At 44.9% G+C, this 133,036-nt stretch overlaps 5 protein-coding genes and 1 non-coding gene across 10 annotated transcripts; 2 read left to right on the forward strand and 4 right to left on the reverse strand.

Moving 5' to 3' along the window:
* Positions 1–1,094: 1,094 nt before the first annotated feature.
* Positions 1,095–53,983, reverse strand: CORO2A (coronin 2A). 3 transcript variants are annotated; one of them, XM_065745631.1, is made up of 12 exons: positions 53,970–53,983; positions 18,588–18,788; positions 13,372–13,488; positions 8,571–8,717; positions 7,908–8,087; positions 6,973–7,089; positions 6,011–6,115; positions 4,976–5,072; positions 3,203–3,315; positions 2,558–2,648; positions 2,009–2,274; positions 1,095–1,247 (listed from the first exon to the last, which is right to left on the reverse strand). In XM_065745631.1, the coding sequence occupies exons 2-12, from the start codon at positions 18,786–18,788 to the stop codon at positions 1,116–1,118; spliced, it is 1,566 nt and encodes a 521-aa protein (XP_065601703.1). In that variant the 5' UTR covers positions 53,970–53,983; the 3' UTR covers positions 1,095–1,115. The 3 variants fall into 3 exon arrangements, with proteins under 3 accessions (XP_065601703.1, XP_065601704.1, XP_065601702.1); XM_065745632.1 differs by lacking the exon at positions 53,970–53,983 and adding an exon at positions 53,519–53,543; XM_065745630.1 differs by lacking the exon at positions 53,970–53,983 and adding an exon at positions 34,528–34,971.
* Positions 53,984–58,101: 4,118 nt separating this feature from the next.
* Positions 58,102–77,413, reverse strand: TBC1D2 (TBC1 domain family member 2). Of its 2 annotated transcripts, none has more exons than XM_065745623.1 (14): positions 77,135–77,413; positions 75,056–75,564; positions 74,269–74,401; positions 73,238–73,379; positions 71,093–71,214; positions 70,312–70,487; positions 69,090–69,476; positions 68,173–68,283; positions 65,860–66,044; positions 63,816–64,286; positions 62,046–62,166; positions 59,984–60,169; positions 59,360–59,481; positions 58,102–58,654 (listed from the first exon to the last, which is right to left on the reverse strand). In XM_065745623.1, exons 2-14 carry the CDS (start codon positions 75,464–75,466, stop codon positions 58,453–58,455), a joined length of 2,769 nt encoding a protein of 922 aa, XP_065601695.1. In that variant the 5' UTR covers positions 75,467–75,564; positions 77,135–77,413; the 3' UTR covers positions 58,102–58,452. The 2 variants fall into 2 exon arrangements, with proteins under 2 accessions (XP_065601695.1, XP_065601694.1); XM_065745622.1 differs by having other exon boundaries at positions 77,131–77,413.
* A 515-nt stretch (positions 77,414–77,928) lies between these two features.
* Positions 77,929–111,855, forward strand: ELP1 (elongator acetyltransferase complex subunit 1). 2 transcript variants are annotated; one of them, XM_065745611.1, is made up of 36 exons: positions 77,929–78,089; positions 78,467–78,619; positions 82,035–82,116; positions 83,863–83,943; positions 84,230–84,315; positions 84,936–85,035; positions 85,792–85,882; positions 86,353–86,476; positions 87,113–87,203; positions 87,645–87,875; positions 88,587–88,757; positions 89,041–89,140; positions 90,785–90,964; positions 94,712–94,818; positions 95,309–95,412; positions 96,233–96,286; positions 96,386–96,491; positions 97,125–97,240; positions 97,935–98,008; positions 98,615–98,693; positions 98,848–98,927; positions 99,717–99,857; positions 101,177–101,262; positions 101,825–101,973; positions 102,702–102,825; positions 103,275–103,372; positions 104,421–104,622; positions 105,786–105,847; positions 106,257–106,319; positions 106,476–106,536; positions 107,048–107,161; positions 107,678–107,789; positions 109,106–109,233; positions 109,627–109,781; positions 110,675–110,753; positions 111,767–111,855. In XM_065745611.1, the coding sequence occupies exons 1-36, from the start codon at positions 77,940–77,942 to the stop codon at positions 111,832–111,834; spliced, it is 4,002 nt and encodes a 1,333-aa protein (XP_065601683.1). In that variant the 5' UTR covers positions 77,929–77,939; the 3' UTR covers positions 111,835–111,855. The 2 variants fall into 2 exon arrangements, with proteins under 2 accessions (XP_065601683.1, XP_065601684.1); XM_065745612.1 differs by lacking the exon at positions 111,767–111,855 and having other exon boundaries at positions 110,646–110,735.
* A 3,534-nt stretch (positions 111,856–115,389) lies between these two features.
* APTX (aprataxin) lies at positions 115,390–122,507 on the reverse strand. The gene is made up of 7 exons (XM_065745641.1): positions 122,318–122,507; positions 121,902–121,948; positions 119,970–120,299; positions 118,444–118,503; positions 117,107–117,333; positions 115,903–116,006; positions 115,390–115,612 (listed from the first exon to the last, which is right to left on the reverse strand). Exons 1-7 carry the CDS (start codon positions 122,445–122,447, stop codon positions 115,458–115,460), a joined length of 1,053 nt encoding a protein of 350 aa, XP_065601713.1. The 5' UTR covers positions 122,448–122,507; the 3' UTR covers positions 115,390–115,457.
* Positions 116,865–116,959, reverse strand: TRNAI-UAU (transfer RNA isoleucine (anticodon UAU)). Its single transcript has 2 exons — positions 116,922–116,959; positions 116,865–116,900 (listed from the first exon to the last, which is right to left on the reverse strand). It is a non-coding gene; the product is annotated as a tRNA-Ile (tRNA).
* A 449-nt stretch (positions 122,508–122,956) lies between the features above and the next one.
* On the forward strand, positions 122,957–130,498 carry DNAJA1 (DnaJ heat shock protein family (Hsp40) member A1). Its single transcript, XM_065745636.1, has 8 exons — positions 122,957–123,133; positions 123,210–123,387; positions 124,568–124,672; positions 124,783–125,010; positions 126,316–126,430; positions 128,260–128,375; positions 128,882–128,982; positions 129,236–130,498. Exons 1-8 carry the CDS (start codon positions 123,002–123,004, stop codon positions 129,452–129,454), a joined length of 1,194 nt encoding a protein of 397 aa, XP_065601708.1. The 5' UTR covers positions 122,957–123,001; the 3' UTR covers positions 129,455–130,498.
* Positions 130,499–133,036: the final 2,538 nt, after the last annotated feature.

Genomic DNA, 133,036 nt, shown 5'->3' on the forward strand with positions numbered 1-133,036 from the left:
GCAAGTGAAACTTCCCAGACACCAACCAGGCTCGAGAGTCCATATACTCCCATGCTGGCCCAGTTCTGTATGTCAGGGACAGCACTTGCACAGAGATGGTCCCTGCTGCCAGCCTGAAAACAAGGATGGGGCCCAAACCCTGCAGCTGCTCTCACCCTATACAAAGTGACTGCAGCAAGCTGGTGCCACCAAGTACAGATGAGAAAAATGTTGGAAATGCTGGAACATGCAGCAGATGGGGCAGCACAGCCAGGACAGAGGAGCCCAGCAGGAACAGGACAAGGCATTGCCACCTGGGAATTAAGAAGGCAGCAACTGTGAACACAAGAACAGGAAGGGCTATTTTGTGGTCAGCCATGGTCTCATGATTCACCTGTGTCTGAGATTGCTTTTCTAGCACTGTTGCTGAAAAGCCAGCAGCGGGATGGGAGTCTTTGGTAGAAGGAAGGAAAGAAGCCCCTGACTCAGAAGACCCAGAGACCTCTGTTGCACCTGCAGCTTCTCTGGTGGGAACCAGCCAGCATCACTGCCCCTTTTGCATGGCATCTCCAAACAAAGCAGCCCTCCTTCACCGACTGCCAAAGTGCTGAGCATTGGCAGCCCCAGTGCAATATCCTGCATGGAGCAGGACTATCCCCAGCACTAAGGAGAGGGCAGTTACAGTATCATCAAGCACCCTGATGCAGGGCTGAGTCGTGAGGCAGGAGGTGGCACGAGGATCACTTTGGTGTCAGAGGTGGGAAAAGCAGCAAGAAGCTGCCTTTATTCTCTCATCGTGTAATGTAGAGGGGCAGCAAAACAGGTTTTGGTCCTAGAGCTTAACAGGTGGCTTCTCCAGAACAAGAGTAAGATTTTTCAAAGTTTCTCACTACCATTAATGCAGGAGCTTAAGACACAAGTGACTTGGCAAGCAAGAGAAGACTGAAAGTACAGCAAATCCATCAGTATCTGCCTGGTGACGATTAGAGAAATGTGACCACCACAAGCCAGGGAAATCCATGCTGCCTGAAGCATAGTTTTTTTTCCCCAGCAATAAAAAAGAAATAGGAGTCAACTGCAAGAAATAGAGTCTGCTGCTGCTGCCGAGAGTGCAAAGAGGCCACAGGCCAGCACGTTCAATATCCATCTGTGTTCATGAAGAGATTTCTGAGCTCCAGCTCCAGCTGTTTAATTCTGATATCTCTCTGATTTACCAGCTCTCGTAGTCTACGGATTTCTTCCTGTTGTTGGTAAAACATATGCAGAAGCTGTAAGAAAAGTCACATTTTATTTCATTTACAGGGAAGAAATAGACTTATCCTATCAAACACCACCAATCTTCTAAACTTTTGAGAGATACAGCACCTAAAGAGAGGGCTCTCAGCTAACAAACTGACCAGCAGCAGCGATCACCTACACTGCGAAACTAGTTTTTGTCAGTAATGCTGTATCTGCTTACAATAGATAATATAACTTTCCTCCTGATGGCCCAAGCTGAAGAGAGTATTTGGATTCTAGATTCCTGGATCTCCTACTGCCCTACTTAGGGGATTTTCATTTTTCCTTCTTTATTTCTTCTGATCATGCTCTTTCCTCTCTGTTTTGGACTAGAATGACTTCTCACTGTGCTCACAGCAGACGATGCAGTTCTGAAAGGGATGCTTCTATAACCTCATGGGGCAGCCTCAGAAACATGAAGAATATCCTTCTTCACACCACTGGAAAATTGAGCTTGGTAGATTTCTGCCTTGTTAAGCTCAGATGCCAAAGCCTTCCCTAACCAAGAGGGACTAAGCATGACTATGGTGAATGAAAACCTTCCAGGGTTCCTAAATGCAAACAACCTGCATGTACTCAAAAATGTCTCTGAGCTGCCAGCAGCCTTCCCACTTGTCACAAACATCTCACACTGTCCCAAGCTCTGCAAAATAAATCATCTCCAGATTCCATCACCTTGTGAACTGCATCTTTTTGCCAGCTGATTCTGTGTCTCCCCCACAGCCCCACCCTTCACCCTGTACCTTCACACCTCATTTTCTGTTTTTGGCAGTGGACACTCTAATATGTCAAAGCCATTGGAGAGATGCATGTGCTCGTTCTTCAGCAACCTCTTCTCCACTGTCAGATTGTTTCTACTGTCTTTGATCTCACTGTTCTCCATCTCCTGCAGCATTCTTCCTTCTTGACACTTGTACTGGGTCACGTCAGGACTTTTCACAAGTGGTTCTGAGTTAAGAAGCTGTGATAAGGAATTCACAGGACCAGAGCCAGGTCTCAAGGATATTAACAGAGGCTCTAGGGAAGGAGGCAGGTGACTGGTTAGCACTCACATACCATATTCAGAAATCAGCAGTAAGCAATTCATTCAAACAACCTGAAGGGATAGACATGGAGGCACTTGACAAGAGAGGTCTCTGGCGTTCACAGTAGTGAACACTTCAGCCTCTAAATTATTATAGTTGACAGCTACATTTGTTCCATCTTTACCTCCATTCCTATTTCTCAGGCCAGAGAGCCAGCAGCAGCTAACTCAAGCCTTGGGGAGCTGAAGGGCTGGGGGAACTATCCATATGCTGACCTTTGTTTAATCCGTGCAGCCACTCTTGTGCAGTCATTGCTGGTTGTCCTGCAACGGTCAAGGGGTAGATGTCTTCCTGGTAAGACTCTGACTGCAAGCAAACAAAACAGTCACAACATCAGAGAAATTTGAGCTTAGACTGTCCGTACTGGAATGTAGTGGAGAAAGGAGCTCATTCCACCTCAGAGCAGAGTATGTCACTAGCATAACCGTATAATCTTCTCACCTGCCCTGAGGCTTTCTCCTCCTTGCACCAGCTGAGAAGGAAAGCATCTGAAGGTCTATTGTAATTCCTGCCAGGAAAGCCCTTTCTAACTAACTAACCCTATGAAGCCAAACTCCTTAAATATATAAACTTGAAGTTTACCGCCAGCTAGCTGAGATGATAATCAGAGAGTCCCTTTGTTACACACAAACAGAGCAGACTGGTGAGTATGTCTTTTGAAGGAAAGATCTAACTAAGTTACCCAACCCAGGATTTGGTGGCAGGGATGTCCCACTAGCTGACTAACTTTGTTCCTTGGAGAAGAAAAACCTCTTGTTCTTCCTGCTTGCCTGCCATCCAGGAGTTCACAGAGAGGAGGCTCTGCCCTGTTACTCATTGATATTTATCCCAGATACGCATGTGAACTGAGGCTAACTTACCCGTCGAGGGACAATCATGGAGATGGGCTCAATCAGGTTTTTGGTTGGGATCAGTTTGTAAAAACGGAAAATCTCACAAGCTGACACTTCAAGGCCTCTTTTTGGCATCGTTCCTGTTGGGAAAGCATAAAAGTAACAGGACATAAATCTTCCTAGGAGAACTAATGTCATCCATCATGGAAAAAGGGCCAACAAACACGAGTCAGAGTGCCAGCTCAATAGCAGCATGGTCTGAAATCTTGACACAAAACAGGCTCAGTGTTCCAAATAACAAGTAAAAATCTTTTTTTTTTTTCCTATCCAGACCACAAGGTTACAGTTATGAGCTAAACCTCTTGTTTTTTAATTCATTCTCACGAACTGCAAATAGAGTGACCAGCACTACAGACGAGCAGACCTAGCAGTGATGCCACAGGATTTAATTATCATAATCAGTAGGAATGGAGTTCAGAACCTCACAAACACTACCAGAATAGCTGGATGGGTCAGATCAAAAACCATTGGTATCATCCCCCCAACACTATCCTAAACTAGAATGGAGTATAAGTGTATGAAAAAACTAATTTTTCAGCTGGTGTCATGTATGTTTCAGGGATTGGCTGAGCCACATAAGATGTTCAAGTATTTGGTAGCTGTAGTGAGAAAAAAACTGAATAACAGAGGGATCTTCCAGCTCAGTTTAAAATAATTTCTTCTTTTCTGACAACAGTTTCCTGGAGAAGACCTGCAGGTACAAAATCCAGCACTGCTAAGTATTTGTACCAATGTCCAGGAAGAATAGAAGTATCCACAGGTAGTATGTAGGGGTGGCAAATGGTCCTAAAAACTCATTTGCCTCTGCTGGGAAACCTGGCCTAAAGGACAGACTAGAAAATGTTCAAAAAAGGGCTACAACTGAAATCTGAGAGCTGAAACTCAAATTCTATAAATTAAATGAGTCAAACAATGGAGTAATGTGGGTACAGATTAATAAGCAAGGGTCCTGAATAGAGGAGGGGTGACCTAGTTGCAGGAGGTCTACCTCTAATGGGAAATGCCATTACAGAAGAAGGTAGGCAAGTGGAAAGAGCAAAGGCAGTGTGTGGCACTCATTATCAGCAAAGAAATCCCACAGTAGAAACAACATTAAGAGTTCAGAGCTGGAAATCTTGAGGCAAAATCTTGAAGAGCAATGAACACCCCTCCACCTCTCTGAATCCAGACTACAATCCCTTCTGTTTTGACCAGATATGTGGAGGGGATCACAGAGAATCACAGAGTCATAGGGGTTGGAAGGGACCTCAAGAGATCATTGAGTCCAACCCCCTGCCAAAGCAGGTTCCCTACACCAGGTCGCACAGGTAGGCATCCAGGTGGGTCTTGAATATCTCCAGAGAAGGAGACTCCACCACCACTCTGTGCAGCTGTGCTGGTGCTCCATCACCCTCACTGTAAAGAAGTTCTTGCACACATTTGTGCAGAACCTCCTGTGCTGCAGTTTCTGTCCATTCCCCCTTGTTCTGTCTCCACACACTGCTGAAAAGAATGCAGCAGTCACTAGTAAGGTTCCCCAGTCCATATTTTGATGGTTAAAAGAGATCTCTACAAGCTGTGACCACGGTACCACCTGAGATAGATAGGTGAGCAGGGCCAAGCCAACCATTGTTCCAATATGGAGACTGGAATTAACCCTCTCTCTTTTCTACACATGAAATGATATTTTGGACTCCAACAGCCTCTAAGATAGGAAGTCACCTCCCTCTTGTAACATCAGACAAACACACTGTCACTCACCTATTCCCTTCTGTGGTAAATGAGAGCGATATTCTGTCAGGTAGTTCAGGTATGGTTTCTCAGGGCTGATCTCATAGTACCGTATATTTCCATCACCCTAAATACAAAGAAAATGAACATAAGCAAGGTTCTGCTGTCCAGCATGACAGTCTGAGAAGAATGCATGGCCCCAGATGCTGTGCAAGGTCAAGAATTTAAGCACCTCCTACCAATATATTTAAACTGTATGCAGGGAAGCTAGGAATGTACCGCAACCCCACAGAAAAACTGACATTTTTGCAATGGAAAACGTGGCCTGATTCTCCAGCATTCTCAGACCCCATCCCATTGTGTCAACAGTTTATGGTTTGGCCATAGAAAAACAGCTGGTTTGGCCCAGATCCGTGACAATTGGTGTGAGGGACACATGGACCCACGCCCCAGGAAAGGGGAACAGGGAAAGGGAAAAGGGAGATGGGCCTAGAAACAAAACAGCAGCAACGATCTGAGGAGGAAATATAATTTACTAAATAGATATCGGAAAGCAAAATAACACAACATAATACAATATAATTGGAATTGAGGCTAATGAATCAAATAAAATGAGCAAGAGGGAGTGTCTGATAAACCGAAGTCCTTACGCTAATGCTAAAGGTGAGATGGCAGCGAGCACCCACTGCTGAGTCCATCCCAAAGGAAAGAAAATGTCCCGTGACCGCAGACAGTTTTTATCTTTCCCTCTAAGTGGAAAAATGTAAAAATGCAAGGCATCACAAAATCCCCTGGGGAATGTAGTTCTTCTTCTCTTCTGAGACAGATATACCTGGAACTATCAATGATCCACAGAGCTGGAGAATTAACTCTTTTATTCCCAATGCACCACATGATGTTATGACATGGAATACCAATAACAAAAATCATAAAACCATGACACATTGGTTCATATCCCTAGGTTAATGTGACTTAGGAGCACCTATGATTTCAGCCTCAGCAATGTGGATGACACAACACTAAGAGAAGAATCAGACAGCATTTGCTAGCAGAGAAAGCACTTACCTTTCCCACAATATAAACCATGTTTGTGTCTGAATCGTAGAAAGGAAACAGGAGCCCTGAAGAGCCATCTAGATCCTCCTCCAGTAAAGGCTCAGAAAGGTCATTCTGGGTAGGACACAGGAAAAGCAAACAGCTGGAGTCACCTGGCAGCTATGTCTAGTCAGGAACACCTTACACAAACCCCACCTTGGAGTGACAGATAAGAGCAGCTCTGTAATGACACTAGTACATCTCAGCACAACTCAGTTTTGTGGGAAGCCATTTGGATGGCAGCACAGTTCTCTGTCATGCACAGAGAAGCCATGTCCAAACACAGCCACATGGCTCATCAGAGAGCTGGCATACCAGCTTTGTCTGCTATAAAGGATGACAGGTAGAAGACTATCCTGCAAGGTAAGCTGATGCAGAGGGTTACAGAGATGTGGTGAACAGAGGAAAAGTGTCTTGCTGCATATGAGGGCACAGAGGAGACCTTCATAAGGCCAGAAGTCATCATGGGAGCATGTCTTGAAAGTAACAAATACTACCTAATGTAAGGAATCATCATAAATCAATCAAAATAAATAAATAAAAGACATGTTTTTCTCCCTTCAGGCCTTTGCTTGAGTATTTTTATCTAAAATTCATTTAACTTTTAGTACCCATAACAATTTTGCCAGTTAGAGGTGCTTTTAACTAGGAACTATAGTGACCACCCAAAGCTTTCCTCAATTACATTTTCCTGCAGTGGGCACAGCATGTCTTTGTTCTGGTGGATTCTTTGCATACAGAGTTGAGAGCATCTTCAGAAATTCATACTCAGCTAATACTATCCTAAAATGTAAGGCCTATCACACATTAAGACATTGACAGACTGCTTCTGAATTGCTGTTACAAACCAATTCTTGAGCAGGTAGAAAAGTTAAACTGACAATAAAAGAGAGAAAAATGAAGACATGATTAGAATTGCCGGTTCAACTCACTTGATCCCATAATGCAATTTGCCTATTATTCCACCGGGATGTTCCAGTAGAGAGTAGCTTTTTCATGTTTCCAAGAAACAAGACCTTATTGGCTCTGTGAGGCTTGTAGCTGGATTCCTATAGGAAGAGAAACCCCATTGTATGAGTAAGAGACCCTTCCTTGCTGTAAAAAATTTCATGAGAAAACATATCATGGCAAGAAACCACGTTCCACTGCCCATGAAATTTATCTATGTGAGCTAAGGCACACCAGTTCATCTCCAATTCATTTCATCTGAGACTTCTAGTCCAAGAAACCATGCACAGTTAAGAATGAAAGCACCTCTTAGAATATTCACCTCCAAATTCTTACATGGGGAAGTTAGTCACATTGGAAAGATCTGCCCAGCTGGGCTGAAACTACGGTGAGCAGGATTACATAGAGATCTGAGAAAGGTAGCTTAAACTCCTTAGGTGCATTCTCAAAAACCCAGTTGAGCTCTCTGATCTGTGATTCACATATTCACATGAGGGCAGACCCTATAAGTTGTACTGTTGGACTTTCTGTGCACACAGATGTGTGCAAATACCTCCAAAAGGCAGTCAGCATCACCTCACCAAGAGACACAAAGTACAGATAAATGTACAGTTGCATCCAGCTGGCCACATGACCTCTGTCAGCCATAGCAAGGAATCCCAGAGGACTTTAGAAGGAAGCTATTAAAGCTTCACAAAGTGTGTCAGAGAGCAAAGAGCTTTGTAGGAAGATACAGAAACCCTGTTCTCAACAGTGGCAGCAATTATTTCATGAAAAATAGAAGGCAATACTGCCATTAAATGGCTGGAAGAATACTGAGTGCAAATACGTCTTTTTTAATGGCATTAAGTCTACCCAGAAGAGAAAATGCTCCACAGGTGACATCAGCTAGATCTAAAAACCTCTGAAGTCAATCTACCTGTAGGACTGTTCTGGCACGAGGGTCTATCAGACGGATCTTTCTATCTCTGCTGGCTGTGGCAAGGAGGCTGCCATCAGTGTTGAATGACATGGAGAGAACCACATCTTTGTGAACATCAAGGATCTTCACTGGGTTTGACAGGACATCTTCCACGGTATCAAGGTTCCAGATCATTATCTGAGGCAAAAGAACAGAAAGACAGCTGTTTGTTGCCTGGCCAAGCTGGGACTTTGTGTATGTACTCTCTTCACATCTTTCTCTCTTCTTCAAATGTCTTACCATCATGGATTTAAAAGAATTTACAATAATTCCTGGTACATAAGGCAGATCACAGTTTACTTAACAAAAAATGGCCAGCATCAGTCCAGATATTTGCACTGGAACAAGAATAAAGTCAAAGGTACATGGCATTGGATATTGCTACAGGAAAAGAGGACAGAGCAGGCTGATGTTCATCAGAAGAATGGAAAATGAGCCAGACTTTTTGAAGCCCATGACAATGACCTCTTGTCTTTGGGGTCAGTATGGAATTTCCCTCTCAGAATAGTTTCTGAACTCTCTGTCATTCATTAACTTAACAGCTTGAAATCAAAACAGATTTCAAAATGACCTGACAAACACAGCATCGCAAGGGGAGGGCTTTGCAGAGAACAGACCCACCTTGTAATCATGGCTGGAGCTGAAGAGGATGTTATTAGCAGTGGGATGCCATTCAATGAGGCCAACCCTTCGAGCATGGCCAAGAAGTTCCTTCTTCGGAGTGGTGATGTTTTCTGTTATTTGCTTGGGGATGTCCCAGATTTTAATCTGAATGACACAAGATGGGTCTTATTGAGATCAGTGAGTAAGGTGTTGATTAGAAATTTACAAATTTCTCTTCATACTGGGTTATTTTGTTGGTATATCTCCTGCCTTTATTGGCTACCAGTCATTCAAATCTGTAACTTCATTTTTAGCGGGTCTAATTCTCCGACTGTAGGCAGCAATTTCACCTTTTTGTTTTAAACTGACAAACTCTTACATTCAGCAGTGCCATCAGCACATTTACAAAAAACTATGTTCCAGGATAAGAAGTAAGCCATGGATCTTACAGACATCAAACCTCATCACCTGCAGTTTTCCACCTTGACTTCTACCAAATTCTGAGCAGGAATGGGCAAATATGAAACAAACTTCACCACAGGGTCCCAGAAGATAGTACAGCATTGATAGACCAAAGCAATCCTCCAGTCAACACTACCAGGTAGTACTGAAAATGTCTTTGGAAAAATAACAACTTACAGCAACATTTGTCCCATTAGAACTGCACAAATGCAAAATGTTTTGCAAACAGTACAACACCTCGACCACAACACTGGTTAAAGTATACAGAAGTCTACTTAGCATGGCAGACACCTTGATCAGAAAGACTGGGCAGTAGCACACACTGGGAGTCTACAGTCTCATAAAAGCTCTGCTTCATGTGGAAGAATGCTACATGAAAAAAGAAATAAACACTGCCCCACTTGTACGGAAGGAGACAGTAAAAGTGACCTCTAACAATTGTGCAGGTAAAAGGGAAAAGGTTTTCTCATATTAACCCTATAAGCACAAGCATTTAGGACGCTAACAGGAGATTTACCCTTTGGTTCAATGAAAATGACTCTACTTGTGGTAAATTCTCTAAGACTTAACCTGAAGCAAGATCCTGTAAGATGGAAATGTTCTTAGAATCATACAGTCAGTGGAAATTAGCAACAGCTGCCCAAGTCTCCCACTGTTTGGTTGATGAGGATCACAACATTCTACACCAAAGAAACAATGGCACAAATTCAAGGACCTGCTAGGAAGGATCACAACCACCTTGCTCACCAGTGTTCATCTCTTTGCAGAATCAAGTTCATTGGAAACCCTAAGAACTGTGGAGTCCAGTAGGCTCTAGATGAACTTCCGCAACAGTAAGAGAATGCATCATACCCTACAGTTTCAACAGCTAACACTAAGTGAAAGGGGCTGAGAAAGAAGGGGAGGGGAACTGTGAAAAACTGATTAGGATGAATGACACACTCTCTATGCTATGAAACAGTTCATGCTAATAGCAGAGAAATTACCCTAGCTGGAATTTAAGGATTCATGAAGTGGCAGAAATTGTTAGAGCTTAATAGGCAGAAGCAGTTCTTGGAACCAAACCTACCAAGGCCAAGCAGGAGAAACCCAGCTCACCAGAAATTTGCCCCATTGCATTTTGAAGAAAATCTGACAAAGCAAAGTTAAAAACATGAGTTGCTACTCCAACCACCAAGAAAAAGATCTTCAGAAAGCTGAATTTACATATGCCTGATGATTTGCCAGAAGAGAAGGGGTAAGAGGATGATCTCTCTCCCCATGCTTTTCAAGCTCTGAGTCCCAGGCCTCTTGTCTTGTCCTCTGTCCAAAGCCTGCCCAAAGGACCAGTAAAAACTGGGAACAGCAGTGGCTGTTTTTTACAGAGACACTCAACTCCTTCCCATCCCCTAAAGCACTTCTCTGCATGCTGCAGCTACAGGCCACAATAACAAACTGCAGAAAGGGGGGTTAATGGCCAAGAACTTAGGAATATGGGTGGTAAGAAATGTATTCTATCTTCACAAACTTGTAGACCTCAATATTTTCAGGGAAAAACAGTGCAGTAGGAACAATCAGGTACAACCATACACACACCACACCAAGTGACTCATGCTGGTACTGCTAAATAGCAGGGGTCACCAGGCCTTAACAGGGAAGAACGGTTGTGATCAAGGGTCCACTCTAGTGGAAGTGGTGGACATCCTGGGACCCTAAAACTTCCTCATACTTACAGGCTTAGGACAGAGTAAGTTCTGCTGTAGTGGTGTTTCAACAATTGTCCAGCCTGAGCTCTTCAGGACAGGACAGGACAGGACAAGAAAGACAGACACTGAGCCTGTGGAATGAGTTGGCAGTAGTCACTGAGATGAGGAGAGTTCCCCGCCCTATTAGTCATGGAACTGGGCCAAACTGGACCATAAACCATTGACACTGAAGCACAGCAAATGTGGAGAGAAAAGACTTTCTTCATACCAACAATGAGAAGATGAAGAGGAGCTATTCTGATGACTCTTCATCTACATTGCTGGAAGATGGAGCTGGACTCTTTGAGGCGCACAAAGCAATGGACACAAATGGCTGTAATGGCACTCCCTTGAAATCAGAGGAGCACTATTTTACCCAGAATTGTCCCAAGAAGATCAGCCTAGTGAGGGTGTGGTGTCTCCAGCTTTGGAAATCTTCCTGACTCAGCTGGGCAAGGCCAGGAGCAGTCCGATTCAAAAGCCTGTTTTAAGCAGTGCTTAGACTAGGTAATTGCCATGTTTCCAGCTATCAGCTACATGGATGGACAGTAGTCTGGGACTAGGTTACTAGGACTGAGTAGTCCTCACTACTCAGTGGGGAAGGAAAAGCTGTCTCTATACTGTGAAACTGCAACAGGTCCCCTGGGATCCCATTTTGTGGTGCCCTGATGATGATGGGTATTGAAAAGGAGAGTAGAGTCTCAGTGCAGCAAATTTTTAAGAGCAACTTTTGCTAGTAAGACCTGCGATCAGCTGAGTGTTTCAACTCCTCATCCTGGAGAATGATCCAGTGCCAACTGTTTCAGTAGAAAACCAGAAAAGAAAACTAGCAGAGAACAGCTCTTCTGCATAGGCACTGAGATTCTGCTAAACCGAACAAATATGACCAGGCAGCACACCCAGGCAGAGGTGAAAACTAACAACATCCAAGTCTGGAAAAACAGAAAGATAGCTACTAAATCAAATGAACTGACTTTTCATTTTTCTCAGCAACCATTAAACAACCACTGGAATACTGCATACAGTTCTGTACTTCCCAGTGCAAGATAAATGCTGATACACTTACATGAGTCCAGCCGAGACCACAAGGATGTTCTTTCTCTATGAGAAGAAGCTGTGGGAAGTGAACTTGTTTGAAGTGCAGAAGAGATATCTTCAGAGAAATGTGAAAAAAAGACTTATCTTTTAGCCTAAATCCTTTATAAGATTACTGAGAAATTAGTGCAATGCTTGTTACTGAAATGTAGAGTGGGAGGATGGGATACAGTGGTCACTAACTACACTGGGAAGGTTCTAACTGCACATAAGGAAGAAGTTCCCCATAGAGGAGTGAAGAATTGCAACAGGTTGCCTGGAAAGGTGGTAAAATCTGCATCCTTGGAGGTTTTGGAGACTCAGCTCTACAGACTGGAGCAGTAGGTGTGGCCGGAGGCTTCTCAAGCTCCCTTTAAATTTGAATTGCATTTACTTAATATATTCTTCAATTGCAGCATGCATCTTCAAAGCTTGTGCTTACTCCTCATCTGAGGCTCAAAATAGAGATCATGGTGATGCCTTTGTGCCCCAAGTCCTTTCTGAGATAGCATGAGCACCTGGCATACAATCTGTAAGATAAAATACAACACCCACAGGCAGCCCAGAAAGAAGTTGTGAGGAAAGAAAGACATGAAGATCCTAAAGAAAGTAAAGTCAGTAAACACGAAGGAAAATTCAAAGTTCATGGATTCCTAATTCAAAAGAAACTCCTGGAGGATCTGAAATGGCAGAGGACATCCAGCAAGCCAAGGCAGGAGGAAATAACAAGGGAAACCTCCCGCTTTCTGTGTGGCAGAAGGTAAATAAACACAACAGGAAGAAACTCACCTGGGATCTCTGAATAAAAAGCACAGTGGTTAGTCAGGCTTTTCATTGTCAGACACCAAACCACACTGCTGACTGCACAGAAAGCAACCTTCCAGTGGGTAGGGATGAACTAAAATGCCTTACAAACACAAATTGCACCTTTCTGATCCTGATAACTAAACTGCATCTGCTCTGAAGTAAAGTAAATCTGACATGTGGTATTTGCTGTATATTAATTGGTTTGTATTAGCATTAATGTTTGCATTTTTTAAGTTTTTCTGTGCTTTCAGTAGGAAAATGCTTTTTTTGATGCCTGGGGCAGAATAAAGTTATGACACAAAATCCTTAGCTACTCCAGCATGGCTTTATAGAAACTCAGGACCAGAGCAAGCTCATAGTCGCTATGCAGGGAAATAATCTGAAACAACTCTTGCAGATTGTTGTGTGAAGCTTTTGTTTTGTACCAAAGGAGGAGTTTTGTAGTGACTGACCTTGAAACAATTTTAAATTCACAATCTTCCTCACATAAACATAGCCAAAAAGGTGGAAGGCACAAAAAAAAAAAACAACAAATAAACAGATATTTTTCAATAATGATTTGATTAACATCACCTAGAAGGGATAACATAGGCCTGACCCCAAGAGAAACACAGAGACCCTACTCTTATACCGAGCTTTTATATACGTAGTTTCACATATCACCCCTGGGCCTTTCAATTATTTAATAATTTCACTCCCCCAAAACGCACATTGGCCATGTAATAGCACAGAGTATAAGCTAGGAAACTTACGGTGGCATCTTCCGAACACGAAGCTATTACAAAGTCATTGAATGGGTTCCACTTGATGTCCAGAACGTTCCCTTTGTGCCCACATACTCTGGGATAATGTGGGTCAAGCTTCCCTGTCTGGAAAAAAAACAAAATATCAAGGTGAGCCATAGAATTACTGACTGTTTTCAAGTGAGACTTGAGCCAGCTCCAGTAAGAAATCCCCTTCTGTTGTTATGATCCAAATACCCTATGTGGTCCCTGCTGGGGTTTTGCTGTTCCTGCAAGGCAAGCCTCAATGATATATCACTGACAGAAAGGGAAGTGCTGCTGCTCAGGCCTTCCTTAGTACACACTGCTACCAAGAAAACAGTACACATACAGCAGTCAAGAAAGCTGAGATTATAGACATTCTTACTTGGTTCAGACGTCAAATAAATTTACAGGGGAAAAGGGAATGAACTGAATCTCACAATTTTTTTAAAAGATTTGTGAGGACTGGAAAATCTCATATTTCTTGAGGTTACTTTTCTTACAAGCAGGAAAAATGATCTAGCTTGCCTTTTTTAGCTCCCTCAAGTAGAATTTATTTCATGTATTCATTTTTTTTTAAGCAAGTATACTCAAACACAAATTACTAACCCAGTTTTTCTTTCAACATACTATCCATTTTTCTCTGATGGCTTTCAAATCCAATAATTCATCACATTAAATCAGCATTCAGGACCTTCGAGAAATAAACCACATTTGGGCAGTAGGCTCACTACTAAATACCATCCACAGTGAAACTCACTGAGGACCTTGTGCCACATGGGGGCTGTGCTGCATCAGGATAACACGTAATCCAAAAAGCCTCTGCTATAAAGCAATTTCAATGTTCTGTGCTACAAGGATTGCTGAGGACTTGATTAAGGTTGGAGTTGCACTGGCTTCTCACTGTCAGGAGAAGGAGAGCAAGAGGAGCTCCAGGACTCCTCTGCCAAGAGTACAGGTCAGCCTGCATTGCACCTTGAGAGATGGTGCCAAGCTGGTCACACCTTACCTGACCTCTTTTATCCCAGCTGGAGGAATCATAAACAAAAATGAACGTAAACGTTTGCTCTTCTGGAAAGCAGACAGTACAGGAGTTTGCTCCCCACACCTCCCCAGAGGCAGGCCACCAGGGCGTGCAGCAGGGGGGCACTGGTGGTGACCCTAGCCAGGATGTGGTGATCATGTCATTTTGCCAGCCTCAACCATCTGCAGACTGACTGCTTCTTGTGTAGAACCGGATGCAATGTAAAACTATTCTGGCTTCACTGGAAAGTTTGTTGCATAGACTGGGACTAACCTGCTTCTAACAGAACACCCAGAGGGCTTTGAAATGCAAAATACTGTGCTTTTACAGACTACAGTCTAAAACAAAGCATTTTTATAATAGGAACAATAACAAGCAACTCACGAAGGGAAAAGACAAGAGATAAAAGGACTTCAGTGAGCAGCATTTTCCTGCCCAGACCGTCCTTTCACAGGATTCAGGGCTTGGTTTCAAGCAGGCAACCCAGTAGGCTGTGCACCCAGCATCACAGGGATTCCTTGATCCCTATGAGAACTCCCAGAGCTTTATGTCTTGCCGGCTCCAGGCTCCTCCTGGGAAACTCCCAAGCTACCCAGCCAAGTCATCATGTCACACTGAGACCACACTGCCTGCCATAATCTTCCAAGTTTCTGCTACCTGCTTAGCTGATCCCAGAAAAGGAGCCCTCCTCTGCTTGCACGGGTCCCACCTACCCTGAGGCAATTCCTCAGCTCTGGCATTCAGCAGGGCCCACAGCACATGATAAGTTGCCAACAAGCACACAGGATAGGTCTCAAGCAAACATACTGTTGGTGCCAAACTGCTGCATGTGGAAGATTTTCACATGCTGGGAAATTTAATTCCATAGACCAAGCACTGTTTTACTAACTAGATGTGTTGTCATCCATGCAGAGTCACGTGACTTCCTCGTTTGCAGAAATTGAAAACTAGTTTAATTTTTTTCAACCATTTGCTTTACAAGCTTCCAGCATTTCTGAAAAGTGTGAGACACTGTAGCCAGATATGGCTTCTTGACGAGAACACAAATCCAACAGAACAATTGCTGAAGTTCTCCCAGTAGATTTGCACAGGTAGATGACCATGAGATTGGTCATTCCTAGTTCTCAGGTGTTGTTCAAATGGCATAAGCACACCCTCCCATTACACCATGGTGCAGCATCCCTCTGCCTCCAGTTAGTGAAAACCTCTGGGGTCATTGTAGCTTTCATTTCATAGCTTTGTCAACCTAGAGAACAAATTAGAGCTTGTGTTTAAGAGGTCTACAAAGCCAAAGCTGTCCTCTGTTTCACATCTTATACTGGTAGATTCAAGGTCTGTAGACTCCAGATACCTGAATACAAACATTTCCCTATCCCCCTGGATTGTGTTTTCATTTTGGTAACCCTCTGTCTTATGCTGCAGTCCCAACTGAGTCTGGTCATGGGAGAAGAAAAAAGGAAATTTTTTTTACTTGCAGAGGAAGAACACAAAACTGGCATCTGAGTCAAGAGCTTTCTTGACTCACACTTCCACAGTACATCTGCGTCAAATGCCAACCTAACATGTAGGCCATGCTCACAGACAGCAACTCAGCTGCCAGTTTTGTTCACTCTGTCTGTGTGTCCTCAAACTCACAAGATTTACAAAAGCACTCGGTCAGTGCTGGGCACCAGACAGCCTCTGTGCCCACAGCCACTTCCCTGGTGAAATGCATTGCTTTTCCACCCAGTTGGCTTCAGTTGCATATACTCATGAGACCCTTACCAACAAACCATGCAGCAGAAAACTGTTTTCCAAATGGTGGCAAAAATGCAACTTCTTCTGCTTGAAATCATAAGTATGTGCTTCTAGGCCTGGTGAATGGGGTATATACAACTAAGGGCTATTTTTCAGGAGCTGCTTCCCACCTCCACCTTGTTCACAAGCTGTATGAGAGAGGGGAGGAGTGCTATAGAAAGCAAGAAGTGCTTTTTCTTGAAGGAGGAATGAGCGCTCAGTTTCCATGACTCATCAGGAAGGAACATGATGAACACCATTAAATCCATGAAGGCTGTCTGCATTTGAGCACATCCAAAGGCGAGAAGCCCTGCTGCATGCAGACGCAGAATGAACTGCAAGAAAGGGACAGACCAGGATGAGAGCAGCTCCCCACCCAGCCTGTTCATCCTCCCTGAAAAGCATACAAAGCCCTCGCTGTCCGGGTACCATTTCCCTCTTCAGCCAAAGTCAACATCCTGGCACTTACGCTCTTCCTCCACACTGTGGCATGTGAGGGCTGCATCTGTTCCCTGTGAATCCAGTCAAAAATAGCCACGGATCAGCTGTCAGCCTTGAGTGGATGGCACTGCCCCAGACACACTAGGCTACCCTTGGCCTCATGGGAGCAAGTTAGGAGCCTAGGGGGCTGCTGCCACAAAGACCACCTCAAGGAATACAAGTCTAAGGCTGCTGCTTTTCACCAGTCTGGCACCAGTTTGGAAGCTTACAATGACAACTCACAGGCTCAGGGAACCCCTTTCTGATGGCAGCTGAAGTAGCTCTCCCTCACGACATGGGTTAGGAGAAGGTATTCAGAGGACAGCTGAATAAAGTAAGAAGCACAGCAGGTACATATGCTTTCCCTGATCCACTACCAAAGCTTTACCCTCAGGGGACTTCCTGAACTAGGGGAACTGCCTCTGAATAAACAGTTCACAGCACAGCTCTCTCCATACACCAGTCCCATTTTAAACCCATTAATTCTTCCAGGCTTATCAGCATCCTGGACTGTGAGCTCCACATCTCAACTGCAAAAGTGTTTACTTCTGCCTGCCACCTCCCTGCTCCCTGATCACCACGTCCGCTTCACTACTCAAATTAAGAATTACTCACCAGACCTCTTCCCCACCCTATTTACTTTTTCATCTGTCTTGTCTTTTTTTTTTAAACCCAGATTGATCAAGGCCTAAGCTACAAAGTCTTTCCTCATAAGAAAGCCATTTCACATTTTCATTGATGTGCTTTAATTATCCTTTTCTAGTTACCTTTTCTAGTTCTACTTTGCTTTTGACTGCTGCAAACAATATTTCATAGCTGGGTGGAGTATTTAAGCAGGTGTTGAGAAGGGAAGAATTGCTATTGAAGATAGGCTGAACTGAGAAGAGGTGAGAATACAGAAGAGTTAACAGTAAACAATGCAGGCATCTTCAGCTCATTTTATCAAGACTTTGAGAGCTGGGTCCCACACCACATCCCATGGTCACCAGCTGCCTGCTCACAGATGCAGCTTTGTGATGAAGATGAGCTCTTCAGCCTCAACAGACCAAGGCCAGGGGGGCAGAAGTGACTCAGTGAAGAAAAACAGGGCAGTGGTTCATCTTAGGACTGTCTCTGAACAGCATGTCATGAAAGCACTGAATAAACAAAGTCTAGAAGGGCCAGGAACTGTACTAGGTTCTTAAAGCACAGACAGATCACTTTCATCCCTAGCAAATGCATATTGAAAAAGTGGCATTACAATAACACCATCAATTAACTTTTAATTAAAGGCTGAACTTTTGCCTTTCATCTGTTCTGGTCTAATTCCAGAGAGCTCATAATCTTATACTGAAGGTAATCCACATTAGTGCATGCTTTCTTCTTCTGAAGCAATAAATGTCACACGGACAGCTTTTCCCTCTCATCAGATCTCTAAGTCATCAAAACCCACAAAGATGGGATTTGCTTCTGAAAGGGACGTTTTTCAGGCATCAGTGCTTGAAGCTCAAGAGCTTCACTGTCTTGTAACCATGTCTGCATTCCTTTGTGAAGTAGAAAGCAGTTATAATGAAATATATCATGCTCTCCTTTGGTGACAGCTGGAGCCGTGCTACTGAAGCACCATTCAGATTTTGCCCTTCATATCTACTAATTGCTTTTTGATTTGCAGTTTCTCCTGGGAGACAAACGTTTGAGCACCACAGTTCCTGCTGATTACACAAGGCAATAGAGGTACTACATGAAGGAAAGTGTTGGAAACCTGCAAGCAGCTACATAAGATGTGCTAGGTACAGATCACCTGACAGGGAACCTGGGGCCCTATCCATGCTTTCTTCAGCTCAGCAAACAGCACTAATGGAATATGTTCTGAAAGATCCACCTCCCTGCAAGCCCAGCTCACTTCCAGCCCTCAAAAAGGCCAGCCTGTTTTGATGGAGCTCACCTGGCGGATGGGAATGACAAGGAAGGCTCCTCCACCTGCACACTCGGTCACCACCGCGATGAAGTGCGGGTTCACAGCACAGAATTGGTTGTCATGGACACTGTGGGTGATGGGCACACAGTCGTAGCACTTCTCCTTAGTGGCGGCCTTTCCATACACATGGCGAAACTTGGAGCTGCGGTACTGCAGGTGCCACGACATCTGTGGGGAGAAACACAGAGCACCACAATGTGAGGACAGGCCCCACCAGCATAGCTGGTAGGCACACCCAGCCACATCTTCCTCTTTTATCTCCGCTGGCAAGAGGTGAGCACCAGAGAGAAGCAGTTCTCCCTCTCCAGCCCCACCAGCTAATCCCAGCCAGCACCAGCAGTCTCTGCTCTGCTGGCACAGAGTGGGGCACAGGCTCAGGGCACGTGACTCTGGGTAGCACAGCACTCGGGAAGCAGTGATGAAGCCCGGATACATACTTCAGTTAGCTCTCTGGTGGTTTAAGACCAAAAAGAAGTCAACATTTTGCTTGCAAGAAGGGAAAAATTAGATCACGAGAGGCGTGGCAGGCACCTGTTGGTTTCTTTTCCCACTGACAAAGACATTCTGTGTGTCTGGTTTATGGCTGCACCACAGCCCTCCAGCAGACAGCATTTTAAATGACATTAAAATTGAAGCATGCTAAACAGAAGAATTACTACCCCACAAAGCAGTGTGGCTTTATAGAACAGACAAAACTGATTTAAAACAGCAAGCTACCAGTGCAGTATAGTAAGAGCAATCCTGGATACTAACTCCTCTCTCCACAAAAGCCACGCAGTAAGGGGCATGAGGAGGGGACAGAAAGGAGAAGGAAAACAAACACAGACCAGGCAAACAAGTTGTAGCAGAAAGAGTTCCATGCAAGCAACTGGAAGTACGGGCAAAGGCTGGGACAGGATTTTGCCCCCGTGTTTGCTGTGCACTGGCACAGTTAATCAGTGATGCTGAAGCAGTGATACTGCAGACTGAGGGGGGTCCCAGTCAAGCAGCTTCTGAATTACAGCAAGAGCTGTAAGCTCTTACCACTCACTCATGGGTAAGCACTGTCAGGAAAGCATGCACTCAGCGCCGGGAAGCCAGACACATCATCACCACTTCACAGTTTAAAGTGTCTCTGCATCTAGCATGATACTGCGAACTGGCACCCTCACAGAAAAGCTGTTAAATGCTAGCAACCTGTCTTGCTTGACCCTGGACAGCCAAACTGAGGTTTTACAAGTACTCATCAACACAAAGGTCCAGAGAACATGCATCCCATGTTACACACCAATATCTGGTCTGCAAGTTGCAGTAGGACACCAGTTCTGTCCCAGTCTCTGCCCTCCTCTCATCCAACAGTGAAACTCAGAGCCAGCCCCACCCTCAATAAATACACCTGTAAAAAGTCAGTCCTGGCAGGTCAAGAATTGGCTCCTACAGTCCCTTCTGTTCCTCACTTTCCACAAAGAATGTTCTCTCTTTATAGGCTCATAGGTTCATTAGGTTGGAAAGGACCTACAAGATCATCTAGTCCAACCATCCCTACCCAACTACTAAATCAAATCCCTTAGCACCTCATCTAAACGCTTCTTGAACAGCGCTAGGGATGGTGCCTCAACCACCTCCCTAGGCAGGCCATTCCAGTGCCTGACCACTCTTTCAGAGAAAAAATGTTTCCTCAGGTCTAATCTAAATCTTCCCCAGCACAACTTGTGGCCATTCCCTCTCGTCCTGTCATTATTTATCAGGGAGAAGAGGCCCACCCCCTCCTCACCACAACCTCCCTTCAGGAAGTGGTAGAGTGCAATAAGGTCTCCTCTGAGCCTCCTCTTCTCCAGACTAAACAATCCCAGCTCCCTCAGCCGCTCCTCATAAGACTTGTGCTCCAGACCCCTCACCAGTTTTGTTGCCCTTCTCTGAACACGCTCCAGGGCCTCAATGTCCTTCTTGTAGTGAGGGGCCCAAAACTGAACACAGTACTCGAGGTGCGGCCGTACCAGAGCTGAGTACAGGGGGATGATCACCTCCCTGCTCCTGCTGGCTACACTATTTCTAATACAGGCCAGGATGCTGTTGGCCCTCTTGGCCACCTGGGCACACTGCCGGCTCATGTTAAACTGAGTATCAACCAACACTCCCAGGTCCTTTTCCTCTATACATTCTTCAAGCCATTCTGCCCCAAGCCTATAGCATTGCATGGGGTTATTGTGGGCAAAGTGCAGGACCCGGCACTTGGTCTTACTGAACCTCATCCCATTGAGCTCAGCCCAGCTGCTCAGCCTATCCAGATCCCTCTGAAGGGCCTCCCTACCCTCAGGCAGTTTGACACATCCTCCCAACTTGGTGTCATCTGCAAACTTACTGAGGGTACACTCAATTCTCTCACCTAGGTCATCAATAAAGATATTAAACAAGACAGGCCCCAAAACTGACCCTTGGGGGACACCACTCGTAACAGGACGCCAGCTGGACTTAACTCCATTAACCACTACCTTCTGGGCACGGCCCTCCAGCCAGTTCTTCACCCAGAGAAGAGTGAACCTGTCCACACCACGGGCTGACAGTTTCCTCAGGAGAATACTGTGGGAGACCATGTCGAAGGCCTTGCTGAAGTCCAGATAGACTACATCAACAGCCTTTCCCTCATCAGTCATAGAAGGAGATGAGGTTGGACGAGCACGACCTGCCCTTTGTGAGCCTGTGCTGGCTGGGTCTGATCCCCTGGTTGCCATGCACGTGTCGTGTGATCTCCCTCAAGATCATCTGCTCCATAACTTTCCCTGACACCGAGGTCAGGCTGACAGGCCTGTAGTTCCCCGGGTCTTCCTTACGGCCTTTCTTGTAGATGGGAGTCACATCGGCAAGCCTCCAATCTTGTGGAACCTCTCCACATAACCAGGAATGCTGATAGATGGCAGAAAGTGGCTCGGCAATCACCTCTGCTAGCTCCCTCAGCACCCTTGGGTGGATCCCATCTGGCCCCATGGACTTGTGGCAGTTCAGATGGAGAAGATATCTGACTGTCTCTGCTTGGATCACAGGGGGTGCATGCGCCCCGTCCCGGACTTCCAGGTCAGGGCAAGTACCCTGTGGACAACTGCTCTGTCTGTTGAAGACAGATGTGAAGAAGGCATTGAGAACCTCAGCCTTTTCGTTATCATCTGTGGTTACATTCCCTGCCTCATCAAGTAAAGGAGAGAAATTTTCCTTAGTTTTTCTCTTGCTGTTAATATATTTGTAAAAGGGTTTCCTGTTCTCCTTTACAGCAGTAGCCAGTCTAAGTTCAAGCTGGGCTTTAGCATTTCTATCTTTCTGCCTGCAGATCTTGGCCAGTTCTCTGTAGTCTCTCCAAGTAGCCTGACCCATCTTCCATAGGACATAGACTCTCTTTTTCTCTCGGAGTCTGAACAAAAGATCCTGGTTCATCCACACTGGTCTTTTTCTCCTCCAGCTCAACTTACGGAACTCCAGGACAGCCTGCTCCTGTGCCTTTAAGATTTCCATCTTGAGGAGCATCCAGGCAACATGGACCCCTTTACCCCTCAGGAGCAAGTCCCAAGGGACCCTTGCAACAAGCATCCTGAACAGGTCAAAGTCTGCCCTCCGGAAGTCCAAGGTAGCAGTTTTGCTGGTCACTCTATTGACATCACCAAGAATTGCAAACTCCACCATTTCATGGTCACTCTGGCCAAGACAATCTCCAACCTTCACATCTCCTACTAGTCCTTCCCTGTTAGTGAAGAGTAGGTTTAGCAAGGCATCTCCCCTGGTAGGCTCTTGCACCAGCTGTGTCACGAAGCAATCATCCACACATTCTAGAAATCTCAAGGACTGCTTCCTCTGCACAGTATTATATTTCCAGTATATGTCATGGAAGTTGAAGTCCCCCATAAGAACGAGTGCTGGCCATTGTGCAACATCTACAAGTTGTTTATAGAACACCTCGTCTATTTCTTCATCCTGACTAGGTGGTCTATAACAGACCCCCACCATGATGTCACTCCTAAAGACCATCCCCCTGATCCTTATCCATAGAGACTCTACTTTATCATTTCCAACCTCAAGCTCTTCAACATCAAAACATTCTTTGATATAGAGAGCTATGCCACCACCCTTTCTTCCCTGTCTATCCCTTCTGAAGAGCTTGTAGCCATCAATCCCAGTATTCCAGTCATGGGAGAGGTCCCACCATGTTTCTGTAATAGCCACAAGGTCATAGTTAGCCTGCCTCACAATGGCTTCAAGCTCTTCTTGTTTATTGCCCATGCTGCGTGCATTGGTATAGATGCACTTCAGCTGAGATATCTGCCTCACCCCTTTTCTCCAGCACAGCCTCCTTAGGCTCTTTACCGTCACAGCTAGTTTAAAGCTCTCTCAATGAGTCCAGCTAGCTCCTGTGCTAGGATTTGTTTCCCCCTTTGAGACAGGTGCATCCCATCAACAGATAACAGGCCAGGAGCTGAGGAAACTGCCCCATGGTCAAAAAACCCAAAGTGTCTATCTCTACACCAACCTCTCAGCCAATTATTCATCACCTGTGTTTTCCTAGCCCATTCTGTGTCCTTCACCACCCCAGAAGGTATGGAAGCAAACACCACTTGTGTTCCCACCGCTTGAACTAATCGCCCTAAACCCCTGAAATCTCTTTTCATAGTTCACAGACTTCTCTGAGATATTTTATTGCAGTCTGTCTGAACTATGAGTAACGGGTAGTAGTCGGTGGGGCGTATCAAGTCCGGGAGTCTTCTAGCAATGTCCCTGATCCGAGCCCCAGGGAGACAGCACACTTCCCTGCGGTTTGGGTCTGGTCTGCAAATAGGGCCCTCAGTTCCCTTTAGAAGGGAGCCACCCACTACGATCACCTTCCTTTCTTTCTTAGTAGTAGCAGTCTCAATGCACGGAGTTGACTGCCTTGCCATTGGTGACCTCCTGCGGGAATCTTCCTGCACTTCACCCCTTATCACCTCTTCAACATCCAATGCTGCAAATCTATTGCTTAGGGGGATCTGGGGACACAGGGTTAGACAGAGGGGGAGATTGCCCACAGTACCGAGCAGGGTACCGAGCAGGGACTCTCTGCCAGCCCTCACTATCCCTCAGATATCCCCTTTCTGCCCTACGGGGACAGGTCAGGGAGTCCACCACCAACTGCAGGGGATCTCCCCGGTGCCTTTCTCTCTGGCTCTCTAGGGAGCTACTCCACCAGTCAATCTCCCGCTCACAGTCCCTGATGGCCCTCAGTCTCTCAACTTCCTCTTTCAGTTCAGCCACCATGCTAAGCAGATCTTCCACCTGCTCGCACCTTGCACAGGAGAACTGCTTAGCACCCTCATCCAGCAGTAGCAGGCTCTGGCACTCCTTGCAACCAGAGACCTGTGTAGCCACGCTTCTAGGCAGACCTTCTGTCTGGGTCGACACAGCCTTTTTAAGGCAAGCCCTCTGTCTAGTAGAGACCATGGCACAAAAAAGAATAAAAACAAATAAATGAAAATTGAAAGTAAATAAATAAATAAATAATAGTTTATTATAATAATATATATAGATATTTATTTGTTTAGTTGATCACGAGGACTTTATTTTTAGCTGATTAAATTTCTTGTGCAGAAAACATTAGGTGCAATGGATCTCCAATGCTGTGTGGGCCACCTTCCCCAAACAAACCAAAGGAATACAAATTACTTGATAAAAAATCACTGATCCTGAGAAACTAGTCTTGGAAGAACAGATGTTCACAGGCAAAAGGACAACTGAGGGGCAACGTGCTGGCTACCTGAACAGCCCCAGAGGAGCATTGTTATCAAACAACTTTGCATTTTGCAGCCAAGTTGACTTTATCTTTGTTGGGGAAAAAAAAAAACAAACAAAAAAACCCAACATCACCTAGTTGTCTGGACGCAGCAAGTCCTTCTTACAGCAGGAAAGTTAGCTCTCCAAAAGCAAGTTAATTACCAGGCTCCAGGGAACTTTTATCTAAACTACTCCTGAGATGGAAGAGGTTTTATGAACAGGAGACACTGCACTTCTCAACAGCAAGAATCTCAACTCAGAAATAAATCACCAAGAAAGGGGAGAGTTCACTGTTAGGTTGTCATTCCTACAGGAAGAAGGAATACACAGCAAGATACTAATGTTCTTGTAAAGCCTACCTGCTTGATTTTTACAGCAAACAAAGAAGAAAAGAAACAAGAAATTAAATCCCCAAATTCAGCCTGTGCTTAAGAAACACAGAAAACAGCCCTCTGCTATTCCAGTTTATAGATCTAAGACTTGGCTGCCACTGAAATGGACTTCACAGCACCTACAGTTTTCCCAAGGAACAGAAGGGCAAGGTATGGCTGGGAATAACAGAAGACCAGCAGTGACAGTCCTACTGGAACCATGATCCTCATGACACCATTATAACAACAAAGATCAGCATTAGGAGGTAGACATGGAGGAAAAAATAGCCTGAGTAGGTGCAGCAACAGCAGGTTAGAACAGTATGAGAAGCAAATTCCCAGCTAAGAAGATAGGTGAATGACAGGAAAAACTTGTCTGAGAGGACTGTGGGGAAATGCTTTGCAGCAAGTCACTCAAGTGGTGATGAAGGTCTCCATCCTTGGAAATTCTGTCACAACCTGATGAAAAAAGGCCCTATCCTTCTATACCGTGGGTAACAGTCCTGAACAAAGGGCTGGACTGGGGAAAATCAAGGGCCACTAAACCGTATTTAAACCCTACAGCCTGCAATAGAGATCTTTAGAGTGTTCTTTATAACAGCAGTCCTAGGATTCAGAGAAGAGTCAAAATAAGGATAAAATGATGATGCTCAAGTGAAAATCAGGTGAAGAGATTAAAACGAAATACAAAAAAAATGAATGTGCTGCAAGGAGCCTCTCCAAGAACAGAAGACTGCCTGAATAAAAGCATCTCAGCATCTAGGCACACATGCCACTGCCTGGGGATCTGTTGGACAACTTACCTGGAGAGGAAGATCTGTAATCAATGTGACCCTTTGTAAAATCCTGAAACAAATTACTTAATGAATGATATGGCTCCATCACAGGAAATCTGGATGATTTATCAGCAGACCAAGTGAGTGAAATTCCAACACAAAGTTTATACCCTATAGTTCATAAGATAATACAGTGTTCTGAATAACTCTGAAAGTTGTTTTTTGGGAAAATGAAAAGGCTTTGAAACACAGGCCACTGAAAAACCTTAGGAAGAGTCTGCCATGGGTGTTTCTCAGTGGATGATATGAGGGAAGGAGCTGTGGCAAAACAAAAGCTCCAGACCCTCTGACACTATCCTGTCCAGGTCAATAAGATGGCCTGTAAATTCAAGCAGAGTTTCAGAATTACCCATAAGGCCCCCACATTAACATAGGAATGGGCCAAGATCCAAGAGGTACTGCCCAGAAGTAAGTTGATGTGGGAAATAAACAGCCAGAGTTGACGTGAACACAGTGGAAGGTTGAAAAAATGATTCTGCTTTGGTGGCTTGAGATTATTCTAGGGCAAAGAGGCTGTAAAATTAGTCTTTGACTAATGAGTCACAACTCATGCAATAGGTTCTCCTGTATCTGAACAGCCTCTTCACCATCAAACAGTCGCGTGTACAGAAACCGTCCCAAATCCTTGCAAAGTTTTTGACTGCATCCCTGCTCTTGTGCACACAGCCGGACAAGATGTAGTTTCTCAGCAAGAAATGATCTTGCAGTTGACTCTAACAAGAACTGCACAGCTATTAATAGCTGACACATCTCAGCTATTAAGACAGTGCAACCTATCGAGCCTACACAAAGATCCTTGCAGAGAAATCAGGTCAGCATTCCTAGTTCTCTGTTGGAGCTTCCACACAGAATCACAGAACTGTAGGGGCTGGAAGGAACCTCTATAGATCATGGAGTCCAACCCTCTGCCAAAGCAGCTCCCTAGCCCAGGTTGCACAGGTAGGCATCCAGGCGGGTCTGGAACGTCTCCAGAGAAGGAGACTCCACCACCTCTCTGTGCAGCTGTGCCACTGCTCCGTCACTGCACTGGGAAGGAGTTCCCACACACATTTGTGCAGAACTTCCTGTGCTTCAGTTTGTGGCCATTTCCTCCCATTCTGTCACCACACACTGCTGAGAAGTTCAATTCTCTTAAAACAGCTCTGGTCACTGCTCATACTGAACAGACACATTTCTGGGCAGCTCCTCCATCTCAGTCACCACAGACATACTGGGGCAAGCCTGCTGTCTGGTGGAGACCATGGTTAAACCTGCAGTCTCAGAGACTACCAATAAGAGAGCTGCTCTGCTGAACAAAGAGGGACAGCACTTATACACCATGCTGCTCGACCCACCTCCTACACCTGCTGCTGCAGGTACTGTACGGACAGTGTGGGCTGCACTCACACTGTCTTCTCCCCCCTGCTGACAGTAGGCAGCAACACCCTTTTCTAACCTGTTGTGCTATGTGGGATGAAGCTAACTTCCACCCTCCATAGGGCTGCTTTTAGCCTAGCAGCTAGGGGTGCTAGGTTCAAGAGGTGAGCAGTGCCATCTCCACCGCACTAGCAGCCCGCCCACAAACTGCCAGTCCCCGCACAGGCGCAGCACTTTTGCTGGCTTCAAAAAAAGCCCTAAAAAGAGCTTTTTAGTTGGACTTTTTTACTTTAGATCCCTTGCCTTAGAGCTGGTCTCTGCAGCAATGACAACACTCAACAACACTAAATGCTGTATAAATAATGGACTAATACCAAATGCACAAGTGAGCAGTAGCCCAGATACAGAAACTGGGAAGAGCTGGGCTGGGCACACCACTGCTCTGCAGGGTTATCTATACAGAAGCTGACGATCTCAAGTGTCTGATTTGAAAGAACAACACCAAGTTGCCTGCTCCACTCACATAACCATACAGACCACTGGCCTTTCCTCTTTTGCTTTCCACCTCACAGAACGGAAGCATCTTCCTAGCCAGTAAGGCTACCAGCACTACTTCCCAAAACTGGGAAACAGTGGGAAAGCCCACCATGAATTCTCTCCTGTCTTGGGCAAGTCCTGCAGCAGACCAGCCCCCACCTTCTCCATGAGGGTTTTTCAGATCCCAGATGACCCTCATGCACTAATTCAGTAAACCTCACGCCAAACCAATCCACCCAAGCCATGCTGTGCTGACATGGCCAGCAACTAGACACAAGGAAGCAGGTCTCTCACTTCACTAAGGTGAGTCTCCTTGTGTCATCAGAGCTGACTCCATGGAACTGGGAGCTGCAAAAACCTTCCTATAACAATTCTGACTGCAGTTCTGACCTTCTGAATACAACAAGAGCATGGAGCTAATGCAGAGAGCCCACAGACATTACAGAGGGGCTGGAGCACCTCTCCTATGAAAAAAGCCTGAGAGGGCTGTGACAGCCTGGAGAAGAGAAGGTTCAAGGGCAATCTCATCAGTGTCAATAAATATCTGAAAGAAGAGTGCAAAGAAGACAGAGCCAGGCTGCCTTCAGTGCTGCCCAGTACCAGAACAAGAGGCAGTGGTCAAAAACAAAAACACAAGAGGTTCCCTCTGAGTATCAGGAAACACCTTCTTGTGCAGGTGACAGAGTACTGGCACAGGTTCCCTAAAAAAATTTGTGGGGCTTTCTAGAACCCACCTGGCCAAACTTCAACTCCAGAGAAGAATAAGGACACACATTTCCTTAACGAAGGTGGAGGTCTCATAATCATGACTTTACTAAAATTGTACCTTTGGGTCCTGTTTGCTCCTTGACTGCAAAACTTCTCTAGTCCCTTCTGTTTCATAGAACCCACAGGTAGCATATCCGTAATCTGAGAAGTATCTGGAGCTGAGTTCTCCCATCTGAGGTAGAAGATCCCCACACATTGTGGCTCAGTCTAAAGCAACAGTCTCAGCACAGCAGCTGATGCTGAATGCGTGAAAGGATGAAAAAAAGAGTGGTGAAAGGACCACATGTCTTGTGCAGGATAGGACAGGGACCTTCACATCCTGGAGACAGGAGGAAGGCACACAGCCACTGCAGTCCAAGAATCACTTTCTCTCCCCCCCTCCCTCCCTACTCCTTACCAGGCTAACCTAACTGCCAGTGTCACTGGTCACTTCCTGAGAAGAAGAAGAAACGGGAATGGAGGGAGAAACTACAGGCTGTACCAGTGTGCATATGTCTCTAACCACATGGCTGATGGCAAAGAATGTTTAGCGTCATTCTCTTCTTACCCAGCTTTCAAAGACCAAGACTTAGGAGCTTGGATGTCACTCCTCCCTCTTCCAGCAAATTGCATTTAGGGAGGTTTTTATTTGAAGCTCCCGAAAGATATCAGAATGGGACACAGAGCTCTGTGAGCTTTCCTAAGGTCTCAGCTCAGCACTGATTTTAGCAGTTGGTCAAAGCAAGCTCTTCAAGGCTGAAAAATATTTTCTAGATAGCTTTTGCCCACTGAGCTGAGCAGCCCTACCACTGGAAGCATTCTCATTATAGAATATGCTGTACTTTACATGAAACAAAGTAAAATACATTCATTTACCTCATGGTTACTGCTGGCATGAACAGAGAAAGCAATTCCTCTGTCTATGCATGCAGGATAATGAAGGAGACTGAAGGAGATATTGCAAGAATGTATAGCTAGTCATTAAAGGCTCTCTGAAGCCCCTCACAACAGGCATTCCTGGATTCCAGAGGTGAAAGCAGTAGGACACAATATGGATAAAGACTTGATCATGCAAAGAACCTTAACTGCAGAGCAAAGGAGCCCTCCTGCAAGTGTAAGAAGATCCTCACCTCTTAACCAGGCTCCAAAATGCAGCAGGAGGCAGAGAAAGGGAGGTCGTATTTGCAACTCCTCACATCTGCTAAAAGCTGGGGGCATGACTCTGAAAGCTTTCTCTGGTTCAACCCTTTGCAAGCAGTAGGGATTGGGACCAGGGGCCCAGAATAATAGAGATCCAAGGTAGACAGAAAAAGTATCTGCTATGTGTAGCACAGAGTGTAGGCTTTAGTGAAAAAAATGGGTCTGCATGTAGCCTTACTGTTTCAGGGTACACACAGGTTGAGTCATAGATGGAGCAAGCACAGTCAACAATGGCTCAGGCACAACCTACTATTCATCTCTAAGTAAGTCTGTCGTTTCACAAGACCTTCTGTTAAAGATGCAGTCATATTGTCCTTTGCCCCTCTTGGGTCTGATGTTTTAACATAAGCTAAAGAAGCAGAAGCAATTCTGGGAAGTGGCCATCAAGAATGACACTCCTTTTCCAATCAAAAAGTTGCTCAGAAAACCACGGGGGTGCACTGATAGCCTCAAACACATCCTCCTTCACCCTTCTGTGTTTGCTAGACATAAATGTGGAAAGATTTGCATAACTTCTAGAGAAATGGTGGTTAAAGAGAGTGTTCGTATGTCCACCACATGCTCTCAAAAACAGAATTCAGCAACACTGAATGGACTTTCCTCTGCTTTAGCTCTGACTCCTTTATGAGACTCACTTGTGAAATGTGACTGGAAATGCCCAAGATCCTTGCTGGAGGTGAGTTCCTCACAAGGGCTGTGAAGTCTAAAGATGTCTGGAATACACAGTAGCAGTCTCAGAAGACCTATTCTACCCCCTGGGAAATGACAAATAAATCGGTGTATGAAGGTCTGGCGTCCATTCTGTATGACGGAACGGACACATGCTTCACTGTAGCCAACATGTTCCCACTCACCCTGCTGTATCCCACTCAAACCAATTTTGCCTGCACCATGCACAAAATCTGTGAATTCTGGGTGAATTTCTCTTGCCCCTGAACAAAATAAGCACATGATAAAAAACAGACCTGTGTTTGAGGAAACACAGATATTTTAACAGCCTAGCCCAAACCTAAACCTAACTGAGAGCACCTTCTCCCCTGGTGCTTAGTGTTATGTCACAGCAGCAGTGTTGGCTGCTAACTCACAAGATGGTCCACAAACTCACAAGATTGGCAGCAGCTTATTTTGACCTCTCACCATTTTTTATGATCTTGGTGTACATTGCAGGCAGTGCCAGCAGCCAGAGGTACTGCAGACCAGGAAGTTTATTTTCCTCAGACTCTGATGAAACCTGGAAGGAAGACGGTGGGCACCTTATCTCCTGGAAATACCAGGCTCTACACACTGCCACCAGCTGACTTCTAGCTCATACTCCGGTCTTTTTTTGTGTGCTGGCATCTTCAGCCAGTCCCTTCTCTTTCTCAAAAAGAAGAAAATTAATACAGTGAGGAAAAAGATGAGGAGAGGGGTGGGGATGGGAGAATGGACTTGAGCAGAACTGGATCATAAAAAGCATGTGGTGTTGGGAGAAGTGGAGCACAAATGGATGGTGGTCACATCACAGCAGGATGCAGAGGGAATGATGCAGGGATTCCCTCCGCTCACCCGGGCACTGTGCCACCAATCAGCCTGCACTGCAGGGAGCAGGAGGAGCTGCGAACCAGACCTTTGTCCCCTTCACTGTAAGCATACACATCTCCAGTAGGGGCTGTGAGTACCACTGCAGGCTGTGCTCCACCATGCTGCTTCACGGAGTTCAGACTATGTAAAGGCCAGATGTGAGATGGGTCTGTAACCTAAGCAGGATGTTCAGGGGCAGGAAATCCCACTTTGCATGCCCAACTCTGGCATGACACATTCCAGGCGTGCCAGCCTTCTGCTCTTCCCAGACCCAAGGGACTAGCAAGCTCCAAAGCGTATGCCATCTGCTGCCCCACAACTATCACATCACACACACAACATGTAATACCAGATCTCCACACAGGAGAGGAGAGACGACACCAGAAGGCACGTGAGCCAGGACCTTCATTTACTCTTGTGGCTGCCAGACAGGACCTTCATTTTTTGACTGCAGGTGCCTGTCAGCTTCCAGGACCTGCCCACCACAACCAAGGACTAAGCATGCATGTCTGCTTCTGGAGCTGGGACTTTCTTCTTCCATCCACCTTGACCTATCAAAGTGTCAGCAACAATTTTACCATGACTTTATGTGAGGGGAAGGGCTTAGCAACCCCACCACTTACTCATCTGGGTGCTCTCTTGGTATTTTCTTTCATCCAAGGCACAGTTTCCTTCTGTGAATACGCAAGCAGGGGACAAAGCAGCCCAGCTCTGTGCTGGAATACCTGTCTGTTCCCAGAACAGATGCATGATGCCTATGATACACAACAAATGTGCAGGGCAGATCAGGCTGAACTGAGTGCTATATCTATATGGTACAATATTAGATGATTGCTAGAAGTTTGAGCTTGTTTGGATGATGCAGCATCTGAGTTTGAGCCTTTTCCAGTGTCCCCATGAGAACACACTCTATTTCCCTTAGATTGAAAGCTGCATGGAACTGCAAAACAAGATGTGCAGAAGGAAGGCACAACCTGGGTGTAGAGCTGAATGTGGGAGAAATGGGTCTGATGGGATCAGACATTCAGAAGCAGAGGTTACAAAATGCAGTGGAAAAGGAAGTTAGGAGACAGAGGTGCCCTTAAAGCAGCGGATGATGGCATCCAGAGAACTCACAGCAGATAGATGCATAAGTCCAGAGGGCAGAAAAACATCTCATTTTGCTTGGACCACCTGGGTCTCTGCCAGTGTAAATTCTAGGAGGCCTCCAGGCATAGAAAAATTTTCAAGCTAATCAGACTGAGACCACTTGTGAGCTAAGGGCAGCTGGCCTGGACATTTTTTTCAGGGAAGCCTGGCTTCAAGCTGCCCCAAAACAGCCTGAAGCCAGACAGCACAGAAAATGTTTCAGAGCAGCTTGGCGCAAAAATTCTCTGGGGGTGCATTCCGGGGCCTCCAGGCACAGAAAGGCTTTTCCTGAATGGGGTGAGACACAGAGCTGGTGAAGGGTGTTGCTGCTGATAACCTTATGCTATCTCCAGTGTGCCTGCCCAGGCGCAAAGACTGTATCACTGCCAGGAAAAGGCATGCAGACTTTGTTTTACTGCTGTCGTCAAAACAACACTGGCTATTTGAGCCTTCCTCACCACATCCTGCTCTTTACTACCTGCGGAGTGTCACATTAGATCTAAAGTCCCTCACAAGACTATGTGGCAGTCCTGGTGCTGAAGCAGGGCATGTGAAGGCTCCGTGAACTGCAGAAGCAGCACTCAATTCAGCCTGTGCTGACTTTCAAGGCTGGACGCAGCTTGAGAGGTCTAACAGAATGCTGTCCAGTCCCACCTACCTTCAGAAAAGCAAAGGGAGAACAGTGTTCCCTGTTCTGCCACTGATCTCTGGACTGATCCCAGAGCAGCAGCATCATATAAACAAGACTTGCATCCTCTCCCTATCCAAGCACACGTGGAAATCCTTACACCTCTCAGCACACGTCACACCTGGGCTGAGAGCTTTCCAGCCGATCATGTTCAGTATGGACGGTACAACCCCATTGTCAAATAACTGTTTCCTTTTTTCTTGGGCTGAACAATACAAATAGCCACCAATGACATCTCAGATTGATTATCTTTCCTTCACTCTCTGCAGTTTCACCTCAACAAGCCTTCCCTTTTCACGAGACCTGTGCTAAGCACAGCCCACGCTGCACTCCAGCAGCAGAGCCGCCCTGGCACCAGGACAACATGGCTGAAATTAGGGTTAGTCTCCAGAGACCTCACTCCACAGCACTCCTTGGGAAAGCACATGGTGTGACAGTATTCCACAATGCTTTTAAGTGCTGTTTCCTTTTGTTCCTAGGCAGATTTCCAAGCTCTACCTTTCCCTCATTATCCACTCTGAAAAGCACCCGATGCCCAGGTAATTTAGCCAGACAAGTTGGACACTCTTTCCTCCTGTCCCCCTCTCCTGTCAGAAGAATTTACAGTTCTGAATTATTTTTCTGAAGTCCTAATCTGAATGTTAGCAATAATGTGAAAAGCAGGAAACCAACAGAAAAAAATAAATCTATCATTTGTTCCTTCTCTTGCAAGCAGGGTTAAAAAGAGATAAAACAGGGACAAATAAAGGAATGCAAATGATGGTAAGAGGAGATTTTGAAAGCTACTGGGAATATTTCAATGTGCAATGCCATGGAAACTTTTCATTTCCCTTTTCTCTTTCAGAACACTAAACTTGCATGGCATTGGTAATGTCTTACCCCTTTCAACCTCATCATTTTTAGGGAATGTTTCCATAGCCAAAAGATAAATCTTAAGAGCAGCTTTGCAGGCCTCTTGAGAACGCTGTTCACAAGTACCTAAGGAGAGTGCCACAAGAGAATCCGGCTTCCAGCTGCATGCAAATAAACAAACTGAAACTGACAAAAGGACTGATGGCTGAACATCTCCAGCGAAGAGGTTCACACACTTTTCAGCCCTGTTTCAGCCACCCATAAAACAAAACTTTGGCATGCATTCAGCTCCAGGTAATAAAACCAAACAAAGCAAGAAATCACCAGGCTTCCCCAAATCTGCTTAGGTCTATGGTCTTCTCTGGCTGCTTCCCTTCTACTGCCTTCAGCTCATTTTCATTCTGCTTAGCCTTCTCCTGCCAAATCCTCTCTCCTCCTTTCCAGTCATCTTCGCATTTGCCCCTCCCCATCAAAAAAATTAATTATGTAACTTGCTGCCAAAAGACAAGAGATGTCAAGCTGGGAGACACAAAAAAAAGCCCCCTTGCTCTGCCAAGGCTAGTCAGATAATGGCAGTTTGCTAACACACAGGGACAGATGACAAAGCCAGGACATGCATGAAATCAGCTTCACGTGCCCCACACTGCATATCATGCTGAGTATGGGACACAGGAGGGATGCAGCCACTCGTAATATGCCAGGGCTTGGAGAAAGGAAGCAGTTAAATACATGACTTTGAATAAAGTCATTAATATATCATGGAATGCTGCTGGTTTTCTGCCTGAGAGCCAGCTACATGCACTGTAAATTTCATGATGTGACTGTAACAAGCAGGCTGTAGAGAACAGCTCTGCAGAGGTACTCACCCTCCACTCTCTGCACTGTCCCACAGCAGGTTTAGGCTGAAGCCAGAAATCTTCCTGCTCCCATGTGGTCCTTGCTCACACACAAGGTCTGGGTCTCATAGGCCACAAATGAAGGGGTGCTGACCCCTGCTCTGAGCTCCCCTGCAGGTGCCAAGGCACCAGAGAGACCAAGGACTGCCTACTGCTGGGCTCCCTGCTGTCACTGTGCTATCAGGACACAGCCAGGTACAGCCCCACAGATCTGGGGTCAGCAGGGACAGCGTTTCTTGCACCACCCACAGAAAACATCTCTCCCCAGGGTGCTGCACTCCAGCAAAACTCAGAAGCCTTTCAGGAGATACCTAGAATAACCAAACAAGCTAACCAAGTCGCAGGCTCAACCAGCTATGCAGCAATTGTTTTCTCAAAAGCAAGAGAAGGACTGTACAAACATCAGGGCATTATATTTACTCTGAATAACATTACCAACACTTCTCCCACAGAGCAAAGATCTCTCTGCAGCACACGTGTTCCAGTGGACCCTGCCCCTGCTGTTACGCAGCAGCACTCCAAGTGACATACTGGAGAAACAGTGTGTAGAGGAACTTATTTTCTGATGGCTTTACAACTTTCAATCCCACACTATCTATCATGTGTTTCTCACCTCTTCTTCTAGCCCTAAGCCAACAAACCGCTGTTGGCTGCAACCCTGGCAGGAGTGCAGCAATGACTAAGCAAGCAAGCAGCAAGAAAGGTGTCTGCCAGTGCAAGTCTAGAGTGCCAATGTCTAGGAACAGTGCTGGGTTTCAGTTTTCAGTTTTTTGTGTTCTTCTTTGCCACTAGCTTTCATGACAAAAGTGTTCCAGTAGAAAAGGAAGTGGGAAAACATGCCCCTGCTGTTAAATGAAGCACTGTAGGAAGTTTTTGCCAGTAACACACACTCCTCCCTGAAGGGTTTTGGAAGACAGGACAGCATCTCTCATGCAAACACAGATCCAGCTCAGGCACAAGCAGTCAGCCTCCTGGATCATGAGCTGCCCAGCCACCATTCATCCTACCCTGTGCAACCTTTGTTCTCAGGTGATCTCACCAGAGTGGTCAGCTCTGCACAGCTCACCATGCTGTCAGCCTCCACTCCCCCCTTCCACGAGCAGCAGCAACTGGGACAGCATCATCATAAATGTTAGTGAACAGCTCCCCTGCTCCAAGTAAAGCTGTCCCCAGCTACAGCACGGCCATGGCTTTCTCCGTCACTGCCTTGCTGAAGGGAAGGAGCGAGATCACTCCCTCTCCTGGGGCCCCATACCACCTGCTTCTATGTGACTTCCCACACACCCGAGACCTTCAGTCTTCTGCTTACTGCTCTTCTTGCATGGTGGGAGAACAGGCAGAGCAGGGAGTTATTCCAGAACCACTCACCTCCAGCCCTCGCAGACAAGCAACAGAAGCCTGGGGAAAGCCTGCTGGGTTGTGCTCGTAAGTCACTTAATGAAAGGGTCACTAAAGATACAGGTGAAGGGACAGTCCCTGGTTTGTAAGCTGCAAGAGCACTCAAGGAAACACTTCAAAATACCAAGTAAGCTACTGTGCTTTCAGATTGTTGCAAGAGCAGGAGAGGGTTTTGCAAAAGAACTCTGTGACTTTGGATCACTCATCGCATTCCACTAGCAGCTATTTCTTCCCCAGGATAAAGTTCTCTATCATAAATGTGAATGCTCCCCTCTCCTGTCAGTTACACTTCATTTATAATAAGCTCTTTCCAAGAAATTGTACATTTTTAAATCAAAGCAAAGTCCTCATGCACCCACCCAGACATTGTGCTCAAAGGATCACATTTTCCCTTTGCATTTCAAGCACCCCTTATTTTCAGGTACAAAAGGCTCTGCATGAAGCTGTGTGATGTGCGGTTGTCAGTATGGAAGAAGTACTGCTAAGAACCGACTACAAGTTTAACATGTTATCCTTCTCCCCAGCAACAGCAGCCAGAGGCACTGCATGAGTACCTCTGAATCTTCCATACCTCTGGTACCGAGGAGACTGCTCTCTGATGCAACAGAGATGTGCAGGTGCCATGGCAGATCACCTGCATTTCAACTCCCCTCTTAAAGTCAATGTAAATATTTTACTTTGTCCAAAGAAGACAGAGAGTCCAAACATTAACTGCTACTCTGCTTTTGCTCAGAAAATAGATCTAAGTACAAATGACAAAGCTTGCTGCGCAGGAGCAAGAAACAAGGTAGGTACAATGGTTAAGCCGTTGCAGGTGGCATGAAAGTATTAAAGAACACAGTACTGGAAGCAAAGGAAGTTATAGTACAATCAAGAAAATATAAGTGGGCTTGTAAGTTTAGGCAGATTTGATACACAAAAGGCCAACAAGAGAGGTAAGGAACAATTTCTAGGTGGCCCAAGAACTACTGAATTCTTTCTCCAGTACAACCAAAGTGGGATTTTCAAGGGCCACTTTCTCCGAGTTCAGAAAATGCAAGATAACAGCATTAGACTTGCGTTATGAACAAGAACTTCCTCACAAATCTTAGCCATAAAAAGAACAGCATTAGACTTGCATTATGAACAAGAACTTCCTCACAAATCTCAGCCATAAAAAGGGATCCACACAGGAAGTGGAAGCACTAACCTGGGAGAAATACACTGATAACGTCTAAACACATAGGGCTTGGCTTAGGAAAGCCACAAGCCCATCTGAAGCTGAATTTGGTGAGGGATGTGTAGGGCAACAAGGTTACTACAGATACCATCAGTCAGAAGGACAACTGCGGAAAATGTGAGCCTGCTGAGGAATGGCAGTGACAACTTGGTGACAACAAACCCCAAAAAAGGCTGAGGTATCAAATGCATTTGTCCTAAACTACACTGGTAAAACTAGTCTTCAGCAATCCCAAGGCCCCTGAAACTAGTGAGTATGTCAGAAGCAAGGAAGATTTGCCCTCAGTGGAGGAAGATTGGGTTGGGGAACAATTAAGCAGACTGGACATGCTCAAGGGCCTAAAGGGACGAACCCACAGGGGCTGAGGGAGCCAGTCATTTCAAAGTTAGCTCTGGTTGTCTTAGAAAGTCATGGCAACTTGGAGATGTCCCAGAGGACTGAAGAAGGGAAATATTCCTATTTTCAAGGAGATGAAGAAGGATCCAGGGAAGCACAGGCCCTTCAGCCTGACTTTCAGCACAAAGTGAGACATAAGACCTTCTTTCTGTGGGAGCTGCCCAGCAGTTGAACTGGTTGCCCAAAGAGGCCATGGAATTTGCGCCCCAGCCTCAAAACCCAGCAATACCATCGTGCTGCTGGCAGCCCTGGCAGTCTGAGCAGGTATCCCTATCTCTGGTCATACTGCAACTCTGTATCTCAAGGAAGACAGAGTGAATGTAGACCAGAAATTTCTGAGTGCATTCACCATAAAGAAAATGGGAGAAGTTCCTGTTACAGGACACTGTCAGGAAGGGTTTCAGCAGAGCAGCAGCACTCAGGAGAAGGAAAATGAGAGGCAACAACTCAACCAGGTGACTGAAAGCAACAAAAATAGCTGAACTGCAGCATGGCCTCGTTTAAATCCAGCTTCATGAAATAAAAAGGAAAGCAATGTTAGGCTTTCAGGGAAGGCTAGGAAAAGGAAAATGAGATCAAAGAAGTATAAGAGAACAAAGTTGGTGGAAAAAAGTGAAACAGAGTAAGCATAGCTTTTGTAAATTCTAGCCAGGCCTCACATGCCAAACTGTGCCAACAAACGTCAAAATCTCTGTGTCTTCAGGTTTTCAATAATGAGTACAGTTCCACATCAGAGCAACTAAGGAGCATAAGGTTAGATAGAAGGTCCTTAAATTGATAGGATTTGTGAAAAATGGGAAGTTCCTACTTTTTGAGCACTGCAGGCTCAAGTTCAGAATAGACTCCCACCACCCTCAATATACACCTGCATGTCTCCCAGGAAGGATATATTTGTGGAAAACAGGCAGAGCCACACAGGTCTTGGAAGCACATTTTTTCATTATTCTTTTCATTCATTTCTTTACATCCTTCCCTGAAAATCTTTTTTTAAAATCCTCCAGTGACAGACAGAGCAGCAGCTTCCTATAAAACTTACCAGTTCTCAGCTGACTTTAATATTACATAGCTTTCAAAGCTAAATGTCCCTTTGTGCAATCGCGTGATTGCTTCTTATCCTATTCATCCACCTCACAGGAAAAAAATCCTGTCCTTCATGCAGCAAGTTTTTCTGTGCCTCTGACACACATTTTTGGACTTCTCCAGATGTACCTCATTCTCTCTCCATTGCTTCTGCTTTCTCCCAGCTTATCTGTATTTTTCCAGAGCAGTTGCATCTAAAGCTAACGTATTTCTATTTTAGTAACATGGATGAGCATGTGCCTTCTTTATAATTTACCAGATTCTTTCCTGTTCATATTCATGGGTTTCTTGCTGCAGAATGTCATTGCATTCTACTCAGTATGGGATGAACCCCAGCCCCTGGACAGTTCTGCTGGACTGCTCTGCATGCATCATGTCACCCAAAACAAGAACCTGTCACTGCTGAACTGCATCCTATTTTTCCTGTGCTGTACCTGCAGTTCATCAAGGCAATTTCAAACCAGAGACCTGCCTTTTGCAGCTTCCTCCTCCTCTTGGTTTCTGATTATTATTTTTGCTTTGTCCTAACACTAATAAAAATATCAAACAGCTTCAGATGACAGGGAGAACCCTGCAAAGCTTTTCTCAATGAATTCTCCCATTTTTATAATCAGTCGTTTGCTCATGCTGCTACATAAGCTGCTACATAGTTCCTCCACCAGATTTATGTCTCTTACCATAGACAATTGTATATAGTATGTGTTCCCTCTTCTTGTTTATGTGCAGCAGCACTTAATGTTGGTCTAAAGCCAAGATAAATTACATACCTTGACTTTACACTGTCCACTGGGCTGACCACCCTTCATGAGAGGAAATCAGATTGCCATGCTCATTCTGCTTCTTCTGTTCACTGTCCCTCCCAGGTATTCCACTTTTTCATGTTCTGACTTTCCTGCTATGGAGAGGCTTACAATTCCCTTTCTCTAGAGCTAGGGTCTCTCTTCTGCTCTCTCTAATGTCTTCAAAGATATCCTGTTCCTGGCCTGGACCCTGCAGGCCACAGTGAACAGGGTCCCAGCACACTAGCACTGAACACAGCCTAACATTGGAGCCCGAATTCCAACTTTTCCCTTCCTATTCCCTTCCTGTTGCAGAGGAATTTAGCCAGGTTTGGGTGGGTTCTGTGTTTGTGCCTCCAAGAAGCCAATATTGTCAGCAGCTGTGAGCCATGCCAGCAAGAACTAAGCTGATGTGGTAATAGCAGGGAATGCCAGAGCTGATGGGTGGCAATCCACTAGCTGAGCAACCAGCAGATGGACTGGACTGCATGTGAGACAGCAAAGTGCTTGCTGTTCATGGAAGTGTGACAGAGAAAGGTGTAAATTCTCCATTACTTCCATGCTTTTTTTCTTATGGGTCTTTGGAAACTTTTTTGTTTTTCTAACACATGAGGCTGAGCTCCAGATCCAACACACCAAACATCTGTGTTATCAGCAGCTACAAAACAGTGAGCCAGGACTCCTGTCATGTCTTCTCAGTACTACAAAAATCTTGCTGCTCCCACCACAGAAAGTTAAGGCTGCAGGGATGAGCAGGAGAGGCTGCATTATACCTGTGTCTGCTCTGTCTCACAAATAAGCAAATGTCCCTGTGCAGACATAGATGTCTACAAGCAAAAAGTAGCTGAAAAGTTTCTTCTCCTTCTGCACTCTAAAAAGAGCCCCTTCTGGATTAGTTTCTGGATGACAGGGTGGAGTCTAACCTGACCACTAACACCAGTGGGGTTTATTAAAGTACATGCTTCAGGTTTTACTGTAAAAGCGGTAAACAGCTAAAGGTGCCTTGTGGTTCATAGAAAGCTCTAGACATTCAGAAACCCACCACGGATCATACTTTGCATCTCAACAGCTAAGAACATCCCCTATCAGTTCCACTCTTCCCCTCTTTAATTTCAAACTAGAAACTGTCTTTTCCTGCACAAGAAAGGAACGATGGTAACAGCTATCAGAGTAGACTCTCTTCCAACACAATCTGAGCACTCCTGATGAATGTATTGCTTTTCCAAGTAAGCAGCCATCCACCATGAGTCAGTCTCTGCCCTGGCTCAGCAGGTATCTGGAAGAAGTTACTCTGGATCCCAAGTCAAGCATGCAGCAATCTGAGGCCCTAAATGCTATCTGTACATGTCATTTTAAACACCACTAGAAACTTAGGGGCTACATATTTATTGTCATGAGAGCAATAAACAGCACAGATAAAATAGCTCCCACTTCCCGGTTCACAGCTCACTTCCCCCTGACACAGGGCAAGGAGGGGCAGTTTCCTGTCCCGCAGCCCTGCCTGTACGGACATTGCCCTGGAGATGGGGTCTGTCCTCTGGGAGTCCCCAGATGGGAGTCCAGAGCAGCACGCCTCGGCTTGGCAGGAATCAGTGCGGTCTGGGCTGTCAGTTGGCAGCCAGGTGGTAAATGACACAGAGCTACCGGAGAGTGGCGTTCCCAGGATGGCTTTCCATGCGTTCAGCCCACAGACCAGTGCAGCTGCTGTCGAGCACCCACAGCTGGGAACCAAACCCACCTTGCTGACTGCTGCAGGGTCTGCCCCACAGCAGATGTGGTGTGAGCAGTAAAAGCACTACTTTTAAGAGCTCTGACTCCTAGGCTTGCAGTGCAGTGCAGAGCTCCTCCTGAAAGAGGCACATGCTACCTACAGCTCAGAAGGGGCCCCGGGCACACGCATGAATGCTGCAGTTGTGCCTCTTTCCACAAGAAGGGGACCTGGGTCCTGGAGCGTGGCCCTGCTGAGGACCTCCAATGCACAGCAGAAAGGCAGATGCCATCTCCTGTGGCTCTGCTGCTGCAGGAGGTGAGTGCCCCAGCATCCACACTCACTAGTGGGAATTTGCACAGATAAAACTAATGCATATGCGTTTGTGAAGCTCTGGGCAGGGCTCCATTACCGCAAATGCTCAGTTTTCACAGCCTGCCTTGGCATGCATACCTCACCTCAGACACTTGAGCCTCTTCAGGGGAGCAGCTCTGCCACGAGAAAACTAAACTACAGGTGAAGTCTCGTGGACAGGACCAGTCTGGCTAAGAGCTCTTATATAAACAATGCATTCCAAAATAATTAAAATTAAAAAATCGGCAGATCATTGTTTGTCAACAAGATCTGAAGAGGAGAGGCATTAGCTAAGTGATCTCACATTCCTCAATTTCCTTTATCAATCTCTGTATTAATCTGTAAAAAAAGAAAAGAAAAAAAAAATAAAGGCTTAAGGGTAGTCCGGGCTTTACAGTGAATCAACAAAAACACACAAAGGACTGCGCGGCTTCCCACAGCCTCGAGGCTGTGCATTAGCTTTTAGCGAAGGTATCTACCACATGAATAATGCAGAACGTCCTCCAGAGCATCTGTACTCCAATCAATCCACAGTAGCAAATTAAAACCTTTCAGCACGCCTCTCTGCCCGGCAGGAGGACCCTTTCACAGCTGCTCAGAGGCATGATCTAGGAAAAACAACCCTATCTGCCACCCTGGCTTGAAGCCTTTCAGATCAGCCAGCTGGGAACCAGCCATTAAATCAGCCGTCCTGCGACGGGCCCTGATTTTATCAATCGCCTTTCTTTGCCTTTTGTTCCTAAAGATCCACACCCAGTGCTAAGGGGCTCGGATTAAGGGCTGGGTGCACTTCTGGAACACGACACGTGCCGGCCCCTCTCCCCCGTCTCACTGCCTCGAAGCACAGCAGCTCTCCGGCTGCAGCCTGCCTCAGCTTCCCCTCCAGCCCAGAGAGATCAGATGCCCCCTCGACTCAGGACCTCTACCACTACTGTAGACCGTCCCTTTCCAGTCTGCTGGAGAGGGACGGGCCTCCTCCCAGCCACGTTCAAGCCAGGAGCGCTGGGGCTTGCTTCTGTTGCCTCCCATCAGCAGCCCAACCCACAGGCTAGAGGCTGGAGGATTAATGCTGGATGAGGGTATGCAGAGTGGTGGTGGTGGTGGGACAAAGGGACAACTGCTGGTGAGATCCTGGAGGAGGCTGTGTTCCTTCGGGATGCATGTCATTCATCAGAAAATTCAGCTGTAAATTATGCTGCACAATAGCAGCAGTTCTCATTTACTGCAAAAATACTTAAACATAGAGCATGGAAATGTGGCTATGAATAGCACTTCTTTCTGGAGTATCAACGCTGTGCAAGGAGGGCATGAACTGGAAGGTGAAGGAATTACTCAAGAAGGAAACGAGTTATTTCCTCATTCATGAAACAGTGAGGTCTGAGCCCTCTTGACTGTGCTTGGGAGAAGACCCATTGCCCCACGTTTTCAGTGTATGCAGGCCAGGACATCTGGCAGGAGGCACATCCAGTCCTCCTCCATGCCAGCAGCAGCCCAAAGCACACATGGACGTACTAGGTGACATGGAGAGCTGAAACAGGAACTCCGCTGCTGACACAGACACCACTGTCTAGGTCCACAAGTAGAAGGGGGTTCCAACACTTTGCCTGCCCCTTGGAAAAATATCTGCTTGAGCCAAAGAAGGCAGTAATTGTCACAGAGGCTCGTCCCTTACTGAACAGTAGCATGCTGCAGCCCTACACACCACAAAGAGCCACCAGCTGGTGCCACATCCCCTCTCAGCATCCTTCCAGTGAGGGGCCTCCAGGACAGCTGGACAAAGGCCATGGGACATGATGAGGACCCCAAGGCTGCACGCGGGTGGGATCCCCCAGAAGAGAAGCCATATCAAGAAAAGCAGATTGCTAGATCCTTATTGCACTGCTGGAACCACTTCCAAGTCTTACATCAAATGTGTACTTGCCTCCCCTGTTAAGCAGGAGAAGCAAAAATAAAGCAACAGCAATAAAGCATTCAGAAACACAGGAAAAAATCCAGCCAAGTGGCACTTCTGAATGTCATATATGTCCTGCCCCCAGCAAGGTTGACTATGCAGGAAAGTGTCCAGCCTAGTCTGGCAGAGCAACATAGAGATGCTGGTCATGGATGGACATCTCACAGCCTCCTAGGGAAGCCTGTCTCCCTCCTGGGCTGGCAGTGGTACCCAGGTGACTGGCTGAACTTGTTGCCCACTAGAGCCACCTGGCCTTCACTTAAGAGCTGTTCTTTTGCCATTTGGCCCCAGCCTTTATCACTGTTGCTCCAAATCAGAGGCAGAAGACATTTACCTTCACTGTGTTATGAAGGGCTGTATTTCTCTGAAGGCCAAAAAGCATAAAGCTGGCTGCCTAGCCCAGGAAGGGTTGTTTTGAAAGCCCAGAGGATGGGAATTTCCTATAGAGATCCACTGCCAAATCTTGCACTTCCCTGCAAAGGCTGCAGATAAGTACTGCTTTTCCCTTGAGCAGCAGAAACGATTAACCCTGAGGCATCTGTGGCATCATCACTGCCACTCTGCTGCCAGCAGAACCTGGAGCTCCTAAAATCTTGGAAACATCCTAAAGTGAGGCATGGGGAGCAAAACATCACCTTGCTGCACATGAACTCTCCCAGACCACAGAAAAGTTGTCTCATGACTATTTTTAAACCTATGTCAATCCAAAATCAAGCAGGGAGAACAGGGCCAACCCTTGGAACAGTGTGAGGGCAGTTTTGCTCAATTGATGCAGTCAGTTTGTGCCTACCAGAGGGGATGGAGAATCCTCTAGGGATGACTCCACACTCAGCAATGACACCATTTTCTGGTGGGTCACTTCCTCACAGTGCCCATGTCTGTTGCACTCCTGCCCCCAATCTGAAAATCTTGACAGAAAGATTAGGTGTTGAAGGCACAAACTACACAAGACGATGTGTTGTTTGAGAACAAAATGACCATGAAACTCAACTTATTTCCATCGTACTTATCAGAGCTCCCAGGTAGGGCAGGAGCCAGCCCTGGCTCTTTGAGAGCAAGCCCCTGCTTCCATGGGTTCAGCTCCAGCTTTCCAAGATAGCCTGTGTACTCCAGCAGAAAGATAAAGCTGACTTGCTCACATTCCCCAGAGACAATACCCTCTTTCACTTTGCTGGTTACTTGGGCAGCAAAGAAAATATTATTGCTTATCAGCGTCCTTCTGAGTACTAATGTGCTTCTGAATTCAATGAGAGGGCAAAATCCAACTCGCAGAGCTTTTCTATCCTGGCAAGAACCTGCTCTGTTACACAAGAAAAGCAAATAACAGCAATCCTGTTTTGAAGAGCAGTAAAAACTCAAAGCCCCTTCACCCCCACAGAAACTCAGCATAAAAAGGAAGCGGTGAAATGCACAAACTTTAAGAGACATTGCCACATTTATTGTCAGAATACAACCTTGAAAAACTCATCATCTGAACTGCACGCTCAGCAGCCCTTCCCAAGACCAGAACTCTCACACTTCACAAGAAGAAGCTTCCTTCTGACCCAGGTCGAGATAACCTGTGAGTTTCAGGAACCAAAACTTAGTTCCCCATTGAAAATATGCAGTTGCATCCCAGCAGCCTATCATCTTGTATGACAAGGTTAGGACACTTGATCCCACTGCTCAGACCATGAGGTCTAAGCATGCTTGAAGTCTTCTATGGCACATGGGTACCTCAGGTGTGTCAGCTGGGATGGAGTTAAATTTCTTCCCTGTATCTGGTATGGTGCTGTGCTTTGGATTTAGGGTGACAGCAATGTTGCTAACACACCTAAGGTTTAGTTGTTGCTGAGCAGTGCTGCACTAAAGGCATTCTCATCCTGCCCTGCCTTTAAAGGGGGCTGACGCACAAGGAGCTGGGAGGGCACAGAAGCAGGGCAGCTGACCCACACTGGTCAGAGGGATGTCCCACACCATACAGCATTATGCTGAGCTATGAACATGGGGAGAGCTGGCCTGGAGCACAGCTGCTTGGAGACCAGCTAGGCATTGATCAGCAGGTAGTGACCAATTGCTTGTGCATCATTTGTTCTGTATAGTCTTTATGATTATTATTATTTCTTCCTTGTCTGTCCTATTTAACTGTCTTTACCTCAGCACCTCAGCCCATGGGTTTTACTTTTTTCCAATTGCCTCACTGAGGGGGAAAGAGCCAGCAGCTGTGTGGTGCTGAGCTGTCTGCTGGGTTAAACCACGACAGCATGTTAAAGCACGGGGGCTTTCTCTGCAGCAAAGCTATCACTGGTTTGGGGCATTTGGTCACCTTCAGGGAACCACAAGATATGCATTAGTTTCCTAAAGGAATTCACATAGAGCTCACTGTGCTGGCTAAAGACCTTCCCAGTCTCTCAGTCTCTCTCCCTGGGGGCTGGAACTCACACTTCATGTGAATGTCCAAAGGTACAGCCCTTAAATGTCATATGAACTAATGGAACCACAATCTAACCACTGTACAAGCTGGGATGTTTGCAGGACATGATGAGATTCTGGCCTGCAGGACCAAGCCTGGCTTTAAGGATCTCATCTTCAAAACTACCTGAATAAACCAAAAGCATGATTGGCCAGGTGAAATAGAAACTGCTACAGAACTGGGGCACTGACCAGATTCTGTCTGTCTGGGCAGGAAAGCACAAGCACAGGTGCAAGTGGACAATCTACAGGTCTCCAGTCCAGCCTCACAGCAAACCTGCCCATAGCTCTAAACTAGGGTAGATGTGAAACCTTTAAAAGCCCATGGGTGAAGGCTTCCAACTGCCCGACCCTAGTGCTGCACCACCATCCCAGGAAAGAAGCATTCTCCCCTGCCTACCTGCTTCTCTCCATCTGCAGCCAGTATCCTTTCCCCTTGTTATGTTGTCAGTGCCACAGCAGTTTGGCTATGTTAACTGCCCTCCCAGGAGCTGTATGCTGCTATTGGTCCATCAGTGTGGTAACAACAGATACAGGTACCTACTTACTGCCATGGAATTTAGAAGAACCTGCCATGGGTTTTTCCTAGTCGTGCAGCAGCTTGCTGCCAGCTGCAGCCAGCAGCAATGGATAACATCCCATGCCTCCCTGGGATTGGTGACAGCAGGACCTCGTTCTCTGAAAGACAGTCAGCAGCATCAGAGATCTTCTCTGAAGTACAGATGTACAGAGTCCTTCCCTCCTCCTCCACAGCATCATCTACATAGAAAAACATGTAGGGGTCCACAGAAATGGGAGTGGGGGGAGGTCTCCCACACATATGCACTGCCTGTGGAAATGCTTTATAATTCCAGCTGAGGCTTTTCTCTTTGACTTACTGATTCAGTTGACATCTCCCTGCTCTCTGGAAAATTCCTAACTCACTTTTGAGCTCTCTAATAGTAGGTCCCATTTATCTGAGGCATGACAAGCTAGCAAGAGTGTGTGGCAAAGGCAGCTGTAGCAGAGGCAAAGGTACTGCTCCCTACTACCACATCACAAGCCTGAAAATTAACTTGCAAACTAGAGAAAGGATAGCCAGTCCACTATTTGCTCCTTTCAGTTCTCTAGCTTTGATTTATACTGGCTAAGTGGAAGGACTACTGCTGCACTCCCTGCCAGAGAAGATGATGTGCCCATTCATTCACCCACTGGGCTTGGCAAATGCACAGTGCCTGGGAAAACAGTAGTACTTTTCTGAACTTAATCCATCAGAGCAGGTGCAGGACTGGTGTTTGGTTCAGGCTGTGAGCACATGTTTGAAGCAAATCTCATTTACTGTACTCCAGCTTGCATTGCAAAACAGTTTTGGAGCATGCAGACAATATTCACTTCAAATGAAATTAGAGGTGCTCCACAAATCCACCTGCTAATGGGATTGGCTGGGTCAAATTAAAACTTCCAAAATGCCCCTGGATATGAAGTCTAGGAAACACTTGTTTAAACCACAGGTCTACCTCTCTGGTATTGTAGATGTGGGTGTACTTAACACAGAAGTGACCTAGGTGAGGTCACTCATTGCGTGCCTTTCCAGACATCCTTCTCTGTTCTTCACCCTTGCCCATCTTTACATTTACTTCCTTTCCGCCAAGTATTGCTCTTTTTGACACTGCTTATGGATGCACCTCCATCTTGGATCATTTTCTTTAGTATCATCCCACAGCCACTGCTCTCCTCTGTGACTAGTCCCCCTCTTCACATGCCCATCTTTCAGCAATGAAAATCAGCCTCTCTTCCCATACAGCAGTTAATTTCTTTCATGCTTCATTCCTGCCTGTTCCTGTCGCTTTGCACATCTCCTCCAGTACCAGACCTATCAGAATTCCATCTCTGTCCCTCCACAGTCCCTCTTACTCCATCCCTTCCAGCTGAGGAGCACCCCAGCTTGATTTCCATGTCCCAGCTGAGTCCCACTCTCCAAGCTCCCTGTCCCTCCCTCTGTGGCTGCCAGTTTCCAAACCAGACTATTTCTCCACCTTGGCTGATATCCAGAGCAACAATCTTTTCTCTGTCTTTGAGTCAGCTCTGGGCATCTGTCTGTTTAACTAGCCCTAATGGATTTTCTGCCTGCAGATCCATCTAATGGCCTTTCTTGAACCACAGCCTCAACATCCCGTGTCAATGAATTTATCTGTATCCTGTAATTCTTGGACAATGACAAACAGAGGAACAATTACTCCCTATTTGAACCCTCCATCCCATCATCCTACCGTATTTCAAAGGCCATATGCCATATCCTCCCTCAGGCAGAGTTTTTCCAAGCTGAACAGTTGTCCCTCTCTGCCTTTTCTGCTGCACAATGGTTGTGGTTTAACCTGGCAAGCAGCTAAATACCACGCAGCCTCTCCCAGTGGATGGGAAAGACAACTGGGGAAAAAAAAGTAGTACTCATAGAACTTCAGATAATAGTAAGTCAGAAAAGAGAGAGAAATAAGAGTAATAACATACATATATTTACAAAACAAGTGATGCACAAGTAATTGCTCACTACCTGCTGATCGCTGCCCACTCAGTCCCCGAGCAGTGGCTGCCCACCTGAGCAACTGATAAATGTTTTCAAACTTTTTCCTGCATGACATTATATGGTATGGAATATCCCTCTGGCCAGTTTATGTCAGCTGTCTTGTTCTGTGCCCTCCCGACTCCAAGTGCAGGAATGAGAGCAAGCAATGGCACAGGCAGACATAGGAGTAAAGGAAGTTAAAGGATTTTAGAAAGAGCTGAAAACAAAGATGCAAAGATTCTTCTTGCAGGAGTTTAAGACAACATACCGAAAGACAGCATGCAAACATCTGCCTGTATTGCCAGTTGCAGCAGCAACAACAGAGCCACATGGCAGTGCCACATAAGATCTTTGTGCCATTCATCTTTTTTTGTTGTTTGTTTGTTTTTAATACAGAAGTTACAAGCTGTCTGGTAACCACAAAGGCAGTTTGTGTTGATGCTGTCAGAGAAGGAAGGATAGGCAGGACACCTGAAAACTTCTGAAATACACAACATTGTGCATGAGATAATTATATTGGTGTCTGTTTTTTCAAAATGGGAAGAAAAAGAAGGTATAAAGAATTGTCACTTTGTTTTCCACTTTACACATAAAAAGACTGCATTACCAGGTTTCCTCTTTTACTGCCATTACAAACTTCAGGCTTCTAGGGACTTTGTAAGGCCCCTAACCCCAACTTCTGTTTGAATTCCCTGTGTCAGGTCAAGTTGGGCATGAGATGAGTTCTGAAAATCTCCAGTGGTGGCAGGTGCTACAGGGAAGCAAACCGTCCTGATGAGGCCCCAACCAGATGCTCCTGTGACCTCAGTGTGCAGTCAGCACACAGTGGCCACAGTGCTGGGTCCTGGCCCTACACGCAGCGCACAGCCGGCGTGCAGACAAGGCCCCTGGTCCAGCTCCAGGCCTCCAGCTCACAGCCAGTGCTGCCCACCTCCATTTACACTAGATGTCCTGCCTCCAAAACATCATCCCTCCCAGTGACCATAAAACAGGAATCAGGAAAGGTGGCTGTCCTGCTGGGGAGATGCTTTGGGAGTGATGGTCTTCTCCCACTGGAGAGATAAGCCTCTGCAGGATGCCAGGCAGCTGCTGGTGGGCTGAGAGAAGCTTCGGGAGAGTGCTACTCTGCAGTGGATGACTGTTCAAGCTGCTTGTTATGCATCATCCTGTGGAGCTCCTGCCATTGTTCTTCCTCTTTGCTGCTAAAAAACACATCTGCCTGATTACTTTCCAAATAATTAAGAACTTTTTCTTCCATTTACTGGATCATGTTCTGATTCGTCAGCCAGACTGAAGGAACCGCCATCTAAAAGGATAGATGAGATTCCTGATGTTTTAAACACGACAGGAGCCAAGAGCTCCCCAGAAGACAACCCAAACACCAATAAAGATGGAAGTGTCACACTTCCACTTGAGCATTTACATACAAGAGCTCAGTGAAGTGTTGTGTTTGCTTGCTTCAAGAACTTGTTTGCTTGACAGAGTGCATCACACCCATAGCTATTGCACAGGACCTAGTGTACAGTGGAGGGCATGGGTCTCAAGCAGACACCAAGGGCCATGAAGTGAAGACCATCAAGACCACTGAGCATTTCAAATCTCTAGCTAAACCTTTTGACATGTGCCACGACTTTTAAGACTGCAAGGCTCTAAACTGCTATTGATTTCTATGGAAGATGTCAGAAGCCAAGCTATCATTAGCAAAATCAATCTTTCCAATTAAGACTTCAGGCATCAGTTACCAACATGAAGACCTTTGTAAAATTGAAGAGAAACATGAGCCACCTCTTTGGCCGTGAATGGGAAGTGTCAGACAAGGGGCTCTGATCCTCCCTGACTCTAAGGAAAAAAGCCTCTGTACACAGGAGGAGCTGTGGAACTAATGAGAACATGAACTTGAAGCAATGCTATTCTCATTTTTTGTTCCACTGTGTGCGTATTTTTGTATTCAAATTAAATTAGAGAAAATGGCAGAGAAAAATAATGTAAACTAATTACATTTAAGTAGATGGTAGCAAGACAATCTTTGACTTCTTGTATTTGTCTCCTGCAATTAAAGAGCTGTCTGGCTTTTCTGTGCCTATTATCCTACTGTTTATTTGCCAGCACAGGCTCTTTTTGCAGACCAGATTGAATGGAAGAGACCAGAGGATCACAAAGAAAGATTGGTCCTTCCTGGCATCTTTCATGTAATCAGACAGCGTTCTCAACAAAGTCAGTGTGAGGTTCCTCTGAGAGAAACACTGCAGCTTTACCAGCAACTGAGGCACAACGGCAGTTACGCTTTTCTAAGACCTTGTGTTATCATGACCCAGCAGCCCTGACGAGCCTCCCTGTCCTCCCTACTGCTCTTCCCATTCAATCACAGCTCCTGGGGCTGTGGGAGGAAGAACAAGATGGAGCTCCTTAGCCCACACCCCCCCACGCCCCCTCGCTTTCCTGTAAGTTATCTAATCAGGTTCTATGGACTTTGCCTTGAATTCAGTCATAAAAATACCATAGGCACTGTGAGTTTCTGCTGCTTTGTCTTCCTTATTGTCCTCCCTGGTAACTTTGCCCTGCAGTGACAGAGAAGCAGTGCAGACAGGTGCAGAATACCAACCGCCCCCTCCCCCCCCCTCCCAAAGGAGTGAGCATCCTTTCCCTGCTTACCAGGAGGAAGCCCAAAAACAACCACCTGTGCATCCCAGAGGGGTGTGCCAAAGAGAGAGGGACTGAGAAGTCAGACTGGCTGTGCACCACAGTGTGCAGTGCTGTGTGAAATAAAGTAGGGACATTGTCAAGAAGGAAAGAGGGAATGGGCTCAGAGCCGTGTGCTGTCAGTGGTCCTGCCATGGGCGGTGGCATGCCCCTGAGTTTCAGAAACAGCTTTGCTTGGCTGAGGGTTGAGAAGGCCTATTTACAGAGTGCCTAAGGAAGAGCAAATGTCAGCATTACCCTAGTACAGCCCTGCAGGGCGTATTTTCAAAATGGAGAATTGCTGGCAAGCCTGTAATACCGCAAAGGGGAAATCCCTGGAAATACCAGGCCAAGTTGGCTTCTCTTGACAGCCAGCATCACCCTGTGTGTGTCAGACCCCCTTGGCCCACAGAGCCTCCTGGATGATCCCAAGGTCTTTCCTGTTCCTGCTGCGAGGAGGCAGGAGGCATGCCAGTGTAATCGCCAGCAGATTGCCTCAGCCAGCTGTGTGCTGCAGGAGCAGCTCTGCCTGTACCTGTGGGAAGCTAGTGGCACCTGTCCATGCCGTGCAGCAGGAGATAAGGATGCGGGCAGCCCTGCCTGCATCTGGAAGAGGCCAGCCTCATCCAACCAACTCGGCTCCTGCACAGCAAGGCATCATCCACATGGCCTCGGCAATGCTGGCTGCAGCATCTTTGCCAAAAAACACTAATCCTGTTTAGAAGTGGAAGACAGGAGCACTGAGCTAATGGGGGGGGGGGGGGGGTAGGGAGGAGAGGGAGGGAGGAGAGTTAAAAGGGGGGGAGGGCAGAGAAGGAGAGCAAACACACCAAACATTATTGGAGAAAAGTGGAGGACAGAGTATGGACTGTGCAGACCAACCTTGCACCAACCCAGAGCAGCTACAAAGAACTGTTCTGGGGTGCTCTCCCTCCACCCTGCTCCTTCACAGAAGGTCTCTTATGCTTTGTCACTCTCAGATAGATCCTCTATGAGATCCCCACTCTAGAAACCAGGGCTCACTGGGCAAGGATGAAGGCTTCCACAGAAGCCACTGTTGGCCAAGCAATACAAGTATATTAGAGGACCATAACTTGAGCCCACATGGTCATGCGGAGCACAAAACCTCCCTTAGCTTGCCTTTGAGGCATCCAAGTCCTTCTCCAGGACATCGTTTTCCTTTCTGGGCATTTACAAATGCCTCCAGTGCCCTCCCTACATCTGCAACACCAAAACACCTCAGCAGCTGCAGCTGTCAGGACAGGAACCTGCTTGCCCTCAGCAGAGAGCCAAGGCATTGGCAGCCCAGATATCCCATAGGCAAGTGAAAGATGGTTCTCATGCGGGCACCAGAAGACAGGTCCAGGGACCAGCAGCATGCATGGTGCCAAGAGAACTGCCACAAATCCAGCACAGAGCCAGACATCCCCAAATCCACTCATTATCCAGCTTCTAATAACATTACCAGATGCAGAAAAGTTCAAGATGTTATCCATTCACTGAAATGTTTCCCAGGGGACAAACCAGTGTGTTCAAGGAAGAAAATACGGGCACATAGTCAGAGAGCCATCATAAGTCTGGATAACAGATAGCAGAGAGTCCACTGCCTGGAAGCAGGAGGGTACCACCTCCTGCAGGGCTCAGCGAGGCACACATATTGCTGGCCTCCTCAGTGCAGCGGACCCATAAGAAACACTTAATCTGCAGTGTGTCTCCCACACGTGCAAGATAAGAGCAGCGCTGTGGCAGCAGACAGCTCGAAGAGGGAGGGAGGGAGGGAGCCCTGGGGGAACAGGATGGCCTTGCTTTGGCCAAAACATCCCGTCCAAGAGAGGACACAGCAACTGTCAGACAGTGTGGGCGTGACTGCAGATGTGCAGACCCTACAGATGTAGGATGCCTGTGAGAAGCTGGGCTGGGACCTGGGGACTTCTAGAGGAAAGCTCTCACAGAATGAGGACCCCGTGGGCTAGACCAGTACTAGAACCCTGACAGGTGGTCACCTTCTCAGTTCCTCTCTCTGACTCTTTCTTTATTTTTTCCTTCTTAAAGTTGTTAAGTAACACAAGGTTTATTGCAATTTCTTATGAACTCACATAGTTTAGCCATACAGCTTAGATGTAACAGTGACAATACTTCTAAAATCATTCTAGTACAGAGATTCTCATTAAAACTCATTACGTTTGGACCTTGAGGGCCTTTTGCCTTAATCTAACCAAGGCGATTGGTGAACCCGGTCACTCTCTCTCCCAGCACGGGTGGGACACGGCACCCAGCCACGGGGACCTGTCTGCGTGGTGCTGCCGCCAGCACGGACCCCCCCCACCTGCGCTGACATCCCTCATCCCCCACTTCCAAGACTCCAGAACAAAGGCTCCGCGTCCAACCCGCCGCATGCATATACCTGGGGCTGCCGTCGGGATCGCGGGCGAAGTTGACGGATGCCCAACCGCTGCAGAGCCAGGCAGGTCGGCCAGCACGAGCAGGTGCCGTGTGACTGGGGCAACGCCGCCCCGACCCGACGGAGCCCCGTCGCAGCGGCGAGCACCGCGCAGGACCGCCGCGGCCACGCAGCGATGTCAGTCAGCGATGTCACCCGCGCCCCGCCACCTCCCCACCGCGTCTCCGCGCTGTCCCCGCGCTGTCCCCGCGTCTGCGGATGGCGGCGGCCACTCCGCACAAAGCGAGGTGGGGCCGCCGGAGCCCCGCAGCGCCGCACCGGCATCGCCCTCGGCTACCCCGCATTGCAGCGGCTGCGGGAGCCTTCCATCCGCCATCGACTGTCCCTCTCCCAGCGGCGGCAGGTGCCCCGGCCTTATTTCCCCGCGCGCCCCGCTCGCCGTCCCACTGCTCACCTCGCTGCTGGCCGCGGGGGTCCGGTGTCCCGCAGGGAGTGCACATGGGGAGCCGCGCAGCGCCAGCCCAGCCCACTCCCCGCCCCGGCCCGCCCCCATGCCGCGCCCTCAGGCGGGGGGTGTCCGCGGCCGCCTGGTGCGGGCGCGGTGCGTGGTGAGCGCTCGTTGCTCCGGCACCTCGCCCTTCCCCGGCAGCCGCGCGCTCTCGCCCGACGTCGTCGATGAGCTGCGGTGCGGTTTGGGGTGCGTTTCTCAGAGAAACGCCTCGTTGTCATCCGCCCACCATCGCGGAGCTGCTGCCGCTGCACGGTGGGTGTGCGCGACCGCTGCGACCACGTCCGCCCTCGGTTCGTCGCCGTGCTGGCTCGCTGGCCCCCTGCAGCGCACGTCTGCTGGCACGCGTGGGCCCGGAGCAGCGCACCTTCACAGCCCGGCCCTGGGGCCGCTCGGCGAGTAGGTGGCGAAGCCCACGGTCAGCCACAGAGCAGAGGAGTTGTCCCCCGCCAGCTGCCCAGCTGACATCGCTCCGCTGCTGCCTGAGCGCAGCCTGCGGCGCGGCTGGCCCGTCCCCGTGCCCACGTCCCCACCCGTCAGTCGGTCGTGGCGGCTTTGGGCTGAGCCAGCGCCGGCAGAGCTGCAGGATCGTGCTCTCCAGGGCCGGGATGCGGCGGTTCGGGTGTCCCCACGCTACTCTGTGGTGCTGTGCAAATCTGCCAGTGCCTCCGAGTAGCTGAAGTCCTTCTGGTCTTCAGAAGCAACCCAGCACAGGAAGGATGCAGAGCTGTTTGAGAAGGTCCTAGGGAAGGCCACAAAGAGGATCAGAGGGCTGAGCACCTCTCCTATGGAGAAAGGCTGAAGAAGCTGGGCTTTGGAGAACAGAAGGCTCCAGGGAGACCTCACTGTGACCTTCCAGTACTTGAAAGGAGAAACAAAAGGGAGAACAACTTTTTGCACACTCAGATAGTGACAGGACAAGGGGGAATGGCCTTAAAGAGGGGATATTTAAGGTTAGATTATAAGAAAAAAAAATAGGTGAGCTGCTGGCACTGCTGCCCTGAGAAGCTGTAGGTGCCCATCCCTGGAGGTCTTCCAGGCCAGGCTGGATGGGGCCCCGGGCAGCCTGAGCTGGAGTAAGCTCAGCTCCATCCCACTCTGCAGAGGACAAGGGGCGCAACAGGCCTGCAGTAGGTTTCCATGGGGGAACCCTTTCATTAGCTACACCCAATTAGCATGGTACTTTACAAGGGCCTGCCTAGTTTCCACCTGTCCCACTGTAATTATTTTCAGCCCTGCAAAGCTGAACATCACTGGCTGTGGCACACACATGGTGGCAGATGGTGTGGAGGCATAGCCTGGACTGCAGGCATTGATTTACACATCAGCCTCGTCAAAACTGGCAGGCTTTTCAGAGCTTCAATGTTCAAGAGATTTTATTGTCTTGAAAACGTTATCAGAGATTAAGCAAAATACGTCTGCTGATTTAAATTTGCTTTTGGAGCTTCTCCCACAGAAAAGCACAATAAACAACACTTTAGTACTGGAAGAATAAAAAGAAAAGAAAAAAAAAACAACAATATATACATTTTTTTCAGCAAGAGCTCTGAAATTGTGCTGTCATTTTTTCCCAAGGGACCATGAACTCTCCTCAAGGAGCAAAGAGATTCTCTGGCAGTCTGTGAAGCTGGCAGAAGCAGCCTGGCCTGCAAGATAGAGCAGCACAAGCCCTGCAGACAGTACCTGTGACGGGCCCTTGTCACTCCCCTCTCATGGCAAGCCCCTGCTCTGTCATTCTCTCTGGAAGAGAAGCACAAGCTCAGGATAAAAATTAACCCAAGTCAGAAAACAAAAAATAATAATCCTGTTCCTGGCTCTGTCCAGGGCAGCACGCCAGGGTACAGGAGTGGATCGAGTTCCTCGGCTGCACATTGGCACTTTTGCAAGCAAGGGTTTAGCTAAAGTGTATGAAGGTAATGTGGGTCAGACCAAAGACCCTTCTAGCCCACCACTACCCAGGGCCAGAGCGGGCTGAAGCTTCCTGTACCTGTCAACCCAGGGGACTGCTGAGCCAGCAGAGGAGTTCTGCATAGTTTACAAGTGCCAGTGCAGGCAGGTGGAACTACTGGACTCCAGGTGCTCCATCTTAAAGTCTTGTTTTCCAACCACAACAGCTGGCTGTGGCAGCACAGAGTATCCTCATGAATTTCACGCAGAGATAACCTCTGTTCAGAACAGACAGTTAGCACAGGTCTTGCAGAGGCCAGGAGGACCAGCACACAGCTGAGTTAAACCTCCGGGCCCAGCTCACATCCTGTGACACCAGTTCAGTTTGTCAGCCCAGCATTGCTCAGGAGCTTCAGAATTTGCAGAGCAGAAGGGAATCAGAGCAGGGCCTGTGAGAGCCATTTCCACCACAGTTTAGGAAGGAAGTACTGGTTGTACACCAAGAAATGGTGATTAGTGGGCAAAGGAATGCCAGTGAACGTACACATGGAGCAAAACCAAGAACTAAAACTAGAACTGTAGGTATACTTCTAATTTCCATGTCAGGATTCAAAGGAGAATGCCTTCCAAAAGCCAGAAGTAGCAACAGTCTGTATGTGTGTGCATGCATGCATAACTGTATGAGTCAACTAGGTTAGCAACAGTAAAGAATCCTTTGTCTTTGGAGCTTCTCTAGTTGTATGGCATCCTATTAAAACTGATGGTTGTTTTTTTTTTCTTCAAGATCCCGTGACACTAGTAACACTTCTTTCTCACGCCACGCTGTCAATGTGCACAGCTTTTACTGACATGCAGTGGATCTATTTTGCTCTTGCCCATCTATCTGCTGCAGGGCTTCCACTCTTCCCAAAACCTCAGCTCCACTTTGAATGTAAACTCATCCTGTGCGTCAGCCACTCTAGTGGGCTCTGCCAGCTCAGATTTCTGTCCTTTTTCCAATCAGACAGTTTGGCATCTCTGTATCTCTGGTAGAGCTGGCACATGCAACATACCACAGGTGAACAGAGGCCCATGCTGCACTCACCATGGTCTGTGGCTTTGGCTGTCACCCAGTTGGCTGAGAGCAACATGGGCTGCGAATGCTCCTTTCCCGTTTCTCTGCAGGCACAGATGACTTAATACACATTAGGTTTAGAGGAGGTATAATTTGCTGAGTGGGCTCGGTCTAAAAATGTAGAGCAGATGTCTTCCCTTACAGCAGGGCCTGCCGCACGCTGTGAGTGCCTGCACTGCAGGCACACCTGGAATGAAGCACCACTCAGCAGGAAAGCAGGGCAGCAGGATCACGGTAGCAAAAAAAGGCTGCATTTATCTGAAGCACTTGATTCACTCTGTGTCTAATGGAGGACTGACCTGCAGGCCCAAGGCAGAAAAGAATGTTTTCAGATCCCATTCACTAGAGGCAGGAAAGGCACTTCTGTGCACTAGATTCATGGAAGCCAGCAGCTAATATAGGAAATAGTAAATTTTTTTTGTGTGATCTAGTCCAAATGGTTCCAACCCTACAGTGCCATATCCCATGGGTCAAAGCACCATCCACACTGGAAACTTGGGCTCAGCAAAGAGAAAAGATGGATTCCCTTCAAAACCTCACAGAAATCAAGAAAGGACATAGTCATGGATTTTCAGGAGGTGGCAGATAGATGGATGCCTGTGAATCAAAAGACTCAGCTGTCCCCAGCAGATCAAGCTGCCACACCACGCCCATAGCCAGCTGGCTTCATACCAAGATCACACCTCCTCTCTGGTGCAAACTCTGTGCCATCAAGGGTCTGGCCAAACAGCCAGCTCTGCTCAAAGCTAAACAAAGAGTAGTTCACAGCATTTTCAGGCAAGAGACACACCTTGTACCCCTATGGACTCCTACAGAAAGCTACTTAAATTGGAGAGACAGCTCCACCTTCCCACATCTCATTTCACTTGTCCCAGCCCGAGCCCCATAGCAAGATATCCTCCAGCTTCCAGGTCTTCTTCAGACCCAACCTGGAGGGAGCAGTGTGACTCAGCAGCTGCAGACTTAAGTGTATGCTCTTCTGGCAAGTAAGACACTGAAGGCACCATGGGGAACTGATTAGGTTCCCCACCTAACCAGTTAAGAAGTTTATTAGGTACCAGTGAGGAAATGCTCTTGGTTTATATTTTTATTTTTGTGAGTTTACACGCACCAAAAAATCTCTTTCAAGTCTCTTCAAGAAAAGCCCTGCCTGGTTGGACCATTTGCATCACATCATAGTACCACAAACATTTTGTCCAGTAGAACTTTAGCTGCATCCCTCAGTTGCACAGCACAGGGTGGATGGGATGGCTAAAATTCCAATCGATCACAAAGCCTGGCTAAATCCCCATATGGTCCTACATCTACAGCCTTGCTTCCAGAGGAAGATGAACTCCTCACAAAAATCTGTTCTCTATCTCTGTCACATGCAGAAAATTGTTACTGGAGATCTTCCACAAGGTGAAAGAGTAATGAGCTCCATCTTTGCTATGTCTCTTCCTCCTCTTCACTAATGATTTCCTCCAAGTCCCGAGACCCCCGCTCTGCTCTCCCTTTTACATAGGCTGCTTTGATCTGTTCCAGCTCACAGAGCTCTGTCTTCAGCTCTTCCCTGTGAATTCTCCTCCGGTTCTTCAGCAGTTTCATGGGGAAGGGGTTTAAATCATTGAAGGCAATGTTCATCAGCTTCCTACAATGGGAAAGAGGCCTGGTGAACCCATTTACTGGTTGAAATGGTAGCAGATACCCAAGTGTTTTAGGAGAGTGGGATTTCTCAGACCAACCCTCCCTGGTGCAGCTTGTCATATACTACCCTAGGATGCTGCAGAGAGTATTTCAGCTCTCTGCACTCAACAGTCACCAAGCAGCAGAGTCATAAAGGAATCACATGCAATTGCTTCTTACACAAGCAATCCAAGGGAACCTTTTAAAGTACACTTTTAAGGTATGCAGCACACAGTGAGGAGATGGGCTACCCAAAACCAACTCTGATGACTCATCTTCCTTGGAGGAGCAACAGTCTCTATGCTTGGCTCTTCTGATTATACAACTGTTCTTCTCAAGAACTTGTCTGTGTTCCCAAATACCCTCATCACTTCAGCTGTAAGAAGCCCAGCAAGTAGGACTTCCAAGTTCCAGCTGCTGAAAGAAGAGGGCTGGCCCAGATTTTCTGACCAGGCCTGTTGTAGCATGACTTTGTACAAGCCAAACAGGCCTTAAAGTAATACCACGCAGGTAAAGTCAGAAAAGAGGCACTTAGGTCTATGTCCCATTGACCTACTAATGTATACATCTCTGTTAATAGGCTAGTCACATCTCTTTTTAGGTTGGTGTAACAGCTGAACAAGTATAGACCTAAGATAGGAGATTGACAACACCCTGCAGTCCATCCTACCTTCCATCCATGATCATCCTTGTGAAAAAACGTAGGTACTGGTAGATCTCCACACTGTCATGAATCCTTAGGATTTCCTCCTCGTTGTATTTAAAAATTGCAAGAGCATAGCGGAAAATCACCTGAAAGGTTGAAAGGCAATTCAGTTGGCAAAGTCTTAGGTAGTTGAGGGATCAGGCTCTCTTGGCTTAAAATGTGGGATAAGGGATATACACTACAGTACATGTGGTTGCTGGGCTCCTCCTGTACTCTGTAGGCTGCATTAGGATGGGCCTAAAGAAGCACACAGCTAAACCCAAAAGAACAAACCCAAGAGAACAACCCTCCATAAGCTAACTTACAACTCTAGAGCATACCAGAGCCTCCAAAAGTACCCTAAAACTAATCTCACAAGGGTTTTCCAGTTGTCCCTATGCAGAGGGACAGTGCAAGACTCATAATTATTTGCAGGAATATTAAATCTCTGCCCATCTTCTGATCCCTGTATCTGTCCACATTCAGCTGTGTCTGGGTTGTAGAGCAGAGAACACCATGACTTTTCATAGAACTGTTTGACAGAAGGGCTGTGTGTTGTCATGTCAAATGTGGTGCAAATGGAAGGAAGGCCAAGATTAAGGGTTTCACCTTAGTTCCTTCATACAAGAAGGCATCCCACACTCGCAGGAGGATGTCACTGACCAAGCTGTCCACAAAGGCCACCAGAAACCAGTTGAAGGTGATAAGTGAGACATCAATCTGATACTGGTCAAAATGAGCCATGAGGCGAGGCAGCTTCTCTGCTAGGAAGTCTTTGAAGACTCTCTGATCTACCTAAACTTGACCAAAAAGAAAAAAAAAATTAATCAGCAACCCTAGAGATGAAGGAGAGGAACAGTGCAGCAGAACAGTGGGCTATGAATGCCACTGGTGCTGCCTTCTAGCCTAAATACATCCCAGGTAGAGCACAGCATCTCACTGACTCTCAGCCTCTTCTGAATTACTGAGCAGTAAACTTCTGTGTGGTACCAAGTGAAAAGCATGGAGCTGAAGCAGGGCTGAGATGTGCAGAAATGTGCTCTTCTCACACAGAAGAGTGAGAAGAGTTCTCAACCATAAAGTCACAAGAGAAAACACTGAAACGTCTTTCCACATTACTTTTATATTTTCTGTGATGTCATCAGCAACCAGCAGAATGACAGGGACTAAAAGCATGCCCAGGACTGAATGACTGCATATGACCTAACAGACTAAATACGTAAGACCCCTCTCTGTCTTCACAAGAAAGAGCTAATCTTCTTACTTCACTTCAGTGCTGTCTGTGCTTTGCTTGTAGCTGCATGAACCTAGACACAAAATGCAGCTGGTGAGATCCTTTAATCAAGTTTACAAAGGCTTCATCTCAAGGAAACTGTGGTTTTGTGAGAGGAAGTGTACAGAGCAAGACCAGGGTTAGGTCTTTCCCTACACCATATCATATTACCATACCAGTTCTGTCAGCCTACTCACCTTTGGCCCTCCAGTACAAACCAGTCAAAGTGATACACTTTGGTCTTTCAAGTCCGCAAGAACTAAACCTTAACATTCTCAGCCAACTTTCACTTTATCAAGCCAGCTCAAAAAGACCCTAGACCTAACTCTTTATTTACATCTTGAACTAGATTTTCAGAGGCCAGGAAGTCTTTCCAAAAAAGGCTCACCGATGGTCATTTCTCAGCAAACATAGGAGAGCCACCTGTCTTTTTTTTTCCCCCAGTTCCCCCCCATTACTTGACAAGTAATGACTGCAGTCTGTCAAATTTCACTGTCAACACTACCAGCTCCAGACCACTACACCATAGACATTTTGCTGTCTGCACAATAATTTGGCTGCTTCCCAAGTCTCCGTGGACTGCCCTTTTCCCACAGACTGGGAAACATCATGGCCCTGTCCCAGTAAACACCAGACAAACAACAGCATCACAATCAGTCACCCTCTGCTACTGATGCTTATAGCCTATACTGTGCGCCCACAACAGTAACCCTTTTCTCTGTGAGATGATCATGCACAACAAAGACACCAAGGTCATGGGCAGGCACAGCAGACTGGGTGCTGCTGGGTGTGAGTGCTACTGTCACACCATTCAACTACACTGAATGTATCTTGGTTCTGTGTCCATCTGGAGGGACAACTTACACCTGATACTAAATAACATGTCTTAAACTTTGAAACCTGTGGACTTCAAACAGGAGGGTAAAACATTTTATATAAAATGGCCACAGAGTGTTCTGATCTGCAGGGAGCTCCAAAGCCAAAATTAAACTGCATTTATTTATAAACTGAAGCACAATGAGTATAAAAATTCCTCCATCTGCACAGGGCACTTCAAAGATGGAGAGCAGTTTCCAAAGTAACATCAGCTCTAGAAAGGCACTTTATTCATATTTGGTTCTATGTCAGAGTTAGCCACTTCATTTTTACTGGGTCCTCCTTACAATAAATAACTGCACGTTCAGTGGGCACCTCTCCCATGACTAACCTGACATCTAAGTGATTATTCAAGAGTGGTGCCCCATTTCTTAAACAACTTTGTAACAGTAATGGAAAAGAACTATGAACTGATGTCAACTGTCAGAAGTCACACGCACTGCAAGCTGACCACTTGTTTTGAAATCTTTACTGTAAATCATCACATCAGAGTACAAGCAGAAGTGAGAGTGCCCAGCCCACCTGTGATGTTATCAGGGTGTCACTATAGTAGTCTGCTGGCATCAAGTTTTCCACAATATGGACTAGACACCAGAAAGCACTTTCTTCATCTTTCAGGACCAGCAGGGCAACAGCTGCCAATCTGTGACAAAAAGACAAAGTAAGGCAATACCACACTGTAGGATGAGAGACAGTTCAACACAGGAACAGGAGAATCCAACATTCTTACTGGCCTGTCTCTAGCTCTGTGAGGGAGCACAGCTGGTCAGAGAATAACCTGTTCTGCAGGTTTCCTAAGGAACCCAGGGTCTATGCTTTCCTTTCCTGTGTGCCTCTGTCAGCAAACAGGAAGCATGAAAAACAGAGCTTCTGCATCAAAACCAGGCTCCCAACCTAACAGAATGTTCTGCAGAGATACTTGCTTTTAGCAAAGTGAGCTGATAATGGCTATTTCACTGTGGGAAACAACTCACTCAGAGACATTTCATATTATGTGATGTGGCTCACTTCATTCTCCCATCCATCCACCCTTACTCCCTTTAGCTCTGACTTATCTATCTTTATCAGGATGGGAAGAGTTCAAGGCTGGAAAAGCATACAGAGGCTGGATCAGGCTTTCAGCAGTGTGATCTAGTGGAAGGTGTACCAGGGAGGCAGGGCAGGCTGGAACTAGATAATCTTTAAAGGTCCCTCTCAATCTGATCAATTTTATGATTCTGTAACATCTAATATCAAGGGATTTCTAGAATGGAAAACATCTTTCTGAAAGCCATCCAAAGAGCAATAGGAATAGCTTACACAGATTTTCCTCACGTGAAAATCCATGACCAGAAACTCCCTTCTTGCAGCTAGTGATGGTGCCTCTTTTCATAGGTTACCCACTTCTAAGTCTGTTTTTAGCTTTTCTGTAGCCAAAATTCAGGAATTGAAAGAAGCTTTTAGATTCCCTGAGCCTCACAGACTGATACAGCTGCTGCTGTTCAGCCTGGAGGGGAGAAATTTCCAAGAGATCTGGTGGTGGCCTTCCAGCATCCAAAGGCTAAATGAAAGAAAGGGGACAGACTCTTTATCAGGAGCTGCTGTGACATGACAAGAGGAGATGGTTTCTCACTAAAAGAGAAGACACTTAGATTGGATATAAGTAAGGAGAGTTTTTTTACAATAAGGGTAGTGAGGCACTGGCACAGGTTGCCCAGAGAACTGGTGGATGCCCTGTCCCTGGAGACATTCAGGATCAGGCTGGACAGGACTATGGGCACCCTGATCTAGCTGTAGGTGTCCATGTTCATTGCAGGGGAGATGGACTGGATGACCTTTAAGGGTCCTTTTCAACTCAAAGTTTGATTCTGTAATTCTTCATCAGATACAAGATCAATTTCCTCACCTTCTCTTCATGCATCATCTGCCCCAACTCCTAACACTTCCTATCATTTCCTCCAACCAGATGAAAGCAATCAGTAGGGTGTTCTCCTGAGCACATTATGACTCACAGACTCAGTCTATCTCTCATGACATTAATCTGAGACTGTATCACTCCACCTCCTATAGCTTTTCCTTCCTATTTTGTATCTTACAGAAAAGACAAAAGTGCATTCTGTTGCTTGCTACAACACTGCAATAACACTGGGTGGAAAAAAGACACCACATGCAGAATGCTGCAGAAAAATTCCTAGAGCTAGTACAGATCTAGAGAGAGACAGGAGCCTGAGACTGTTCGAATCACAGCCTGGAGAAAGCGTCTACACTGTCTCAGTGCTATCCCATGAAGAAGCAGCACACCTGGTTCCTCACCTGTTCAGTCCCTGGCAGTAACCAATGGCAGGATTGTGCCAGGAGAATGCCAGAAGCACCCTTCGGAGCTTGGGGATAAGCTGGGAAGTGGGAGATGAAAAATGTTTGTTGTTGGTCAGTGTCCGGGGCAGGTCAAGCTCAATCTGCCGACAGGCAGGGTGCTCAGTGTTCTTGCTGTGCCCTAACAGCCGCTGGTAGTGGTCAGGCAGGTAGCTGCAGTGCCGGCTGATAATCCACTTCCACACCCACTGCCGATGCTCCACAGGAATGCCACTTCGAATAAGGCTTTTCAGCTCTGCAGAGGGACTCAGTTCTCCAATGCTATTCCACCTGTCACGAAGGGGCTTCTCCACTACTTCCTGACTCCGCAGATTGTTGGATTTCATCTCCAGGGCTTGAATTTTGGCCAGAAGTTTCCAGTCCTCAATTTCATAGTCAGGTACAGTCATAAAGCCATACTCATCATACTCACTGGAAAGCACAAGGTAGAGGTTAATTCAAAGGCCAGTTCTGGTCCCCGTGTCAAGGGACACTGCCATACTCCTGTCACCCATGCCAGAGCACAGGTACTTCTCTGCTTCTCTGGCAGCCATGTGCATAAGCCTGTCACGTCTGTTGTCAAAGAATCATCAAGACAAATGGTAGCCTGCATCAATGGCATAGACAGACACACGAACTCAAGTGCAGCTCTGCTCTGACCTGCAGTCTGACCACAGCAGACCTTTTCTCTTACCCCATCTGTTCTCCTACTCACAAGATAGCATTTTGCTCAACTTGTATATTCCCTCCCTGCCATGTCCTAGCACAGGGATAGTTCTGCAGGAAGGGACTACAAAAGCTTTGAAGCATCAGAACAAAGAACAGAGGGTAACAGTCCCTTCAGGTGTCTCCCATGCACAATGCAAATCTCTTTCTAGTCAGAAAACTCCAGGAGCAATGATAGTAGTGCTTGTTGAGGGTTTGCGTATCCTCAGTCCACAGACCAGGCTATTTATCAAATGTCTCACAGAATCATACGGGCTGGAAGGGATCACTGGGAATCATCAAGTCTATGTATTTTCATAGGTTGCACAAGAAACAAGTCAGTCCACGTTCATGCTTGTTTTATCTTTAATAAATATAATAGGTATATGTTAGAAATTTCCAATTAATACAGTATTAATCTCTGCTAACATGAGGAGGTAAAGGGATTACAGCTCACCTCTACTGTAATACTTGCTCGTCGCAAGGCAGGGCAAGAGCCATACACCCACATTCATAGCACTGCTCAAGTGAATCACCAGAGAGATCAAACCTGGGCTACCTGGAGAATCTGAGTCTGATCAACCAGTTGTAATAGAATCTGCTATGAATCTAGGGCAGTAACTGTGTAGAAGAGCATAAACACAAATGCAAGGTCCTCAGCAGCACTGGTAGCAGAGCACTCTGGAGGTCCGCAGTCTAATCCCACTTGTTACCGCAAGACCGACAGAGTTAGAAACAGGGCAGTCATGGTTTTGTATGACTACATCTAGAAAATTCAATGGAATAAATATTCTCTGCTTTCCAGGGGACCTCTCCTGCATCTCTGTACTCGGCTCTGGTGAGGCTGCACCTCAGGTACTGTGTTTAGGCCCCTTGCTACAAGAAAAGCCACTGAGGCACCAGAGTGTCTCCAAAGAAGCAAAACAAAGCTGGTGATAGGACTGGAACTTAAGGGGAACAGTTGAGAGTGCAGGGATTGTTTAGTCTGGAGTAGAGGAGGCTCACAGGAGGTCTTATCACTCTCTACAGCCACCTGGAAAGAAGCTGTAGCGCGGTGGGAATCAGCCTCTTCTCCCATGGGACTAGTGATAGGGCTTATTTCATTTTTAACAACCCTTCCTGCAGTGATATGCTACTATCAGCAGTGCGTGGTTTTCACATTACCATGTTTCCTCTACCTCTCCTTGTAAGGTCATGTCTCCAATTCTCTGCTATAGACCTGTCTCAGATCTTTCTTGCCTGCTGATTCCCCTCCACTGACAGACTCCTGCAAAGGTATGAATATCCCCAAGTATGTTACCTCACAGGATTAAGGTTCAGATCTTCTGCTTCTTCCTTCACATCCCACTGGAGTGCTTCCTGGATGAGGTTCCTCACCAACTCAGCATGGGAGCTGGGGAGGCCACAGACAGTCTCCTGCAGCTTCCGCAAGACTGTCAGGTATTTGCTCTCCATCTGGCAGTTTTGGGCTTGCAGGTAGGCACACTGATGGGAAAACAAGAAGGAATGAGTTAGCTCATTGACAGTTCTTGCTGTATTGCCACTGCACTCTACTATCCCGGCCCACAATAAAGGCTCCTGAATGGCAAGACCCCAGAAAACACATCCAACAGTTTTCTACAGCCATGTGAAGTTCAGATGTGAATGAACCACGACTGTCAATAAGCAAACATAAATTTCAGAAGTGAGCGCACAACAGAAGTTGTTTTTTGAATGAGAAACTTAATACAGCAACACCTGCTTATCTACTGCACTGCATTAGTGGGTGGACATATCCCAGGCAGCTCACCTCAGAGCCACCACTGCATCTGAGTTCTCCTCAGGGTTTTTCCCTGCTGCTTAGACAAGTTCTCTAATGCAGACTGAGCTGTATCCTGAAAATATACACCACTCAAGGGACTGAGTTGGAACCCCAACAACTTCAGGATACACAGCAATATCACAAAGTGAACATGCTCCTGTATGTATCTCAGTACTATTGTACTATTACACAACATTTCTCAAGCACGGGAAGCTCAATTGAGTTCAAACAGAGCAAAACTAACACACTCCAGGGCATGCACAAAGAAAAGGGGGAGGGGGGGAGAGAGAGATGAAAAAAGGGGGAGGGGGGGAGAGAGAGAGAGAGAGAAAGAAAAAGAACCACTCCACAATTCACAACTGAGGCCATACAGGTGACAAGATTCACCCAGTCAGTGTTTCACAGGAAGCACAATGAAGATACCATTGCTGTGTCCCACTGAGCAGAACAACACAACCAGAAATCACAGAAAGAATAGGACACAGGACACTGTCACATTACCACTTTAATCAGCATTTTGCCTTAAGTAGAGCATGTCAGTCTGATTATTTCCATTCTGAAGGTGACAGCAGTTGCATGATCAGAGAAGGGCAGTAAGTTGAGGTGGACAGGGTTTCAAGAGACTGAGAAGCAAAAAAGAATGACAGTAACAGCTTAGAAACAGCTGTTTGCCCTGTTCCAGAATACAGGGCTATGGAAACATTCCTCAAAACCTAGTAAGGAAAACCCAGGAAAAAACTAGAGAACAAATGCCAGCCTAGACCAGTGGTTTAGGACCAGAAAGACAAGTCTGAGAATAACTATATTATATATATATATAAAATATATATATATATAAAATATATATTTTATATATATATATATATATATATATATATATATATATATAAAATATGCACATTTACAACACAAGAAATAAAACCAGAGCCTGAAAAGAAGAAATTAACTCAGAACTAGCTTCAGGATCTGAGAGAATTTCTATCTGACAGCAACAGGCCTTGTGCAGAAATCAAAACTAGATGAAGCCATGACTTAGCCTGCCAAGTCTCAAGAAACTTTTCTCATTCTCTAAGCATAGAAATTTCTTTATTTGTATCCAAACATATAGCTGAATCTATAGAAGGACATTGAGGCCCTGGAGCGTGTCCAGAGAAAGACAAGGCTGTGAGAGACCTGGAGCACAAGTCTTACGAGGAGCGGCTGAGGGAGCTGGGATTGTTTAGTCTGAGAAGAAAAGGCGAAAAGGCTCGGGGAAACCTTATCACTCTCTATAACTCCCTGAAGGAGGTTGTTGGGGGGGGGGGGGGGCGGGGGTCAGCCCCTTATGCCGGGTAACGGTAATAGGACAAGAGGGAATGGTCTCATGCTGCACCAGAGGAGGTTCAGGCTGGATATTAGGGAAAACTTTTCAAAAGAGTGGTGAGGCGCTGGAACAGGCTGCCCAGGGAGGTGGTTTAGTCACCATCCCTGGAGGTGTTCAAAAAACATTTAGAAGGGACAAGGTTTAGTGGGCAATACTGGTGGTAGGTGGATGGTTGGACTAGATGACCCTAGAAGTCTTTTCCAATGTTAATGATTCTGTGATTCATAAGACTGAACTTCATAAGCATTTTGCTTTAACTGGAGGAAACAAAACAATCATATATAATCTGAGAACAATGCAAAGCAAGTAAATGTTAAACTAAAAATAATAATTAAAAAAAATAGGAAGAAAACTTCTTCCTGGTGTGTTTCGTATAAAAATCTGAGTACCCTCTTTGGAAAGAACTTAGCAAAAGCTGTCTCCAGGGAAAAGGAATTATTTTGCCTCACCTTCATCAGAAGGGCTTTTTCATTCTCAGTAACTCTTGTCCAGAGTCGAGTAACCTGGTGGATCTCCGAGTTGAGAAATTGGTTCTGGGTTTTGTATGCATCAATATCATCCTGCCACAAAACAAAACAGACACTAAGAAAGTTTTTGAGGGTCCCCAGACAGACTTCCAGCATGGAACGAGTTAAGGACAAGAAAATATCTCAAAAAGCATCATGTTCTCGAGACAAGACAGGACTTTCCAGGACAAATACTGTCTACAAAGAAAATAAAGGCATAGTATTAAATAGAAGTGTCATGAAAAGAGAAGATACTTGGAAAAAGCTAGCTGGATTTAGAAAACGTATGCACTTATAAAATGTAGAGACAGTTGGATGAAAGAAAGCTAAGAAAACAGCTAAAAAAGATGTTTTTTGGTTTTTTTTCCTATTTTTTAAGAAACAGATGCAGTTTCAGCCCCATAGCTGGCAGGAAAAAAAAACACTCCCTACAACAAAGTGGCTCCTTTGGCAATTCTCCACTCCATGCTAACAGTTTATTACAGCAGTGCATATGATAACAGTAAATTGGCTGGATTTGAAAGAACTGTGATGTGTTGGGAAACTGTTTGTAAGAGGGAAACACACACCAACAAGGCCAGTAAAACAGCAGTTTAGACTGCAGTTAAGCGAAACAGGAGATTGAACAAAGAGGCAGGCACTCAGTGTTGTCGGGAAGTAGAGCAAAACAGTGTTTTCTCTTCCAGGCTGAAGCTGAGCTTTTGAGAACCCTATCAGTACCAGGTGGGGCCCTCCCTCCCTATCTCTAATACACACAGAAATAGAAACACATTCTGTACTTTCCACTAGAAACAACCTCCCACTGAACCAGAGGATAGAGGAATGGGAGCTCCCAAATAAACTGTGCCACCTCCACACACCTTCAGGTGTGCAATCTCCTCCTGTTGTTTATACAAGGTCTCTGCAGCAATACTGTTTGCTTCTTGCAGGGAATCAGAGAGTTCTCGGGCCCGCTGTTCTGTCAAGGCCACGATGACTTGCTGTTTGGCATGGTTCTTCTCCATCAGAAGCTGCACATGATCTTTGAGTTCCTGGATATGGCTGTCTCTCAGAGCAAGTATCTGCTCAAGTTCCTTCTTTTCCTGCTCAAGAGCTTCCAGTCGACTGGTGAGATCTGCAATTTGTCTCACTTTGTGGCGCACTAACTCCAGCCTGTCCTTATCTTCTGCTGCAGTAAGATACATGCTAGATACTCGCTTCTCCTGCTGGGCTGCCTCCAGGGCTTTGTGGAGAAGCTTAACCAGTTCCTGGAAAGAGAAAGCAAACTCATGACATCACAGTGCAGCTCAGGGCACTGGCATTAACAGATGCTACAGACCTGCCTTGTAACAAGCGAACAGCTAAAGAACCTCAGCATCTCAATACTGACTCCTCTCCAAAGGAAAACTGAATAGAAATTGCTGTATTCATTTCAGCTTTCCCACTGCAAAAGTCCTCCCTTACTCCAAGCCAAATGAAGGTATGAAAGTTTGCCCAAGCACTGTGCTGCTGATTCATGCTTTGCTGTCTCAGACATTTAAGGAAGCAAATCAAGGGTGGAACTTAATTACCCAACATGGGACCTGGCTCTCTTGGGTCTTTTGCTGGAAGATATACCAGCACTACTCGGGGGGCCTGGCACTGCTCCAGGCTTTTGGAGAACGGCATCACTCAGGAGAGAAAGCCCGTCCAGTGACTCATGCACTGGGCTTCTGCAGTCCCATCACATCTTAATGGTGGACCGCTGTTCAAAAAAAGCATGACACAACTCAGCCTTGCAGCTCCTTCCAGTATTACAATACCTATCTATCCAGGACTGTACTTCATATACCTGTTAAGCAACATACAGCAGCATGACAACTGCAGAACACACCTGAATTTTTTTAACCTCTTTTCCAACATGTCTGCTAGATGTGTTTCCTAGCAATGGCTGACAGACATCCATGTTTCCCTTGTGACAGGGACCGTCAGGTTATGTACACAAGGCTGAAACCAGGAACTTCAGCAGAGTGCCTGCTCAGCCTAACACCAAGATCAAGGGAGTCCCTGTGACCACTTTAGGGGTCCTGCCCTTAGAAGCAGCAGATTCTCCACCACACTCACCTTCTGTGACTTGACCTCTTCTGTAAGCGTCAGCATCTGTTGCTGTAGGACGCTCAATTTATCCACTGAGTTCCTCTCTCGGGGCAGCTCTTCTGCCAAGCTACTGTTCATCCACTTGGCTTTCCTAAACAAGTTCAATCTAGGCTCTGTCCCCCCATCCTCTGGGGTCTCCTTCACTAAAAGGAAATACAGTTAATTTACACGGAACTGAGTTTCTTGCAGTGGACTGCTACATCTTGCTATGAGGGAATTCACAACAGCTCCAACTAGAAGACTGACACACAGGAAAAAAACATTAACCTGCTGGGATTCACAAATAGCAGGGATCAGAACCACAAGTGCCTCCAGAATACATAAATTGTGATGTTACATGGTGCCTGTAAACCCTCCTTTCACCCTACCTGTCTTGCTTGCAGCAAATGGAAGTTAGCATTTGTGGAAAGTGCAAGCTGAACTCAGCAGCTCCACCCTACATTTGGGAAGAAAGGGTTAAGGAGAATGAGACTGTGCAGCAGTTTAACTTACAGCTCAAAGAAATAGGATGGGCTAGCAATATGGATTATATTTTTGCCTCTGGAAAAGATTCTACAGGTAAAATACAGACACAGCCTAAAGAAGAGTAAAATGGGTCTTTCTTGTGCCAGCAATGTTCAGGAAGAAGTGAGACAACCTGGTCAACCTTCCATGTCTCAGAACTGTTTGCCACTCTATCCTTCACTTTCCTACTAAGTCTGACTCTGGTAAATAATATCATACCCCTACACGTCTCGGTAACAGGCACCTGTACTCTGTGCTTCCACTTCTACCTCTTGTTCAGGGTGCTCCTGGAATTTACTGAAGTTGAACACATTCCCATCATTCCCCCAGAGTTGCTTGGAGCCGCAGATATTGTAGACAGTGTTTCTGGAACAAGAAGAGATCAAAACAGACTAGTGAATAGAAGTAGTCATGAACACTGCAGCCAGTGTATATTCAAATTACCCAGTGACACACTTTTCCTTGTTTATCTTGCTTCCTCACATTTCATCCCTCCTCTTAGAACCTGCCTTCACCATTTGATTAAAGATAAATAAATAAATAATGAACCATTCACGGCACTGGTGGATATAAGGGGAGTAAATTTGAAACTTTGTATTAGGAAGATGCCACAAAATTGCTACCAGTATAGCCAATTGAATTTGAGAAAAAGTGATTTTCCAAGGAATCTACAGCTCTTTACATAAGGCCCGGACAGAAGGCAACAACAGATCAAACAGCCATTCCTTCCTTCCTTCTCTCTCTCTCCTCTTCCTCCCTTTGCTCAGTTCATTGCAGAAGCCCTTGGATAGAAACAAAAGCTTAGCTCTCTACAGCACTGCCAAAACTGCAACAACAATCACAGCTTCTGAACCACATTTAATAACCTTTCCACAATTAATTTGATAAGCTTTGATACAGTAAAGAGATTCTAGAATAAAACTGCAATCAGATCTAGAAGGAGTCCATCACAGACTTGACACTGCTGCTTTCAGACACTGCCAGGAGAACTGAAAGATGAGGAAACTGAAAGGATTATGAAGACTCAGTAAAAAGGCACTATTTTTTGTAAAACCTACACAAGAAAGTGAAAAAACTGCCCATTTCTATGCAAGCCTTCTCCCTTCCCATCAGCTGAAAGAAAATAAGCCCCTTGTTCTAACACTTACAAAAGACTTCATATTAGCTACTTCTTTACTGTTAAAGAAGATGGGACTTAGATAACTATTCTTTTTGCCTTTCTACTGTGAGGCTCTAGAGCAAGAGAGCAGAAATTTCTGACCTCAGGAAATGTATTGGCAGAAGAGATCAGCAGACCTCCATTCCCTGTAGGCTGCAGTGGGCATTCATCTGATGCAGTTTTCCTGCCTTTCTTTATCTCATGCTACGCTGTTTTCCCCATGAAACCAGAACAACTCATGTATCTGATGAACTTAGCTGAAATCAGACACTACACAACAGAGCCTGCAGAAATGTTCATAGAACCAAGGTAAAAAATCCATCTGATGATGAAAAGAAGCAATTATTACTCAAGCTAGCAAAAACAAGGCTGGGTAGGAGTTGTGATTACAGTATTTTTACTCAAAGTACAGAGGAAAGAATGTCTACCTTGCAAACTTGAGATTGCTACTGTTTGGTACCATAGGTGGTCTCTCTTCCTACCAGTATCAGACTATACCCAGAGCAGTAGTGGTACAAAACTACAGCCAACCTCCCCATCAAAAATGTTTGGCAAGTGCCAGGCTACCTACTGCACCTGTGACCACTGCATGCTGATGGCTATATGTGTAAATAAGTGATGAGGATATGCTTAAGGACACTCTAGTGCAGACTGTCTTTGAGCAACAGTAACTGCTCAAGGTTTGTAAAGTGTAAACCCACAACCTGCCATCACAAACATGAAATCAGTACAGGCTGGGGGACTATTCACATGCCTGAAACCTAGCCAAGGGACAGCAAGCTGTGTGATGTCAGGGCCTTATTACGGGTTCTAATGCCTTGTGCTTGAAGTACCTGCTCTGCAAAGTATTTCAGGTCCTTTCAAGCCACTGGAAAGGGCTTTTGTTACTAACCTACAGAGTACAGTTCAACCTGCCCAAGAGTCATTCCAAAAGCAATGTTCAGATGCACCACAGAAGGTAAGCAAATCACCAGCTGCACCTAGGAAAGCTTAATCATGCTCTAAGTCTGTCTTTAGGATCTCTTGCAAGACAGCTAGGTTTTGCGAAATGCTTTACAACAAGGGAATACCAAAGGAGTTCCAATAGAAAGTTTGTTTCTTCATAAAACTGCTTCATGGTTTATATACCTAAAAAAAGTGTCTCAATTCATATAACATAGAATAAGCGAGTAACGCAGAAATGGGCAGGCAAGCATGTGAACTGCACTGCAACTCTCCTCATACACTTACTGTATCTCTGTCCAAGGGTGCTTGAGGGAGATGTTCTGCAAAGTGGTAGCTGTTTGGGGTGCAGGCAAAGAGGCTGCCTGTAAACCCACCACTTCTGTTGGTGTTTTGACAGGAGGCAGAAAGCCCTCATTGTCGACAACATCTGCGTAGAAACAAAACAGAACACGAAAGGCAAGTATCCAAGACAGTCTTTCATTAGACTTTGACTCCTCTAACGTAACTTAAGAACCACAACATTTTCTTACATGTAGGCATTCTGTGTACAACACGTTAGGAACAAAAGCAGCAGAGCAGGTTTCCCTTATATAAGATCAAATTACAGAAGGTTCCATGTAGAAATAAATTACCTGCTCAGGGACTACCAAATGACTTCAAGCACTTGTACGTGAGAAAGACTAACATTAAGAAATCAAAATTTGACCCCCTAAACAAATAAAGAACAGAGTTACTGCTGTTCCCTACCCCAGTCACAGTGCTTTTTAATGTGTAGGTAACAGTTCACAAGTAGTTTTGTTGTAATACTGCTGCTTATCATAGTGAAATGACAAGGTATTGAAAGGCAGACATTTAGCAGGGAGCAGGTTGGTTGTTTTAAATAAAACATCTAGAGTATCCAGTCATAGCTAAATGTATGAATGCTCTGCCTCTACTCTCCACTGCTCCACTGGCCACCATACTCAAAACTTCTAGGAACATGCATCTTTATTCCACCACCACTACAAGACTCATTTACTACAGATTTCACAGGGGAAAGGGATATCACCAAATATGCAGGCTTCATGTGCGTGAGGAAAACCAAGAGAGGATTCACAACCATAAGACACCTGAATACTGACTAACGCATGCTGTGCTGGATCAGGAGATGGTGTATTCATGTTCATTTCCTGTGAAGCCATGACCTCCAAATATCAATCTAGGCCTTGGTAGTTGGTACATGCTTTTCAATAGCTAGGCAATGCATCCACCCACTTAGAGATGAGGAGCACCGGGAGGCTGAAAGCAAATGAAGAGCCAACATACATGACACTTACTTGTTCTGCCAACTAGAGGTTCATTTACAAGCTGGGAGTTGCCCACGGGAAATCTGCTCTGAGCACTGTAAAATTCCCAACGTCTCATTTGTAGCTGCTGCAGCCAGTACATCATTGCCTGTTTGCTGATTGCCTAAAATAACAGAAAACAAGAAGAAGCAGGCAATCTTATCAACATAAAACATAATCTGTAGGGCCGACAACCACTGCTCTGCCCATATTAGCAAAAATAAAATCCACATGAGTCATACTTATGCTACATTCTCCAGCCTCAAGTCTTAATTTGCAAAGACAATGTAAATCTTCTGCACGGCCTTAGCAAGAGAACCTCAGTAGACAGCTGACCAAATTTTAACTGTTCCTGGTTTACTGTGCTCAAAGATTTAAGCAGAAATGTCAAGATTACTTCAAGTGAAAATCATGAACAGAGTTCTCTTAATAGAGACATTCAGAGAGATAAGAATCTAACTCAGCTTCCTACTTCAGGAACCATTTCATACACAGAAATTCATTTCTATTCAGTAAGTTATGCATGGGCACAGGGCTCTTAAATTACTTCAGGTTCAGCACTGGGTTCGTCTTTTACTCGTATTCTGTTCAAGAAAAGCCATCTCAGTAATGGAAGCCCAGTTTTGCAAAAACTGTGCAAGAAACTTAGATCTACAAGTTAACAGTCCAGGCTGAGAGGATTAATACAAAACTCAAGCTGAGGTGCATTAGCAGAGACGTATCTGTCCTAAAGAGAAATGTTTTGTAACAGCCCTTAAGTGAAGGTGCTCCCTCTTACCTTTAAAGTAAAAACTCTGTTTGGTGTTCTGATCTCAAAAACCCCTTCATCATTTTCCACTTTGCAGTCAAAGCTGGCACTGGAGAGATCAATAGACCCCAAAGGGTTAATGTCTTGTGCAGTCCTGTAGTACAGTAAGTGACATTTATTTTCATCATAAAAGAACCATCGAGACTTCCAAGTCTTGATTGGACCCCTGATGCCTAGCTTATTCAGATAGCCACAGAGTTTTTTTCTGTGTGTTTCTCTGTTGGTTTTCAGCTGTGTATTTTCCACTTCTCCAGGAGAGGGAAGCACATCTTTCTCTTTTGTTGAGGCTCCATTGCTACTACTGTCATCTGAGTTCGGCTCTGTTTTCTTGTCTGGAACTCCAGAAACAGAAGAAGAACCACTTCCTGGTCCTTTCTTCATCTCTTTCAGGAAATACACTCAGAATCAAATTGAAACAGGAAAATCTCCAGGTGAATGAGGTACAGCAGATACCAACTATATCAACATTATTGTGCAACCTACAGAAGACAAAAAATGAGGAATATGCTTAGGTCTCATACATGACAAAAACAACCAAAAAAATTTCCCAGCGTTCAAATTACCCAGCAGAGGTCCCCAGTGTCTATTTTATACTTTTATCACTGGTTATCACTCCTTCCCTTCTTGGGCTCTAAAGACCTCAACATCTCAGTTTTCTGTCTACAATTACTAAACAGTCTCTACTAGCAGCAAAGAAACAGTGCTACAATCTTTCAGGTGTAAAGAATAAGTATATCCTGTGAGCCTTTCAAGTCAGTAACAACAAACAGGGCATTTGAAGTCACAGACAAGAGTATTAAGTATTAGCTGCAAAAAACCAAGGTAACAAGCTCTGAAGGGATGCATATTCAGGTCAACCACTTTCAGGTAAGCTTACGACTGTATGCTCAGTTAATATTTTAAACCAATGTACCTGAAGAAAAACTCATCCTTATACTTCACTTATGTCAGGTGAAGACTGCTGTTACAAAGCCTGCATACCTGGTCTTATCCAGCAGGCCTCATATGATGGATTATGCAACAGAGAAAAGGATTCTGTGATTCCTACTAAATAGACCTAGTTATTCCATTGCCTAATGCACCCATCTGGGTTTCTGAGAGGAATGCAATGTGTTGAAGAAAAACAGAAAAGTAAGGCTGGAAGGGATTCTGGTAGATTATTATTCCTGTCCTCCCCTCAGAAAAGGGGCCAATTTCAAAGCTGTACCTGACTACTAGGGCTCACATCCACATTAATTCTGAATTCATGCTAGGATGGCAAACCTACCACATTTCTGGGCCAATTAGGAAGAAAGACTTTTTGCTCACAGCTGCAAACAATGGCCAACTGTCCTAGCAAAAATAAAAATAACAACATCCCTGAATAACACCTATTAATAATTTGGTAGGGTTTATTATTTTTTCTTAAGTAAAAGCCTATTCTAAAACTCAAATAATGAAAAGTCTGCCAGAGGCTCCAGTTCAGACACTGCAGTTTCAGAAACAAATACATAAGTAAATAAATTCTTGTAGGGTTGAGTTAGTGGAAATCCAACTGCAGCCTCAAAACCGCTGACAACAGGTCAATGGGGATAACACAAGGGAGTACAGAGAGACACTGGCCAAGCTCATGCTTTTAGGAACAATATCCTTCCTACTGATATATGCTTACAGGCATCAGTGCTGTTCAAGCTCCATCATTTTAATGCTGCTTGCTTACTCCTATTCACTCATTTACTTTTCAGAAAGATACAGATAATGTTTGTTTGTTTTTTGTTTTCTTGAACTTCTTTTATCCACACTCCTACTGCTGAAAACAAAAATTCCAGAAATAAGCAGATGCCACCTCAGAAGCTTAACTGCCATGCTGATTTTGCCTGGTGCAAGGCAACCAGTATGAGGAAGAAGCTTCCACACCAGCATAAGGACTTCCTGTACAAAGTCCAAGGACGCCAACACACTTCTACCTCTGTCCACACTAATGCTCCATGGGTCCACCACGCTGGTTCAAGACCCTCGTTAGAAGTCAGATCTGCGTTTCCAAGCACTCTAGAGAAAAGTCTCACCTACTTGCAGGAACTGGAGATGCCCCTGGGAGCCACAGTCTGCTGTTGTAGAACTGCAGGCACCCCAAGCCAGGGAACTACAGCCTCCAGAACAGATCCGACAATCACAGGAGCCTGTGCTTCAAGCCTCCCCCTGCCCAGCCACTGCCTAAAAGAGTCGCTCAGCTGAACGCGGCTCTGGCACTGACTCACCGACGAAAGGGGAAGATCAGGATGAGCCCAGCACAGCCGTTTCTGGAGCTGCAGGCACATCACGCAGCTCCCCCCGCCCCCCCAGAGCCGCCCAGCCCAGCTGCATCCCTGCCGGGGCACAGCAGTGCCAGGCACCAGGCTGCACAGCCTGGCGCGGGAGGGTGGGGGGAAGGGGGGCGGGAAGGGGACCCAAAGTGCCGCCCGGGAGCGGGGGCAGGCACGGGACAGCGCGGGGAGGGGGGGGGCGGAAAGCGCCGAAGGGCGCGTCCCGAGGCCGCGAGCTGCCACCGCCCCGCGCTTCCTGCCCGGCAGGGCGCGGAGCGGCTGAGCGAGCAGAAACAAGTAAATCAGCACAGAAGGTGGAGCTCGGAGGCATGGAAAGGCGGGGCGTGAGGTCGGAATCCACAGCGCTGCCTCAAAACGCCTCAGGCGGCGACGGGAACGAAGAGCACAACCACACGCCGCTGAGGGCGCCGCGCCTGCGCACTACGCGTACCGCCTACCGCGCCTGTGCCTCAGGCGGGCGCTGCGCGCTCTGCGCCTGCGCGAGCTGCGGGAAAGATGGCGGCGCTGTGTGAGAGGCGTGTGTTTCGCTGCTGCCGCTGATCACCGCCGCCATGAGGAATCTGCGGCTGCTGCGGACCGGCGGCTGCTGCCCCGCTGCCGCCCCCGGCAGCCCGCAGTGCTTTTGCCTCGGCGTCGATTCCGGCACGGTGTTCGTGGGCTCCCAGAGCAGCCTCGTGGAGCTGGACTGCGCCGCGCAGTCGGTGAGGCGGCGGTCGGGTCCTGCTCTTACCCGCTGTTTGGAAACGGGTGTGGGGAGGCACTTCGGCCCTGCTAGGGCTGATGGCGAGTTTTTTGGGCTCTTTTGAGTCTATAGTATTTACCTGATTGTTTTTTCTGTTTGTTTGTTTGCGTTGTTTTTTTTTTTTCCCTTGATGTTTCAATGTGCGAAACGTGCAGTAGATAAATAGTGAGGTACTTGTACATCAGCTGTTTCTCAGTGCCACCCATGTGCTTACTTCTCAGGTGCAGTGCTTTGTGTCATTGCAGTACTTGGAATAGGCGCACAGTTTTTATTCTGACATTTTTACTTTAAGTGAGACGGTGTGCAGTGATAAGCTATTGATCTTCTCTTGTCAAGGTGGTGAGAGAACTTTCTTTGTCTGTGGAGGGTTTTATGCCAGAAGATGGAAGTGGCTGCATCGTTGGTCTTGAATATCTTCCAGAGCATGAGTGTGTGTGTCTTGCTACAGCAGCTGGAGATATCCTTCTGTGCAATCTCAGCACAAAGCAGGTAATGTGGCAGAAAAGACAACAGTACTGAGGGATTGAGAAGGCAAGCTGAAAGTTTATGGGCCAGTTGTGTATTTATTACACACCATGCTTCAGGTAGTCTCAGTTTTCTAGGCATGTGAGCTGAATCTTTAAGCATAATCAAGTCAGGAGTATACAGTACAGAAATGAAACAGAATCCAACCTGAAACTTGCATATTCATAGCCCTAGTCCTGCATACTTGCTCAGGGGGCTGTTGACATACAGTCAGTACTGAATGTCACATCCTGCCCATAAGGGGAGGGGTGACCAGATTCACAAAAACCTTAGATTAAGGTAAAACAATAAGCAGAGATTTACACACAATCATCAGTTTTAGTTAGATTCTGTATACTACAGTTATCCCAAAATATTTGCATTCTAATATTTAGATTCTTTCTTAAACTATGCAGCTAAACTATGTAGCTTAAGGAGCCAAAATAAGTCTTGTAGTTACTTAACAGCTGTTTGAGGGATATGGTTTTTAACAAGACAGAATAGATCTTGCATTTTTTGATGATTTTATGAGAGAAAAAGAATGAAAAGATAAAAACGAGGAAAATGGAGAAAATCGAGAGTCAGAAAAATGGACAGGGAAAAAGTTTGATCACTAGCCTATGTTGGAGGTCTGTTTCATGGAGTTCCAGTATTGACCTGCAGCACTGCAGAAGGGAGGTGGGAGTGAGTGTGGTTATCTGGAGGTCATAGTCTTGAACCAGAGAACAGCTACAGTGACCACAAAGAAGGCAAACCCACAGAGTCCTTCCTAGACATCTTTTTATTCCTGCTCACTTTGCAGGTGCAGTGTCCCAAGGCTGTAAATAAGCAAGTTAGCAATAGGAAGTTTGTCAAAAATAAGTTCGTAGCCAAAACTTGTAGGAAATGTAGTCCTTATCCCACTGAGATAACAGAATATTACGCTCTCTGAGAGCAGCCTTCTACTGGCTGCCATGATGATAGCCTTGCATTGCAAGTGTTTGAGACGTACAGTGCACACCCCATAAAGTCAGAAGAACGTTTGGTAGGTCCTTTACACTGGACTCATTTGACAAATAATCTCTCAGCAATAAAATATTTCTGAAACTAGATACAGACCTCTGCTGTGAAGAAAGCCTGAGGGAGCTGTTCAGCCTGAGGAAGAGAAGGCTTCAGGAAGACCTCATTGTGGCCTTTCAGTACTTAAAGAGGAGGAAGACAGACTTTACAAAGTTTGATAATGGCAAGGGGGAACAGTTTTAAACTAAAAGAATGTAGATTTAGGTTAGACGTTAGGAGAAAATTCCTCAGGTACAGGGCAGTGAGGTGTTTGAACAAACTGCCCATAGAAGCTGTGGTTGCTGCATCCCTGGAGGCCTTCAAGGCTAGCTTGGATGGGGCCCTGAACTACCTTATCTGGTGGCTAGCAACCCTGCCCATGGGTAGTGGTTTGGAAATGAATGATCGTTTATGTCCTTTTTGACCTCAGTCATTCTTAGATAACTCACATTTAACTCTTTTTTTATGTATTTATCAGTCAGTAAAGAACATTATGCTGACACAACTTAACTGAAGAGATAAGAAACTATTGTTGACTTGAAGATTACCTGACATCAAATAGAACTGGAAAACACTGAAGGAAAACTAATACATCCCAGCTGAGTAAATAGGGCAGAAACTGAGATGCTTGCTTTCTATTCTCAATGTCAAGTTTCTACTATCTTCACTAAAACACTACTAGAGCATCCTCTGAAATTAGCATCAGTTCCTGTAGTATCAGCCTAAAAGTGTGAGCAGGTGCAATTAGCTTTGAGATGACAGTGTCATGTTTGGACTGGCTGTTGGGTACTTGCTGCTCACTTATTTTGCTTTCTGTTGGAGTTCAATTTGCAAATACTACTGAAATGTAAAACCAGCTGTATCTGAAAAATGTGTCCTGTGTTGCAACTCAATAAACAACATTAAAGAATAAAAATGAATGTCAGATGTGACATGTAACTTTTCTTACATTGTGTGTTAGAGAACATATTTAACTTCTGATGCCTTCTTTCAAGCCTTTTTTTAAAATACACTTCTTGTTCTGAAATCTTTTGCACGTGGATGGTAGTTACTCTGTATAGCAGTATGTGTCCATACTCTGAAAGAAGATGTGCTACCCAGTCTTAATGTCTTGAATAGAATTACCTTGCTATATATAACTGTTCTGTTCCATGGCCTTTTGCAAGTCAGGATGATAGTGAAGTGGACAGAGATCTTCTGTCACACTGTTGTTTATACACCCATAATAGCTCCCAGAATCACTGATGGAGTTGTAAGGGACCTCCAGAGGTCATCTAATCCAAACCCCCTGCTAAAGCAGTTTCCCTGCAGTAGGATGGAGGTACAATAAGGTGTCCAGGCAAGGTCTGAATATCTCTGGAGAAGGAGACTCCACAGTCTCTCTGGGCAGCTCATTCCAGTGCTCTGTAACCCTCAAAATAAAAGTTTTTCCTCGTCTTCAGATGGAACTGCCTGTGTTCCAGTTTGTTCTTTTTGTCCCCTTGTCCCATTGCTGTGCACTTCTAGGAAGTTCCTGGCCTCAAGTGCTTCACTCTGTACAGGCACATCCAAGGATACTGGATTTCTTAATTATATCTATCTACAGAGAGGAGTAGAAACTCTAGCCAAAGGTAGTTCACTAAGTTACAGATCACCAACTGATCAGATGTATCCGATCACATTATTCAGTCAAATTTGTAGCATGCGGTTTTCCATGAAAGAATTTAAAAAGACTAACTCCTTCCCTAGCTCTTAGGGTTATTTGAAAATTTATACTCATCACACTTTGGCAATTCAGAAAAAAATTAGTTAGGCAGTATTTCCAGGATATAGATTCCCTTTTTACCACTCCTGGGGTGAATTTCTTCTGAATTGTAGGATTATTTTGTCCTAGATTTTTGTAAACTTCTTTAAAGCTTGTACGGCTATCTATACTTGTCACATACAATATCCACAATCAGCTTTTGAGATCAGATATTTAATGGATATAGGGCCTCTTTAACTGCACAGTGGGATTTTGTTGTCAAGAGCAGTTATATCTGTGTTATGTATACCAGTGGAACCACAGACTCAATCAGGCAGTATTGCTGTTAGGTCTGTAACATGCTAGTATAATACTAAGAGCTGCAAAATAAATCTGTTGGGAAAATGTTGAGGGAGAAAATGCTGATCCATAGGTTTTCTGGGCTGTTACATATAAGCATTATGGAATCATCTTTGATTAGAAATGTTTCTTGTTTCTTTCACCACAGAAAGTGAAATATGTCTTCTGACTTTTCTAAGCATGAGAGGATTTCCCTCAGTTAGTGACTGATGGCTTTTGTGCTGTGATGGTGCTACACTGGTCTTCTTGCTCATCTGTGATCTTAATTCTTTCTTACAGGTGGACTGTGTTGGATGTGTGGACAGTGGCCTGAGTGCCATGAGTTGGAGTCCTGACCAAGAGCTTGTTTTGCTTGTGACAGGTAGTAACAGCTAGTAAGCTTTCTGGCCTTCAAAGTGAAAATCTGTGATCAGAATGTAAAATATAGATGATTTTAAGATATGAAAAACAAGGTATAAAATTACAAAATAGGGACTAAGATGTAGAGAAGAAACATCACCTGATTCTGTGTCTTAGGTTTTGTTTACTTATCAGAGGTGCTTTGGTGATCCAAGCAGAAGCCGTTTAAGTCCAAAAAGCTGAGCTTTATAGAGAACAGTATGGCATTTATCTTTCAGGTCCTCCAGGGAGGTCTATTTTCCATTACCTTAAATTGTAAAGACTGTGTTCCAAAGTCCTCTTGATTGCTTAATAACAAAATAACTTTCTTGTCCTTTGGGAAGAAATATCTGAATTAAAAGCTTAACTTTATTGACAAGGAGACAAAGCTCTGTAGTAAGTTTCAAGCAAAAAGAATCACAGTACTTGAGGTTGGAGAGGAACCCTGGAGATCTTTTATTCAAGACTAACCCAGTCTTCGATGACCCTTACAGCAAACAAACAAACAAAAAACCCACCACATTTTCTCACATTTTCTTACATTTGAATAGATTTTTTTTTAATTCCATTGCCTCTGGGTACCACTAGTATTTTGTCGTTTCTTTTCTGTGCTCCACCTCCCATCCCTTTCCTTCCCCATAAGATGTTGATGCACACCACTGATTCCCTCAGAGCCTTCTCTTCAGAGCCTCCTGGTTTTTATCACCCTCTCCCCAACTGTCTGATTCTCCAAGACTTTAATAATCTGTGTGACTATTTTCTGGACCTATTCCTCTTTAACATTACTTGCCTTGTACTGGTGAGCCCAGAACTGGAGCCAGTGCTCCAGAACTGTGTCACCAGTGCTGAGTAAAAACAAAGGATCACCTCCCTAAACCTACTGCCTGTTCAGTAGGTACATGTTGATGATTCTTGCTCATGCCCCACAGCATCCACGCAATTTTCTGCCACTTGGTCCCCACATCTGTCATAGTTCCTGACATACAGTACTTGGCTTTTCTCCCTCTTGAATCCCTTGAATCCCTTCAAGTGATTCCCTGTCACACTCTCTTCCACATGCATCTGTATGTGCAGACTCTTGCTGTATCTGTCACTCCTCCTAGTTTTGTGCCATCTTCAAACTTGTCCAAGAATCTAGTCATTCAGGACATTAATTAAGGTATTAAACTGCCCAAGGTCCAGCTGTGGTGATGTGCCATGGGTGATGGGCCTCAAGCTGGATTTTTTGCCAGTCATAACAAGCTTCTGGACCTGGCAGTTCAGCCCATGTTCTCTAATAATCAATCTGTGCCATCTTCCTTGAGTTTTTATGTAATGTTGTGGGAGACAGTGTCAGAGGGCTCAGAAGAGTCAAGATAAATAACTTCACCTAATCTCCCCATATCCATAAGCCAGTCACATGAGTTCACCTTCCTAAATCCATACTGATTGCTCATCGCCTTCTTCCTATATTAAGTAAAAATGTTTAAGAACTGCTGGGTACTTATTTTGAAAGTGGAAAGAACTTTTTAAGAGTAGTCTAGGAAGTATGTTTCTGAATACAGAGACTAAGGTGCCCTTTTCCAGTTTGAGATTTTTGTTTTTGAAGGATGTGTTCTGTTCTGTATCAAACTACCATTAGAAATGTTATTGTGTTCAAGTCTATCACATAATAACAGGATAATTGAGATTTTTTTTTAATCTGCTGAAGATTTTATTACCAGTATTGTATTTAATGTCTCTCCTGCAGGTCAGCAAACACTCATCATGATGACAAGAGATTTTGAACCAATTACTGAGAAGCAAAGTCACCAGGATGAGTTTGGGGAAGGTAAGAGTTGCATGAAGTAAAGTTGCTGGGACTGTTTGCGTTGGTCTGTTGTAAGCATATATAAGGAGTGGGAGTGGAGTGCTAACTAGAGCCAGCAAGGCATTTCACACTGTAGAGGGGCTGGGGAGCTGAAAGGGATTGTGTGTATGAACTTGTCAGTGGAAATTCAAGCAATTTTTTTAGAATTAAACTTGGATGGTTGGAGTAGGTGACACAGTGTTGTTGTCATTTATCAGCCTCTGCAAATTAACTAAATCTTCTGCCACAATGATTGTTTCTTCTTCAGGAAAGTTTATTACTGTTGGCTGGGGCAAAAAGGAGACACAGTTCCATGGATCAGAAGGAAAACAGGCAGCCCAGCGTAAGCAAATGGTAGTATGCTATTTTTCTTGTGTTATGCTCGTGCTCTTTAAAGAGATGTATCTAAGAAGAGTTTCTGATATCTCTGTTACCCTCCCAGGTAGTTGTCCCTGTGGACTCCTTCTGTTTGTTTCTATTATCTGGAGTTCAGCATTGCTATCCTCCTCATAAATGTGAACACCAACTGGGAGTACATAAGACTGGTTCATATAGAGGTCAAAGCAAGATTTGCAAGAGTTAGTGCTTTCAGAAGTAAAACCTCATGATAGATGTTTCTGACTTTTGCTATATTTGTATCAAAATGTTCATATGACCAAAATCTGTAACAGTAGTTCAGCAGAGGAGAACTGATAATGTTTTTTTTTTTCCTCATGAAGTCAAGAATTTAAGGATTTGGGCTACTGAACCTTACCAGTCACGTGAAATGATCCCTCATGCCTGCAGATTTTAGGTCTTTGCTCCCTTGTTTGAGGCTTCCTAAAATTGTTGAGTAATGAATTCTTAACTTTGCAGTTTTATGATTGTTTAATGGGTTGACTTCATGTCAGGGCTCTTGAAAGAACAGGCTTGGCAATGATGTCTTAAGTAGGAAAAGCCGGCAGATGTCTTCCTAAGCTTTTGTGTAACTTCAGGAAGTATCACCTGCTCCATCCTGGGATGATGGCAAACCTCGAGTGACATGGAGAGGAGATGGTCAGTTTGTTGCAGTGAGTGCTGTCTGCCCAAAGACAGGTATGGTACCAAGTTTCATCGTAATACCAACCTGTTAGAAGGCTTTATAAGTGGAAATGTGACAAGGCAAAGACCGGCTAATGTTCATGATCTCTAGGACACTAAAAATCAGAAGCTTGAGCTAATGAATTGTTCCTTCCTCTATTTTGATCTCAAAGGTACGGAACAGACATTTTATATACATGATCTTCTGAAACCTTTTTAGCAGTTTGATTTCCAGTCCAGTGAGAGGCCAGGAGAAGTTACTACTGAGCAGTTACTACCTGAACTGCTTTGTTTTCACCATTTTAAGTCCTTGCTCAAGTTCTAATATGTAACAGGCTCCAAATGCCATATGGGTCTTTTTGGTTGTTGTGGTACTCAGAGTTCGTTATAGTAAGATTTCAGCCTTGTACACTTTTGTTTAATTACTGGTAATTTTTTTCCATTGGTTTTGCCATGAAGTCAAAGAGATCACAAGGACATACTTTCTTTGTTAGACCATAATTGTTATCTACCATTATTACTGAGAAGTTTAAAGGCATTTGTTTGGCATATTGAACTGTACAAAAAGACCTGCTTTCCCTAGTTTGGGTTTTCACCCTCAGTACTTCAGATTAGGCAGATTTATCATACATGGGACAAATTTAATATTTTTCTGAGAGAGCTGGAGAGTGAAATGGCTACCACTAAGCTACATCAGACCATAATTCCTACTTACTTGACTAGATTATTGATTTCTTACACCCTTCCCTCCCTGTCTTCTCAAACCTGTAGGTGCTCGAAAGGTTCGAGTGTGGAACAGAGAGCTCATGCTGCAGTCAACAAGCGAGCCTGTCTCAGGATTAGAACAAGCACTGGCATGGAAGTGAGTATCAGGGTGTCTGTGTGCAGGCAGTGGTGTGCTTGTTTTTATTTTCTGCTAACAGTCTTTGCTTAGCATTTATTTAATTTTTCTAAGTTAATTTTCCTAAACTTGAAGAAATCTTGATACAACATGTGGATCAGAACATCTCAAGCCCTGAAAAAGCTAATACTTGCATTATAGTTTCTCTGAAATGTCTCAGTGTCAGATGTTTTGGAATTGAACTGTATAAATAGGAATATTATAGATGCCTTTACCTATGCTGACATTTACCTGCTCCCTTGAAGGTGTCAGGAACCCTAGTGAAAGGCCTCAGCTGCACCTATGGCTTTGTTTGAACAGAACTGTGGAAAAAAAAATGCTCTGATGTCTTGTGTGAAAATTTTGTCTCTGGAGAAAGTGATGTTTAAAGTGACAGCTATTGATTGTATGAGCGACTGATTTTTATTTTACTCTCTATTTAATTTGTTAAGGCCCTCTGGAAACTTGATAGCATCCACACAAGAAAAACCCAACAGATACGATGTGGTTTTCTTGGAGAAGAATGGACTTCTACATGGAGAGTTCACCCTCCCATTCCAGAAAGGGCAGGTCAAAGTAAGTGCTCTGTCTGAGCTTCTTTAATTAGACTGTAGTGAAAGGGAGAACTATATCTTTTTCAGTATTCTTGGAGGAAGTTTTTAACCTTGCTCTTAGTGCTGATCCTAATTGAAAAGGGTGATCTTTGCTTTTAGGCCTGAAAATAGAACAGTAAAGATACAAAGTCCTCTGCAATCTCTAGTACAGAGGTAAACTGGGGTGTCATACCATTGACATTTTTCTGATTTTTATACACTTTCTATAAGGCAAATGCTTCAGGAGTGCTCTTCAGGATTATTTCATGTAGGAGTGAGGTGAAATACACATCCCAAATAATGGAAGTGTAAATTTACTTCTAGATTTTGCCTTTGGACACTGAGGGCTCTTTTGGCAGATTATTTCTCAATGTCAAGAACAGTGAAGACAACTCTGTGTTCATGTTTGGGATTGTATCATCTCTTTAGCTGTGTAGAACTGCTGTGATGGGTTCTGCTTCAGGGCGCTTTTCTCCTCTACTGCCAGAAACTTCATGAGTACTATGTTAGTACATTAACACTTGCACATTGTTGAAAAGGAGAAGTAACTGGTGGTCTTGCAAATCAGTCTGGAGTGTACACTCCAAATACCCAGTAAATACAATGCTTGTTTCTGCAGGTTAATGAACTGATTTGGAATGCAGATTCCACAATCCTGGCTATATGGCTGGAAGAGCTGGAGACTGTGAATTCCAGCCCAAACAGTTATGGTGAGAGGACTCCGTCAAGCTCTAGATTGACTGTGAACTTTGTCAGCAGTGGGTATTGCTCTACAGGACTGGAGACTTTGCAGAGGCTAACTGAAAGCTTTGAGATCCCTCTACAGCTCAGGAGGAAATGCTAGTTCAGCTTGAGCTTGAAACATCTTCCAGATTGCTGTATCTGGAAGTGATATTAAATGAAATGTTTCTAATGCTTTCCTAAAGCCATAGGTGCCTTCTCACAATATGGAAATGGAAGAATTTTAAGATTGATTCTTCTTAGCAAAATCTGGTTAAGATTTTCATTTTCTGGGTGTTGTATGACAAAGCACATAGACTGAAGGATAAAACTGTTATTTTTGCTGCAGTTTTTTCCAGCTGCACAAAAGCATACTAGGATTTGGGGTGGGTTTAAGTAATAGTCTCTGGTAACTATTTCTGTATCTATAGTCCAGCTGTGGACTACGGGGAATTATCACTGGTACCTGAAGCAAAGTCTGCATTTTGGCAACTTGGAGAAAAATAAGTTGGTGTCGCTGCTGTGGGACTCAGTTCTTCCATATAGGCTGCACATACTCTGCCAGGGTTGGCATTACCTCTTCTATGACTGGCACTGGACTACAGATTGTGGAATGGGAGAGAACAACCTGCATGCGGCAAATGTGGCTGTCATAGATGGAGGTAAGCAGTGGGACTGCTTCACAGCTCAAGTAAATGCCATAGCCCTTTGAATACAAACTTCTGGGGCTTATGGTAGTACTGCTGCCTTCTATGCAGCACATTTTACTGAGGGGAACATGTGACACTGGGGGGAGTTTCAGAGGTGGTTTACTGGGATTACCTGCAAAAGGTAAAGGAACTGTATTTTCATAGAATCATAGAATGGTTTGGGTTGGAAAGGACCTTAAGATCACCTAGTTCCAACCCCCCTGCTATAGGCGGGGACATCTACTAGACCAGGTTGCTCACAGCCCCATCCTACCTGGCCTTGAGTGCCTCAGGGCATCCTCAACCTTCTTGGGCAACCTGTTGTAGTGTCTCCCCACCCTCACAGTGAAGAATTTCTTCTTAATATCTAGTCTGAATCTCTACTCTTCCTGTTTTAAATCATTTCCCCTCATCCTGTCGCTATGTGCCCTTGGAAAAAGCTCCTTCCTAGTTTTTCTGTAGGCCCCCATCAGGTACTGGAAGGCCACTGTAGGCCCCTGGAGCCTTCTCTTCTCCAGGCTGAAGAGCCTCAACTATCTCAGTCTGTCATTGTAGCATTATTAGTAAATTAGTGCATTTAATACATCTCAGCCTGTCCTCTAGCATTGTTTCTGTATTCAGAAGAGAACCTCAATAACATTTGAACTGTATTACAGCTTGATTTCTTTCTCTTCTTTTCCACAGCTAAAGTACTTGTCACAGCATTCCAGCATGCTGTAGTGCCTCCACCCATGTGCACCTATGAGCTGCAGCTCAAACAGGCAGTTAATCAGATTGCATTTCACACAGATCCCAGATGTAGTGGAGACATGGCTATCCTGGATGCTGATAACAAGATCTTCGTGTACAGATATGGTGAGAACATGTTGCACTATCTTTTTGAAGGAAACCATCTCTCCTTGACAGTGGTGTAATATTCGATGTCCTCTGGGACAAGGGACAGTTGCAAGGTAATTGTGATCTTCAGGGTTATTGTTAATAAATGGTTAATGAGGAGTAGGTGGTGGTTGTGCATGTAGGTGTGATGTATTTTGACTTTCATAACTTCCCACAACATCTGTTTTTCTTCATCAGAGTGAAGGTGGAAGCAACTCAGTTGGCAAAATGCATAAACTCTGCTTTGTTCTGTGCTTACTAGGTCAGAGCACGGTGAAGGACCCCACTGTGAGGTTAGGAGCTACGGGTGGAAATGGATTTAAAGCAAATGTGGAAATACCACACCTGGATAAAACATACAGGTAATATGTAAGTAGTGCAACAGCAGTAGAGAGAAAAATGTAGTGTCTGGCTGGCTGGTTTAGAGATCACAGCTGTGACCACTGTCTGAAGCATTTGAAGTGCTTGTCTGGTGACAGTGCTTCATAGTACTGAGGCTTTGGCTTCAGTTAGTGCTAAGGATTACATGATGCAGTTGTTATTTTATCCTGAGTCCTTTGACTGAGGTCTTGGTCTAGTGGAAGCTGTGGCTACTAGTGACAGCACTGAGATGGCTTTTCCTGTGCCTGGTGCTCTTGACATTGTGGTGCTTCACTTTGTTCTCCTGTTTCCAGAGCCAAATGAGTGGCTGTGCAGTGTACAGGCCTGTGAAGGAATACAGAACGATCAAACTGCTTGCATGACAGGGCTAGAACAAAGTCAAAAGGAAAGCAAAAGCAAACAGAGAAACAAATAATATATATATTCTGCATTTCATCCTATACTTGGCTGGCATGGAAACATCACTACCTAGGGAAAAGAAATGGGACTCCCTAATTCTCATTCTTCCTCTCTGTTCTCTGCCTGTTGCAGGATTCATGCTTTCATAGACTGTTGTTTTGTGCACTGGAGTCCTCTTAGCCGTGCTTGGTGTCTGTATAGCAGATCTATGCCTAGGAGGACTTGGTGTGGAGGGCCCTGTTCCAAAGGGGTGGCCTGCATCCATGCTGAAGGAAAACAAGGATGAGCACCACTGGGGCTCACGTAGAAAGAATAGGATGGGGAGTGGGAAAAGAAGATGAAACACAAAAACTAGTAATGAAGAATGCTGGTAGATGATATGGGTAAAACCGAGGGTGGGGTTTGAACCTTCAGAAATAGAGAGGAAAACAGAAACAGAGGACAGGAGAAAAGTTTTGTGAGATTACAAATTGCAGGAGAGAGCAGTGTTCAGCTGTAGTACTGAGATAAAACCAGAAGGACAGGAAGGAGGACAGATGGACAAAGAAAGGCCCAAGAAAAGCAACACTGTGGTAGAAGGGGTAATGGCAAGGAAGAGCATGGAAGAATTGAGACAGAGAAAGATCAAGTTTAGGGCAGAGATGGAGAAAGAAATTATGTTCAGTGATGGGCAGGAGGATTGAGAAATGAAGCAAGGAAAAGTGTGGCTGGAAAGCAGGTCAGGTGGATATAGAGTGGCAGAAGAAGGGCAGCCAGTTGCATAGAGGGATATAGCCAGAAACACTAGGGTGAGAAAGACACAGAGAGACAGGACGCAGAAAGTGGCACAGGGATCAGACTGAACATCATGAAAAATTCTGTTAGCTTTAGAGTGGTCAGAACACTTGGAAAAGCTTCCTACATACGTGGTCAATGCCCTGTGCCAGTCACTACTCAAAAGGCATTTAGGTAATGCTCAATGGCAGGAGGTTTGTAACTAGATGATCTTTAAGATCACTTGCAACCCAGGCTGTCAATAATGCGCTCACGCTTCAGATTTTGGATAGTTCAGAGATCTTCAGGCAATCGGACAAAATGATATTTGGCAGTCTCTTCCAACTGAACTATTTTATTCTAGTGTAAATTTTATTCTGTTGTAAGACCTTGGCCTTATGCAGTGTAATTTTTGATGTGGCCTACTCAAATCAGATTCTTCTTGTCTTCCCATCTCTTCTGTTTCATGACAGAGTTGATTTAGGCAGCAGCACTGATGAGATGAATCCTCTGAGGCTCCGTTTTCTTACCTGGCTGCCAGATGACAGCTTCTTGGTGGTTGGTCAGGATCAGCATGCTGCTCGGTCTGTCCTTCACCATCTCACTGCAGCACCTCACGTAACTGGAGCCGAAGAAGAGCAACTCAGTTTACGGTACTAGAGATCTGTTGGTTATGGGTGAGGTCTGAGAGTGACTCTTAACAGAGTTTAGAGAAAATTAAGTCTTTTATGTGTCCAGGAGGCTGTGGGGTGGATTTGTCTATCTTCCTGCAGGAGGAAAAAAACAGCTTATGAAGCTGCCTATTATGCATGTAGTCCCAGTGCCCACAGCCAGCTTGACAAGATGTGGTGTGCTAACATGCCTGTGTCAGTAACAGAATACCTCTGCTCCTTTGTCTGAAGTCCAGGCCTCTGAACTCTGAGACTGAATTTCTCCATACTACCCTTTATCTGCTATTACCAATGTCCAGAGAGTGCTGGTAGCCCTTACTGTTCCTGTCCTCTGCTGCTGGGCTTTGTGCAGTCAGAGCAGAAAATCAAATGGACGGAGGTCTTGAGAGTCCCTTTTTTAGCACTCACACAGCAAAAGCAGGGTAATTTGCATATAAAAACGCTGTAAGTATGCAGGCAGTAGTTAGCACTGTTAGGCAAATGCCTGTTGACTCAAGTTGTTGTTGCTGTTTTTTGTCCATCTCTGTGTCTGACACTGGAGTGAAAAGAGTAAAGAAGGAGGGTGAAAGGATTTATATGAATAAGATGCAGATCCATGCTAGAAATGTGGAAGTAAAACACTACAAGCTTTTTAGCAGATACAGGCAGGGAGGGAGGGGCAGAGCAGTTGTCCTGTGTGTTGAGAAATGAATTGACTGCAAAGAGCTCCCTCTGTAAAGCAGCCATGAGCGGGTTATGAACTTGTGAGTAAAAATCTGGGACCAGACTGATAAAGGACAGTGGTGGTCACGGTCTGCTACAGGCTGTCTGATCAAGGGGAGCCTGATGATGAGGCCTTCTTGCTTCATCTACAATAAGCATTGCATTCACAGAATCTCATCCTGTTGGTGAATCTCAACCTCCTGGATTTTCTCCTGGGAAAACAAGGTGGCACACTGTAAGCAATCCAGCAAGACTCCTGGGGTGAAATGGGATGAAATGTTACTGGACCTGGTGTTCACCAGTGCAGATGAGCTTTTTAAAGAGGTTAAGATTGAAGACAGTGTGGGCAGTAGTGTCTGTGCCCTGGTTGAGCTTTGATCTCCAGGAAAATGGGCCTAGCAAATGGCAAAGTCAGGACTGAACTTTGAGATGCCATTCATTAGGAAGCTGTCTTTCAGGACAGGAAAGGAACTGAGCTAGCAATTCTTCCTAGTCACCTTAGTGAGAGCGCAAGAGCTCTCCATCCCCCAGTGTATATAAAGCAGAAGGAGAAGGAACTAGCATGGCAGAGCAAGGACCTATTGGTCAAACTGAAGGATAAGAAGGAAATGCACAGGCAGTGGAAGTGCATGTGTGTGGTCAGGAATGAATGCAAGAATGCCATCCAGATTTGTAGAGATGGTATCGGGAAAGCTGAGGCACAGATGGTACAAAACATGGCAAGGGGTGTGAAAATGAGAAGGGATCCCTCAGTGAAGTTGGTCAGAAGAGAAAGGCCAGGAAGAGCATACTCTATCTGATAAATGAGAAGGGAGAACTGGCAGCAATAGCAGTGGAGGCAAATTCTTTGCCTCAGTCTTCACTGGAAGTCAAGCTTCCCACATCTCTCATATCCCTGAACCTCTAGGTGGGGGATGGGGGTACAAAATCACTCTGTCAGTGGTTCTCAGGCTGGTTCAGCCCGATTCTGAGATGACTGGGGCAGGGGGACCTGGATCCACACCCTGGGAAAGGGGAAAAGGGGAAAAGACAAAGGGAGGTAGGCCTAAAAACAAAACAGTGAAAGGAAAGCTAATCTACTAAATAAGATATCAGAATGCAAAATAACACAATATAATACAATAGAATTGGAATTTAAGCTAATAAATCAAATAAAATGAGAGTGTCTGAAAAAACAAAGGCCTCACACTAAACGCCGAAGGCGAGATGGCTGGGGAGCACCTGCTGCTGGGTCTATCCAAAAGGGAAAGAACCTGAATTCTCATGACACATGAACCATTTTATCTTTCCCTCTGAGCAGAAAATGGAAAAATGCAAAGCAGTGTAAAGTCCTCTGGGGTATATAGTTCTTCTTCTCTTCTGAGACAGACGTACCCGGAGCTGTTGATGATCCACAGAGCTGGAGCATTAACTCTTTAACTCCCAGTGTACCACATGATGTTATGATGTGGAATACCAGTAACAAAAATCATAAGACCATGACACACTCTCAGTGTAAGAGCAGAGCATGTCTGCTCTTACATTGAGAGTCTGTCATGGTCTGAACACATGATGAGTCTGAACATGTACAGGTCTGTGGAACTAGGCAACACGCATTCCAAGTTCTTGAAGAAACCTGGGGATGTAGTTGCCAAGCCACTCTCCATCATGTTCAAAAAGTCCTGGCTGAAGTCCCCAGTGACAGGAAGAAGGGAAACACCATTATGAGTTTTAAGAAAAGTAGGAAGGACCGCCCAAGATACTGCAGACTGGTGAGCCTTGCATCTGTGACTTGGAGGATAATGGGACAGATCCTCCTGGAAGCTATGTTAAGGCACACACAAGACATGGAGGAGACAGCACATGCAAGACAGCACAATCTGCCTGATTGATTCTGGCCAGTCTGGTGGCTTGTGGTGGAGTGGTATCAGTGGACAAAGGAAGATAAACTGGTGGTATCATCTGTCTGGACTTCTGCAAGGCCTTTGACATGGTCCCGTACCACATCCTTATCTACACATTGGAGAGATGAACCTGAAGAGTTGACTCTTCAGTGGATAAGGATTTGCTCTTCAACATCTTATCACTGACCTGGAGAGTGAAACTGAGTAAGCCTTCAGCAAGTTTGCTGGCAACTCTAAGCTGAGTGGTGCAAGTGATACAATACAAGGAAGGGATGCCACCCAGAGGGACCTGTATAACATTGAACTGTGAGGCCGCATGAACCTGAGGTTCAGCAAGGCTAAGTGCAAGGTGCTGCACCTGGGTCAGGGCAGTGTGAGATGTGAGTACTGACTGGGAGAAGTAATTGAGAGCAGCCCTTCAGGGAAGGACCTGGGGGGTCCTGGTGGACAAAAAGCTTGACAGTGCATGCTTGCAGTACTGGAAGACCAATTGTATTCTAGGCTTTATCAGAAGAGATGTGGCCAGTAGGGCCAAAGAGGTGATTGACCCACCGTTAGTGTGACCTTATGAAAGCTCTACCTGCATTACTGCATCCAGGCCTGAGGTCCCCAGCACAAGAAAGGTGTGTAACTGTTTGAGCAAGTCCAGAGAAGGGCCATGAAGATGATCAGAGGGCTGGAGCACCTCTCCTACAAAGAGAGGCTAAGAGATCTGAGCTTATTCAGCCTGGAGAATGGAAGGCTCCGGGGAGACCTCATTATGGTCTTCCAGTACTTCCAGCTTATGAATAGGAAGGATGCTGACATCTTACATGGGCAGATAGTGATAGGACAAGGGGAAACAGTTTTAAACTAAAAGAGTAAAGATTTAATTAGATATTAGGAGAAAGTTTTTTTCTCAGAAGGTAGTGAGGCCATGGAACAGGTTGTCTAGAGAAGCTGTGGATGCCCCATCTCTGGAGGCATTGAAGGCCATGTTGGATGGAGCCTTGGGCAACCTGAGCTGGTGGCTGGCAACTCAGCCTGTAGACCAGGGTTTGGAAATGGATGATCTTTAATGCCCCTTTTAATTTAAATTGTTCGGTGATTCCATGTGCACCCTCCAATTACTCTGATATTTTGTGTCTTCTGTATCCTCTTCCAGGTTGTCTCTGCCTGTAGATGGAGAAGTGATCAGTCTGTGCTGCAGCACAGTGACAAAAACTGTAGCTCTACAGCTGGCTGATGGATGGATCCTGAAGTACCTCTGGGGTAAGCTGAACTCTGTTAAGGGTCATGGACTGAGGTATAGTTGTTACAAATTTATTAAAAGGTTTAATGGCAATTGGACTTGCACTGATGAATGTCTCATGCTGACAGTTGATGCAGCATTTCATGTTCCCTCTCTCATAGAAACTGTTTAAAATTAGTGATTTTTTTTGAAAGTACTTAACTGTTGTTGACAGTGATAGCTGACTTTGTGTTTTGAAAAGCACATGGCTGTTTTTGAGCCTCCACAATTGATGACTGACAGCCATACGGTTGCCTCTTTCATGATATTTAGTGGAATAAAGGTGCTGCAGAGCCGTAGAAATTATCACTTTTGTTTCTGCCATTATCATGGATTTATATCAGCATTCCTCTTCTTGCTGTTAGATACTGTAGCTTATTCCCAGATGTAGTTTTCTTGAGACTTATGTTACGTGATTTTAATGCCTGGATCTTTGACTGAATGGAAAACTGACTGATATTTGATCTCTAGAGGCTTCTACTCCATTTCTTGAGCCATGGCAGACTAGCAGTGGCTGTGCTGTCCAATTCCCTCACCTCTGCGTGCAGACTTCTATCACAAGAATTGGTGGTGAAGTAAGTAAGACTGAGTGGTCTGAATTCCTAAGTCATTTGCTGTCTGCATCAGATGTGCACCACTCTGCCAATGACCCAATGATACTTCTCAACTGTGTTCTTTACGGGATGATGTGCACAGCTGAGAGCATGTATTTCCTATATTTTTAGAGCATTTCTGATGGTTTGCTGTTAAAAGTGAAACTTCTCTTTCTGTTAATATAAAGAACAATGTAATTTAAGGACAAGAAATTTAATTTTTAAGATTTCCAGCATTCACTGCCATGCTTTCAGTGAAGATGGCATTTTGCTGTCTCTTATCTGACACAATTGTATTAGCAAATGTGTTTGCACTGTTTTACTGCAGATGTCATACTACTGTTGTTTCCTACTAGTGGTAATTTCTTGAAGACATTCTTTAAACTGTTGTAGCTGCTTATTTTGCTGGTATCTCCAGGTTTTCTTTCCTACAGTGAGTATCCAGGTGAAGGCTGTATAGAGTTGCTTTATCCTCCTCTTCTATCCTCTAATTTTAGACCAAAAGCAGCAGAAAAAAACCCCACAAACTGAATACTCTAGTGTGGCTTCTACATTTCTTTTGTTACTGTGCTGTTTATGTGACAAGGATAAACCAAGCTGGGTTTCTATCTAAGCATGTATAAAAACACTTAACTAAGTTCCAGGTGCAGAGGTTGCATGATTCCCTGTCAGTTCCTCTAAATAATTCATGTGAGGTTCTTGATAGTAAACCAAAAGGCACTTGAATCCATTGGCAGTCATTGTGGGGAAACTGGAAATTGTGACACTGATACCTTATGCTTATCATTCTTTTTGTTTACAGGAGATGATCTTGGGCCTCACAGATCGATGTCGTTTTTTTTTTAATGATACTGAGGTACCAATATGTTCACCCCTCATTCCATCCCCTTTTCCTCTGCCAAAGATTTGTCCTGTTCTGCTTCGTACAGCAATAAAAGTAGTCATTTTTCTGCAGGTTGCTTCCAACATCACCTCATTTGCAACATACAGTGAGTTTTTGTTGGTGACGACCAACTCCCACACCTGTCAGTGCTTCTGTTTGAAGAACATGTCAGTGAAAGGTAAATGCCAGTTCTGCCTGCCTGCTCCTGCCAGCTCATGGCCATTGTCTTGGAACTGTTAAATATCCCCATTTTTCACATCCAAACCTGCTGTATTTGGGTACTCAGAGCAGCTAGGTAGAGGTGGCAAAGGTAGAGGGCTATTTTTAAAAGTCTGTCAGGTAGCAAGGAGCACAGGAGATGTTAAAAATCATGCACTCCTCCCAGGGAGCAAGTTTTGTCCTACAGTTGTTGTCCCTTTGTTCCCTCCCTCCTCTTCAGATCCAAAAAAAGAAAATGTTCCCTGTTCTTCAAAGGTGTTTGGTAGAGAACGGGTCCCAGTAGATAGTTTCTGGTAGTATCTGATTATAAAAGAGGTGAAGACCTCAGGAAAGGTACGATGGCAGCTTCTTGGTGTTATACACTTCTTCCTGCTTCTCTCCTCTGATGCAGTAAGCATTAATCCTGGTATACAGAGGACATTTCTCTACTTTGTACAGAAGTGCTTAGCACTGAAAGGCACTCAACCTGTCAGCAGCCATTCAAGATATTGTTGATTGAGCTGGTACAACATTGCAGAGCTGCATGTGAAAACCTGACTGGGTGGCACTGTGCTGTGGTCTGCATGGATGCTGATAACTGTGCTATCTTTAGATCTTCAGGTTGCCCTGAGCAGTGTTGCAGCCCCCAACAGCGAAACCTTGCGCAAGGTGGAGCGAGGATCGCGTATCATCACTGTTGTACCTCAGGACACAAAGGTTGTGCTACAGGTCAGTGCTCGACTCATGTCTGTTGAGGACTGCTCTCTGGGTGTAAAGCATTGTCTCAGTAGGTAGCTGGTCAGTCTGCAAATAGTACATAGCTGCTCTCCTGTCCTTCTCCAGCTCAGTGACTTTTATCTCCAGCTGCCTGGCTAGATAAGGAATGGATTCTGAGTATGGCTCTGGGAGCTAGATTCAGCATAGGCAGCTGAGTGTGTAGTGAAGTGAGGAGGGCTGTTCAGATTCCTATGGCTGAGGCAGTGTAATTATACATGTTATGGCCTCTCCTGTGAATCTCAGACCCAGTTCTTAAACACTTACTGTGTGTGGTAGCAGCTCTGTCTTAGACTTGGAAATGAGTTTGTCCAAAATTTGGAGAGCTGCGCTCACTCGTGAGTATCTGCACAAGCTCACAGAGAAGGATTTTGTTTGAACTGAATCTCTAGAGGTCTGTAGTTTGACATCTTTAATGCACCACTAACGTGAAAGTTAGATCAGATTACTCTGGGTTTCATCGTCTGAGGAGGCAATGGTTTTGAGCTGAAACAATTCTCAGGTATTTTTCCAGGTCCATTTTAACTGTTCTTTGAAGTGAAAAAATAGTCCCATGTCACCTGCAAGTAGCAGCAGGCCTGTCTTCACTTCGCCTTAGATGTAGGCAGGGTAGCTACAAATAAATAATTGTGTGGATCTTTTGTTGTAGATGCCAAGAGGAAATCTGGAGACTGTTCACCACCGAGCTCTGGTTCTTGCCCAGATTCGAAAGTGGCTAGACAGGTAAATGACACCAGTGTTGTTTGGTCTTCCCCAACCCATTCGGAGATGTTGAGCAGCTAGCTGGATGGTCCTGTGCTGTAGGTGGGTGGGAGACTAGTCTGAAATTAACTGTCTTCATCACAAGGAGTGAAACAGTTTCACCAGCTACCGCTGGTTTTCAGCGGTACTGCCTTACACTGAGGCGCTTGTTTGCTGAGCCTGTGTGGGTGGGAAAGATCTTGGTTTGTATCTTTCTCCAGATATCTTGATTGTTTCATGATTTAGCTTGCTATTTTTCATATAGTATTTGTTTAATCATTTTACATTCAAGTTTTCTGGAACAGAATTTGGTCCATGAGATTCAAATCTACTTTTCTAAGAGAGGAATAAGAAACCAATGCCTGTCTCACTTTCCCAGTGTGACCAGCTTGTCTCTTTCACTGCAGAAGCTGTCAATGAGTGGAACTGACCTTGCGTGTTTTTTCTGAAGAGCGATTTACATGTCTTACTGCCTAGGCTATTGTTCCCCTCCAGTTGTCTCTGTGGTTGCCTCTAGTCAGTTATTTCTATCTGTGGGTATTGTACCTATCCAGAACGTACACTCTCCTGCTTTACTCTTCCCCTTAGGCTTATGTTCAGGGAAGCATTTCAGTGTATGAGGAAGCTGAGAATCAACCTCAATCTTCTCTATGACCACAATCCTAAGGCAAGTATACCTAGTTCTGTGGTATCCTTTTTCATATCCATCCAGACTGGTGGGATTCTTTAATACTGTACATTCAGATAAGGTCTTTGAACATGTTCCTATAAGTAATGTACTTTTTCAGAGTAACAGTAGTGATATTCTTGTTCATTTTCAGGTATTTCTGGAAAATGTAGAAACCTTTATCAAGCAAGTAGATTCTGTGAACTATATCAACTTGTTTTTCACAGAACTGAAGTGAGTATAGTTGTGCAAATGGAAGCAAACAAGTAATGGGTGGTGGATTATTTCACCAAAATATTGGCAGCTTTTCAGTCTGAGTGGAATGACTCAGCCTGAAGTCTGGCATGTTGGGTCATAAAAACACAAGTAAGCTGAATAGTTTCAGTGTATCTTTTTGAGAATTCATATTTGCAGGCTGTCATTAGATTTTTCCAGTAGTGCATCAGGACACTGTCTGATGGCTTTGGCTTGTCTTCTGGTTTGCTCTACCAGCGTAAATGTGAACAGTGAATGTTTTGTGCCTTCATAAAGAAGGGCAAGACAGCCTTACTGTCAAGACAAGAGGCTTTAAAGCGGTAGTAGCTTCAGGGCTTTTCAAGCTTGTTGAAGTACATAATTGTTTGGGAGCTGGCGCTATCACTCAGCTGCTCTGTTTTATTTTCAGTTTTGACCTGACCTTAAATCGTTGCTTAGAAGTAAAACCAGATGGCTTAATTTTCAAAAGTGCTCTGTGCTCAGCATCTCTACAGTGTATTTAGTAGAATACTCAAAAGGCCTTTTGAGTTTTATAAACTACAGTCGTTCTGAACAGTTGTTTTTCAGTACATCTCGTGATTGATACTCAGTTGAGATGCATGAAAAGTGTTGGAGAGCTTTGTAATAGTGTGGCATATTGTGTCTGTACTGAATGACTTGCAAGCTATTTTGTTGAGTGGTTACTTTCTGCATGCTTGAATATTATTGTCTTTGTGCTGAGCTATATGATAAACCATACAGGTATTTACAGTGTATGTTTTTATTTAGGGATGAAGATTTCACAAAGACTATGTACCCGTCTCTGTACAGTGTCAGTAATGATCAACCACGTCATCAACCTGAACAGAAAAAAGTAAACCTTATATGTGATGTGATGAGAGCTGCCATGGAATGCATCGATCCTGAAAAGTGAGTGTTTTCTTATTGTGGGTGAGGGAACAATTAGAGAGACTTCTTTTATGTCATTTACAGAAAAGGGAAGTTGTCCTTAATATCAGTTATTTCACTTTGGACCCCCTGAGGAGAGTTTGTGCTCTGCAAAACTTATGTAGCCATACCTTTTATCTTCCAAGGATGGTCTCCTGAAAAGGACTATGTACAGTAAATTCATCAGATAGTAAAACATTCTTTCTCATAAGTATTCAAGTAGTAGAAGCAGGAAACCTATAAGGGTTTTAAAAGCAAACCCAATGCAGGAACACACTGTGTAGCACAAAGGATAAGAGGTATGAGCAGGATTGTCATCCCAGGGACATCATAGAATTGTAGAATCATTAAGGTTGGAAAAGACCTCTAAGTTCATCTAGTTCAGCCATCTACCTACCACCACTATTGCCCATAAAGTAATTTCCCTAAATACCTAACCTACTCTTTCCATGATCACCTTTGCTTTAAGGAGCAGATAACCTTTCTGAAAAATCTCAGTTGTTTGGACTGAACTATTTTTGTTCATCTCCAGCTGTATTTCTGAATTGTTACCGTTCTGTCACCACCCTTCTTGGATGAATCAAGTCTAGACTGAGGGTGGGAAAATAGGATCATAGTGGTTGTTAGTGAAGGAAGGTGTTAAGCTACAGGTAGTTTGTATGCAGTAAAGACAGTGAGTTGCTGCTGAACCCTGAACATTGTGACAGTTATGTCAGTTTTGGTATCAAAATATCCTCTTATCTAGGAAACCTATTTTGAAATACTACATGGGAAATGTATGAAAGTGTAAATAATCTCCCAAAAAGTTTTCCCTTCCGTTACAAGAAAAGACCATTTCATGCCTGGATTTGATCTGGAAAATTGTACCCAGCTATCTGAGCTTTCAGAGGGACGTTTTCTCTCCTTTTATGTTATCTGGCATGGTGAAAAAGGGCTAATTCTACTCAAAACACACCTCCAGCATTGTGTTACGTTAAGGGAAACATGCTGAATTTAATTTTAAAAACCCAAAACCTCTGTATATCTGTTATTTTACCTTTTCCTGCTTTCTTTGAGAAAGCTTGGAATACTGATCAGTTTATTTTCAGAGAATGGTTTGGGTTGACAGGGGCCTGTAAAGATTATCTGACCCAACCCTTCTGCCATTGGGCAGGGGCATCTTTCACTGGATCCAGATGCTTGAAACTCAGTCTAACCTTCTACTTCAGTGTGAACTAGACCATACATAGTATATGCTAAAGTAGGAATAAGCAATTTTTCTGCTTTCCCTCTTTTTCATTTACTACTTCTGTTTTCTTCAGGTACTGCCTATCAATACTGACAGCACACGTAAAGAAAAATCCTCCAGAATTGGAAACTGCTCTCCAGAAGGTTCATGATCTTCGAGGTGTTGTATCAAGAACCCAAGTGTTGAAAACATGTGGAGTTTGCAGGAGCTTTCATTGTTAGCGTAATTTACCCTGAAAATATTTTAGCATGTCTTTTTGTGAAGGCTGTCAGAAAACAAATGTTTCTGAAATTGCTGTTAGTGAAACAGAATTTTGTTGGCTAAAACTGTTTATTTGCCCTTGGCTAATCCTTTCATCTAGGAATGCCAGCAAATAGCTCAGCTGGAGCTGTTCTCCAGTTCAGAACTCCATTTCTCCTAGCATGAAGTTGGTGTTTCCTGTTCTAGGTCCTGCTATCTCAAACCGGCAAACTTTACTTTTCAGCCTTTGCTGTTAATTCTGACTTGTCACTATTGCACATTTCAAAAGTTACCATGTTTGGGTGAGTCCTTGAAATTGTCTGGGGAAACCTCTGCAAACAGCCAAGTATCCCTCTCCTGCAGGACAGAATGAGCCATTAATTTGATGGTCTTTATGTCGTGTTAGGTACATGCTATACATTGCATCCCTTCCTCAGACCAGGATAATAATGTAATCTTACACTTCTTTCTCTTATTACAGAGAACATTTCTCCAAATGTTGCAGCTGTGAGTGCAGAGGAAGCACTAAAGTACCTGCTTTTCCTTGTGGATGTCAATGAATTGTATGATTATTCCCTGGGCACATATGACTTTGATTTAGTCGTCATGGTGGCAGAAAAGTCTCAAAAGGTCTTGGTTTATGGTTCCAGTGAATCATTTTTCTACATTCCCAAAGGTCCCTTGCAGCCTAAGATTTGGCCCACATGTTTGTTGTAGGTTGTAGGTCTCAGCCAGACAGGATTTCAGTCATTCAAAAGTCCCGTGTGTGTTTGGGGTGATGCTAGAAATGTGGTGTAACTTTGCTTCCATTATCACTTTGAGCACTTTTTAGGCAGTTCGCTCATGCTCAAGGTGAAATAGGGCTCTTTCAGAGCAGCACAGGTGAGCTGGGGAAGGCTGTGATCTGAAGTGTTGTGGCTGCATCATTATGTTCCCAGTTCTGTGTCCATTCAGTTTTTATTTAATTGGCAGTGGCTACAATAATCAAATGTATCTTGCAGTGTGCATAGACTGAAATCTTTTTCAAGAATGGAATGGAAGATACAAAGCTATTTTACAACTGTAAATTTAATACATGTAATACGTAATAGTAAACAATATTTGATGTGATACATACCATATAGACAGACTTGAGTTTTAAATGGCAACAGTATTTGACACTTAAGACCACGTGAACTTGGAAGTTTACTAATTCCTGGCAAGAATACATATACAGAATTAATTATTTAACATAGCTTACCTTTGAAGAAAAAGCCTTCTCTAGTGTATTATCACTTAATTTCAAGTATGGGACTGAGAACTGGAGTGAGTGAAGATCTTAGCACACTTAACTAAATCACAGTTTTTATTCTTTGCAGGACCCAAAAGAATACTTACCCTTCTTAAATACTCTCCGGAAAATGGAAACCAATTATCAGCGATACACAATTGACAAACACTTGAAGAGATACACCAAAGCTCTTGGACATCTCAGCAAATGTGGTAGGTGTTCTGCACATGCAGCGTATTTAAGGAGAAATTCTGCAGTGTAGCATTTTGATTTTGGAGAACCTGTTGGGGGAAGAAAGGGAAGGATTGCAGCAGGTCATGTCCTTTCCTGGTAATTCATGGTTAACTCAGTTATACTCTGTGGTTTCTGTAGTGTAACTTAAGGCAGAGAGAAAAGTGTTTATTGCCCTTTAATTATGAAGCACAGGTCTTGTTTTCTTCTGGCTGTAGGTGACGTTTCCCCAGTTGACACTGCTGGCAAGAGTGAAGCAGACATTAAAGAAGTGAATCCCTTGGGTTTTCAGTGGTAGAAGAAGTGTATTTGTGCTCTCCTACCCAAGCACCTCTAGTTGCTTGTTATTGCAGTAAACCCAAACTGCCTGGGAGCTATGAGAGGCATTGCTTTCTGTTTTGTTGCTATAAGAATTAAAATATTTCTACAGGTCCTGAACACTTCTCTGAATTTCTGAACTTAGTGAAGGATCAGAATCTATATTGTGAAGCCTTGAAGCTGTATCCCTCAAACACCCAGGAGTACAAGGTGTGTGTGCATGTGATCCTGTAGTGTGCAAGTTTTTAATTCAGTTGTGTTTACATGTATCTCCAGCACCTTGGGTGAGAGCAGAATTGAGACAACAGCTGCTTGCCTTCAAGTTCTGCAGGGTGTTTGAGACCTTTCTCCAGCATAATGTAGGAATAACCCTCAGCACTGAGCCTGCAAGGTCTGGGCATCAAGAGGGTGACTGTTATTTCTTTGATCCCATGACTAGGAGAGCATCTGGGAGTCTGATGTTTGCTGCACTGTTTTATGGTGTGCTAGTCTTGGTGCTTCTGATACAAGATATTTTTGTGGCACTTCAGGTTGTATAGAGACATTTTGTTGTATGTAGACATTTCTGGAGTGCTTAGGAGCTTGCAGTTCTTCTAAATAGACTGTAGGGTCCATTGTTGATTTCAGTGAAGTTGAAGAACTGTAGCTCACTCAAAGCTAAGGTATAATAAAAAAAAGTTGATGAAGAGAGGGGAGATGCAGAAACTGTCTATTTGGAGCAAGACGAGTGTGGAAAGGATTCTCCTGTTGAGGATGGCTTCAGTAGCTCTGGACTAATAGGGGCTTTCTTTATTCCTTCTGAATTCTTCCCGTCAAATCCATAACCCCCTTCTTGGTAGAGATTGTGAGCCTGGAGAAGACCACAGAAGCTCCATCTATTGATTCCCAGCAGCCTGTGCCTACAGAATTTCAAGGTCTGCATTATCCCTTGTTTTCCACTCCTGGAGTGACATAGTTCAGACAGACCTTCTCACAAATGTTACTCATCTGAGTAGGAAAGAAGGGTCTGATTTTCTGCAGTCTGCAGTTTAACCAGCTTGGACAGTTAGATACTCCCTTGGGTCTCTTGCTTTAATTCTGTGTGAAATTTCTGCATATGCTGATAAAAAGTTTGAAGTGTAGGAACATTGTGTCTGGAGATTCCTCAGGGAAGAGTGGAAAAGCACTTTGGTGAGATGGCCTCGTAATTCATAGTAGTAGAGGACTGCTGCTGACTCTACAGCGAATTTCTTACTTTGCATTTGTCCCTGTCTTTCAGGATATCAGCAGTGCATATGGGGAATATTTGATTCAGAAGCAGCTGTATGAACAGGCTGCATTGATACTTGCTCGGGCTGGCATCTTTGCAAAAGCACTGGATGCCTTTCTGAACAGTGGCAGCTGGCAGCAAGCCCTGTGCATAGCCTCTCGGCTAGGTTACACAAAGGATAAGCTTTCCAACCTGGCACGGTCCATGGCAGGTAGGCCTTGAGAAGATGGAAGCGTACAGACCAAGACTAACTGCTCTTATTTCTGTTTCATTGTGATTCTTGCTAAAATCAGTGAAAACCTCAGTCTTCGGCAGCGTTTTCCTTAAATTCTTCATGATTCCCAAAGGTTTGCATGATTGCACATTGCCTTTGTTTCTCACTGGAACCAAAAAATGCTGAAGTTGAGTTGCTGGGCACCTAGGATTTGTAAGCGAGGTGTGGCTTTGGTTGCCCCAGACTGACTGGTTCTTGCACTCTCCTTGCAACCAGTTCTTGAAACAAAACCTTCTCCTTTTTTGACCTCAGTAAATGGAGATTTCCTTGAAGTGTCTGATATGGCTGAGGCCTCTAGATATCATTGACACAAATACCGTGTGATCACATTGTTTAAAGGCTGTTGGATAATTCAGTTCTGCATTTTCATGTTTGCTCCTTGATTCCTGCTGGTAGCCAGGATCAGCTGTTAACTTGTAAAGCAATCAGTGTTTGTACTGCAGGAAAAAAAAAAAAGTTGTCTTAGTGTTTATGCCCACTAGGAAACATCACACTGTGTGATTGGATGTGTTGTGGGCCTGGCATATATTTCAACAAGATCAGTGGAGCATCATCCTGATTTTAGCTTACTCAGAGGCAGAGCTTATGAAACATCCCTTAAACAGTGGAAATATGGGTCCTGGAAGTGGTCTTCCAGATAATTAATTTTTCTGTCTCTGTGTATCACTCTCTCCCTTACACCGTAGCATGTAAGTCAGTAACAAAGCTGGTGCTGACTTTTAGGGGCCTGGAAGTCCTGAACCTCACAGATTTGATGCTTCCTGTCTGTGCCTCAGATTGCAGGAGTCTGTCTTCTCCCAGCACATAGCTAGTCTTTCATGATACACTGAAGCTTTCAAGAGAGATTTCCCGTTTACATCCTGCCTCCCTCCTCTTAGGAGGTTTCTAACACACACTGTAGGGGAGAAGTTGTACAAGAGGCAGTGAGGAACAAGCAACAGAAGATGATGTGGCATCACACAGGCCTTATTTTATCAGGCAAATTAAGTGACCATGTAAGCAAGTGAAAAGTGCTACAGTTAGTGTAATATTCCTCTACCTCATTGTTTTGTAGTAGAAAATTCAGCTGCTCCTGAACTGAACTCCACCTTTTCTTGTAGGAAAACTGGTTGAACAGAGGAAGCATGCAGAGGCAGCCATGCTTCTGGAGCAGTACACTGAGGTAATGTAATTACCTTCTTGTCTGTACCCCACTTCCTTCCTCTGTTGTCTGTGTGCTGATAATAGAACAGTCTATGCCACTGGGAGCAGAGCAGGTTCAGGTGATACAGTGAACAGACAGTTGAATGCTCTGTTGCCAGGTTTTCTACTCATGAAGTTGCCTCTGCTTTGGTATGAAAAGCTTCTGGTTCAGAGATCTGAAGTACGAGTGCTGGAACAAAGATGACGTAGACGCAGAGGGATTTCCTGTTTTAATCTTGGCCTGATGTTATAGTTTTAGTGCTTCAGAGTTCCTGTCACAGCAGTGCTGTCCTGACCAGTACTGCTGAGTGGAGGTGCATGTTGGTAGGTGCTACCTGAACGTGTGTTACTAGCATCAGTAGCAGCACATGGTTGTTCTCTCTTTATAGGACTATGAAGAAGCTGTTATTCTACTCTTAGAAGGGGCTTTCTGGGAAGAGGCTTTACGACTGGTAAGGCATTTTATATCTCAAGAACCAGAAATACGGTTCGGATTGTAAGAATTGGATTGTAAGAAGTGGAAATACTTTTTTTAGAGTGCAAGAACAGGGATGGAACCTGGGGTATGTCTTTAAATAATACCATTTTTTTTCCTTTTCCTGATCCAGATTCACAAGTATGATAGACTGGATATTTTGGAGACCAACTTCAAACCTGCCATAGTAGAAGGTGAATATGTGCTATAATCTGAGACTTACTTGTGTTTTGGTGGTGAAAGAAGGTCTTTACTGGGTCTGTGGAATGCCAAAGCTCACTAATACTGTGCTCTGTGGAGGAATGCTTTGATTCCACCTGACTAATACTGGCCAGATAGCTGAAACAATGATTTTATATTCTCTCTTCAGTCCCAAAAGGATTAATTGATTTCTTATGCTATCTGCAGTGAGTTCTAGGAATTGAGGAATATTTTTCTTTAGCTTGAGCCTAATTAATGAGAAGATGTGGCCAGAAACAGTCTTGTTCCAAAGATGCTTGTCTGGCAAGTATGTTAATTCCGTACACAGATGTGTCTAAGTTTGATGACCTCCAGTGCTACAACCTTCAAATTTTTTCCACTCTATTATGCTGATTCCCAAGAAGGATTGTGCTTCTTCAGGCTCCTTGTGTAAAAATGCTCTTCTGATTCCCTTGTTCAAATCTGTTCTTATTTCGGACCTGTTTTTTTATTTTTATTGAGCAGCTCAGAAAAGTCAGCTGATGTTCCTGGATTCTCAGAAAACAGCATTTCTTCATCACAAGAGTCGCTTGCAAGTGGTCCGAGAACTGAAGGAGAAGGCCTGTGAGAGCCTGCAAGGTTGGTATTGAAATGCACATGGCTTTCTCCTGCATAAGTAAATGTGATCATCTATCCTTTGGTTGCTTTTCGTGGTTCCTATATACCCTTGTGCAGGTGTACTCTTCAGAACGAGACAGCATTGTCTCTGTAGTGCCAGCTTACCTGGGTCAGGTAGTGCTCAGCACATCGTGTGTGCTGACAGTCTGCTATGCATATTCACCTGCCAGCTCACACAGGCTTGGGGAAATTTTCTAAAAGCAGAATGTTCTGTTCTGGTTTAGATTCATTTCTGTGAGATTGTCATTCCTCTGACAGTGCTGTTCAGTAATCACAATCCCTGCCAGGGCAGAGGAGCAATGTTCTCACAATTTCTGTTTCTTCCTGTGGGCTGAGTTGGCTCGATGTCTGCAAGGCTCCAGGTAGAATGAATCTGCAAGGCTGCTTTTCCAGAAAGTACATAGATTACACAGAGAGAAAGCTTGAAATAACTGTGACCTTTTCCCATACTGTGACAGTTGTTAATATGTTTTGCAGATTATGAAGTGCCAAATTGCCCAGAATTTGACCTTCTATCTGAAACCAGCAGTGTTGTGACAGCCAGCAACATGAGCAGCAAATATTCACACAGCAATTCAAGAATATCAGCGTAGGTATCTGCCTTTAAATTAGATGGTGGCTGGTATAGCATCAGCCTTTGTTTGAGAGGGCGGCTTACTCATGTTTGGTGTGCTCCTCCTAGCAGCTATATGTGTCTTGAAGCTTCTTTAATTACAGGCAGTTCTTGGTTGTGTTAACTATTTACTGGGAGAGAGAGAGCAGAAAATGCCAGAAGCTAGTAGTACAGTAAGAACAGAACGACCAGCAGAGGAGCTGTGAGCAGATTCTGCAGGAGCTGTCTCTGTAGGCAGCAGGCATGTTGCCAGAATAGCTGACTGTAGGAGGCTTGGCACAGGAAATGGGTGTTTTCTCAAACATTAACAGCTTGTGCAAAGGGCTTATCTTTGTCTAAAGTTTTGCATTTTTATTAGCCAATAGAATTGTAGAATGGTTTGAGTTGGAAGGAACCTTAAAGCCCACCCGGTTCCAACCCCTTGCCATGCACAGAGTTGCTTCTCTCCAGCTCAGGCTGCCCAGGCTGTCTGGCCTTGAGCATCTCCAGTTCTTCACCACAGCTTCTCTGGACAGCCTGTGCTACTACTTCACCCTAAATGGGGGTTGTTATTAAATTTAGTAACTGTTCTCTTTCCGTGGTGGGCTTCTTTGTTGCTTTTGAGTGTTTTTAATACCAGCTGCAGTATCAGGTAGGTGCGTTAAAGACTGATGAAGTTTGTGGTTCCACTTCTGAATTACCTATCTGAGAAGCGGAAAAGATGTGGTTGTAGAAAAAGTGTAGGCTTTCTGTGGCACTGTCTGTGGCTCAGATTAAATGGAGAAGAAAATGCAACCTTAATAACGAACATATTTGTATCAGAGTGAGATGATTGCATTGGGACATTAAGTTACCGACTTGTGATTAGATCCATTACTGTGATAATGGATCAGGAGCTGAACTGTACTAGCGCACAAATTGAGGAGATAGCAAAACTGAAAATGTGCAAAGGCAAGTGCAGACTCTGACACCAGCTTGTTGTAAGTGAAGTTCAACTGCTGTTGACTTTTGACAAGCATTTTATCCTACTTTGTACTCGGAGTGATGCTTTGACCTTGCTGGAATGCAGAGGAGATGAGATTGTAGAGCTTCCCAGCCCAGCTGCTGACTTGTGTTTCAGACCACAAAGTATATTGGTGGTGTATTATTGAAAATATATCACAGATATATCACCCTACAAGCAGCCTCTTCTTACTGAAGAGTGTAAGGAACTGAGTAAGAAGTTGCATGAGTGTTGCTGACTTCCCTCCACACTTACCCTGTTACAGCTAATCCTGCTGTGCACGGTGAAATTAAGCATCCTCCTTTTCTAGGCGATCCTCAAAGAACCGCCGCAAGGCTGAGCGCAAAAGATACAGCTTGAAAGAGGGGAGTCCTTTTGAAGATTTGGCCCTTCTGGAAGTTCTGGGAGAAAATGTCCGTGCTGTTGATTCTGTGAGGGGTATGATATGGTGATTTTCATCTGCTCGCTAACTTCAGAGCACAGCTGGCTTGGGGCAGTGTGCTCCCTCGTGTTCTTAATGGGTATGCTGGGGAGAAGAGCTTCATTGTACATGAGCTGTCTGTGGTGGACTTTGATTTTGTTTATCTGCCCCTGCTGGGAGGAGTGTGAGCTCTTCTTGTTTGGAAGTTTGGGAGCAGAGAAATTAGGACTTCTCAGTGTCAAGATAGGATTGGCTCACATTTGTACTCAGGCACTGTAGTGTCTGGGTAGGAGCAGAGAATGGGTTCTGATTTGCAGCTCTGTCCTATACCTTGATACCAGAACAGCACTGCTATTTATTTAACACACCTCTGAGAAGTGCCATTGCTTATATTTCTGTTCCTTCTGCAGGAGATGTACACGTCCTTCTGAAGCAGCTTGTGCTGTTTGGTTTTGATGAGCAGGCTGAGGGACTGCAGCAAGTCCTGGAAGAAGTTCTGCGGCTGATGGAGACCTCAATCCCAGAAATCTGGACTCCAGCCTTGCAGCAGAGTTCTCTCAACCCGGTCTGTGCTTGTCCTCATTACCTGTAATGTCTGCTGTATAGTGTCAAGCAATTGGCAGTGTTCTGTGTTCACTTCCCTGGCTTTCTAAATCTGCCATTCTGTACAGAGTTTAAGCAAATACTCTGTGCAGCGTGTTGCAGGGGCACTGCACCTTCCAAATCAATATGCAGTAAAAAAATGTATGACAGATAGAGCTTCCTATGGAACAGAGTAGTACTGTCATATTTTCTAGCCCAAAGTGGTTGAATTTTAGCATAGCTTTTATGTAATGGAATAATAGTTGTCCCCCCTTATTGTCATGAGATGAACAGCTAACAGATTGGTCAGTGTAGTCTGAACCAGAGTATCATGAGGAGTATATTGCAAGTAAATGGTTATGTCATGCTTCTGGGCTTCAGCTTTATACATAATTGGAAAATGGTGAGGACAGTACTAGTTCCATTGCAAAGTATATCCCACATAGTTTTTAAGCATTTGAGGTGAACACAAAATATTCCCCAGTATCTTCTCTCTAGCTGTAGTTTAATCTCACCATTTAAAGGCAGATTAAATCTGCTGAATGTGATAGGATGCTGAGGCTCCCCAGTGAACTTTAAATGTTGCTGGTACTGTAATGAAAGCAGTTCTGCCAATTCGTGACACATAAGCATAGTAAGGAAATGCTGAGATGGAGATTCTGTGTCTTGAGAGGCTGTCTGAAAGCAGTTAGGTTTTTCTGCTTCTTTGTTTTTTCTGAGATGTTACTGAGCTTTGATCCCATATTTCTGATTGTTTTAAACTGTGAGATGTCCTGCAGCTAGTTGCTTCCACTCTCGTCAACAGTTTTCTGTGTAGGCATCTTACTCTGAGCCTTGCTTTGTGCAGGTTTGAACATGGGTATTGCTTCTCCACAGGTCCTGGGACCCAATTCAACTGCAAACAGCATTATGGCTGCCTATCAGCAGAAGAGAATGGTGGCTCCTGCTGTACAAGGTCAGTTCAGGCTCATGGTTAGGTGTGGGTGTGAAACATCAGTGTGGCCAGAGAGCTTTGGGGCCCTCCAGGCATTGCAGTGTTCTTCATCTGTAAGAGTTTATTGCTTTCTGTTATGGTGTCATCTTCCTTTTGGCAAGTGAGCAGCCTTAATAAGGTTTTGCTTGCTGTGAAGTACCTCATTAAAGTTACTGCCTGAGTTGTGCTGCTCCTGGTTTCCTGTGTGCTTATCCTCTGTATGTTGTGAGGGAACTGGAAGTCTTTTTTCACAGAAGTGTGTCAGATAATTCTGCTGGTACTTTCTGAATTTATCATCTTATAGGTTCATAGGTTCATTAGGTTGGAAAGTACCTACAAGATCATCTAGTCCAACCATCCTCCTATCACTATCCCTACCCAAGTACTAAATCAAATCCCTTAGCAATCCCTTATCTTGTCTAATGTTGGCACCTAGGCCAGATTCTGGAGCAGGTGAGTCCGTAGGATTTCATGGAACTTTGTCACCTTGAAGCCCTCGCAGCTGATACGATTTTAAATGCTGAGAAAGCTGCCCTCTTTCCTAGTACTGGAACTGCCAGAAAAAAATCTTCTACAAACCTCATTAGATGTGATTCACCCACTGCTGCTTGGCTGGGCTGGCTCCAGAGGAAACTCTGTGCCTTTTAGACACAGCCCACAGGTCTGGCTGGCTGTTGTGTGTGGCAGCACAGCAGGGGTGTCCCAGCTGCTGACAAATGAACCGAGTCCTGCTTTCTGCCACAAGTTGTTGCTCTTCATTCCAAATGATATCACTTATCAGGGATGGGACTTTATTTGTCAAAGGGATCCATTTCTGCATGCAGTTCTGCTGGGCAGTCAGCGTGGACTGGTGCTCAGGCACTGAAAGGTGATGCTGTCTGAGACTTCTTGGTGTTCATTGGTGGAAAAGAAAGCAAGCTGATTAGATGACAGGTCCTGAGGAAATCACTCTGCCGTTACCTTCCGTTCTGACATGTATCATCTTTGCCTTTCAGATCCAGAATTACTCATTGCACCAAAGCTCAACAAAAATCTACAGTGGAAACTGCATCTTTTCCAGTAATAAAAAGTCAAGGAATCCTAATGGACTCTGAACTGTTTCATTACACCTTCATTAAAACATTATTGCTCATGTGGCTGTGCAAGTGAATGATCCTTCCAGCTGATGCAGCTGTTACTTTGACCCATAGTTTGTGAGGTTGGGGAATAAAGTTATGTGGCTCTGAGCTGGCTAAGTCTAACTTCTGCCGCTACTGTTTCCTGACTTCTGGATGAAGCAAATCCCCCAGTGCTTTGTGGGTTTTGTTCTCTGCCATCGCTTCCTCCTGTGGATGATGAAGGCAGGTCATTTTTTGGGCTGTTCATCCTGATTTAGTTACATCACCAGTAAGTCTTTGCTAATAGCAAATAGCTGTTGCTAAACAAATGAGTTCTCTGTGCTGAAACTGGTTGCTGGTAATACCAGACCTTCACTAGAATCATTTTTCTGCATCAGAGTGTACGCTGTAGCAGTAGCAGCCATCACGTTTCCAGTGATCTTGCAGCAGGGAGATCTGGGTACACGTGCATAACAGTGGGGGTGGTTGTCAGCACTGCACATAGCAGGGTAATGCTGTCCTAAGTATCTGAATTTGTTGCTGCTTGATGGCACTAGCAGATCAGCAGCTGTGCCATGCTTATTCTGCATGTTACTGCAGAACCCTATCAGATGAACACTGGTGTAAATCTTATACCTGGGAATTTGTCTTTACTGAATAGTTCTGCAGTCTGTGCAGTCTGAGAAGTAGCAGCAGTCCTAAGAGCAGAGGAAGGACATAAGCTCAGCAGGCAAGACTGGACACTGCTTCAGGAGGAAGCTCCCCGGCCCTTCCTTCCCCTTGGTTGATTTTGGCCTGACAGCTGTTCTGTCTGATGAAAGCCTCTTGGTTAGGTGCTGCTGAAACAGTGCCAGCACCAGCATGGTACTTTCTAGCTATCTCCGAGCAGTGGGCTGTATTCTTGCTGCATGATGTTAGCACACCTAGTGCTGCAGGTTGGTTTTTTTTGGTGCAAGAGCCCCATTGTGCTGGGGTGGCCTTGAAAGCTCGCACTGTACACTGGCCTGGGTTTGCTGGGGAGCAGTAGTGGAGCAATCCTCCGTCAGCGCTGCGTAAAGCACTAGAGTGATCTTAATTCTTAGCTGTCTGGAGGTCCATGGCTTAAGCGTGTTTTAAGTGTTGTGATGAGGCTGGAGAGAAGTTCTCCAAGCACGAAGTCTTAAGATAGCAAATCACATGAAAGGCTGCAGCAAATAGCAGGTTTTCTGATGGATTTGGGTTTCAAATTTGGTAGACAAATCTAGTCCAAAATAATACATGGAAACAATCTCAGTGTAGCCTTCCAGTACTTGAAGGGCACTTAGAAACAGGAGGAACACCAACTTAGTACATGGTCTGACAGCAGCAGGACAACGGGCGACAGTTTTAAACTAAAAGAAAGGAAATAAACATTGGATATTACAAGGAAATATTCATTCTTGTTTCTCTCTCCCTCATCTGTCCTGAGTGAGGACAAAGGGGGAACAGCTGGAGCCAGTGCCTGCTGCCAGCAAGCCTGCATCCTGCTTTTACCATGGCTGAGCTTCATCAGCCACCAGGAGTTTCCCTCCCCTGCACTTCTCCATTGATGCATCTTTTGCTTTCTTTGCAGTGCACCTCAATTTGAAGTACACTACCATCTTTACAGATGCATTGAATTTTCTCTGCAGGGGTTCTTATAAACAGATGCAGTTGAAATAATTACAGGGAAAATACAGTTAATTTAAGAAATACCCTAATTTCTGAGTAAATATGCTTCTGTGGAAGCCTATTTGTCTCATTAGAGACAATTCTGACACTTAACCTACAAAAAAGGCAATGTCACAAAAATAATACAGTTGCAGTGGACATCCTTTAATATAACTGTAGTGAAGAGTATAAGGTATATGCTCTTGAACTGATTCAGGATCCTTTTGTCTAAGATACCCAGTGTCCTAGAAGAAGAGCTTCCTAAAAGTTCAGGAAGCACCATGCTGTTCATACGCCTGTAAACCCACAGCACCTGAGAAGAACAGCCACACCAATCCAGACAGAAAACTGTCTGCAGAGACTCAGCTATGCTGATGCTGCCACTCAGGCACATCCTGTTCAGTTCACTCCTGAAGCCATGAGGAAAACCTTCCTCCATAGCAGTGCCCCCCAGTTAGCTGGATATTCCCCAGTGATGTTTCTGAGGGTGTGTCCTTACCAGTATTTGAGACAGCTGAGTGCCAGCTGCAAAAGCTCTGACTGCTGTAGGCCAAATAGGGATGGTCTGAAAAGTGCTTCAACACACAGGAATCTCTCCTTTCCAACTGTGATGAAATGTCCATCTAGCAGCTGATGATTAATTGTTCCTTAAGAAGCAAATCTAACTCCTGTGTAAGATCCAGAGGAGACTTCCTTCTGCTAGGCATTAGCATTGTTTCATTTCTGGAACCAAGTGTATCCCTCATCTGTGTCAATAAAGAACCACCATATTGATTCTTTTTCCTAATGGTTTCTCTCGAGTGGGTTTTAAGAAGTCATGCTTTCTAAATAGAGACGTACTTCTAATGTCAGCAAGAACTACAGAAAATGTGAGCAGTGTTTGTAATTCAGACACAGTCACCCCCTCACCCTTACTGTCCCCCATGTCACTACAGGAAAATCTCTGTTTCCTTCCAGCAGCGAAGGGGTCACACACGGGCCCACCAATGTATGCAGTAAGTGCTGAACACAGACGCAACAGCAAGGAACACCCTCTCCCAGAGAAATACATTATCAAGATTTGCCAAAAAGCATTCTCCTTGTGTAAAGAGCTCTGTATGCTTTTACTGAAAGGCATTTCACCCAGAGGGCATCATTAACAAATCAAAGCTGGGCTAAGAATGATCTTCAATCCCACTGATTGGTTCTGGGTCCAGGAATAGATTTCTGTTTCTAATGATCTGCTGCTGGTCTGGGAATTCATACCAAGGATAAAGATTCACTAAAACCCGTGGCAGCACTGCAACATGCTACCACATCTGTACCGTGCTCAAGCAATTGAGAACCTTGACAGATCACTACTCTACGGGGAGGTGGGGAGGGAAGGGGGAAGCAAGGCTGGTCACAGTGTATGGTGTGTTTGAGATGCTGTGGACGATATTTCTGTTCCCATATTTTCTAAGCACATCCTGATGGCAGTTTTATTGTCAGTGGCACTAACCTCTCCATCCTTTCTCCAGAATCCTCAGTGGTAAGCAGGATACGCTGAAAGGAAGCACTCTAAAATTACACTGCCTCTTCCCCTGCTCTGCTAAACCTCCATCTGGGAGCAGAACCTCTGAATTAAAAAGAATTAAAATTCATCCAAACAAAGCATTCCTTCCAGACTTCCATTCTCACACAGAACAGTGAGGCAGTGTCACAACAAAGCTGCAAAAAAAAAAACAAACAAACAAAAAAAAAACCCCTTGGATTTCAGAAGTAATTTTATTTCATTATTTTTGTCTAAGCTCTGACAATGTAAATATGCTACTGTTAATACGTTTTCCCATATACAGTTTTTGTGTATTGGAATGAGAAACATAATATGTCCCCTCACACCTTGAGGTCTTTGTGTTAACTGAAATCTGAGCACGCGGGTTGCCAGATCATTTTTTTGCAGTCATTTTGTCCAGTGTTTCTTGAGATGTTCTTTTAGCTGTGGGATAGTGGATAGCTGTTGTTTGCAGAGATGGCATCTGAGAGGCAATTTGAGAAGCTCAGAGGCATTATCTTTAACCGTTACTTTTCCCTTGCTTCTTACCATCTCTATCACATCTGAAATGAAATCAGACAAGATGTACACTGGGACCATGAAACACAGTAGAATGTATGGTACTACCGAATCTGCACACTGCTCAACACACATCACATGTCATTAACTGCATTCTTATTTAAACCATCCTCACAATTTGGCTGACTTCTACTTAGTGCTGTTCCTCAGTACCTGAAATCACATAAAACCTTTCACTTATTGTAACAGGCTTACACTTTTTCTAGGGAAAAAAGCTCAAAAGTCAAAATCCACAAACACCATTATATTATGAAATGCCTTTTCTAATAATTACCTTCAGAGTTTAAGAAGTATTCTGTGGTAAAAGAGTTCCAGTGCTTTTTGGTTTTCAGAGCGGGAGAATCAAAATCTTGGCTGATTACATGCAAATGCAGCTGACTAAAACAGATCATATAGATAAGACAGAAAAAAAAGGTGTTAACGAGTGAAGTTCTTTTGCAGTAGTATCAGTTGCAGACATGACTGGAAAGAGTCAGACTGCCAGTCTTATGAATCAGTCTTAAGGGTCGGTCCTGTGACCCACAGTCCTGACACAGAAAAAACACGGTCTGTTTTCAAGGTACTTTAGCATGTTAAGTGTTTTCACTTCAATAGCTAACATCACTACCCCCCACATTCTGTTTGCTCCTAATTACAGTCTGCATACCTGCTAGTTTCCAGAAAAGCAGAGACAGTGGTTTTAATAAACAGAAGGATTAAACTTTGTAGAGCATCTGAACAGGATACTTCATCAGCAACTCAAAGCATGCTCTGTGACAACTCAGGAACACTGACAGCCAAATCCCCTGCAGTCATTTGGGCATTGTAATGTCTAGAATATCTCTCTCTCTCTCTCTCTCTCTATATATATATGTATATATATACAGAATATATATATATATATATTCTAGACATTATAATTATATATATATATATAATTTTTTTTTTACACACATTAAAATCCTTGCTCAGTGTCAGGCTGGACTGTGCAGGCTTAACTGTCCTTCTGATCCCAGATGAACACCATGGTGGGGCAGAGTGTGCCAACACCTAGGAGCTGGCACTCCCACCTCACCCACCCTGCAGCCACAGCCCCAGCTAGCAACTCTCAGGAGATCCCTACAGAGATTTCCCAGCTGATCCAAAAAGCGTACAGAGCCCACTACTATCACAGAACAACTTGGGGTGGAAGGAGGCCCACTGACCTTTGGGTCACCTAGCCACAAACCCCCTGCTGCAGCCAGGGCAAAAGCACCGTGCTCCAGGTGAGGCTCGAACTCACAACCTCGGCATTGCTCGGCTTCAGTACTGCTGTATAAGTACCGCGCGCTAACCAATTGCGCCACTGGGGCCGGCACACGCACGGACAGCGGCGGCTCAGCCGCGCCCACGGGACCTGGAACCAAAGCTGGCAGTGTGCAGGGAGGGGGCGAGGCTGTGCCACCCCGCAGGCCCTGTTCCCACATCCACAAAGCACTGATGGGTCCTCTAGGGCTCACCTCATACTGGGAATGGCGTGGTAACCCAGCTGGAACTCCAGGCTTTCTTTATCGGGGCACTGCTGAATCATTTTCTGCCCAACTGCGTGCATATGTTCCAGGAGTCCCAGATGCTCTCTGGTGACTGATTTGAGGCTTGAAATGGAGTCCCATGGCAAAATAAGCCAATGGTAACGTGCTTTGGGATATTTATCCTTGATGACTACAGTCTTCTCATCCTTATAAACCTAGCAAAACAAGAAACTTGATTATTTACTGCAGTTAAACGTCCTGTCCCTATAAGCACTGTACCTAATGGGCTTTGAGGTGCCAGACACCTGCACATCCCATCATGGCTGCAGGAGTCTTCAAACACAGGTATGTGTTGCTAGCGGAACTATGACTGCCAGGAAAAAAAGCCAGGAAAAATCACTACACAGGAGAAATGCAGCTTCATCACAGATACTGCATTCTAACACTCCAATAACATCTTTAAGAACAACTTATCTTTTGGGCCAAGAAAACACTGCCCTCTTAAGTGCTATGGAACCTCTACTTAAAGAGTAAAGATTGAGCTTCAGGTTTAAAAGGTAAGCAAGATAGCTTTAGAATTCCTGATGAACTCATTTGAAACTCATTTGACTGACACCTGCATTATTAAAAAAAAAAAAATGAGACATTCGGATGGTTAATCAATGACATTATTTTCAGCCTAAAGGTGACTGTCTTCTGGAGGGGCCTGTTGTGGCTGTGGAGTTTTTGCCTTTGGAGACCATCTCAACTCAAACAGACAAAGGCTCAGGTGATCAGGCTGGCCCCAAAGCTCAAGGGAAAAGCATGATGCAGTCACAGGGAAGCAGAGGAAAAGAGAAGCATCTGAAGCATCTATAGAAGGTTAACAGAAGGCACCTAGGAAACTCTTGTGGTCACAAGGAAACAGGGTAGAGAAGAAGCCTTAGGTTACATCCTGTCAGCTGCTGCCCAGGTGCTGCACAGTTAAAGTTTACTGGAAATGATGAAGCTGTACCATGCTTGGAAATACAACAGTGCTGACTACCAGAAAATAAGAATCTCAGCCTTGTTTTAATTGGTTTCCATTCTTAAGTGACCTCATTGCTCACCTGGTCTCCCTGCAACCTATTTAAAATGTTGGACAAATTTGACAGTGTAGAGAGCTCCAAGACAAGGAAGTTCCAACACTGCAGAAAATTAGAATCTGGGAGTCTCTGTTATCAGGTGCAGCTCTTGTGCAGTACTCCCCCAGTTAATCACATTATTAATGTAAACTGCTGAAGGAAAGAAGAACGTTCACTTTCTTAGACAAGAAGTACTGTAAAGTACAAGTGCACAGTTCTCACCTGCACTTTTGGATCTTGCATAGAGCTCTTTAGACCTTGACTCCAGTGTCCTAAATGTTCCTAAAACATAGAAGGAAGACAAAAAAAAAACCAACACAATTTTATAAGAGAATTAAGAATCTAATTATGTATTTTAAAACATTTTGTTACATACTTTCATTGAAACTATAGTGGTAACACCTGAATGACAGCTGAATCATTTCCTTTCTGTGAACATCAACACAACCCTCCATCTAACTGACCCAAAAAGCTACTTCTGAACATTTTAACCAGCTGCTATTTAGAGTCAAAGCTGGAAATTTAACAACAGAGAGCTCTAGATCTGCTTGGATTTATTAACTTGCATGCACACATTACAGCACAGACCTTGATTACCAATGATGACAGACAGATTTTACTACAAGACCTGCTGCTTCATGCATCACAAGGGCCAGAGGAGGTACGAGGATCATCATTTACTGTCTCATCACATGCTGCTCTGCACAGAACAAAGAAGCACTGTTGTGGTGCCTGGCCCTACTCTTGGAATATTTCACTTTCAGTACTGTACAAGACAGAGTGTCTTGTAAAGCAAACAACAACAGTACCAGAGAATCAAGCCAGAATTAGCAGATTATCTCTTAATTTTGTTATACAACTCCCAGTAAAAGATGCTTAGAGTGCACATTGTAGAAATACATAATATTTTATCTATTCAGATCACTTCACATGTATTGCCACTGATGATCCTCATCACATTCTTACAGAGCAAGACACTCAAATGTTATTCCAGTACTGACAGGGAAACAGTGAATAGCAATCTCCCTGATCACAGCACCCCAAATCCGATCTTAATATAATAAGGTGAGGTCATCACTGACATAAGTGGTCAGCCCACCAGAATTTGAGACTGAAATTTGGTCCTGCACTCTTGCTGTTCCAGTGGCACCAAATGTTCTTACGCACTTTGCCCATGTCAGCAGGGCTAAAAATTTCCTTTCAAAAGATTCTGGCTGGCAACATGAACATAGATACGGTTCTACCTTAAGGAATGACCTGAACAGCAGGGAAAAAAAATAAATAAAAAGGAAAAGAGAAAAAGAAAAAAGGTCAACGCGTTCCACTCTTTGTGTGTGAGCTTTTTAGATAACCACTGTTCTACTTTTAAGAGAGCAGATGGCATCTCAAGAGCCTGAATACCATGCAACTCCAGCTAAGAAGAGCTCAGTGGAGCTCTGCTCTTGTAGCTGAAACTGCAGCAGGAACCAGAGATTAAGACCTCACTTGCTGAAGCAAGCTCATTACTTTAGCACTCTCCAGCTGAGGTTAACATGACATCTGGGTCATGTTCTCAGGATCTGTGTGCCGTGAGGAGCAACCTTTGCCTTTGCATGTGCTAACTCACATTCTGAATGCGAAGTGCTAGGACCCAGATTTATCTGAGAAGTTCCCCATAGGTAGCACCTACAGAAGTAAAAATGAAAGCCCACCAATGGAGGAGACAACTCAAGGAGAAAAAGCAGAAGTACTGATACCAACACACTTGCCTTTTTGCTCAGTGTCGCTTCACATGGAGATACACCGCTCTCACTTGGCCTGAGGTCTGCAGAACTGCCTTGTGTATCCACCACCTCCATCTTCTTTGCCTTTCTGGGCATGTTTTCTATATCCTCATTGGCACAGGAGTCATCAAGTGGTCTCTTTTCAGTTTGTATTTTCTCTTCTGCTTCCATAACTGTTTCCCCTGACTCTTCACCAAATTGTACCACAAAGGGGTAAAGTTTATTCACAATATGCAGAACTTGGCCTGGCCTCATTTTCACCTCTTCATCCTTGCCAATATCCACTAAGTCAACACTAGTTGGATTGACTCCTACCTTTGGTAGAGAGAAAGGTAATAAAAAAAGCTGATGTTGTAACTGAAATCACCAGCAACTACTGGTCAGCTGCCCTGGAGTATCACCATGCTGTAAAGCTAATGTGTTTGGTTTTCACTCCACCCCTGTCCCATTCTGGGAAGTTAAAGATTGGCAGCACCTGGCAACAACCAGTCTTGTGACTGCAGCCATTAGGGCACAAGCCACAGCTTTAACAACAATTATTTCTGAAAAACAAACAAATAAAAACAGCAGTTTTAACAAATTATTTCAATCCAAAAATCCCCAGGAACCTTCCTGAATTCAAACTATTTTCTGTTTCTTCTCTTATCTTTTTTACTACGTTTTGTCTTCTATCCAGCACCTAGGGAATGCTGTCCCATCAGTACATCTACCTTTAAATACATATGTCAGGTCTTGTAAGCTCATTTCAACAAATGGGTGTTAGGGTTCACAGCAGCTGGCTCTCTAACCACAGCACACTTGCAATGAAAGGGAAAGATAAACTAGGAAATAAGTTTACTGGAGCTCCCAGAGGACACCACTGCATGGGGAACAGCTCCCAGCCCGTCCTTGTTTCCCAGGCCAGATGTGATAACCACTGCCCAGTACACATGTTCAAAAACAGCCAGTGAGAACAGCTACCTGTTCCTCAGAGTGACACTAAATCTCTCTGCCCTATAGTGCCACAGTTTCACTCAAACAAAGCACATTCCACACCTCAGCCCAGTGTCCTATTTAGCCACTGATTGCTGGAACCCCATAATGGGAAAGCACACTAACACTCACTGCCAGAAGGTACTCATGGCTCTGAAATATCAGTAACACTGCATTCAAATTGTGATAAAGACTGTTTTTGGTGAAATGGTGAGATTTCAGCAGGACTCACCAGAGATCAGTGGGGGCTCAGCACTCACTGAGTGTTGGCAGACATTTTGATGGAAGACTAGAAGACAAAACAGAACATGCTGCTGTGTTACAGCCAGTGCTGTGGGGTCTTCCATGAGCCCCCAGACCAGAGGCCAGAACATTTTCCTTTCACATTATCTTGGCAATACTGGTCATCATCAGTAAGAGAGAGCAGACCTACATCTATCCTGTTAATAATATGTGAATGCTTTCCATGCTGCCTCACATCCCATCCCTCCCTAGAAGCGAAAATATCTTTGGCTCTATCAGTCATCAAAGCAAAAACCCTCAACACCAGCCCAGCCCCTTCAGTACAGAACCACTGTGACTTTAAATGAAGGGCTGCATTAACTTTAGAAATACAAGCTCAAAAGGAAGGTCAAGCAGTTAAGGGGAAGAACATAACCATCTCCAGAGCACAGAGCCTGGAAAAAGCACATGGTAAGGATTCACAGAGCTGCTCACTATTGCTGTAAGTTGGTAGTATGGCTGTAGCCTGTACACTCCTGCACTGAGACACACAATGGAGAACAAATGCCTTCTGAGGACCAGTTGGTGAGCTGCTGATGGCTACAAAATAGCTCCAGAACCTCCAGAACCTGGGGTGAGAGCTGACATTTGCAGTACTTGTGGACTTCAAGTGTAATATGCCAATAAGTACCAGAAACACTGAAAAACTGCTGAAAAACATACCTGCTTAACTGTGACATATCCCTTGTTACAGTCTGCTTTCAAGACAACTGAAAAGAAAGAAGGAAGAGTTACAAAACAATCTAAAGAGAAAGGCCAGAAATCCAGCCTCCTTGTGGGAAATACATGCGCAGTTTCAGCTTCTGCTGCCTTGTGGAAAGAGGCTGCGAACGTACAGAAATTTACACCAACGCTAACGAGGAATTAACCCACGCAGCCGAATCGCGTCTGCTTATTCCAAGCAACAAAACATAGGAAGAAAGCTGAAATCCGGGAAATCCTCTCCGCGCTCTCACTATGGCACGGGTCCCCTACAACAGCAAAATACGGAGCAGGACCGCGCCCAGAAGGGAAGAAAGATAAAGGCGCCCGACAAGCACTTCGCGCACAGCACACCGGGGCGGAAGGCGCGGAATTACCTTGCTGCCGGGAACACCTCCTGTCGGTGATGCGGGTGCGCGGCCCGCGGCCCAGCACCACGGCGGCCTGGTGCGGCAGCGGCACGCGCAGGCCGCGCTCCTCCGTCCCCAGCAGCCAGCACACACGCATCGCCGCGCTGCGGGGACAAACAGACAGCGCATTACCGGGACGCGCCGCTCCCCGTCCCCGGGACCGGCCGTCCCCGCATCCCCTGGGCTTCCCCGCGCAGGGCGAGCTCCGTCCCTATGGCAACGCGGCCTTACCGCGCACGAGCTCGGGGCTCGCCACCAGCCGCGCGCCGTGGCGCAACGCGCCAATGAGCTCTGCTGAGCTGTATCACGTGACACGGGGGCACGCGCACTCCCGCTCCGAGCGCCTCGGCCTGGCGCAAGCGCCGTGACGCCCCGTGGGCGCAGATCTGAGGGGAAGGCCGGGAGGTGGGCGGGACCGAGCCGAGGTCCAGACCGGCGGCGCTGATTGGCTCATCGCGCTCCGCCTCCCACTCCTATTGGATCTTCCCCCTGCTAACCCGACTTCCGGGGTGGGGCGGCGCCGTCTCAAAAGCGCCGGATACGGGACCGGCTGCGAACTTTCCAGAAAAGTCAGGAGGGGAGAGTGGCGGTGGTGAGATCTGCGGGTAGCGGGAGGAGAGCCGGATCTGTGTAGGGCTGCCCGCCGCAACCATGGTGAAGGAGACCACCTACTACGATGTGCTGGGCGTGGAGCCTGAGGCTTCGGCCGAGGAGCTGAAGAAGGCGTATCGCAAGCTGGCACTGAAATACCACCCAGACAAGAACCCCAATGAGGGCGAGAAGGTGGGCGGCGGGTGGTGGGTCGGGCGGTGGGCGGTGGGGCCGCGGGGTCTCTGAGTTGCGTGCGTTCCTCCCGCAGTTCAAGCAGATCTCCCAGGCGTATGAGGTGCTGTCCGACCCCAAGAAGAGGGAGCTCTACGACAAGGGCGGCGAGCAAGCCATCAAGGAGGGCGGCTCAGGAGGCGGCTTCGGGTCCCCGATGGACATCTTCGACATGTTCTTCGGTGGCGGGGGGAGAATGCAGAGGGAGAGGCGAGGTACGGGGCGGCTTTCTGACACCTCTCCGGGGAGGTGGGGGAGGCACCGTCCCCGGAGCCGCTCTGGGAACGAGTGGATGTAATGCTGAGGGACATGGTTAGTGGGCATGATGAGGGGAAGCTGACGGTGTGGCTTTCCCAGCCTTAATAATTCTAGATGCTAGTCTACTAAAATTTGCCTGAAGTGCTGTCCCCTATCCTTATCTCCCAGAGCGAACGAGGAGGACACTTGGGTTGTGCAGTGGTAGTACAGCCTGTGTAGCCGTGCCTTATGTTAACCTCTAACCAGGCTTTGTGCTTGGGAAGCTTTGAGTGAGTGTGAGCCTAGCTTTCAATAGTCTGACTGGGAAACATAACAATAACAAGCCTTAAAATAAGTGCGAGTAAGGTGCCATAACATCAAAATGGAATTTGATCTTTAATTGCAAGTAGCTATATCTAAATAAGATAACCAAGTTGCTTTGACTCTGTGAAACCTTCTGGCTCTCTTGTGATGTTCAGTTGAATTGGATTGATAGAAGCTGCAGTAGAGTGTTGCTCAAAAGTTAAAATCTAGAGATAGCACAAGGAAAGGCTGATGCTAATTAAACTGCTTAAAAGCAGCGCTGGCAACAGCACTTCTCTTCCTAGAAGACAAGGGGAATTAAGAAGTCTGTATCACGCTATTCATAGTAAGCTGGACCTTGTTATACTAGTCTAAGAGGGTTCCTTTGTTCCTAAAACTCTTAATTAATTTGTGGTTGTAGAAACCTCATTACTCACACTTAGCTCAGTTTAGTTTCCACAAGTCCTCTCATGATAGGGGAAAAATCCTATCTGGCTTTAGATAGTTCCTCCCACTTCCTTGTAGCTGACTTGTATTGGAATTACAGTTAAAAGCCAAATTTTGTGTCTAGAACTTTAATGTCTTTGTTACATATATTGCTTGTGCTCTCAGGGGTGAGTCAGATGTCTTCTAACAGAAAAGTGATTATGCCGTTAGAGCCTTTACTTAACTACAACACAACTGGAAAACTCTTATTATATATACATGAGTAATATTAAATATATACAAGTAATCAGGGAGAGCATGTTGAAATAAGATGTTAAAGCCTATAGGAGCTTGTTTCATTGTGGTATGTAAAATGTACTGTACTTTGAGTCTGGACATGCAAAATTAAGTAAATGTTTTCTTTCACAGGCAAAAATGTGGTCCACCAATTATCAGTAAGTTTAGAGGATATGTATAATGGTGCAACTAGAAAACTTGCGCTGCAGAAGAATGTTATCTGTGACAAATGTGAAGGTAACTGTGAAACTGTAATTCTTTCTCTCCAGAGATGCAGAATTAATTTATGCATTGCCAGAAGCAACAAGAAAGTGCAGTTATTTATTCATCTCCATTTCTCTCTTCAGGTCGTGGTGGTAAGAAGGGTGCTGTAGAATGCTGCCCAAACTGCAGAGGGACAGGCATGCAAATCAGAATTCACCAGATTGGGCCAGGCATGGTGCAGCAAATCCAGTCTGTGTGCATGGAGTGCCAGGGGCATGGAGAGCGCATTAGCCCCAAGGACCGCTGCAAGAGCTGCAATGGCAGAAAAATTGTCAGAGAGAAGAAAATACTAGAAGTGCACATTGACAAAGGTGAGGAATCTTGGTAAAGATACAGGGTTAACCCTGGTTATGCGGACACTGCCTTTGCAGCTCTGAAGCATTAACAAATATGTAGTTTTAACAGTGCCACAAACCAGATTGACAACATAAACAATGAAGTAGCCTCTTGCTGTCTTCAAATGTGGACCTGTTTTTAGGGAAGGCTTATTCTGTGTTAATTTTGGTGCAGAAATCCAAGAGCAGATGGATAAATGTGCAGTATTGTCAGCAGTGGATTGTTTTTATCTAGTGCAGTTCTGTATTGTAAGTTATGATTGGGTAAACATATCACTTGTTGGTTCAGCTTTCCCAATGAGTTTTCTGTATATAGGGAAGCTGTGCAGACTCCGATCACTTCTACTGTGTTTCAGTGTGAAGGGGAACCAGGTCTGCTACAGTAATTGGGTGCAAAGATGGTGCTAAGCCTGTAATGCTTAGAACTGTTTGCAATGCAATCCCTACAGTGCTGCTTGACATAGTTGATCTCTGCCTGGCACAATGTAATTTGATATGTGAACCCTCACGCTGGTGGGAGAATGCAGTGTGTTGAGTGTGACAAATATTTTTCCCTTGGGGGTCTCCAAAAGTTGAATGGAGAAATCTTGGGCATAGTGCAGCTTTTAAGACAAACCACAGTAGCAAGGAAATAACTTGTACTGATTTGCTACTGAGTATTTTCTGGAGCTATTTTACTTTCATATATAATCACACATTACTTAGTGCCTAGGTCTGTTTTTAGTGGGGAAAATATTGTCTTTTTAAAAGGAGATAATTTAGAAAAGCTATTCTTTTTTTACTTCTTCCATAGTTGAAAAAACTGAGCTAGCATGAGGCAGTTTTACATACATTTACTTCTACGTAGGTGAAATGTATTTCCCATATGAAAGGTACAGTCCTAGGGAAAGTAATTCTTATACTGTGTGCAGTCACTGAAATCAAGTTTCATATGACTCCACATATAGCTCTAAAAGTTATGTTGATTTGTTACTTACCAAAATGAATTGTAGGTAGTGTTTTTCTTGTCATACTCATACTTAACACTGACGCCCTTAAAGATTTTTATCTTGACAAGTAGCAGTTTCAAGCTCTAATTAATCTTAATGGTTTTGAGCTATATCTGTTTGGCAACATTAAGATCTGTTGGAATTGAGTTGATGTGAGGGGGGAGTGAGCAAGGCTTCAAGGGAAGAAGTTCCTGATATCATGAATCTGAAGATTCAGTTGTCTCCTGGTGCTGTCTTATGCATTTAAAATTATTTCTTGCTGCTGAAAAAAGTTTTTTCTATTCTTCAATAGGAATGAAGGATGGTCAGAAAATAACATTCCACGGTGAAGGGGACCAAGAGCCAGGACTAGAACCAGGGGATATTATTATTGTTTTGGATCAAAAAGACCACTCTGTATTTACAAGGTAAAAATTTCATGAGACCTTTGTATTAACTCTTGAGATACTTGTTCACATGCTTCCATGGTTACAAAGGACTTTTCCCTGGGAAGATGAGTAGATAAGATCATGTGGCTAGAAGTCACCCATGAGTACTGATGTATGCAGAGATCCTGTTTTCTTTTTAAAACCATCTGCAGTCTTAACAGCACTGGATACTTGTGTGAGCTTTGGCAATGGAATATTTGAATATTTCCTTGCTCTTTCTAGGAGAGTCCAATCCCTTATGCTAGAAGATCATGGTTTAGTGTAAGCAGCTATTTATTGCTTGGCTCTAAGGCACAAGGAAGAAGTTGCAGTATCTTCATTTTTCTTCAGGAATACTGTCTGTAACAAACTTACTGAGTGTAGCATATACCTTTCTGACCAAAAGCAGTACACTTAGGCAGAAGTCAGGGAAACTGGCAGTGTAATCATTCCTTTATTTCTACAGGAACACAAAGTACTTAAGAAACACTGAGTATGTTTAAACTATTTTATAAACTATTTTATTATCTGATAGTACTGCTTGGTGTTGCAGGTGTCTTTGTTTCAAGTTACTGTTTATGGAATGAGCCTGTCAGGTACCTTTTAGACTTAAGCAGCTCTGGTCAACTTCAAAGAAACATCTTGTGTTGCACTTGGTGTTTCACTGCTTCTGTTGGAAGCATTAAGGAAGAAGCCAGTGGATGTAGGTGGAAATTTATCTCCTAATACCTACCATTGGCACTGTACGTGTGAATAGTAATGATGAGTAAAGGTTTGTAGGAAACCAACAGCTGGTCTGCATGACTCTTGTGTGGTGCTGAAGTCTATGCCAAAAGGTCTCTGTGCTTGCAGGTTAAGAATCAGTTCTGTTCATGTTGTGTAACATTGGTCAGCTAGTTCTTCTGACTTCCAGTGAAACCAGATGCTCAGTCAGTTATCTTCAAGGAACAGCTTCGACAAGCTGTTTGCACAGCTACCTGGGTCTTGAATTTGTAACTGCTTATTTTTGTCCATCTTCCATCCCACTGCCTTCGATGCTGGTGTCCTTAGGTAACCCTTGATATTAATGGTAATCTAGTGTTGTGCTGAGGTCATGCTGCTTTTGGGACAGCTGGAATGTTCCTCTTCTCCCTTCACAGTCTAAAATTAACTTTTCAGGCAAGTCTCATTCCAGGGACCTTTAAAATAGGATGAGTGAAATTAACTAAGTTCTTTTAATAGGCTTGAAGATTTCTTAGCTCTTGGACATGCAGTGCATGCAGAGACATTGCCTGTGCTGCCTTACTGAGGTTAAAATAGGCAACTAAAAAACTACAACATCTGGATACTTTGTGGTTTGTTCTTGGTCTTTCATGAGAACCTGGAGTGGGCATAAACCTGCTTACACTTCCCCAGTATCAGATCTTCAGAAGTTGTGTATAAGAGAATGGTGTAGAGCTGGCTGATGCACCCAGGAGTCTTAATCCACAGAAAAAGGACTTAACTGTCCCAAGTGCAGTTCTTAGGCTGACAGAGAAACTCTTTTCTAGAATGGAAAAATAGTGCTCAAGTAAAAACTGAAGACAGTTGAGCCTTAGTGCATCTATTTCTTTCTAGTAAATGTTTGTGTTATAAGTTACTGGTAGCAGTTTCGAGCATGGACAGTGTTCCCATAATGCATTAGCTTTTGCTTCAGTAGTCAGTACTACTTTAATTGTCCAAGTTCTCTCTAATTCAGTATTTTCCTTAGTAAGTCAGCTAATGAAGGTGGGCTTTGATCCTTTTGTTGCTTCTCCTTTTCTCTCACTGTTCTTGATTCTACCTGTTTGCTGTTCTTGATACTACCATAGACGAGATGAAGACCTTCTTCTGTCTATGGATATACGACTGGTTGAAGCACTATGTGGCTTTCAAAAGCCTATCACAACACTGGATAATAGGACTATCATTATTACCTCCCATCCTGGTAAGTGTTGGCTTGCTTTCTGCTGAAAGTGCATGCCTTTGTAAGCTGTAAGCATAAAGGAGGAGCAATCCCTGTTGTTGTGCAAGGGGTATACCTGAGTACTGGACTTTTTCTGCCTAGGCTTTGCAGTAGAACCTTGAAACAAGAAGGAATTTTTGAATAGCAGTCAGTAGTAATTATTTCTTTGCGTGATGTAGTAACAGACTTTCCCTCATGGACACTTGAAGGCTGTGGGTCTTTGCAAACCACTTTTTCAACCTTGGAACTGGTGGAGCATTTAGCATACTTGTAAGTGTGCTTCCTTGGGAAGCACAAGGTTACAAGAGTGTAACGTAGATGTCAGCTGACTTTCCTGCTTGGAAGTCTGCAGGCATGGAGTCCCTGTCAGACAGCTGTGTATCAGTGTGGTTGTCTCTACACAGTGTAGAAAGCTACATAAATATTGAAGGGAGACTAGATATGCTTCTGCTTCCTCCTTGTGTTCTTTCTCTGCTTTTTGTTTTTAGGCCAGGTTGTCAAGCATGGGGCTATTAAGTGTGTTTTAAATGAAGGCATGCCAATTTATCGCAGACCGTATGAGAAAGGACGTCTCATCATAGAGTTCAGGGTAAGTCAGTCAGCTTAATTCCAGAGCACAGTTCAGCTCCTCATATCCACCCAGAAACTTGCTTTTTCTCTGGAGAAAAGCTGATGCTGGAGCTGTGGCAGCAGGCTCTTTGAGATGGAGGAGATTCAACATCCCGGATGTCAGATATTTCTTAAGTACTGGGCTTAAGTCACCTGCAAAAATAAAGCTGACCTGTAATTGGATGGAAGAAGGTAAGTTAAGTGCATTCAATTCTTTCTCTTGATGTTTTCAGGTAAACTTCCCGGCGAGTGGCTTCCTTTCCTCAGATAAACTGTTGTTACTTGAAAAACTGCTACCTGCGAGACAGGAAATAGAAGAAACTGAGGAAATGGAGCAAGTGAATTTAGTGGACTTTGATCCATCTCAGAAAAGAAAACATATCTATAATGGGGAAGTCTATGAAGATGATGAACACCACCCTAGAGGTGGTGTTCAATGTCAGACATCATAGAAGGGCCATCAGTAACTTGTGATGCTTGTTTTGTATGCATTAGTGGATGATTGAAGGACTACGAGCAGTTTACTGTCACTTACTGCTATTTGTTGTTATAACCAGCCATAGTTGTTTCTATAAGCCTAAAGAAAAAATAAACTAATGAAACTGACTCTGCAACTTGTTTAAAGCTCCAGGATGCAAGCTCAAATCAAATTGTGCTTCACCCCTGCCTGATGCTATGAGACAACTCCCTCACCTGCTATTCTTTCAAGCCTTATAATTCCTGTTTGTGTGCAATTGCTGAGGCTTAGACTAAGCTTCTGTGGTGGTCTTTTTGTGTATTAAGTCTTACACTTCAAAGTATGCACAATTACAAATAAGTCACAGTAAGATGTAGTTACTACGTTTTGTACCAGTTAGGATAACATTAACATTTGAGGTTTGTGCTGGTGTTTGTCAAGTAGGGACTGGCTCTTGGCACAGCCACATAATACATGAAGCTAACAAGGATGTGGTCAGTCTTCATAAACCTATTAAAATCACATGACCCATGAGTTCTCAAGTATCTACACTTACGGTCAAACACTGTTTTTTTTGCTAGCTCTGTTAATGACTTTGGAGCTGGATGTGAAGCTTTGTTCAGGTTGTTGCTGACTGCTTCTTTATGTTCTGCACAGTGCTGTGTTTAGAGCCAGTAGTTGCTTGGCTACTGCAGGGGCTTCCTTTGCTACCACGCATAAGTGAAAAACTCTCATTGGCACACATGCTGTGTGGAGGTTACCTGCCTACCAGCATGTGAAGCTTGATTTTCATCTTAATTGCAGAAATTAGATACCCTACAGTGCTATGTCATGGGGAGTGCTACTCACTGGACTGGTGGGCATTTGCAAGCCTGCAGTAGAGAGAAATTTATTGTCAGCAAGTATCCCAAGTGACACATCTAGGATGTTCTGAATTTAATGTATTGTGTGCATTATTTTAAGCTGACTCTTGAGAATTCTGTATGAATGTTCTAATTATGTAGATGAAGCATTTCCAATATAATTGCAAAATTGTTCATTGCCTCTTTTCTTAGAGCAGCTGTTGGTTTAAAGATATCACACCCCTCATTTTAGGCAGCTATTCACAGAAAAATCCTAGCAAAAATCTTGTTTCATGAAATATGCTGAGAAGACAGGTCTGGATGTAACCTCTGGTATGGTCTCTTTCTGCCATCTGGTTTAGGACACAGCTTGGCTTTCTATACCATGCTGAAGTAGTGTAGTGAAGAGTTCTTCCTTCACACAATGGCTGTTATACCAGCCCCATCTTGGTTGTATTGCTGGAAGCAGCTTGTGAAACTTCTCTTTTGGTACAGGGTACAGACTTCATTTTATATGTCTATTTTGCCTGTATCTTTTTCATCCTCTGTTTCAGCAGGAATCACTTTCTTTGAATTCCTCTCAAGTGAGCTTGGTAGTCAGTTATACATGTTATCAGTAGGTGTGTTTGCTACATCAGGGGAGAAACAGAACATATTCCTACTGCTGCAGAGCTGTCTCAGGCCTGAACTGCTGCCATGTACAACCATTGTCTAGTTTCTTCCCTTGTGTCAGTCACCACCAGCACACCTAAGGACTGTCACATTCCATGCAGCGTAGTGAGGATCACAGTGGACTGTTGCCTGTGAACTGTATCAAAACATTCCCCAAGTTTTTATTCCTGGGGAGTGTAGATTTCCATCAACAGCATCAATGCAGTGGAGGTGAAGTTTCTGATCTTGACTTATTTTAAAAACCCTGGTGGCCAATTCATGCTCTGTGAGGACACCACTGCTAGTATAGAGAATAGAGCAAGGTCTAGATTCTGAGAGGGGATACTTTGTGAGCCTTGGCAGGAGAAGGTCCTGCTGCTAATGCAGGAAGGGCAGCAGAAATTTAAATGCTCCATTTTGAAACCAGCATAGGCCACATCACCCCCTAAAAAATAATTCTCTGTTCTCATCGATAGGGTTGTGAGGAAGAATGGAACACCCCCACTGCCATGTACTTCAGACAACTATCAGGAAGACATCTGTTTCTGGTTGTCTGCCTCAAGGGAACGAAAGCTAATAAGTAACAGCATGGTGAGCCTATTGGCTCCCTGCCACCAAAAACCATGTTTTACTGCTTGGAGAACACAGACTGAACACACAAGCCTTGGTGTGTCCCTCAGTAAACACTTGCTATCTACTTTGCCCACCTGCTGCTACAGGAACACTTGTGTTGCAAATTCTCAGCAGATCAGACTCAGGAAGGCTGAAGCCTGCTTGCCTAGCACTCAGAGCCTCAGTCAGTTCTGGTAGCAGCAGTGATGAGACTACCTACACTGATGTGTGCCTGCGGCCTCCACACCCCCGACAGGAGAGGGGTGGTGCAGGCCTCAAGGACGTGCATTGTCCTCCTGGAGCACTGCTTAGATTAGGGGACAGTAAGTAGTGGTCGCTCCTTCATGACACCTGACTGCAAAGCCACGAGCCCAGGGTGGTACAGAGGAGGTCTAGCACTCCTGAACTCATTTCACTGATAAGAGAGACTGAAGGTGAAATGTGCCTAAAATCATTTTGATGGTAGGAAACGAACAGCATTAAGAAAATAAAAGTTCTAAGGAGGTGAAGAAATACACTAGGTGCAGGGCTTCACCAAAAAACATTGCAAAGTGAAACCAATAACCAGCAAGAAGGGCCTGACCCCTAGAGTTTTCAAGCATGATGCTGAGAAAGCTGAGGCTTCTTCCAAGATTCATTGTTCTGCAGTGATACACAATACATTTATAGCAAGCAGCTAAACATTCTGTGTCACACAAAAATGAAACAGGAGAGTTTTTTTCTGACTATTTACCCTATTACGTAGGATAGACAACTGAGAAAACTGATGACAGAGCAGTACACAATAGCTGCTTCCATGACTACCCTGCATAGTGATCCAGCATCTGATAAAATAAGTTGACATTTACAATCAGCTTGGAGTGTTTCAGATTTAAGAACACCAAATTCATGCCAAGTTTACGGTCCATGATAGTGATCCTTTCTGTTGTGCATCAGACAGGTAGAGAACTTAGTTTCTTCCCCCAGCAATCCAGTGTATTTCCACTCTTATATAGTTTTTCTGCTGAGAATTGTCCCTGCAGCATCTTTTAGCTGTCTGCAGTCATTCTCGCCTCTGCCTGTTTTCAGGACCATTAGCTGTCCTCCACGCTCTGTCTACCTGCTATCCAGCAGCAGTGCAGGAAACTTGCTCAGCTCATGGGTAAAGCACGTTATCCCAGTGTGCCCAAGGATAAGCAAGGAACTTTCCCGCATGGCTTTCATTGTCAGTTTCATCTGGGAAAGCATTTTGCTACTTAGTGTTTGTGACTGGCTGGTGAGGGAAGCAGAGTTCCATGTAAGCTTGGCTTTTCCCAGATCAGAAAGAAATGCCAGGTTCCATGCATTCTTAAGAGGTAGGATGAACACCATTATAGTTCCCAAATAGAGGACAGCACATCAAAGCATAATAAAACCAGGAGGTTCCTGAGATGGACATTGAAAAGTCTGATGTACCGAATGCGGTCTCCAGTCTTCACTAGCAACTCCTGCCT

This window comes from Cyrtonyx montezumae, unplaced genomic scaffold (genome assembly GCF_038088225.1).
Source record: "Cyrtonyx montezumae isolate F1298 unplaced genomic scaffold, pur_monq_1.0 scaffold_36, whole genome shotgun sequence".
Taxonomy (NCBI): domain Eukaryota; kingdom Metazoa; phylum Chordata; class Aves; order Galliformes; family Odontophoridae; genus Cyrtonyx; species Cyrtonyx montezumae.

What these genes read in the sequence shown, in the direction of transcription:
- CORO2A (XM_065745631.1), bottom strand. Translation starts at nt 18,788, where the DNA reads ATGTCGTGGCACCTGCAGTACCGCAGCTCCAAGTTTCGCCATGTGTAT. An exon ending in TTGTCATTCCCATCCGCCAG is followed by an intron (nt 13,489 to 18,587) that starts GTGAGCTCCATC and finishes TTTTTTTTCCAG; the next exon opens with ACAGGGAAGCTTGACCCACA. An exon ending in GCTCCAGCCATGATTACAAG is followed by an intron (nt 8,088 to 8,570) that starts GTGGGTCTGTTC and finishes CTTTTGCCTCAG; the next exon opens with ATAATGATCTGGAACCTTGA.
- TBC1D2 (XM_065745623.1), bottom strand. Translation starts at nt 75,466, where the DNA reads ATGAAGAAAGGACCAGGAAGTGGTTCTTCTTCTGTTTCTGGAGTTCCA. An exon ending in AAAAAGCCCTTCTGATGAAG is followed by an intron (nt 66,045 to 68,172) that starts GTGAGGCAAAAT and finishes TTTTCCCATCAG; the next exon opens with TGTGCCTACCTGCAAGCCCA. An exon ending in ACACCCTGATAACATCACAG is followed by an intron (nt 60,170 to 62,045) that starts GTGGGCTGGGCA and finishes GGTCAAGTTTAG; the next exon opens with GTAGATCAGAGAGTCTTCAA.
- ELP1 (XM_065745611.1), top strand. Translation starts at nt 77,940, where the DNA reads ATGAGGAATCTGCGGCTGCTGCGGACCGGCGGCTGCTGCCCCGCTGCC. An exon ending in GATCCTGAAGTACCTCTGGG is followed by an intron (nt 94,819 to 95,308) that starts GTAAGCTGAACT and finishes TTTGATCTCTAG; the next exon opens with AGGCTTCTACTCCATTTCTT. An exon ending in CCTGGCACGGTCCATGGCAG is followed by an intron (nt 104,623 to 105,785) that starts GTAGGCCTTGAG and finishes CTTTTCTTGTAG; the next exon opens with GAAAACTGGTTGAACAGAGG.
- APTX (XM_065745641.1), bottom strand. Translation starts at nt 122,447, where the DNA reads ATGCGTGTGTGCTGGCTGCTGGGGACGGAGGAGCGCGGCCTGCGCGTG. An exon ending in GAGGTGTTCCCGGCAGCAAG is followed by an intron (nt 121,949 to 122,317) that starts GTAATTCCGCGC and finishes CTTTCTTTTCAG; the next exon opens with TTGTCTTGAAAGCAGACTGT. An exon ending in ATACTTCTTAAACTCTGAAG is followed by an intron (nt 115,613 to 115,902) that starts GTAATTATTAGA and finishes ATTTCATTTCAG; the next exon opens with ATGTGATAGAGATGGTAAGA.
- DNAJA1 (XM_065745636.1), top strand. Translation starts at nt 123,002, where the DNA reads ATGGTGAAGGAGACCACCTACTACGATGTGCTGGGCGTGGAGCCTGAG. An exon ending in TATCTGTGACAAATGTGAAG is followed by an intron (nt 124,673 to 124,782) that starts GTAACTGTGAAA and finishes TTCTCTCTTCAG; the next exon opens with GTCGTGGTGGTAAGAAGGGT. An exon ending in GACCACTCTGTATTTACAAG is followed by an intron (nt 126,431 to 128,259) that starts GTAAAAATTTCA and finishes ATACTACCATAG; the next exon opens with ACGAGATGAAGACCTTCTTC.